The following is a 144,179-nucleotide window of genomic DNA, read 5'->3' as shown; positions in this document are numbered from 1 at the left end:
AATTTTAAAGAACTAAAATGGCTTGGGGAATTTTCTTATTTAAGCTCCAAGAAAATCCAACACAGATACTGACAAAAACAGAATGTCATTCTATGCATCAATTCTGTGAGGAAATTTTAATTAAAAGTTTATTTTTACCAAATATTTACGTTTTTTAGAGTTTCCTAAAGAGTGATATGATCTAAATTAGCATATAACATAGAATTTAAAGAAAGAGGTTAAATAAGATCTTTAATCCTTATAATGTCCATTTGTTACGTCAAACTGGGAAAATCTTGTTTATAAAATCCCTACTTCTTTTTTTCTCTAGTGAAAATATTGGCCAGAATTCTCTGTAAGTTATTAGACAAGGGAGAATCTCTGTCTTGATTCTTGGCCTAATTTTCTCCCTTCATTTCTTCAGCATTGACATAGGAGGTCACTTGCACACATTGAAAAGAGAACTTTACAAGGACTAGAATAGGAAATAAGGAGTAATAAAACAGAAAATTGAAAAATGCACTCTCCCTTGATGCGTACTGGATATAGATAAGGGTGTAGTTCTGAAGTGAGTCATTATACCATAGCCTACAAGAATGCTGAAGAAGAGATGCTGTTACAGAGACATTTATATAACAATTATCTCTGAAACCGTGGGCAGGCAACACTGTGTTGTTCTGGAAAATGTTCAAAGAGGAAGGACAATTTTGTCCCTCTAAAATCTAATATCCTCTCTTTTTTCCTATATAATTTAGAGCACCCCCCCCCCAAGTGTTATGCACTAGTAGGTAGTGAGTGAATTCTTTTTGCCAGCAGGAAGAAAGGCAATTTTTGAATACCAAAAATAGCTCCTTTGTGTGAAAATATCACATACCCAAAGACATTTTAGGGGAGAAAGGAAAGATTCATTGTCTGAATTAATGTTTTTTAAAATATACAGGCAGAGAAAGGTTAGCAATAGAACAGGAAGAAACTGACATGAATAGACAGAGAAGAAGCATATAACCTTATCTATAGTCATGGCTGACCCAAGGTCTGGATTTCTATCCTGTTTATAATGTTCCTGGCTTTTTCTATGATGATTTATCACCCAAGGCCATGTCTGTAGGAGACAGGCATTTCTAATCATCCTGCATGGTTCAGGACATTTCTTTTCTTCCCTACCTTGAACTACCTGTTTCCTATACAATACCACCAACAAGACAAAACATGAACCAACCTGGATACAGAAGATGGCCCTAGAGCTGGAAACACAAGTGAAATCTTATCCCTTTCCTTGTCTTTAGAGCTTTAAATCACACAGACAGCTTTGGGATCCATATACTTTAAGGAGTCCCTTTATCCATTCTTTACACATAGCAGATCATAAGCCAGTGACGAGTTTTGGAAAGAAGTGGTTTGTATCAATTGCTCCTACAGCTCCAGTATCCTTTTCTGTGTCCTTGGGTAATAACACATATTTTTCCTTTGAAGAACCAACCATTGTTGTCACAGCCCAACTTGGCGACATGTCTGTCCAGCTGTCTTGCCTTTCTTCTGGCTTGTAAATGGCAGGTGATCCAAGCTTTAAGAGAAACACTGTCCCACAAATTTGAGTTTTCAGTGGAATGACATAAACAAGGATCATGGTCACTGATTCATTGTGTTAGTGGTGCTGGGAAGAGAGTCCCCATCAATGGGAAAAGAGTCCCCATCAATGCATTCTTTCTCATACCCACGCCATGTGACTTGTCCTGATGCCTTCTTCCTAAAGCTTGGCTGATAATGAACTTCTTTGGTTCCATTACTTCATATAATTGCTATGAATCTGACTTTAAGTAGGCCAGAGTGTTTACAACCAAAACTTCTTAACTGTAAAAAGCAGAAATATTGTCTCAATATGACTCATGTCTTAGAAAGTTAACTGGGTAAAAAAGTTCTGGGGAGATAATGTTCCCACTTTCAGAAATTCATGTACTGGTAATTTCCATTGAATTTGTCTAAGTTTTATTTGCTTATTCATTTAACCGGTTATATATACTTTTATCCATTCATGTGTTGACTATTGCCAATTTTGACGCACTGACAATATTCCTTCAAAGGTCTGCGTGGCAAAGTCCCTTATCTCCCTTAAGTCTTTGTCTGAATATCACAATGAGACCTGTGACCTCCTCCCCAGGCTACAGCTCCAATCCACTTGTCCTGATTTTCTTATTTTTGTTTTTGTTTTTATAGAACCATTCATTTTGTCAGGTACCATGCAATTTATTTATTTATTACACATTGATTATTGTCACTTGTTATGCTTTGATTTTGGAATGGCATTTTTAAAAGTCTCATATGTTGAAGACTTGGTCACCAGTGCAGCAATATTCACAGGTGGGACTTTGGGGAAGTGATTGAATCACAGGGACTTTGATCTCATCAGTGAATTAATCCACTGGTAGCTGAATGGACCACTGGGCGGTGGTAGAAACTTGAGGCAGGTGGGGCACGTTTAGAGGAGTAGGTCTCTAGGGCATTCCCTGGAAGGGTATTTCTTGTGCCCAGGCCTCTCTCCACCCCTGCTTCCTCACTGCCAGGAGCAGAGAAGCTTTCCTGCATTTTCTGCTCTGATGTTCTACCTCACATCAGGCCCACAGAAACGGAGCCAGCCGAACGAGGACTGAAATCTCTGAAACCATGAGCCAAAATAAATCTTTCCTCCTCTAAGTTGTTCTTGTCAGGTATTTTGGTCACAGCAATGAAAAGTTGACTAACACATTAATCTTCCTGAAATAGGGAATCAACTCCAAGAGGGCAGGAATTTTTATCTGATTTTTTTTTTAAAGTCCTACCATCTAGAGTAATGCCTAATATTGGTTGAACAGATACAATGGATAAGGGATTCTTTTTTAAAGTACATACATACTTTACTAAAGGAGCTTATTGTGGTGACTTTTTAATATGTCATCATGACTCGGTTGAACTATGTTCCTCAAAATTCTCTTTCCTCTAGGTTTTTGGTGAGGACAGGCTATGAGATAGACCCTATGGAAGGTATGGAGGGGGGATGTTAGGCAGCAGCTGTTTTATAGCTAACCACTGTGGTTCTGTGCTGGCTCATAAGCAGGAACCAGGCCTTCGACTGCTCCGCTTTCCTATGCTCTTCCTTCATCTTCACCAACTACTGGACTAGGTATGTATTTCAGCTCCATTACCAGGGGCCCAGGCTTTCTCAGGACACCCACACCACCGGAGTCAGAAGCATTAAGAACACACATGTTATGTGGTTTGTCCTTATGGGTTCCCATCATTTTTGATGGAATCCCATCTTTGGTCTCATTCCCTTCATGCCATTCTTCCCTTTCCAACTGCTTACCCTGGATTTCAGACTTTAATATAAAACTAAAGAAACAGCCTTGCATAGACTGATCACTCATCTCCCACAATCATATAAGGTCAAATTCTATTTTTAAAAGTAAACAAGTACCAGAGTAAACCCTTCCTCTCCCAGGAGGTATCTGTCTTCTGCCTTTCTGAATGTTGAATGAACTCTGACCCCTGGCTGGCACAGATACGGATGTGCTGTCATAACAAAATAAAAAATGTGGGCATGGCTTTGGAACTTGGCAATGTATAAAAAATGGAAACACAGTAAGAATTTTGAGGGGAGTCTTGGTGAAAGCTTCAAGTACTTTGAACCCGTTGTTTTTGAACTCTGAGAAGGCAGGAAGAGAGTCTATAAAGGAAGGGGAGAGATATCTTACTGGAAACTGGCAGAAAGGGTAAAAATCTAGCAACACTCTTACTTGCAGGAACATGGAAAGTAGAAATGTGCCTAATGAACTTGGGGACCTAGATAAAGAGGTTTTCAAGCAGAGTGTTTAGGTACTGCCTGGGTTCTTCTTACTGCTTGCAAGAAAATGTAAGATGAAAGATAAACTAAGGGAAGGACTGTTAAACAAAACTTCAAAATAAAGTCAGGACTTAATGGTTTTGAAAACTCTCAAACTATTCAGATGATCAAAGACGTCAAAATTTAAAAACAAATAAAAAAATTAAAAAAAAAAAAAAAAAAAACTCCTAGCAAATATCAAATCCAGGGTAATGCCAAGAAAACATTTTGTGAAGGGAAAAGACCAGAGAGTGACTGTAAAATCTTTTTATTGAGATCTCAAAAAGATCTAAGGTGATGCCTCAGAGAACACTCCGTCAGACTTAAGACCCTTTTAAAAGATTAAGAGTGTCCCACACAGATTCTCTCCATAAACATAGGGCTTCCAGGAACCTGAGGGGCATGGTCCTCAGTCTATTTAGCAAGAGATCTAAGGTAGGGAGGGATTTATCTGGATGAGATTTGTGGGTATAGCTTTAAATTGGGAAGTTTCACAAGAGATTCACAGAGTTCTCAAAAGAGGTATGTACAGAAACATTACCTTTTGGAGGGAGGGGACACAGAGACAGTACCGAATGAAGATGTAGTTTTGAATTCACAGAATTTTAACACCTGCTACTTTTAGCAAAAATGGCAAAAAAAAAAAAGATTAAGATGGCAGAACTCAGGATCCAGAAGGCAGAATGAAATAACAAAGGATTATTTCTGATTGGATCCCTAATCAAGGATCCTCCAACATTCAGGTGACTGGAGTTTGGAATTGCTATGGATCAGTAATCCTGACGTTTGTCCTCCAACCCTACTTGGAACACGACTGCGGAGTGGATCTTATGCTTGTCCTGTTGTATGTCAGCAGAGGAGAACACAATTTGTCTTTTTGGTTGTTGTTCTTTCCCAGGTCTATGGATTGCAAGGAAATAGTACTTGAGGAGTTCTTCTTAAGGAACTATCCTTTAAGAACCTCATTGGGACCTGACTTAGATGATGAGATTCTGACCTTTAAGCCAATGTTGCCATGCAATGAGAGTTTTGAGGTCTTTAGGGGCAGTGAATATATTTTGCATTTGTGATGGACAAAAGTCACTGGGGGTCAGAAGATAGACTGTGGAAGGAGGGTAGCCTCTAACATGGCTCCAGTGATTCTTGCTGCCTAGATTTCACACCCTTTTGAGTGTAGAGTGGTCTTACTGCCTCACATCTCACTGACCGAATACAGCGAAGGTAATAGGATGATAATGCTGAGGTTTAGGTTATAAGAGTCTGTGGTTTCCATCTGGGAGGGACTCCCTCCCTCTGTCTCCTTTGAATGGCTTACCCCAGGGGAAGACAGCTGCCATGCCATAAGGCAGTCCTGTGGCAATCCCCAGGGGAGTGAGCTCAAAACTAGGCTTTCAGAGGCTGAGGCCACCAGACAGCACTGTGAATCAGCCTAGCAGCAGATTCTCCCTCAGCCAGTCCTTGAGATACTGGAAGCCATCCCCCCACCCTAAGTCTTAGTTTTGGCTCAAAAGAACCTGAGCCCAAACTACTCGGCTAAGTTCCCCTTGAACTCACGATTGCCAGAAACTTTTGGAAAATAAATATTTACTGTTTTCATCTACCAAAAGATGAGACAATAGGTCATGCAGAAATACATAAAAATACGTTAATATTCTAGAGGATAGACTATGTTCTAATATTCTAGTTGTTACTATGCTACATTTTCTGAAAAAGCAATTCCACTCTGTTTAATAGGATGCTGTAATCAATGAATCTTTTAGTCACCATTTGAAAAGCACCATCCTCAAGTTTGGTTTCTTATTTCTCTGCTGACTTAATTTGCTTTTTTTTAAAATTTTTATTTTTACGGACTGCATTTTGATTCATTGTACACAAAAGGGGTGTAACTTTTCATTCCTGTGTTTGTACACAATGTAGATTCACACTATTCATGTAATCATATATATACATAGGGTAATACTGTCTCATTCTACTGTCTTTCCTTCCCCCCTCCCTTCCCATTTACCTCTATACCATCCAAAGTTCCTTCATTCTTCTCTCCCCTCCCTGCCACCCCTGCTTCTTATGTATTGTCATCCACTTATCAGAAAAAAAACATTTGGCCTTTGGTTTCTTTGAGCTTGGCCTATTTCACTCAGCATGATATTCTCCAACTCCATCTATTTACCAGCAAATGCCATCATTTTATTCTTCATTATAGCTGAGTAGTATTCCATTGTGTATATATACTACAGTTTCTTTATCCATTCATCAGTTGAAGGGCATCTAGGCTGGTTCCACAATCTAGCTATTGTGAACTGAGCAGCTATGAACATTGATGTGGTTTCATCACTGTAGTATGCTAATAAAAAGGCACACTCATACATTGCTGGTGGAGTTGCAAATTGGTGCAGCCACTCTGGAAAGCAGTATGGAGATTCCTCAAAAAACTTGGAATAGACCCACCATTTGACCCATCTATCCTACTCCTTGGTTTATACCCAAAGACTTAACTGGTTTTTTGGTTAATTCTTTCCTTTAGTTGCAAAATGAGAGCTAACAAGGGCATGAGAGTGGTGTGTCCTTGTATTCTTGGAATTCTCTCAGATTAGAATGCTCAAAGAAGGGCTGGGGATATAGCTCAGTTGGTAGAGTGCTTGCCTCGCAAGCATGAGGCCCTGGGTTCAAATCCTTGGCACTACACACACACACACACACACAATCTTCAGAGATAAGATGAATTGGATTTATGTATATTAGTATCATGCTTTATCCCTGCCAGGAACTGTGAAAATCATTTTAGACAGTTGTCTACTAGTCCTTTGGAATAAAGCATCATTGTTATTGTGACTTTAAATAGACTTGCCCAATGTCACACCTTGGTGCAGTGGGTCTCAAATTTGAGTCCACTCCTGCCCACCTGCAAGGAATACCTGAAACCTTAATTCCTCTATGCAAAGACCTCCTGGGCTGCTCTGCATGGATAGACCAGTAAACTGCAAGGGGTGGATTTGTTTCATGACCCAACGCTTACTATAGAACCAGGACAATCCTTTCCATATCCTCATGGATGCAGTTGGAGAGGGTTTTGAATCCTTAGTTCTCTCCCTAAGTCTGAGCCTGTGATATTTTTGAAGAAAGACATGAACACCCAAGCTGAAATAAACTGTTACCAGATTATTGCCTCTGCCCTGAAGAAAACGTCAACTGATTTTAAATGTTCAGATTGTGGGAGATATTTGAACTGGCTAGTTATATCGAGCTCCAGGCGCAGGAGTACACAACTGTACGGGATAAATCAGGGAGTTTACAGAAACATTTGCCTGAGTGGAACAAAAACTCCCTGGTTATGCCTATAACCAAGTCCAGCACTTTGCTTCTCACCAAGGGAAAAGGAGCTGATGTGTACGGTATGCACTAGAGCACGTACTATGGGCATTAGACTTCTAGGTCATTCTGACAAACCCCAGTGACTCATTTATATATTTTAAAAAGTTGCAAGATGAAATAAAATAGTCTATGATATTTTCAAGTAACTGTGTTTTATTTAAACAATCAGATCTTTTCTGAATTACTTGGAATTAGTATAATTTTAAGGAATGGAATTATGGTTAAGGTTCTTAAGTATATATTTATTTGCTTTATTTTCTTATTAATTTTCCAACAGACTTAATTTTTTCAATATTTAATCCTTTTACTTCTTATTTTTAAGTGTCAGTATAATTTAAAAAATTAATTGTTGGAAGATACATTCTGTGATATATATGTACATACATATGCATATTTTTTGGTCATCTTTCTGGGAACCAGACTATACATGCAGCCATAGAAAGATGGGCAAGTCAAAATTTATCTTATTGAACCAGTGTTTCTAAGGTCATTTCCAGTTTTCTTTTTCTTTCCTTTTCAAACTTTCATTTGAAAAGAAAATTAGTTGGAAAAGACCTGCAAAGTTTGTTTGGGTTTGTTTTTCTTTCCCCTTTGGGCTATTGGACAGCCAACTGCCAATTCTTTCTGCATTCTTCGTCTGATCTTCATAAGATAGAAGGAAATTGTGGCCACTTTTGGAGTTGGCAATAGTTAAATGGAATTATAGAGCGACTCAAAGCAATATGTATTCTGTAGAGTCTTTTGATTATGCACAGCTTTCTTGGAGACATAAAAACCTCTTGAAGGATTAGCTTGCTAGAAAGAATTACCATTTTGGAAGATTTGTGCCACATTTCAATGATAAAATTATTCAGGAAAAAATGCTTCTCTGTAAATATTCTCTAAATTTTCACAAACATCTGAGCCTTTGGGGGCCAGAATCAGGGCACAATTTGCATAAATTAAACATACACACAGAGACTCACATGACTTGCATGCATCTGATAATCCAAAGGCCTCTCCAATGTGCTCTGATCCTCTCTGGAAAGTTTCATCAGTAAAACTGCCATCTCCTCACAAAGACCTGTGACACAGACTGTCAATACATGGCTTAGAGACATTATTTTAGCTGTGGATGTACTTCATTATATTAAAGTGGCAGCTAAATTAACTTAGTTGAGATACAAGTAGGTTATATATATTTTCCCCTCAACATGCCAGTGTAAATATGAGATTTATTTTTTAATGTTACAGCTTAAGGAAGCTAAATCATGTATTACAAACACCTTATCCTATGATAACTCTTCTGATAGATTTAAATGCTTTTTTTTCAAAACGAGGCTTGCATATTTCTACTAAGTGAGAGTTCTACCAACAAACTCCCTGAGATCAGTTAGGTTTAAGAATTAATTTTAATAATTAATCTGATCTGCTCATTGGAATTTTTGGTTATTTTATGTATCTATCTTATTTGAATTCTGAGCATTAATAAAGCATTAGTGTTAGAACATAACTTAGGGAAATCTTATGAATTGATTAATGTTTCATCAGAAGTAACCCCAGGTGAGTAATTTCACGTAGTTATCAATCAACCACTGCAATGAAGGAATAAAATGTGAATCAAAAGCTACCTTCCCTGAGATGATGGAGACCATGTCAAGCAAAAATCTGACTTTAGAAACTCACTTTGCATATTGGTCTAGTCATTGTCTTGAGGCCACATAACCTGGGCTTGTGGGTTCCTAGCAAGAAAGTGGGCAAAGGAGGGGCAGAGGAGCACATGAGCAAGACTTCTTTCCTTACCTAAGCTGTCCTTAGACCAGGCATCCCTGCTCCAACTTTCTTATCCCTATATGCAGGGGTTGAATTTTGGAGGGGTCAACTCCAGTTATGACATAGTCTGTGGCAGGAAAAATTCAGAGAACGTGCTTGTGTGAACATGAGAACAGTCTCTATGGCTGGGAGGACAGTCAGCAAGACAAAGCTGTGAGTGGAGGGGGCGAAGAGAGCTGTGATATTCCTGGAAATAATTTGCTCCCATGTCACCCCAGTAAAAGGCATCTCCTTTAAATCAGGCAGGCATAATGAATGGTGTGACACCCGGTAGCCTGCCTTTCATCCTAGAGATGGCCCCATTACCACTCACTAAAACCGTCTGTCACTGCAGTGCTCTGGGGCCATTTATTTTTCATGACCCTCTTGGCAACGTGACTGGGATTTCCTGAAACCACGCATAGGTCTCTGCACAGTGAGTGCTTGCATTAAGGCCCCGGATTCTTCTCTTCCAAAGGTTATTGTGGTGTGTGTGTGTGTGTGTGTGTGTGTGTGTGTGTAAGAGAGAGAGAGTGTGTGTGTTCCCCAAAGGCAAACAAAGAAACAAACAGAGCATAAACTACTCTTGGCTTTGTGGAAACACTGCTTATGGTCCAAGTGAACACAGGCTAAAATTTAATCTTATAACATCAGGAACATTCCAAGTTTACAGTTTAATGCATAGGATGTAAGAAAATTTTAAAAGCAATTTGAGAATTATCTCAGCATCCCCAAGGTTCAGGTTTCACAATCATGAAAGGCAAACTTGAACAGAGCAATTGCAGCAAAGCAGGGGCTTCTGATTCGCTGGCTGCTTCAAATAACAGTTGTCCCTTTGATAATATTGACACCTATCTCCTTTCACAATCTAGTGCTTCTCCTGCACTTTGTAACATATCCCATCTGTTTTTTAGGGCCACTGTCACAAGGATGCCTGGAAGAGTGAAGAAAGGCCCGATTGAGCACAAGGTCCTATCAAATGTCAAAGCTGGCCCTGGCTGACCTCCCATCTATTCAGAGCTGCTTTGATTTAATCTCTAAACTGGCTGCTTCTCCAGGCTGCGAGTTCTATCTGCAACCCATGTGTCAGCATTGAGATATGACCTGCTTCACGCTCCATTCATCTCATTTGAAGGACGGAAATTAAAATCGAGGGTCGAAGAGGGGAACTGCTCAAAATACACACACATTAACTGAAGCCTTTTGTGTGGGTGCATTATAGGAGTTTGAACAACCATTAAAAATTATATTAAAATGAAATTGATCTTTACTCCGCTGCAATGGTTTAGAACTTCTCCTCTCTTCACGGCCCCTTCATCTATTCTTCTTTCTTCTCTCCTCTGTTTGTAGTACTCACATGTACTGATCTCATTAAAGTTCAGAGTGAAAGAGGGGAAACACAATTTTTCAGTTTCTTTAGAAATGGTGGCCTTTCAAAAATGCATGCATTGCCTACAATTTGCACAATTAGTTAAAAAAGAGAAAGATAGAAAAAGTTGATAACCAGACTAATAGGTTGCTTTGTTTGGCACTATTGATTCATTTACATTTCACCTTTCAAAATTTTAAAAATTCAATTAAATCTCAAATTTTGGGAATAGTCAGGGCACAAGAGTACAGTATAAATCTGTGTATTCTAGGTTCTATTTCCTTTTTTGTCCTGTGGATTGAACCTAGGGCCTTGTGCATGCTAGGCAAGTGCTCTACCACTGAGAGAAATCCCCAACCCTAGATTCTAATTTTTATTTCTAAATTCCCTTGTTCTTTTCATTGGCCCTTTTATACTATTCAACCATGGCTAGTAATTAAGTGAAAACTTGATTCCTTAATGATTTGTTGTACAATAAGCTCAAAATAAACTATGTCATATATTAGAGGTCTCCCAAAACTATGGAAATAAGATCAATGTATTTCAAGTGTGTTGGGAAGGAAAACCGTATTTATTTATCTTTTTATTCCTTTGCTGACACATTCAGGTAGTTATTATATGAACTCTGTATTTTTATGGCATCCAGATAGAGAAAAACTTTTTAATTAAAAAATTCTATTGCACTTTCTCATTGCAATAATAGATTATATTCAACATAGAAAAATTAAAAACCCAATTAATAAGGACATAAAAGGAGGGAAAGAAGTACATAAAAAATAAGATCAATCCCAAGTACCAAACATTAATACCTCAGTGTTTCTCTGTCCTTTTTGTTTGTATGCTCACACTTTTCCTTTTCCTTATTTGAAATTATACTGTTCTTGCTTAAGGGAAGACTATATTTTCAGTTGTTATAGTCACCTCTTTTAGGTCTAAGTAATGTTACCTTACATAGGAATGATTATTTTCCTAATATTGTATTGATGACCATGTAGATTCTAAAAATATTTTCACTATTTTAATGTCATTATATAAAAATGATTTATTGCTCCTATGATTTTCTCCAAAGTTCTCTAATTCTGAAAACCAGATGTGCTTAATTTAGTACAATAGTCAAAGCTATTATTTTTCTCTAGTAGTATAACATTGGTATATCAACTTGGAAATAACTTTCTTTCCTAAACAACTGTTTGCTTTTATTTTAATAAAATTGTTTGTTTCATAAGTAATATATATGTACAACTATGAGTACCATAGTGAATATTACTACCATTTCTATTTAAGCCATTCAGTAAGACTTACGGATAAACTTTAAAACTATGGTCATATGGAGAGAGAAATTTGAGCATCTGAGTTATTTAAAGAATGCCATTTAAGCATTTAGTTTTGAAAGTAGGGAAGCAGAAAAACAAATGATTGTATCTTTCTTGTACTACTTCTCAGTAAAATCTCTTTCTGCACACATTCCTTATGTAAATATCTTGTTACTTGGGCAGAAGATGTTTTAAAAAAATGAATTTTGTGAGTTAATTCATTCTGTACATTGTTTACAGTGCCAGGTGGAAAGTGGGTTTGTTGCTTTAATGTAGCACTTTGCATTAGCATTTTTTGCAATCCTGCACATGTTTTGTGTCTGCACTGTTCAACATGGTAGCCACTAACTACTTGTGGCTATTGGACATGTAAAATGAAGATAGTGTTACTGAGCAACTGAATAATTAATTTAAAAAAAATTAACCACACATAGCTAGTGACTATCATATAGGACAACACAGCAACATATAGTTTCATCATTATTAGGACCCTATGAATAGTTTGTGAAGCATTGTACATGTATACCCAGTTATTCAAATTCATTTTTTAAAAGATAAATATTAGATGGTGAAGACCTTACGGTCTCAGACCATAGTAAAAAGAAGAAAGATAACAACTACTATGCACTGAGAGATGTTTTTCACAGTTCTTTCAGGGAAGAGGGTTGAAAATTTTAACAAGACAAAGGTGATGAAAGAGTCTTCATGGGATTATTGCAGACAATAAACTGGCCAACAGTCGGACAATCTGGGTTTAGGATCTGGTTTTTACATTAACCACAATGGATCTATAGGGCGTTCCTTCACTTTTAGTAGTCTTCTGATATTCATGATAAAGAATTTAGAATAGATGAATTTCTCTGTTCTCACTGTGAGTAAATTAAAAGAATTTTTTTTTCTGTGCTATAATCAGAACAAAATGCTATTTTTCCCTTGTTACATCAATATTGTGTACAAACACCCAGTGCCAGGTACCTTCTAAGTAGACAGAAGTAATTGTTGAATAAATGGATTTATTTAGTTGTCTGCCTGGGTAAATGGCTCCTTTCATTCTTTATTCTTGCAGTTGGATGTTTTCCTAACCCAAACTTGAGCAAAAATTTTTAAACATGAATGATTTTGATGCAGGAGAAATATTTTGCTGTGGAGTAGAATGGGCTCACTGGCACAACCTTCTGCTCTTGAGTTGCTACCAGGGTCTACTTCCACAGATGGCCAAGGAAAAGTGGGCATGGCATCCACACTTCCCTGAAATGAAAGCCCTCAGGATGGCCCCAAAACCTTGGATTAGGTACACTGAGAGGATAGTAAGAAAACAGAAGGGCCAAAGTGTAACTAAGGCTTAACTCTACTCATATATAACTTTTCTGAAAAGTGCTTTCCATACCTCAGCACTATTAACTACCTCGATCACTCAACTTCAGAATAATTAAAATTTCCTTCTTTTATATTCTGACACATATATTTTCCTTATGAGGTATTTAACATTACCATTTTTGTGATCAATAGTTAATTTTTAATGAGACGATATTTTCATTCCAATGAAAATGTTAGCTTCAATAAGAACAGAGACACCACATTCATTCCTGATACATGGTTCTCTGTATCTCACCAACAGTGTAATCTACTCTCTTGTCTAGGACTAAACATATGAGAAAATGCTCTTGAAACAGGAATTCAGTGAACATGCTTTAGTTGTTATTAGTATTGATGTTGTAGATGATTCTTATTTTTGGTGTGTACCCTCCTAAAGGAACTTGGCAGCTGGTTAACATTTTTTGGGCTCACTATAGATGCCCTGAGATCTTTCAAGCATTGCTAGGACTTCAACCTTACAAGACTATATAAAGGAAAATTCATTATACTCTTCACTCAGAAGAGATAATATTAAAAATTAATGACCAGTTTATTCCTCTGAGACATCATATAATTCAAGGGAGGGGAAGAGGTCCATCACTATCTTGTTCAAGGGCAATTCACAACAACATTTTGCATGATAAGTCCCTGGAGCTTGATGTTCTTCACCCTGTTGTAGAACATGAGGGTTGACAACACCTCCTTTCTTAAAAGTAGCAATACTTCATTTTAAATTGGTGAATCTCTTTGGGAAAAATAGGAAGCACACATAACAAGAGCTATGTAGGTGTGTTTAAGTGTTCATATCCTTTAGTCCTATGAATTTAACAACTAAAACGTATCTTAAGGAAATTGTTCAATACAAACAAAAATTTCAGGAAATGAATATTTTACGGGTGAATTACCTATGATAAAAAGAACTTGGAGCAATTTAGATGCCCAATATTAGGGAAATGCTTTTAAAAACACATTAGAATGATGTTAAAATTTAGCATTTTAGAGCTTTTGTGCATACTTGGAAAATACTTTTATCATACTGTCAAGTAAATAAGAAAATCAGAGTGCAATATTTGTGTTCAATGGTGTGAAATGTTCATGTGTGTATGGGTGGTAGCATTCCCCACGTGGAAAGAGTGATTTCATTGTGTAGGAAGTGCAAGCTTTATGCTATAGCCAGGTTCAAATTCAGTTCCTCCACAGCTGTGTGACACTGGCAAATTATTAATTATCTCTGAATATCCATCCATTTCCTTATCAGGTAAGTTTTGTGTTTATGTGTGAGAGTCAAAAGAACAAAGTCTCTTAAGAGTCTAGAACACAGTAGGAGCTCAATACCAATTCCTTTCCCTTACTATATGTCTGAGACTTACTAGGGTGGAGAAATGTTGTTCAAATTGATTAATTTTTATAGGAATTTCAGTATCTTTATTTTTTACTCAAATATGAATTTGTAGTGGATGATTAGAAATTGAGGAGTAATAATAGTTCTCCCATAATTAGTTAATAATTTTTAAGTTTGAATGGGTTTTATGAAAGTATAAAATATCCTGGATTGTGGGTCAGGTCAATTTCAATATACAATTGAAGATATAAAGCTGAGAATGGCACATGAACTGATTTTTGACCACAAACCGGTACAATTTGCATTTATTCTCCCCATGTTGTTGACATTAAATTCTGGAACACTTATGATTATGATTGTTTGGAAGGTTATGTTCTATTAACCTTCTGGGAATGCCTCATCATAGATATGAAGATGGAATGCCTCTTAAGTACACGGCAATATCAGAATGCCTAGAAACTTACTGCACAGTGTATATTAGTGTATGAAAGAAACGGCTCTTTTAAGTGAAAATAAGGGTGGTACTAGACAAAGTCAATTTTGCCACTTGGCAGTAGAGGCCAGAGAGGACAAGGGGAAGATCAAAGGAGAGGATTAAAATTCTTTATCAAGTAAAGCTATACCTTGTATGCTTAATTACAAAAGGAAATTAAGAAAAAGTGTATGAGTATTATTGTGTGTATTAATGTAGAATTTAATTGGTTTGGAGTAAATTAATGTCTGCTTGTAATATTTCTGGCAATTTCTTATAAGCTGTGTAACTTTAAATTGGTTTCTTGAAGATGCTGGATAAAACATTTTAATTCACACATTGCTATAGGAATTGATTTGGGGATAATAAAATCTAATAAAATGTTTTACCTCCAATGGTTCTAAGTTCTATTTTCTCTGCATTTTTTTTTAACTTGAATGCAAATAATGATACTGCTAGAATGTTTAGAAGAACTGTGAGTTTTATAAGTTACACATCCTTTATTCCATTGGGCAAGCTATAAATTTTTCAAAATTTTATTTTCTTGAAGCAGAGGAGAAAAAGGAAAATGTCCTCTAGGGCTTTTATCTTTTATCCAAGAAAAATTATATATGAAATTGAAAAGCAAGGAGATATAAAAATCTGACAACTCAGCAAATAAATGAATTTAAAAGAATAGGAATCCATACACTTTCATTTGAGCCAGTAAGGAGAAGTTCCACGAGTTTCTATCTAGTCTATGATAGTGATAGGACTATATATGACCAACTGTCAGCCAGAGATGATGCGCATTACTATGACCTCTTGTGAAAATTTACTATAAATGAGTTTGGAAAAAATGACAACCATTTTTCTAAGATAGTCAAGAAAACTAATTCAAAGCAAATATTATTTTTCTGCTCTGACAATACATACACAGGAGAATTTAAACACAAAAGAGGTCTGGTCACATGAAACCGCAGCAGAACAGGAGGCTTGTTATGGTGTGGAAATTGGCATGCTCTTAGACTTCTCTCCCTTCCCTGTTGGCTGAGTGTTCTTTTCCTCTTGGGTTTCTTTATTCCAACTAAGATTGCCAACTTTCATGAATACCGTCATCCATAATCTCCTCACTCTCCTTATGGAATCTTTTTTGCAATTAACTTCTTTAAGGACTGATTAGGTAGCAATAGGCAACGGGTTTTGTTTTTGTTGTTGTTGTTGGCTTGTTTGTTTCCCAAACTCTTTTCCATTTCAGTTATTGTCCTACATTCCATGGATTCTTTTTGTAGGTATTTAATCTCCTCATGTTAATTCTTTACTCTCACACTTAGCCTGAAAAGCCGTGGACCCCTTTCCCAACTCCACCTTCTTTAGGTTAGTTCTTGTTGGGCTTGGTATGTCTATTGTAGAGTTAATACAGTATGTATTGCAATATTTCACATATCAATTTCATTCTCCCATTAGCCTGTGAACTCCTTGAAGGCAAGAACAGTGCTGCATTGCTCCTCATCGCTCTCTAGCTTAACTGTCCATGACACACAGAAGGTACTCAACACACAGTACACCTTAGTTAAATAGAAGGTAGTCGTCATCTTCTTCTTTGGTAGTGAATTTTGCCAAGTATAGACTTCTAAGAGCAAACGTGGGAACTCTGAGTATAGCTTTCACCCTGGGGACTCCGTGGCATTAGTAAGAAGACAAGATCAGTCTTCCCTGTTTTTTGTTTTGAATTGAGAAGCCATTTTGCTGTGAAGCCTTGTCACAAAAGGGTCTTTCTCTTTGCCTCCCTCTGCAGACCTGGGTGCATTCTGGATTTTGTTTCTATCTTCACTTTCCAACAACTTCATTCTTGGTTTCTAATGGGAAATTTGAAGACTTTTCGGGGATCAGAGTGGGTGGAAATATGGGGGAGTTGTCTTTGTGTATTTCTTTTATTTGTTATTTGTTTCTCCTTTCCCTTTTTATTTTTGACAAAGAGCTTTTCTCCAGTGTTATACTGCTTCTTCACTTTCACCCTTTTAAGAAGGCAGGAAAGGTAATATTAACATGATTTTTTTTTTTTTTTTAAATTGGAGTTCCAAGACTGAGCTGCTTGAGTTCACTGACTAGAAAACCAGAATTCTTATCACCGCTTTTCATTCCTCAAGTTTAGTGTTCTTTCACCCTATGAAATCTTACACAGTGTGTCTAAAGTATATTTTCTCAGTTACTTTAGAGGTTGAGTATACAGAATTAGGCACTATGGAAGTATCTGGTGGTCCTACTGCACTCAAAATCTGAGGGATTTTTTTTATGCCCATTAACATACTAAAGTCCATTAGTTTAAGTTTAAATATTTGTTAATTTAATGAGTTTCTCAGCATGACTGGTTTCTTTCTTCACACGTCAACATAGGGATTATAAGAATAATAATAGGAAGGAGTAAGATTAAATATATCCATATTAAATTTTGCCATAATGCGTAGAACAACTTTGGCATGTTTAGTGCTGGATAAATTTACATGACAAGATAAACTGGAAAATCTGTGACATATTTCATTTCATGAATGGGTTGAATTTTCAAGATCCGTCAAGGTTAAGAGGCTGTTAATAACTCTAGTACTTTTATTATCGTTCTGTAAGCAAGTATCACCACATTCAATGATTAGATTTAATTCAGTTATAGACAACAGGGATCATTAAGAGATTAACCCAAAGGATACCACAAAATGTGCTTTACCTGTGTATGGAAAAACCTAAAAGTATCTAAAAGAGAAATTAAAAGATTCCAGCTATAGCAAAGACAGCATCAAAGCCCAATATAAGAGTCCCTTTATTCTAATTTTCTGGAATCAAGATTTTCTAAAACCTGAACTTAGTCTTTATTGCTCTGTCCCCATCAGAAGCTGGAAGTGGACTTAGCTATAGATGCTGAGTCTTTTCCCCATCAATCAACCTTGACTATTTTAAGACTTTCCATTCTGTCCAGTTCAAAAGTACTTCTTAGGTGTTAACCACCCATAACCTTACCTTTGGATCATAATTTGAGCCTGATTTTTCCTTTGTACTTTCTGTTTATATCTTTACTCAGGTTGATTTCATCCCTACCCAGTCTACTTCATTTCAGGAGGATAATTATTTGGTGATTTCAAATTCCTCCTTCTTTTCTGGGTATTTGGCCATCATCCTTTTTGAATGATCCTACAACTTTCTCCCTCTACTTCATTTAGAAATCCCTTAAATATAATCATGAACATCCATTTTAGACTAGTGTGGAGTGAAACAGTGCATTCAGGCCTGAGGGGTGATTAGTGCAGGGTGATAAATTGCCACTGAAGTTCTTCTCTCAGTCTCTGCTTCTCTTTTCACATCTACCTCTACAGTCATATTACAGACCTGATTTTTGTTGTTGATGTTTTCTAATTGTTATGACAGAAAATGATTTCTGTGTTTGTTTCTGCGGAATTCACCTTGTCTTTCCAAGATCCAACCAAAAACAAGTAAGAATCTCTTAGACACATTCCAAATTCTCAGAAAAGAGAAGTGATTTGCTCAGCCTGCGTTGGATGCCCGCACCAGAGCCAATCAAATGCAATACTTTGCTGTCAGAGGATCCCCTCACTGACTATGTGGATTTTAATGCATTTGGGAAGTTGGAGAGTAACTAGTAGTTTGCAGGAAAAGATGGGTGGGTCCCAGGGGAGAGTCTACGCCCTCTTTGTAGCACTCGACAGTATTTTCTCTAAATTGCTCACTACTTGATTTTCTCAAGAATCAAAGGCCTGTCCACTCTGTGCTAAAAGTGACCCAAAATCCAGTGGGTTGATGCTATTTTCCTTACATTTCTGCTAGATGAGCTGTTTAACATCTCACCTTTTGGAAGCAAAATATTTTTTTGTGTCTCAGCTCTCATAATTAGCTTAAGAACAGAGCTCCCTCAGCTAGCTGTTCTTTCTCTTTTCAGACAGATAACAAAACCCAGTTTCCTGTCTCTCTCTCTCTCTCTCTCTCTCTCTCTCTCTCTCTCTCTCTCTCTCTCTCTCTCTCTCCATCTGCTTTACAATCTCCCTTTAATTGAGGGAAAATTTTATAAAACCTTGTGGTCATTACTTGATGTCAGCCTTGCCACTCTCTGTTCATCTAAGGGTCACAGCCTGTCATGGTCGCACCATGTCAATCTGTGCTCAATTCCACATCCTAATGAATGCTTCATTACACCAAAGGGAATATATTGCACAGAATCTACATTTTACAATTTGGCATTTTGCTAAAGATTATGTTTAGGTGGGCTTTGGGAATACCAGAGTTCTTCCCTTTGATTTTGTATGCTTAAGTAGGACTTGACCTTTCTCCTTTCTGGAATTTGTTGTTTGATATGAAAATTTTAGTCACACTGTAGTTGTCTTTCACAGATCATTAGGTAAAATAGAAGTAGTCACAGAGTCACAAAACACCAATTTAATGATTGTTGATGGACTCTAGTTAAAACATCTTAACTTGAATTATGATGGGAGGTATGAAAACACTAAGCAACACTTCAAATATTCGTGGAAAATTGTACACTTCGTTGTTCTAATTAATAAGCATGGAATGAATAAGCATAAGCATAGAAATTTTAAGCAATAAACTCTTGATAAACCAAAGACAGTGTTCAGACATGTTCTCCCTTTCTGATATGTTTTAGTATAGTGATTCTTGATTGATGGTTGAAAATAAGAATTAACTGGAACACTGTTTAAAAACAGATTCTTAAACTCTGTGTAAGACCTACTAAATGAGATCTTCAGAGGAGGATATTAATATTTCCCAGATGACCTTGATGGGCAGCTGAACTGGAATTTTCTGGTTCGATTACAGCTCTACTGGTTTCTTTAAGTGAACTCCAGGAAGACATTTTACTCACAACTGTGACATTGGCAAAGCAAGTGTCAGTTTTACACATCCAGGAACAGTCACCTCTCAGTGTGTCTCCATAATCCCAGCCCCAGGTTGTTCTGCCCTTTTTATTCTTGTTTTGTTTATTTATACTTGAAACCCATTCAAAAAAATCTTCCTAGAGTCAGGGCCACCCTAGCAAGTTTGAGAAGAGAGAGAATGGCTCCTTCCACATCCAGTGTCTGGGCTCTTTTGAGAGGGAGATCCATACTTCACTTAGCTGCAGAATATCCAGGAGATGGAGGAGGAAGGAATACTGTCAGGAGCTGTCAGTCTTCTAGCCCCTTGGGATTTTTCCTGTCCTCAGTCAGAACTGCTTGCTCCCTTGGCTGTAGCTTTAGCCTCACCTGACTCCTCAATACCAGTCTGACCTTGGACATGGAATCCCTGGAGCATCACTTCCAGGCTAGCCCTAACCCTGTGATATCCTGGTTTCAGCACTGCTCTTCATATCAAGAGTCCCCACTGCAGCAACCTGCCTAATATTTTAATCTTTCTGCACCACGTTTCTCAGTGTTATGGAGCATCCTTCACTGGAGTCTTCTAGGGTGCCTATGAGAAATGTAGATAATGAGCCTGTATCCAGGTCCGTTGCATCAGAATCTCTAGGGCTAGAGTTCAAGAAGCACATTTTTAAAAAGTGACAAGTCAAGTTTTTGTTTTGGAAATTCCCCAAGATTCTCTAATCTAAAACTTTTGGAATACCTTATCTCTCTGTAGTTGATATTTCTGGCCATTTTCACTCTCATCCTGACTTTTTTGGGAAAGTATTATACTGCATAATATTTGTGCATTTCTCTTTCAGCAGAGATATTTATAAGACATCATCCCTGAATTTGGATGAGAATGTATTGTGCATATGAAAATTTTGACTATAGAATTCACTAATATTCTAATCAAAAATACATTTTTACCAGGCATTGTGTCACACATCTATAGTCCCAGCTCTTCTGGTGGCTGAAGCTGGAGAATATTGAGTTTGAGCCCAACCTGAGCAACTAACAAAAGTCCATCTCAAAGGAAAAATGATTATATATCTATATATCTATAATATATATATACATGCACACACGTATGTGTTTGTGTGTGTATTTTAATTATGTTGCCAATCATACCATCCAGAAATATTATGAAATTCAACTCATTCCTTGAACAGTGATTTATTTTCATCAGTATTATTGTAATTATTTATTATTCCCATTAAAGACAATTAATATGATACATTGCTAATAACAATCTAAATGATAACTATAATAATAACAGAAACATTTGGAATTTTCAAGGCATCTTTCTTTAATGAGCCCAAATCTGGTTAAAAAATACACACTTGGTTTGAAAAATATTTCTTAGTCTTTTTCTAGTAAACTGGCGTCATTTTACTTATTTATAAGGAACATATTCACCTGCATTCTGCCTGTGTGGTGAAGAAATTGTTCTATCAAAGGTGAATAAAAATTAAAAAATTAGGATAAGCTTTAATTCACATAAAGTCAAATAGCTGTAAAATATATATTTTTTATATTAAAAATCATAAATTTATATAGGGCAATGTTGTTTGATTCATTCTGTTATTTATTTCCCTTCCCCCCATCCCTCTTACCCCTCCCACCCCTCTTTTCCCTCTAAACAGTCTTTCATTCCTCCATTCTTAACACCCTCCTTATCCCTAACCCTAAACCTAACCCTAACTCTAACGCTAACCCCTCCTACCCCCCATTATATGTCCTCATCCACTTATCAGTGAGATCATTCGTCTTTTAGTTTTTTGAGATTGGCTTATCTCACTTAGCATGATATTCTCCAATTTCATCCATTTGCCTTCAAATGCCATAATTTTATCATTCTTCATGGCGGAGTAATATTTCATTGTATATGTATGCCACAGTTTCTTTATCCATTCATCAACTGAAGGGCATCTAGGTTGGTTCCACAATCTGGCTATAGTGAACTGAGCAGCTATGAACATTGATGTGGCTGTATCTCTGTAGCATGCTGATTTTAAGTCCTTTGGGTATAGGCCAAGGAGTGGGATAGCTGGGTCAAATGGTGGTTCCATTCCAAGCTTTCTGAAGAATCTCCATACTGCTTTCCAGAGTGGCTGCACTAATTTGCAACCCCACCAGCAATGTATGAGTGTACCTTTTTCCCCACATCCTTGCCAACACCTATTGTTGCATGTGTTCTTGATAATCGCCATTCTAATTGGGGTGAGATGGAATCTTAGGGTAGTTTTGATTTGCATTTCTCTTATTACTAGAGATGTTGAACTTTTTTTCATATATCTGTTGATTGCTTGTACATCTTCTTCTGTGAAATATCTGTTCATTTCCTTAGCCCATTTGTAGATTGGATTATTTGTATTCTTGGTGTAGAGTTTTTTGAGTTCTTTATATATTCTGGAAATTAGTGCTCTATCTGAAGTATGAGTGGCAAAGATTTTCTCCCACTCTGTAGGCTCTTTCTTCACATTGCTGATAGTTTCCTTTGTTGAGAGAAAGCTTTTTAGTTTGAATCTATCCCAGTTGTTGATTCTTGCTTTTATTTTTGTGCTATGGGAGTCCTGTTAAGGAAGTCTGATCCTAAGCCCACAAGTTGAAGGTTTGGACCTACTTTTTCTTCTATAAGATGCAGGGTCTCTGGTCTGATTCCGAGGTCCTTGATCCATTTTGACTTGAGATTTGTGCAGGGTGAGTGATAGGGGTTTAATTTCATTCTGTTGCATATGGTTTTCCAGTTTTCCCAGCACCATTTGTTGAAGAGGCTATTTTTTTCTCCATTGCATATTTTTGGCCCCTTTGTCTAGTATGAGAAAATTGTATTTATTTGGGTTTGTGTCCTTGTCCTTTATTTTGTACAATTGATCTACCTGTCTATTTTGGTACCAATACCATGCCGTTTTTGTTACTATTGCTTTGTAATAGAGTTGAAGATCTGGTATTGCGATACCCCCTGCTTCGCTCTTTCTACTGAGGATTGCTTTAGCTATTCTGGGTTTCTTATTCTTCCAGATGAATTTCATGATTGCTTGCTCTATTTCTGTAAGGTACATCATTGGGATTTTAATTGGAATTGCATTGAATCTGTATAGCACTTTTGGTAGTATGGCCATTTTGACAATATTAATTCTGCCTATCCAAGAATATGGGAGATCTTTCCATCTTCTAAGGTTTTCTTTAATTTCTTTCTTTAGTGTTCTGTAGTTCTCATTGTAGAGGTCCTTCACCTCTTTTGTGAGATTGATTCCCAAGTATTTTATTTTTTTCAAAGCTATTGTGAATGGGGCAGTTTTCCTAATTTCTCTTTCTGAGGATTCATCACTTATGTATAAAAATGCATTGGATTTATGAGCATTGATCTTGTAACCTGCTACTTTACTGAATTCACTTATGAGTTCTAAGAGTTTTCTGGTGGAATTTCCAGGTTCCTCTAAATATATAATCATGTCATCAGGGAACAGGGATAGTTTGAGTTCCTCTTTTCCAATTCGTATCCCTTTAATTTCTTTGGTTTGTCTAATTGCTCTGGCTAGAGTATCAAGAACAATGTTGAATAGAAGTGGTGAAAGAGGGCATCCCTGACTTGTTCCAGTTTTTAGGGGGAATGATTTCAGTTTATCAGCGTAGATGGCCTTTTCAATGTTAAGGAATGATCCCACTACCCCAATTTTTTCTAGTGTTTAGAGCATGAAGGGATGCTGTATTTTATCGAATGCTTTTTCTGCATCTATTGAAATAATCATGTGATTCTTAACTTTTAGTCTGTTGCTATGGTGAATGACATTTATTGATTTCCGATGTTGAACCAACCTTGCATCCCTGGGATAAAACCCACTTGATCATGGTGCACTATCTTTTTAATATATTTTTGTATGCGATTTGCTGTAATTTTGTTGAGAATTTTGTGTCCATGTTCATTAAGGATATTGGTCTGAAATTTTCTTTCCTCGAAGTGTCTCTGTCTGGTTTAGGTATCAGGGTGATATTGGCTTCATAGAATGAGTTTGGGAGGGCTCCCTCCTCTTCTATTTCATGGAATACTTTGAGGAGCATTGAAATGAGCTCTTCTTTAAGGTTTTGTAGAACTCGGCTGAGAACCCATCTTGTCCCGGACTTTTCTTTGTTGGTAGGCTTTTGATGACCTCTTCTATTTCATTGCTTGAAATTGATTCATTTAAGTTGTGTATGTCCTCCTCATTCAGTTTAAGTAATTCATATGTCTCTAGAAACTTGTTGATGTCTTCGAGGTTTTCTGTTTTGTTGGAGTATAGATTTTCAAAATAGCTTCTAATTATGTTTTGCATTTCCCTCGTGTCTGTTGTGATATTTCCTTGTTCATTCTGAATTTAAGTAATTTGAGTTTTCTCCTTCTTTCTCCTTGTTAGTGTGGCTAAGGGTTTATCAATTTTGTTTATTTTTTCAAAGAACCAACTATTTATTTTGTCAATTTTTCCGATTGTTTCTTTTGTTTCAATTTCATTGATTTCGGCTCTGATTTTAACTATTTCCTGTCTTCTACTACTTTTGGTGTTGGTCTGCTCTTCTTTTTCTAGGGCTTTGAGCTGTAGTGTTAAGTCGTTTATTTGTTGATTTCTACTTCTTTTGTTGAATGCGCCCCATGAAATAAATCGTCCTCTAAGTACTGCTTTCATAGTGTCCCAGAGATTTTGATATGATGTGTCTTTGTTCTCATTTACTTCTAAGAATTTTTATTTCCCTCCTGATGTCTTCTGTTTTCCATTCATCATATAATAGTGTATTATTTAATCTCCAGGTATTGGAGAAGTTTCTGTTTTTTATTCTGTCATTTATTTCTAATTTCAATCCATTATGATCTGATAGAGTACAAGGTAGTATCTCTATCTTCTTGTATTTGCCAACAGTAGGTTTGTGGCATAAAACATGGCCTATTTTAGAGAAGGATCCATGTGCTGCTGAGAAGAAAGTGTATTCGTTCTTTGTTGCATGGTATATTCTATATAAGTCAGTTAAGTCTTAATTGTTGATTGTGTTATTGAGATCTATGGTTTCTTTGTTCAATTTTTGTTTGGATGATCTATCCGCAGTGAGAGAGGTGTGTTAAAATCGCCTAGTATTATCGTGTTGTGGTCTATTTGATTTCTGGAATTGAGAAGGATTTGCTTGACATACATGGATGAGCCAATGTTCGGGGCAGAGATATTATGATTGTTATGTCTTGCTGATTTATGCTTCCCTTAAGCAGTATGTAATGTCCTTCTTTATCCCTTCTGACTAGTTTTGGCTTGAAGTCCACATTATCTGAAATGAGGATGGATACTCCAGCTTTTTTGCTGTGTCCGTGTGCATGGTATGTTTTTTTCTCATCCTTTCACCTTTAGTCTATGGGTATCTCTTTTTATGAGATGAGTCTCTTGCAGGCAGCATATTGTTGAATTTTTCTTTTTAATCCAATTTGCCAGTCTATATCTTTTTATTGATGAATTCAGGGCATTAACATTCAGGGTTATTATTGTGATATGATTTGTATTCCCAGTCATTTGACTCATTTTTGTTTTTTGACATGATTTGGTTTCTCCTTTATTTGGCTATTCCTTTAGGCTAGTTCCTCCCATTGCTGATTTGCATCGTTGTTTTTCATCTTTTTCTTGGAATATTTTGCTGAGAATGTTCTGTAATGCTGGATTTCTTTTTGTAAATTCCTTTAGCTTTTGTTTATCACGGAAGGATCTTATTTTCTCGTCAAATCTGAAAGTAAGTTTTGCTGGGTATAAGATTCTTGGTTGGCATCCATTTTCTTTCAGGGCTTGATAAATGTTGTTCCAGGCCCTTCTAGCTTTTAGGATCTGGATTGAAAAATCTGCTGATATTCGTATTGGTTTTCCCCTGTATGTAATTTGGTTCTTTTCTCTTGCGACCTTTAAAATTCTGTCTTTATTTTGTATGTTAGGTATTTTCATAATAATGTGCCTTGGTGTGGGTCTGTTGTAATTTTGTATATTTGGAATCCTATAAGCCTCTTGTACTTGGTTTTTATTTCATTCTTCAGATTTGGAAATTTTCTGATATTATTTCATTGAATAGATTGTTCATTCCTTTGGTTTTTTTCTCTAAGCCTTCCTCAATCCCAATAATTCTTACATTTGGCCTTTTCGTGATATCCCATAATTCTTGTAGATTCTGTTCATGATTTCTTACCATCTTCTCTGTTTGTTCAACTTTGTTTTCAAGATTAAATATTTTGTTTTCGATATCTGAGGTTCTGTCTTCCAGGTGTTCTAGCCTATTGGTTATGCTTTCTATGGAGTTTTTAACTTGGCTTATTGTTTCCTTCATTTCAAGGATTTCTGTTTTTTTTTTTTTTTTTTAATATCTCTAACTCTTTATTGAAATGATCTTTTGCTTCCCGTATTTGCTCTTTTGATTGGTGCACTCATTTAATGCCTGCATTTGCTCTTTCATCTCCTCCTTCAATGCCTGCATTTACTCTTTCATCTCCTCGTTTGCTTCCCTGATTGTTTTAATTATGTACATTCTGAACTCCCTTTCTGACATTTCTTCTGCTGTGCTGTCATTGGGTTTTATTGATATAGTATCTAGGTTTGTTTGGGACATTTTCTTCCCTTGTTTTCTCATCTTGGTCAGATGTCAGTGGGACTCTGTGATAATGCAGATTTCCTCTATTGGCTTAATGTGTCCCTGTAGATTTCCAGTGTATCACCTCCCAGCCTTCAGTAGCCTGAAGTCTTGGAAGAACTTGATAATGCAGTGCTTTCAAAGAAAGCTGCCCCTAGCCCGCTACTGGATCCAGGGCTTGGAGCTGGCTCTGTGTGGAAAGGCTCTCACTGGGGGGGCCTCATCCAAGAAGCTGGCCGTGTGGGAGGAGCCCACTGCTGGAGTGTGCAGGGCTACCTGGGGAAGACTGTAGCTGCCCTGCCCTACTCTAATAAGCTGCCTGAATCCGGGCCTGCTGCCCGGGCCGAGCTTCACGATGTGGGGGAGACTCACCCCTTGGCTCTATTTTAGTCTGAGTCTCTCAATGTCTCCCCTTCTTGAATCCTGGATTCTGGAGCTACTGGAGATGCAGTCACCCTCTAATCTGCCATCTTGGATCACCCCGTGGAAAAAGCCTGCGGCTGGAGGAGGCAAGGCCGCCTGGAGAGGTCTCTGTCTGCCCTGCCCTGGTCCCAGAGGCTGCTTGCGGGTCGGAGGTCTCTGCTGGCTTCGGGACTTGTGGCTGGCTCTGTGTAGAAAGGCTCTCACTGGGTGGTCTGCTCCGAGAAGCTAGCCTGGAAAGGCGCTTCCCGCAGGAGGGAGCCGGGTTGCTTGGGGAAGTCCCTGGCTGCCCTGTCCTGGTCTCTGAAGCAACCTGTGGGCCCTGGAGCCCGCCACACGCTGGCTCAGGACTTGAAGCTGGTTCTGTGCAGAAAGGCTCTCACTGGGGTCCTGCTCCAAGAAGCTGGAGAATCTGGCCCTGTGGGAGGAGCCCACCGCTGGAGTGCTCAGGGCTGCCTGGGGAAGACTCTAGCTGCCCTGCCCTACTCTAATAAGCTGCCTGAATCCGGGCCTACCACCCGGGCCGAGCTTCACTGGGTGGGGGACACTTACCCTGTGGCTCTATTTTAGTCCGAGTCTCTCAATGCCTCCCCTTCTTGAATCCTGGGTTCTGGAGCGACTGGAGATGCAGTCACCCTCTAGTCCATCATCTTGGATTGCCTGTAAAATATTTCGATAAGCACTACTAAGAACAAATGAAATTATATTGTCCAACAATTCAATCTGACTTCAGTAAACCCCACTTATGATGATATTTAAGTCAGACTGCAATGCTACAATTTCTGCAAAATATCTTTTGCTGCAAGACTGGCATAAATTAGAATTGGTAAATCACAATGGACACTCAACTATAAAGCACAAATTAGCAGTGATTTATTTAGCAGTTTTAAATCTGAGAAGGAATTTTATACCTTGCCTTTATGTAAAGGATGTTCCTGCTTTTATGAATGCTAATTACCAAAATTATAACATCATTCATATGTATTGTCACTGAACAGTTTAGGGAAACTCACATAAATTTTCTCACCTAAATAAGTATGCTAGTGTAGCAGGCAACAACACCAAGAGTGAATGAAGACTAACTTCTTCAAAATAAAAAGATGGTGGTATTCTTTCAAATTTACTTGATGAATTTGATAATAATAATATTTCAAAAGTGACAAATTAATTTCTTTATGGCTGAATTGCATTCTATTTATATACATAACAATATTCTTTAGATATAATAGATATGACTAGATATAATAATAGGGTATGCAGATATTTTGTGAAGAGCTGAAAATGATTCTCCAGTGTACCTGGGAGAATAAAATTTAGTTTTTGTAATTCTTCATTTGCACCATTTTCCCATCCATGAAGTAATATTTTTTAATACCTAGAGTTTTATTCAATAGGATTTTCTTCAGCCATATAAGTTAAAGATCCCCACTTCCAGTGACATATGACTCATGAATATCTATATTAACAATATCCAATGCTTTAATATAAGAGGAAAGCCCTGAAAATGAATAGTTTCAGAAAATCTGATACAAGTTCAAAGGTTAGCAGTTGCATTGTACAAATGCAACCAGGCCAAAATGACATGACTATTGCCCCTATAATGTCAACCAGAATTCCCTGATGGTGGAGGGGTGGAGGCCTCCTCATTCATTCATCTACTCATTCCTCAGGTACTAATTTCTGTCTACCATACACAAGGTACTGAACTGGGTGCAGGGATTACAAAGCCAAGAAAACGGGTTTGCTCTGAAGTAGTGCATAGACTAAAGGGGAGACATATCAATTGATACTTCAGTATCTAATGGGAAAAACTTGGTGACTGAGAACAGAATTTAAAGTCAGATTTCTTGTGCCTGAATCATACTCTGTCATTTATAACTATGTGACCTTTGGGAAGTTATCTTTCTGGGTCCTCACGTTCATCATCTATAAAATGCAGATGTTTACCCTGTAGGTTTTTTATGAAAACTAAATAAATTACTACGTGTATTCAGTTTAATCATGCAAGATTGTTGATCTTGTGGTTTAAAAAAAACAGTTGAATAAATAACAAAAGTGCAAACTATGAAATATTAATAAATTGGATTTCATCAAACTTACACACTTCTTTCTATTCATTAAAAAATGCCATTAAGAGTATGAAAGGCAAGTCATAGACTGAGAAAAACTGTCACCAGTGGTGCAGCACCACTAATAGTCTCAAAAGCGCCTCAAAAGTACATCAACCAGGAGGAAGCATGAATGATATACTAAGCAATGTGTCCTCTCTTTCCTCAAGGCAAAGCATTCCCAGTAATTCATGCAGTTGCAGCCTCTGCATCACAAGTTCCAAGTCCTTGACTTTGTGTTAGTCTGTGGTGATGGATATATTTTCATACCCAGTGTAATGATGATCAGATAGCAGTTGTTGTAGTCGGGTGATGCTGGCTTAGTCAGCAGCTTTATTTCAACCAGTCTCATCCATGAACATTGTTTACTGTGGGCACCCACATGATTGACCCACATAGTTGATCAGCAGCTGTGATTCATGTCCAGAGTTCATGGTCCCAAATAAGGGGTGTCTTTCACCTGTTAATCTTAGTTTTCCAAGTGGCATATGAAATTGCTAGGTTATTGGAAACAAAGTGAGAATAAGTAAAAATGTAACAAGGTTCATCCAGGAGGAGTATTGTCTAGATTTGTGAGAATGGCTTCGAGTTTTGCCTCCTGAGTGAAGAGGCTACTTCCATTTTCAGTTTTACATAACTGGCACTGATGCAGAGTAGTCAGAGCTGGCCAGTTGATGCTGTTAAATTTTAGTTTAGCTGAACCATCAATGAATTAGACCCAAGTTTTTAGAAAAACTTCTTCCCCAAGAGACAGATGCCACTTTTTCATGTAAACCAAGATATCACTGGGATATTTTCACTGAATAGGAAGGTTGTTGGCACTTTCCCATCTTGTGATTGAATATGAGGTCAACCACATCAATTGGGAAAAGACTAGAGACATAGTACTCCATTGGCGAGATGTTCTATTATCCAGAAAATCCCAAAAGCAAACTAATTGCTGTTTCTCAAAAATAGTACCTAATAGCCATGACAGGGAAGCAGTCCCATAGAGAACCTCCAAATGGAGGCTGCCTCCTTTCATCTGAGGCTTAAATTGGTGAAATCACCAGTCACAGAGACTATAAGCTTAAAGGGATAATTAGGGCTATAAGGCCTCAAAGGTGGAAAGTATGTCACAACTTGCTTCCCACATAGTCTCTTGTACACTCATCTCAAAAGACACTTATTTTGGGTTAACTGATAAAAAAGACAAAGTAGAATGCCCAGATGAAGCATGTGCTGTCTTAATTATTCCATAGGTACAATAATGTGCTCACCTTCTTTCTATGTCTTTTTTTTTTTTTTTTTTTTTTTGCGGTGCTGGGGATTGAACCCAGGGCCTTGAGCTTGTAAGGCAAGCACTTTACCAAGTGAGCTATATCCCCAGCCCTCACCTTCTTTCTGGATGGTGGAGATTTGAAGGAAGATTTTTACAAAGATTTTTACTTTGACTTCCAAAGACATAAGGCATTGTATTTCTACTCCCATAGTCCCAAGAAACTTTGCTTTGTGAGCATGCCCCTAAATATTATTTTGATTATACAATTTGTTTACATAATTTTGTTTATATTTTGTAGAGATTTGGTGTGTTAGCTTTCCTTTGCTATGACAAAATACCTGGGATAATGAACTTATAAGGGAAAAGGATTTATTTAGACTCATAGTTCAATAGGTTTTAGTCCATGGTCAGTTGGCTACTTTGTTTTGGGGTTGAATGGCAGACAGTGTGTGGTGGAGAACAGCTTCTCCTCTCATGGAAGCAGGGGAACAAAGGGGGGGAGCAGGGGTCCTAATATCCTTTCCAAGGACATGCCCCCAGTGACCTCTCTACTAGGCCCCACTTCCTAGAGGTTCCACCACCTCCTAATAGTGCTCCAGGCTGGTGACCAGGCCTTTAGTACATAGTCTTTGGGAGACATTTGAGATCCAAATCATAACATTGGTAACTCTGTCATTAGTGATGGCATAACTGAGACTTCTGATTATCTAATTCTTGAGGCAGTGTCTAAATGAAAGCTTTGGGTAGGAATACATCCAGACCAACTCACTGTGGCAAAAGGCCAGAGAATTTAGATATGTCTGGGGTATATCTTGACATCAAGAGTGAGTTGGGATATAATGTATATGTCACACTTCTACTCTTCTCCCTGTGGCTCTCCCTGAAATGGAGCATACGCTGTGGTACTTGCAGGGTAGCAAAACATGTAATACATTAATTCCTCTACATTCAAATAAGAAAGAAAATAACTCTACATCAAATCCTTTGAAAGACTCCACCCACAGAGCTTCTTTAGTTTCCTTTTCCACCCTGAACACTGCCCAAATCCCATTAGGAGGCTCCAGAGTCATTCCTTTCCAGTTCAGGTAGGACATTGACTTAGCAGTCTGTCTCCAGTTGAGTCAAAATAGTCTGAGGCTCCCCCTTTAACCAATCCTTAGGTCATTTTTTTTTTTTTTTTTTTTTTTATCTAAGAGATCAAATTCATTACATTGTAAACTCAATCTGGGACAGTAGTGCCTGAATAATTGTCAATGCTTCACCTATGGCTTCCCATGGATTAGGGTTTGAATTGTGTCTCACTAAGGTTCATATGTTGAAGTGCTAATCCCTAGTACCTCTGAACGCTGCCTTATTTGGAGACAACGTTGGTACAGAGGCATGTTAAATGAGAGTATCAGGTTGAAGTCTAATTCCATACAACTGATGAACTTATAAAAGGGAAAGTTTAGACACAGACAGACACGCTTAGAAGGAAGACTATATGAGGGGACAAGGGGAGAAGGTAGCTAGCTTATATATAGTTACAAGCTAAAGAGATAGTCCTGGAACAGGCCCTTCCATCAGAATCTTCAGAAGGACCATTGCTCATAGTACCTTTATTTGGGACTTCAAGCCTCCACAACCATGAGTAAATTTATGATGCTAATGCATTCCTATTTTCTGAACTTTTTAAAAGCAGCTCTTGAAAACTGATATAGCATGGGAGTTTGACTTTCTCCAGAAAAATCTTCCTATGAGGGCCAAATTCCCTTATAGAGCTCAAGAGCCACTGCAAATCAAAACAACAAAAACAAACTTTAGATCTTTTACTGTTATCTCCAAATATATCTAAGATTGGTATAGCCGACTATAGCAGCAAGTTAAGCCTTATAAGAGACCTTTCTTAACAGGCCACATGCCCCAGCCCTCTCACTACCTGGTAAATCAGAAATCTTTCAAACAACTCTCCTGACTTCTGCCCTAAAGAGTCACAAATGTCCTCCATGCATTTTGCCGTAGCTTATGTCTCTAGCAGTTATCTGCAGGGAGGTGGTTAGAATTGTGTGCACCTACCAGATTCATAAGTCCTTCCTCCCAGAGAAAAGAGCAACAACCAGAGCAGCTATCACTGAACAAGCTTTCTGGTTCTTGCCGGGCACCCACCTCCCCATTTCTTTCTCACTAAAAAGCCATAAAGTAAAGGGCCACTTATTACCCAGTTGACCTTATATGTTGTTTTCTACTGATTTCCATGGACTTCCCTCATGTCCTGTTGATTGACCCCAAGGCCTCATGCTCCCCATTCTAGAGAGTCACCTCTGTCCGCATCCTCCTGATTCTCTGCTTGCTTCAGCTCTGTTCTTTAGGATTGTTTGGTAGCTTTTTGTCATTTCCTGCAGTCATCTCTTGTTGCTCCTCTTCCATTTTTTCAGCATCCAGTGTTCACTCAGAGTTCTTTGATTGATATCCACGTGCACACATTTTGCTTTGAACCTGACTTTGATGAACTGTGGTGCATCAGCATAGTCCCTCGGTACATAATTTTGCCCTTGATCATTTTACCCCACTCCATCATAGCCATACTTGGTCTCTTGATATATAGTTATGATAATTACATCCCTTTGCAATTAAAATCTTTAGCTGGATATATTAGTCCCATCTTAATGATTCTTTCTAAAGTAAATGCATAATGAATAATTACTTTGATACTATTAGTCACACCTATGTATTATTCTTCTTAAGTTTTCCTAAGATCAGATACTGTGATATGGTGTGGAGATGATTTCCATCATCCTTTTTCTCCTTGCCCTGTGAAAACCTATGACAAGCAGGAATGCATAATGTGTGTGTGCGTGGCACGTGTATGTTTTATATGTATTAGTTTTAATAACATAGCTATCATTTGGTCTAGAAGATAATAATCAGAATTTATATGATGGGGTAAGAGACTTTGTATAGAAGACATATTTAGTAAAAGATACTAATAGGTCACCATTATGGGCTATTTCTTGACAACTTTGTGCTTTATACTGATTCCAGTTTTTATTTTGAGGTATCTAAAATTCACATACAAATGTGTACCCTGTGTCAAGTTTCCCCCAATGGTAACACTTCTCAAAGATGTAATATAGTATCACAACTAGGATCTTGACATCAATAACAGTCAAGATGCAGAATAGCACCATCACCACAAGAATCCCTCCTGTTGATCTTTATGTCCATATCTATTTCCTTTCTACCCCTGCCCATACCTCTGACCCCTGGAAGACACTAATCTGTTTATTTCTATAATTTGTTCCCTTTAAGAATAGTATGCACAGTAAATAGAATCATAAACTACATAACCTTTTGTTGACTTTTTCACTCAACATACTTCTCTAGAAATTCATGCCAAATTGTCATATATATCAAAAGTTTGTTCCATTTTATTGCTGAGAAATAACCCCTTGATTGGATATAGCAATTTGTTTAACCTTTCATCTAAAGTATATCTGGATTATTTCCAGTTTGGGGCTATTATGAATAAAGATGCTTTGAATATTTATGTACAGATTTGTATTAAAATGTACCTCAGATTTTGTTTTTATTCAGGTATAGTGAGGCCAATAGATCAGGAGACATTGCCTTTGAAAAGGCAGTGCCTTGCTCACGGTTTCCAGCAGAAGACAGTGCCACACCACTTGGGGACTCTAGGAGACAGCAGAGAGGAGATCTGAGATAGGGCACAGGCAGAGAGAGAGTGGACTGGGTGAGCAGTTGGAGACCCTTTACTGTAGATTTCTTGAGAAGAAACAGACAAGGTGGGACAAATGGCATAAGCAAGTTTAGAACTACTTAGATGAATAATTTCACTGTATTTCCAGGTATGTAGGCTGCCTGTTGTTGGCCCTGGGGTGATGGGGGCAGGGTAGCGGTGTCCTACAAGTGTAAGACCCCCAGACAAAGCAAGTCAGGCAGAGGTCTGGGTTCTAGGTTGGCTTATCTGCACACAATAGGCACACTCTGGTTAGAGTAGGGAGTCCTTTGCTAACTTTGGGGATCCCAACTGCAAACCTCTTGGAAAGGAGTTTCTTACTAGTCAGCAAGGCCCAAATCTCAAAACATCAGACACAGAAACTAGAAAACATGGTCAAGACAAGTTTTTTGTGTGAACTTGAATTTTTTTGTCTTAGCATAAATGCTCAGGAGTTACAATTGCTGCATCATATGGCACTTGCATGTACAGTTTTATATAAAATTGTCAAACTATTTCCCAGTGTGAATCAACAATTTTCCATTAACTCAGGCAATGTGTGGGTGATTCAGTTTCTCCAATTCTGTAGATTTTAAGAAGTACATGTGAGTCAATAATGGAACTAACAAAGAGTTATAATGAAGTCACTGTATACAAAATATGCCCCAAGCCTGGTACAACCCTCAAGGAAAAAAAAAAAAAAAAAAGAAGTACATGTGAGGGAAGAAAGATGCTATTTGGGTTATTAGCATTTTAATTATTTAGATAAATTGCTACAATGCATTTTTCATTGAGTACAATCTTCAATACGTTAAGTTGGGAACTATGGAAGATAAAAAAGTGAACAGGAAGATAATTTTGCTCATGGACCCTTTACTTTCCAATGGATACAAACCTGCAAGTTTTGAACAAGAAAAAAAAAATATAGGTGGTACATGTGTGTTCAACCAAGGAGTAGTGTATGGGCCAGTGGAGATAAGTATTTAAGATGATGAATATGTTTATTAGTGGATTAAATCACTCCACATTATACACATATGTCATAGCATCACTTTGTGCCCATAAGCATAGGCAATCGTAGTTTGTTGACAGTCAGTAACATTTAAAAAAAAATAAATTAATTCCAAAGTTATGCCTGGGGAGGCCTAATGTATGAAATAATTTCTAAATAGTCTTTTAAGAATAGGTATATTTCCCTGATAAGTGGAGAATGATATATAATGGGGGTGAGAGGATGGGGAGGGAGAGAAGAATAGGGAAACTTTAGAATATGTAGAAGGAAATGAGAGGGAGGGGTATAAAAAATGGTGGAATGAGACAGACATCATCACCCTATGTACATGTATGATTATACGAATGGTATGAATGTGCATCGTGCACAACCATAGAAACAAAATGATGTACCCCATTTGTGTACAATGAATCAAAATGCAGTATGTAAAAAAATAAAAAGATAAATAAAAAAACTACAAAAAAAGAGTAGGTATAATTTAAAAAGATTAAAAAAATAAAGTGATAAAGGCATCTGGCATTAAATCTGTTTTGTGTGATGGGAGTGCCAGGGTATTCTGGTGGGATTAGAGGCCTAGTGGAGTGGAGAGGTGGATGGATGGATGGAGCAATGAAAATAACAAACCAGACTGAAGAAAGGTCATGAGCGACTAGAGTGACCTATGAAAGAGCTAGACTCAGTTCAGTAGTAATGGGAAGTCATTCAAGCAGGAGAGGATGGAAACCACTTGACTTGCATTTCAGGGTATTGACAAAACTCTACTGAATACTCAGGAGATCAGAAGTGAAGAGATTTGAGGGGACTTTATTGTGATAGTTGGGGGAAGAGATGCTAAGAATGTGAGCTCATTGTGGAGGCTTGAAAATGTTGTGTTACCTTCTTTCATTTTTCTAATAAAGTAGGTTCCTGGCATGAAAGTCAGAAAATAATGGAAAGGAAGAAAGAAAAATAAACTTTAATCTCCTTACTCAGAAATAACCACTGTAGACATCTTCAAATATTTTCATCAAAATTTGTTCCTAATGTTTTCAGCTGTATCACTAAGTATGTTAGTTATGTTTTTGTTGTGGTAACCAAAAGATCTGACCAGAACAACCTAGAGGAGAAAAAGTTGATTTTAAGTTCATGGTTCGAGAGGTCCAATCCACGGTTGGCCTATTCCATTGCTCTGCCCTAATATGAAGCAGAACATCATGGCAGAAAGGGGTGGTGGAAGAATACTGCCCAGCTCATGGTGGCCAGGAAAAGGAGAGAGGGAGAAGTGCAGAAACAAAATATAAAGGAAGCACATCCCTAGTGACCTACTTCTTCCAGCCATACCTACATTCCTGGCAGTTATCATGCAATAGAGTAGTCCTTGCAAATTATTACTCCATCAGAAGAATGAATCCACTAGCTAGGTAATGGCTTTCATAAACTAACAATTTCACTTCCTGCATCAGTACAGGAACTTAGGGAGAAACTTCATATCTAAACCATAGCGGTATGTGTGTGGATGTTGATAATTTTAATATACACATACTATATAATACATAATGACATGTGATATTCATAACAATTTTTCATCTATAGCGTATTATGACATCTTTTTGGTATATGAATGTTCTTTATCCATGACAACTTAAAAGTATTTTCATTGTATCAAAATACCACAATTTAACTTCTTCCCACTGCAGGTTACTTAGGTGGTTTTATCTTGTTTGATTATTTTGCTACTTTAAATACTTTTTAAAAATCCAAACAATTCACAAATTTGGAGTAAAAATTAAGATTCGTTATTTGAGGTTTCTCTCTCTCATCCAGGACATTCAAGATGTCCTAAATACACAGCACGGCTTTGAGCTGGCGATGCATATCAGGGGGCCTTGCTGCCACCCTGACAAGCACTGAAAATAGCATAGCTCAGAGAGACTTAGAAATCAATAAGCTAGTGATCTTCTGGCTACTGCAATTTCTACTCAAGATCTTTTTGGTTCATGGAGAGTTCCCAGTCTTAACTGTGCATTGAATTATCCATGGATCTTTTTACAAATGAAACACTAAGGACTTACCATAAAAGATTGGGATTCAGTAGGTCTGGAGAGAAGTCAGGAAATCATCTTTTTTTTCTCTTCCCCTAGGCCTTAGCCGTACAACTAAGCTGGAACTGTAGTTCTGGACCTCTCCACGCTTTCACTGTCACAACAGTTGGTACTGGTTGTTTGCTGAAGTGACAGAATAGTTTACCTGAGCAATGGTACCTTCTGTGCTTTCTTCTGGAAGGTTCAGTGTCTTCAAACAAAAGGGAATTAGAGGCTGGGGTTGTAGCTCAGTGGTAAATCGCATGCCTCGTATGCATGAGGCACTGGGTTCAATCCTCAGCACCATGTAAAAATAAAGAAATAAAATAAATGTATTGTGTCCATCTACAGCTAAAAAAGTTAAAAAGTCGGGGGACAATTAGACTCTTGGGAGTACTGACAGTTGGAGGCAGAGATAATTTTGAGAAGGGGAGTTTTTATAAAAGTCTTTAAATTTGGGGTTGGCCTTGCAGTGAATTCCTTACCAGGTATGGATCATCTCCTTTCCCAAATTATTTCCTGATCTCTCGAATTGAGAATGAACCCATTGTCGGCCCTATCAGGAGGAACATAAAAGTGGATATCTGGGTGTCCATGACTATCCTCTTTCTGAGCCCATGTTTTATGCTGTTGGTGAGGGTAGGGAGTTCAGCAACTAGCAGGAGATTGAGATGGAAGCATCTGCCTGTTAGAGACAGAAGGTCACAGACGGAAAGGCCCACATTGCTGAGGACAGGTTTCATCTTCTGGGTTCTTTTACTTAAGGTGGATCCTTAAATGTTACATAAAGGACATTGTCCTGAGGATCACAAGAGGAAGTCCTAAAATGGGGCTTCAATCTATCAACAGATAGGATGCCAGACTACACACCAAACAGAGATCCCAGGTGTGTAACTTCTGCCTAGGACCAGTCTTTGTGGTCATCACTGACGGCTCAGAATAAGGATGCGTCTTCCTCCCTCATGCCCCTTATCCATGATCCCAGTTATGATTAAGATATTCCACAGATGTTTCTGTAATTAATGTTGCTGTATTACAGCCTTGCCTTGCCCTTTACCTTGAGCTCTGCCTTCCTCCTTGAATCTCTATGAAACATTGACCTAGTTTGCTCCCTATTTCTGGCTTCTCTTGCCTGAAGAAGCATTCTCTCCTCCGTGGACCACAATTAGCTCCAACCTTTAGCCAATTGCATCACAGGGCTTGGGGTTTTCTTCTATGTGCCAAAGGGGAGAACAGAGCTTTTAGCTGTAGCCACACGCTTCTCCATAAACATCAAGCAAATTGCTTGACATAGGTTAAATTCTCCAGTCTCCAGAGAAAAATATTACCATGTTACCAAAACACACTGGCACGTTGAAAGCATCCAGATAAAAATAAAATGGTTAGTTACACTTTAAAGAATTAAGAAGGATTTGTAGCTTCAACATTCATCTCACAAAATCTGGGTGTCAATAATGTGGTATGAAAAAACAAAGTTATTGCAAAAAAGAATGTTGTTACAAGAGCCGATCAATATGTCCTGGGAAATCAACACTGTGACTTCATCTCATCATTTATAATGTATTTAGGTCTGAACTGTCTCCATCAAGAAATATTCCTTGAATTCTGTACGTGAGTATTTGAAGTGAGGTAAGGAGTGATACCAACCTTCATTTTTGACCACCAGTGACAGGTATTGTGCTTAAATCCCTGTATTGAATTCCATCACATCCCTGGAAGGGAAGTCTTGTCATCCCTTTTGACAGCTGAAGAGGTCTCACAGAGAACTTTCAGTGGAAGTCAACACTAATTAGAAGACATTTTCATTGGGCCTATAGGTTTTCTCTGCACACTACAGTCTGTGGTCCCTCACATACCTAGCTCCAGGATTCTAAAAGCTCCAGCTCAATATGGCTGCAGCTGCATGGCATTTCTCTAATTCTTTTCCTCTTTCACTCCACTTTTTACAAGAGTAGTGGGCAAAGTCTGAAGCAGGTGATCAGCCCTGGTAGACTTGATTGATTGTATGACTGGTGGTGGTGGTTGGAGAGATGGATATGAGGTTTAAAACAACAAAAAAGCAAAACAGCTAGTGTGGGAAAAGCTTGACTTGAATACTTGAGTGTACACAAAGAGACAGGCATGTGCATTTCCAGAGTAAAACTGAATGGATCTACATAAGAAAGGATCTATTCTAAGCACTTGCCTTATGTTTTAGGAAGTCAAACACTGACTAAATTAAATAGAAAGAGTATCTTAGCATTGTAAAGACTATATAAAAAAATCTATAAAAATATTAAATGTACTTATATTCCTTACTTACAGAGAATAACTCAGTGTTCTGGCACATATGTATTGAGGCGGGGAGAAAGAATGGGAGCAAGTGTTGCTGCATAGAAAAATAGATGGAAATATTTAATAGAGATAATATATTATTAAATGATTAATTTGTGTTTTTAGTTATGAGTATTTTTCATGTGGTTATCTCTTTTAGAAAACTTGTTTTGAATGACATAATAGTCCACTGTAGGAGTAAACAATTTAATGATAATTATATTTGGGGTTATTTACATTGTTTCAATTTTTTTTCTTTCTTGCTGTTGTAAACAACACTTCAGTGCACATCCCTGAATATGCATCCTCATCCACATACTGAACTATTTCCTTTTGTTAGCATCCTTGGCATACAATTGTGGCTTTTTAAATGTTTCTGATATATATTATGGAATTGTTTTGCAAGAATTTGATACTAATTAATATTTTTACCAGCAACGTATAAACATGACTGACTTAAACACTTTTATTTAAAACATTATCTAGTATGAATACTGTTACAAATGGTTTAATACTTTATTTCTTCAATTACTGAGGTAGAATATTCTCCATGATTATTAGCAATCATGCTTTTTGTGTTAAATTATCTGTTCATGTTTTGATGCATTTTTCCTGGTAGATTTTCTTCTGATTGACTCCATGTACATTGACTTCTTCCTCATAACGTTTTTATCAATTTATAATTTGACTTTTTAATTTCATTTAATCAATTTCTCAAATATCTTAAAGAACTAACTGTAAAACAATTGGAACCAGGAGAATGTTAGATAATTTTTTTCTTTTTCTTTTTCTTATTAGTTCATCTAGATAAATTTTAAATTGGTATTGGATGTTAGAGAATGTTCTAAGCATGGAGTAATAAAAGAAATAATGAAGAGAAGTAGCAAATTGAGCTGCAACCAAATATAAACCATGTGTTTTCCAAAACAATTTCAAAATATAGTATGTGATAAGCAGTAGTTATAGAACTGAAAGTAAAGTATATTACCATTTTTTAAAAACAATCATGTAATGCCATTTTTCCCCAAATTAGTTAGACCATTTTATATTCCCACTTTCCAGGAAACAATTATGAAGTGAATAAATTACGTAGTCAAGAGTGTTCGTAACAGCATGACTTACACCAGTTAAAAACTGGAAAGAATCACAGCTTCTGGTATAGAAGTTCCCTGTGTTTCTCCTTTTGCTAGCAAAGCAAGAAAACTTCTTTTTTCTTTTTCTTGAAACTGTGTCCTTGTTATTGGATTAGCATCAGGGACAAGAACAGATCAAGCAACAAAGGGGCACCCCAGATGGGACCCAAGAGCAGCCACTGCTCCAGCTTTCTTGGGCAGGCCTGGATCTCCAAGGAATCCCACTTCCATGCTGAGGATGCGAGGTAACTGGTGAATTTGTTGTGAGCCAACACAGGGGAGTTAGGAGATGGGTGAGTTTGCCTTGGGTCCAACCAGAGGAACTATTCCTATGAGTAAAGGGAGGGACTGAAGGACCATCCCAGCAGCAGAAGCTCCTTTCTCTTCAGGGAACTCCTGCCTTCTCTCCCTGAATGTTACAGGTTGCTCCATTATGGTCCACTTTGAGAAAAAGGAAACAGAACTCAGTCAGGTCATGACACTTCTGGACATTTGGTAATTCACCTGGTGTGCATGCTGAGACCTTTGATTCTACACATCTGATTCCTCTTTGTGCGAACATTTGGTCCTTCTTTCTGGGGACATTTGTGGTACCAAGGTATATAAGTGGAACTCAAGAACCTAGTGATAGTTACTCCCTTCTGATCTGTTCCAGGTTCTCATCTGTTTGTTGACTTTGGTTTTGGGAATTCCCTCTGGTTGTCTGTCTGTGTTTTTGTATGTTCGTTATGTTGGTGTCCCTTTTAAGACATGGCCAATACTGCACTGATCTTACACGTAGTTTCTTGGGAAAGATCTTGGCTGGTCAATTTAAAGGTTCCTGTCTTTTGGCCATGGTTTTGTTTCTCAGGTTGTCTTTCTCTGTTTCTTTTTTATACAATCTTGCAATTGGAGCTGGTCTGTCAGAGGTAAAGTTGAAGGGCCACCTATGGGTATAAGCTTGTATAAGATAAAGTCTTACTCTAATGATCTGGCATTTGAATAACTTCATTGATTATTATACAATCTTGCAGTCAAAGGTGGTCTTTCAAATGTAAAGTAAATGGAAGAAATTTGTATGTGCAGGTCTGTTTCTTTTAAAGGTTCTGGCCTGTCAACCTGGTGATCCTCTCTTATCTGTGTTTTTTTATTTTGTTTTTGTTTTGTATTTGTTACTGGCCCTTTAAGACTTGGGCTTTGCTTCCTTGATCTTATGAATGGTCTCTTGAGCAGAGAGATATTGGCTTAATGGGCCACCTATAGGTATAAACCTGTCTAAGAGAAAGATGGTTTACTGTAATATAATCTGGCCTTTGAATTCTTTTCTGGATTAATATACAATCCTGATGTTGAAGTTGATCTGTCAGTATAATTCTGCAAGAGATTTTGAATGTACAGGCATTTATGCAGTTGCATGATTAAGGGCTCTGAACAGTCAGGGACTAAGTTGAAGTTACCAAAATGCACTGCCTATGATGTGCAAGGATAGCAGGACACCAAATGAAAGGAAGGGTTAAAAAGATTTAAAACTTTTAAACCCGTTGCTGGCACTCTCAGAACTGTTTCTCAGCCTGGCCCCAGGGAGCCACAGATTATCTCACTGTGTTCAAGAACACTAGCCCTAAATTGGAAAAAATGTCCCAGAGAAGTCACCACAGCTGTAGAAAAATAGGTAGAAAGAACCTGGCCTCTGACCTCCCTTCCAGCCCCTTTTGTCCATGGAGGGTGGAGGCTGCTGGTCACAAAGGATGTTGCAGTAGGTGTCAGTGCTGTTAGTCCATGACCTGGGAACAGGAATAATCTCCCCTTCTAAGATCTGCCAGGACAGTCTATTTGGCCAGGTGATATCCATCACTGGGGAAAAGCAATTCTTGCTATAACAGTATCCCATCAAACTCAATGCTGGGGAGACAGGGAGAATAAACAACTGCACCTGGAAAAGAAAAAGTCAGAAACTAAGGCTAACCCATGTTTTGTAGGCTACCTCTGTAAAGGAATCTTCAAGGAAGACTAAAGTAAAGGATGGAAAGGGCCTCCTCCATTGCATATAAATATGCCTACTATTTAAAAAAATGTAGAAAGGCGTGTCTGGGTACAATTGACAGTGGGGAACTCACTTAAAGTTGAAGGCATCATGATAATTATAAATCAGACAGGTCAAGCTCAAAAAATCCTGTGCTCCAATCCCTTGAATACTACCTGGGAAAGAAAAGATGAAATCACAATTTTTGTATATGTCAGATTGTCTGATCCCCCTCCTGGGATAAAATTTGTTGTGTAAATTACATGCACAGATAACATTCATAAGAATTGTTTCAGAATATGAATTCAAGAAGGGATCTGAAACCAAAAAAGATAAAAGAAAGTTATAGGTATGGAAATACTTTGGTATGGAAAATTAGAAGGTAAATGAAATGTTTCTAGATGAGAAAATATTTTGACTGGCAAATTAATATTCTTGTGCTAAAGTCCAAGATGAAGGAGGACAAAACTAAGGATGTAAAGAAGTTGTGAATGTAAATAAGTCATAGAAAGTTTGTAAAAAGTAACTCAAAAAGTTTGTGTTTGTGACTAGATTGGCTATAATTAGCAGAAAATTATTTGAACTTTAATGTACTGATATGAAGCAAAGTCTAAATTATTGATCTGTCAAGAAAACTTCCTTGTATTTGTATTTGTTAGGTTTTATTACTTGGGGGAACCTAAGTCTTAAAGGAATTAGGGTTTGTACCTGTTTTAAAGTCTTAAATGATTACTTTGTAACTGGTTAAAAACAACTGTTACTTAGGTTATAATAATATAGTTGACACCCTAAATATATGTGAGTAGGTATATGTGTGCAAAGTTTACTGGCAAGATAACCAGTAAGTGCTCTCTTACATACGTGATATCTGACATAGTAGGGTCACACCATCATTTGAAGGCTGTCTGCTTTAACTACGTCAATTTTCTGATCATTAACACTGTTTCCTACATGTATAAGAGATTTGAGGATATCCTTTGATTTTTGCTCACCCATGCAGACCTGTGATTATTGTTGCCATATACTATGGGTTCTAAATTGCATTTTAAAAGTTAAACTCAGTTAAATGTAAAGCTTAGTGGAGAGCACCTTACCAAGTTGGTGTCCTCCAAAATAAAATTATTTGTAGCAATAATCTCAGATTTTTATAGAAATAACAGCTTTGGTTGGTATTTATTCATGTCATTTGATGTTTTATAGGTGGATAAAGTAACCTGTTGTCTATAAGTTTATATATACAATTTTGTATTACTCTTTACACTGGAATTGGAAATTAACATATTTTTGGAAGGTAATAAGGACAGCTTTATCTGTTTAAAGGTGACTTTGTAAAACATGGAAGAATTTTGCCACTTTTTCCACAAAAAGAAAGTTAAAAGCTCTCTTAGCCTTTGTTTGATTCATGTTGTAGCTATAATGTTGTATTGTGTTATTTGTCAAGAGTCCCACATTACTAAGGCAAGACTCTGTCTTCCACCTTACTCCATGTTAGAATGGTTCCAAAATAAGCTAGACTTGAGCTAATTTAGAATTGTGTTCAAAAGATAGAATTTTGTTGTAAAGATTACTGTGATTTCAAAACAAACAGGGGATATAATATATAACAAAGGAAAGGTTTAAAATTATAATCATTTTTCTTGGTTCATACCTGTTACACAAATTAAATTATTTTTTGCTATTAATTTCATTTTGTGTTTTTCCTTATAAATTTTATAACTGTTGCCTATTAGTGTTTTGCAGAGATACTGCTTCTAAAAATCAACTTGAGTTAATTTGAGATAATAAGCCACCATCAATGTGACAGATAGGTAATAATGCTGGCTTCCAGTACTAATACTGACACCAATTAAATGAAAGGGGTTACTATAAAATTATAGATATTGAAGTAATAACTGGTTACTCCTACTTTAAGACTGGTAAAGCTGATCTGCTGGGTGTTTGAAGACAAAAACATAGAGACTGAAGTCAAGGAAGTAAAAGGGCCAAGGAAAAAGCATTGACCCTGCTCTCTAAGGTCACCTAAGACCCAGAGAATGATGAGATCCATGTTGGGCCCTATAACTCAGGTGAGTCACCTGACATGTCATTCAGGGAAATCGAGAGGACCCTAGAGAACAGGAAACAAACCAGTGCACATTCTGCAAAGAGGGGTGTCATTGGAGATGAAAATTTCCCACTGCTTCCAAGAGAAACCATGTATGGTCAGCAGGCCCAGACCCATCCTGGCAGATGGCACCACTGGTGGAGGAAAGCTAATGGAGCCAAAGCTTCATACATGTCCCCAAGAGTGATCTCTGAGGAATCTCAGCTGACTCTTCAAAGTATATAGGAACAAAGTCAGTTTTGACCAACTTGGTCCTAAACACCTTGCAGGAGAATATAACCTAAGCACAGTCCTACATGGATACATAAAAGGAAAACAATGTTTTTTGGTTTTTTTTGTTTTTAATATAACTTAAGATGTACACTTATGTCAGCCCTACCAAAAATAAGTAAAGTCGGAGGCTATAGAGGAAGGGTTCTTGTGTGGGAGTGCCTAATAGTAATGATTATAAAGGACTCCAGAGTCACAAGTTAGTCCTGAGTTAATTTGAGTCTGATCTCATAGACCTACAAATCTTCCTAACCTCCTACATTGATAAACTTGATCTGATTTTCACTGATAAGATTATGAGTTACTGTCTTTATGGTTTTCAGAGACCGGCTGAAGGAATAATTGCTTTTGTGTTAATTGTTTACAACAAAAGTCATGCTTTGCTGTCTTGTTTATGTTGTCTTACCATGATCCCTGTCCTAGCATGCCTTGTCCAGTCACCTGCCATCTGCCACTGTGGACCTCTCAACTGCTCTGATGCTGAATACCCTTCCTTAACTGTCCATGTCCCTCCTAATACAGAACAAAGACTTTGGGTTACTTTACCCAACTTCGCTCTCTTGCAGCAGGGGGCTGCTTGGAGATATCATCACCCATTTTTTGATAGAAGTGGAACGTAGAAATTGACAGTGGAGAAATCTAATAGTGGTCCACTTTATGCTTTGGATATAACCCTTGCTACTCTGCACTGCAGCTTATTTTTAAAATGGACATGTTTCTTTCTCTTCCACTCTCCCTGTTCCTCCCTAATCTCTCCCCTTCCCTCATCTCAGGGGAAACAGGATTAACTTTCTTCTCCATTTTAGGCAGATTTATCTGTCCTTGAGCATACACCCACCATAAGAATAAAGTAATCCAGACTTTGGGGATGGCACTAGAAGAGCTCAGAAATGACTATTCCCAAATTAACAAGTGAATTACAACTCTGTCAGAGAACATGTGGAATGCAACCTTTGATTTACTTCTTTAAAAGCCCCGTATTCCTGCTGATGGGCAGAATCACAGCTTCTGGGACAGGAGTCCCTTGTGTTTCTCCTTTGCTTGCAAAGCAATAAACCTTCTTTTTCCTTTTCCACAAAAAATAAAAGGAAAAAAATTATTTCAAATAACCATTCATTAAGCAAGGGAATGGATTACAGTACATTTTCATATGCTGGGACACTATGGGAAAGTGAAAATGAACGAGCTAGATAGCACACATCTTCATGTATAAACCCCACAAATATAATGTAAAATAAAAGAAATCAAGATATGGATGCAGTGTGATTCTGTTTACATAATGTTCATGTACCATTAAATAGTAAGTGCTGAGAACACACATAAATGTCATAAAATGACAAGAAAAGTCAAGGAATGATAGACAGAAAACACTATTGTTTAGATTACTTCTTATAAACCCTGGCTGCACATTAGAACTAACTGGGGAGCTTTTAAAAAAAATATTGATGCATAGGACCCAGCCCAGAACAATTAAATTAGAAGCACTTTATTCAGTGGCTTAGCTAAGACTTAAGCAAACAAATACTGAGTGCATCACTGAGGAAATTAGGGTCATCCTTTCTCAGTACCTCAAGGTCTTTGCTTCTGCAATTATTTCCTTTCCTTCCTGCAGCTAATTTCTTCCTCACGTCAGGGTTACTGTCTTTGGCATATGTGCATGCCTTAATATTGGCCATCTTAAAAGAAACAATAAAAAAGAAATAAAAAATGGTCCCTTGACATTATGTCTTCCACTCTCCATCTACTAACCTATTTACTTTTTTCTTTGCTTTTAAAGCCACAGTTCTGGAAACAATCATCTGCCCCTCCTCTTTCTAGTGCTTATGTTCATGTCCTCTTGGCCCACTTTATTCAGGCTTACATTCACAGAACTGCCTCAAAATAGCTTTCATTAAGATTAGCCGCAATGACCTCCCACTTGGTAGAATCCCATAGTCCATGTTTCGACTTCATCATGTTTAACCTTTTGACAGCATCTACTCAGTTGGACATACCCTCATGGTTTCTGTTCTAGCTCTCTCACTCTTAGTGTTGAATTCCTCCTCCATTTCCTGACCTCAAAATATTGGCTTATGCCCACAGCTCGGTCCTTGATCCTATTCTTTAAATATGCACTCAAGTTTAAAAGCTCATCCTGTTCCATACTTTTCCCCCCTCCATTTCTTTTTTTTTTTCCCCCATTCTTTTAAAATTGGTGCATTGTGGTTGTATATAATGGTGGAATTTATTGTTGCATATTCATACATACACACAATATAATAATATCATTTGTCCAGTATCATTCCCCACTATTTCCCCTTTCTCTCACCTCCTCTCTCTCCCTGGTCCCTTTCCTCTATTCTACCGACCTTCCGATTTTCATGAAACTCTCCCCCACCCACCTTTCTTTTCCTTTTTTCTCTCTAGTTTCCACATTTACCCTTGACCTTCTGAGTTCAGCTTATTTTGATTACCATAATGGTCTCAAGTTTCATCCATTTTCCTACAAATCTGTCCCCTACCTTTAAATATCATCTGTATGCTATTGCGTCCTAATTGTTACCTTCAACCCTGATGTCTCTTTTGAACTTGGACTTAAATCACCAGCTATATATCTTTACAATCTTGTATTTGATTTCAACCCTAAACTATCATTCACCTAGTGGCTTAGGAGAAACAGCAGTGACATCCAATTTATAAGCAAGTCTTAAGGATCAACCTCACCTTGTAAAGTGGATCACTTCTAATATATTTATCATCACTTTCTAATGTATGACATGTCCAGCTAAATTCAGCAGCTCCTAACAGTTTTTTTGTGCTTCCTCTCCTGATCCTGCTATGAGTTACCCAAAGCGTGTGATTCTTTTAAAAGGTTAAACAGGTTATATAACTTTCCTGTTAAAACCTTCTAGTGGTGTTCCGTACTATAGCCAGTAAGAGTAGACAAGATTTGAGCACTCTTCAGATTTCTTACCACCCTTTCTTTGGTTATAAGATGTCACAGTCATAGTCTTTACAGCCCATGGAGATGACCTGACCTTTTTTGTCTTTGTGTCTGGCAACCAGTTTTTCCTTTACCAGTTGCCCGCTTCCTGTGTGTGATTCAGGCCTCAGCCCCTCAGGGAGCTTTCCCTCAGCATCCAGGTCAGAGAGTACTTGCCAACTCACATCTGTCCACCACTTCTAACACAGTAGCCCATTTTTATTACTATTAAAGTATCACAATTATGTATCTGAGTGTAAGAATAGTCTCTTACCTGCTTCATTAGACTGCTCCAAAACAAAAAAGCATGGAACTCGTTTTCATCTCTGCCATATCCTATATATTTAGAACAGTGCCTGATAATTATTTGGGTCATGATAAAAGGTTTGGAATGGATAAATACATAGCACATCAAACTAAACTTTCCACTCCTTAATACTCTAAGTATCTATGCCTTATGACAATAGTGGATGAGTTTTCTTTTTTCTATTTTACTTGCAAACCTTCTTGATCATTTCATAAAATGATAGAGTCATGGTTCATTTCCTGAATATTAAACATTCAATTTTCTCCCATATTATTTCTTCATAGCAAAACAAAACCGAGGAGATGTTCATCAGTTTCTCCCTTCCCTGTGGTCACACTTTCTAACTCTAAGCACACCTGCTTGTCCAGTCCCCTGCTTTTGGTTTTTACCACAGTTCCCCATCCCTGTACTTCCTCTCCCACTGTGGTTCCCAGTGTCTGTCATTAGCTTGTCACCCCTGTTACGCTCACACTTTTCTCTTCATCTGCCTTCATGACTTTTGTGTGCTCTATGGAAACATACACTCTTTAGATCATACACTCTTAGCATCTAAGATCTTAAAAAAAAAGGACATATTCTCAGATTTTTTTCTTTCTCTTTCATGTAAGTCTTTGCAACCATGGACTCCTCTTTTAAAGAAAGCTTAGGTGGTTCATAATGAGCATTTGAACCAGAGGGCCTGAGGACACTGGGAGGTACTTCACTGGATGAAATTCTGGGCTCAACCAAGGTATCAATGGACAGGGCTGTTCTTATTTATTACACAATCGGCATCATGTGGCATTTCACTGATTATGCATTATACACGTGTGGTACTTGGGTGAACAGATCACTTAGATAGAACTTGAGTAAAATACAAAGTGTTATTTTAAAGTATAAATGTTCCTAATTTAAATGTTCCTGAAGTGAATTAAATGGCAATTTTGTGCTGTTCTTAAGAGAAAGGATTTACACCTACAACGTAAATTATAGAGCAAGCTGCAGTGTTCCGAGCACCCACTTCATGCTGTTTCTGTTAAGAATTCCCAGAAGGGCTGCTTAGAATATATTAGCAATTGTGTTACAGTACATTCTAAAAGATTTTATAATACCACAGAGAAATAAAAATAAAATGCAAAATATATATATTTAAATTGTTAAAAAGTTATTTCAAAGATCAAAGTTAAGATTTATCTGATGGTTCATTGTTCATATTAACATAGTATTTCTGTCCCTCTTCTTATTAAGAGTGCTTAAAACAGCAACGTTTAATGGTGCATACTGTCTTTTCCTGGGTGGCTGAATACCAAATGTCAAAAGACCAAATGTCACCCTTGATTTAAGTATTTGCAATATCTGCAAACAAAAAAAATTGAGACTGTCATGAAGCTAATATATTACTATATTACCATGAAAATAAAAATATCACTGTAATAAATTATAGTAAAAGAGATAAATTATACTTACTCTTTTGTATTTAAAGTTGATCTGAGAAAGAGTAAAGTTTCATGTCAACATAGAAGAGAAAAAAGTCATTCCTTTGAAATTGTCTTCCATCTCTCCTACCCTGCAGGCTTTTGTTCAAGAGTTGAAGTCCTACTCATCTTCCAAGGACATGAGAAATGAGACTTTAAATCCATGCCCCCTGCAATTGATACCTTCCTAGATTTATCCTTTAGAAAGTTTTTCTCTGTGTTTGTCCCCCACCCCACTTCTTGTTTTGAACAAAACTCTTATTTCCCTTCTTTTTGATATCATCAAAATGTGTCCATATTTTCTGTTACCTAATATGACCTTTCAGGGCAGGGATCTTATCTTGTTTATCTTGGTATTACATTTGCCACGACGATATTTGCTTGTGAGCCAAGGTTCCACGAAAGTTTGAAAAGAATTACATTGATTTTACTAACATAGCTATCAACAAACTGTCTCATACTACTCAAGTAATTCTGCAGCTCTTGATTACAGAGCTTTAGCAATAAATCAAGCAATATAGCACCTTATAGTCAAGGTACTGACTCCTGTGGAACCTCAGAGGTATCTAGTAAATGATGAAGTCTGTAGTAATTATGCCAAAAACTTGAAGGTAGAATGTACTGCATTCAAAATAGCAAAAGAGCAAAGCATGTCTTTGTTTTCAAAATACATGCAATTAAAAAGAAGTGGATGCTCTTCTACTATCTAGATGGGACTATTGACTGGTACAGAAATTCTAAGTAAAACCCCTTTTAAAAAGTCAAAGAATGTGTATAGGAGATAGATAATTTATAATACATGTTTTATAAGACATGTTATGAGAGTAACGATGTTTTAATTTTTTATTGTAGAAAATTTATAACATAAAAGTAAATATGTATCTATCACACAACTTATATAGTTATTACTCATGACCCATATTATTTCATTCATATGCCTATCAACTTTATACACTCTTACACGCTGAATTATTTTGAAACAAATCACAGGCATAATATTATTTTAATAATGTGTTTGAGTACGTGTTCTTGAAAAATGGCACTAGAATACCTAAAATATTAAAAACAATGTAATTAAGAACTTCAAATTTCCCAAGTAATGCATAATTCATTTTTTATGTTTGTTTATTGAATCAGGATTCACTTGATGTTTTGGGTTTCTAGTATCAAAAGGAACAGGTCATGGTGGGAGGGGAGAAGAGAATTAGGAATTGGGCCAAGACGGTATGTCATCTTGACCCAATATCAGAAGACCTCCCAGCTCTGGTTCAGTACTTGGGAGTTTAAGTATTCTCTCTCTAGGTTTCCTCAGAGTTTATGCCTCTGAGTTCTTGCTTCCAGGAACCTAGATTATATAGGATCATCTCTGACCTGGTATCCCATTTTTCTCCATAGCAAATTCACCCTACTCAGGGACTTCAATAGCCATTGCTCAATAACTGATAGAACTCATTGACAGAAGATTACAACACTACCAATCAATTAACAAATGAAGACTTGCAAAACACTATTAATCAACCTGATCAGATGCCTTTTATAGAACGGTTTACTTGACAATAACAGAAATACGTTTCTTCCAATATACGTGAAATATTTACCAAGATAGGCAACTTTATGGATCATAAAATAGGTTTCAGTAAAATAAAACATCATTAGTCAAATAAAACGTATTTCCTGACCACACTTAAGTTAAAGGAATTAAAAGAAAGATGTCTGGAAAATAAAAAATATTCAGAAAGTAAACAATGTACTTCTATATAATCTTTGACTAAAAAAGAAATGAATTGGAACACTAGAAAACACTTTGGCCTAAATGACAATGAAAGCATAGCACATTAACACCTATGAATGTAGTTAGAATAGTCCTTAGAGTACTGTTTTAAAATGCAAATCATTAAATGCTGATATTAGATAAGAAAAATGGCTCAAATCATTGATCTTAGTTTTCATTTTAACAATTCAGAAGAAGTAGAGCAAATAAAACTCAAAGTAAGCAGAAGAAGAAATAAACATGAAGATCAGAGTAGAAATCAATGAAATAGAAAATGAATAAACAATAAAGAAAATTAATGAACCCCAAAGTCGATCTTTGAGAGGGTAAATAAAATTAATAAACCACTATCCACACTGATCAGGAACAAAAAGAAGGCGTTGATAAATGAAGGCACCTGTATTAATGAGAGAGGTGAATCAATGTAGATTACATAAATAGAAAAATGGGAAAATAAGGGAAAATTTTTAATATTATTAATACTATTTAAGAAAACTTTATGGTATTAAATTTGACAGTTTCAATGAAATATACAAAGTATTTGAAAGTCACAAACTACCAAACGTCCCTGAAATAAGTAATTTGAATAGACATATCTACTAAATGGTTAAAATTTAACCCACAAGAAAACTCTAGGTTTAGATGACTTATTTGAGAAAATCTCTAATATATGTTATAAAACAGTATCAATTTATATAACTTTCCCCATAAAACAAAGAGGATAGAACATTTTCCAACTCACTCTATAAGTACATTATGCAAATACCAGAACCAAACCCATTACAACAAAAGAAAATCAAAGACCAATATTCCTCATGAAATTCAATACAAAGAACCTTAACAAAGTTTTAGCAAATAAAATCCATCAGTATATAACAAGCATAATATATCACAATTGAGTAGAGTTTATCTCAAAAATGCTAAATTGGTTTAACATTTGAAAATTAATTGATGTAATTTACCATATTAACAGACTACCAAAGAAAGAGAAACACATAAAATTACCTTAATAGATACAGAAAAATCTTTTGAAAGACTCCGACATTTATTCCTCACACAAGTTCTCAGCAAACTAGGAATAGAAAGGAACTATCTCATTCCAATAAAATGAAAATAACTGAATGGTTTAACTCAATGGTTTCTCCTAAGAACTGCAACAAGGTAACAATATTCATTCTTAATAGTTCTGTTCAATATCTTACTAGCCAGTGCAATAGGGGAAAAAAACTCAGATGAATGTAAAGGGAAATGGGGGTGATATGAAAAATAGTGGAATGAGACAGGCATCATTACTATGTGCATGTATAATTACATGGATGGTATGAAGTGCATAACCATAGAAATGAAATGATGTACCCCATTTGTGTACAATGAATCAAAATGCAGTCTGTAAAAATAAAAAAAAAAAATTTAAAAAGAACTTAGATGAATGGAAAGGAAGAAGTTGAACTTTATGTATAGATCACATAATTTGTTAGCAGGAAATCCTATGGAAAATACAGGCAATCTTCTACCAATAATGAGTTCAGTAATTCTTCAAGAAACTTATATCAATATGCAGATCAATATTTATATATGTAAATAATTAAAACTCTAAAATCCTAATTATAACAGTTCTTTTCTTCTCTCTCTCGTGCACTCTCTCTTTCTCTCTCTCTCTCTCTCTCTCTCTCTTTCTCTCTGTAGTGGGGATTGAACTCAGGGGAGCTCTACCACTAAGCCACGTCCTCAGTTCTTTTAATTTTGAGACAGGATCCCCCTAAATTTCTGAGGGTCTTGGCAATTTGCTCAAGGTGAATTTCAACTTGTGATCCTCCTGTCTCATTTTCCCGAATTGCTAGGATTATAGGCATATGCCACCATGTCTGGCTAACAATTCTTTTAAAAATATTATAAACTATGAAATGCTAATAATAAATCTGACAGAGCTATATAAAGCTCTTCCAAGGTACCATTTGGTATATATATCCACCAGCAATTTGGCAGCATCTTAAAAGTTTAACTTAAACTTACCATAGGAACTACTACTCCATCTGCTAATATTTTTTGAAGAAAAATGTAAGCACATGTCCATATAGATGTCAACATGAATGTTCAAGGAGCTTTATTTGCAATAGCCCCAAGTCATGAATAAAATTCATCAATAGGTACATGAATAAATAAACTCGTATGTCCACACAATGGATATAACTCACCAGATCATGGATAGATGCTGAAACTTAGATGAATTTCAACACAATTATTCCAACTAAAAGAAGCCAGACAAAAGAGATCACATACTGTATGGTTCCATTTATATACAATTATAAAAGTTTGAGACTAATTTAAAGTGAAAGTTGCATGTGAGTGATTTCTGGATATTGGTAGGAAGGGTAGCAGGAAGAGATGGCATAGGAGCAGGGGAAACTTTGGGGAGTGATGAATATGTTCATTGTTTTCTTGATCTTGGAATGATTTCATGGGTAAATGCATTTGTCAAAACTTACCAGGAACTGAGGAGGGGCACAGCTCAGGGCGGGGTGTTTGCCTACTATATGTAAGGCCCCTGTTTGATCCTCAGCACCACACATACAAAACAAAACCACAAAGTTATCACATTATAAGCTTTAAAAATATGTAGCTTATTGTATTGTATCAATGATTCCTCAGCAAAACTATTATAAGAATCCATAATCTCACCACCAACGGGTAAATGACACTAACCTTATAGTACACTCCACAGTATGTTCAGGAACCGTACGCAGATGACATTTGACAAATGGTTTTACCAGGCACCATCAAGATCTTTGTAAGCAAAACATACTGGAAATCTCATTGTAAATAAATATAAAGAGTTTAAAATATTATCACTTTTTATCCTTTCTGAATAAATAACTGAAAAGAGGTTTACGCAAAATGTTCATACTATTTTGTGTTTTGATTTTATTAATTAATTTGGCAACCAAAGACCACCCCCCTCCAAACAGTCAAATTTCCAAAAGAAAAAAAGAATTTAGTAAGTTAGGGTACCTTGACATAATGGAATGTTATTTAGCCAAAACAATTAGAAGACTTTGTAATAATATGGGAAACGTTCATTTTATAGAGTTGAGTGTAAAATTCCAGTGAAAACATACCATGAATCCTGTTACAAAGGTTGGAAACAAAAAGGGTAGTATTGCAAGAAGTGACAAATATGCCTGGGCACCGTGGCACCCACCTAGAATCCAGGTTACTTGGGAGGCTGGTGCAACTTAGTGAGACTTTGTGGCAAAACTGAACAAAAACAAACAAAGAAAGGACTGGGATGTAGTTCATTTGTTCAATCTCCAGGACTGAAAAAAAAGAAGAACAAAAATAATTTAGAAGATAAATAATTAACATTAACAGAAGAGATTAAGGAAATTAGAAATAGTTAACTTGCAGAAGCAAGACAATTTGCATTACCAGTACACAGAGAAACATTTTTGGGCACAAATTATGTGATTTATACACTTACTAAATATATTTAAAAATAAATACACTTAAATATAAATATAAATGTGATTATATAATTTAATTGTTGTGGTCCAGGCTATATGGACAATGACCAAACAGACTCCATTTTACCCTGAAACTCCATGTCATGTAAGAAATGTTTCTCCCATGGGAAAAACCCCACCTCTGTGCCCATGAACAGTTGCCTAGCATGTTTGGCAACACAAAATGGCAATTCTTATACAATGTAAAATTGTTCTCTGTTTGGTTCCCATTTTCTTGGGCAATGCACCCTGACCACATCGAATGTTAATGTTTGTCTGGATGTTAGTAACCATTCTTTAACTTGTACTCAATTAGGGTCATTTTAACCCACTTCCCTCTCCACTTATGATTTTAGATCTCATGATTTTTGTTTATGGTTCTGAATCACAGCAACAGCCACTTATGGTTAATGTGCTGACATACTTTAAAAGGTGTGCTCTAACCCCTGGACGGGGTGAGAGAATACAGACTTGCAGTCTGCCCTCCTTTCACCAACTGGTAAATCCTGACTTCCAGCTTGTGAGTAAACATGGTTCCATCTCCTGCTTCAAGATTGACTTGGTGATTTATTGCAATCTCACCATAACATAATTATAAACATACTTAGGTGAATTTATTTTAAAAATCTATTAAAATATACACTATGAATGATGGAAACATCAGCAATATTTTATATACCAGATTTTTCATATTGTTAGAAATCTTGTTACCAATTTGTACTCGTTGCTACTGGAAACCTTGATTTCAGAGCTATCTGACCTATCATTTCTTATTTCCTTTTTCTTAAATAAGAATATCTTCATCCTGGAAGGGACATCAGAAGTGATCTATTTCCAATGCCTGAGTTAATTATGAGTAAACACTTAGAATGGTAAAAGGACATCAAAGCTGACAGGCTAAGTATTGAGAAAAATTGAATCCAGATTTCTTAGCTCCCATTATAATTACCAGCCCTCCTTTTGATAAGAGTGTATTTTAAAGGGCACCTTTCCTTTTGTGAAGCTCCTCTCTTAATTTAACTATTCTTTTGAAAACAAAATATGTTTGATCCAATAAAATGGAGTTGTTAAATGTCTTGTTCAAATTATTCTATTGATAATCTTAATAATTTGTGACTCAATTTTGGACCTGCATTCTAGAATTCTGACTTGTTGGTTTACTCTTATCAGATAGTAGGGCTATTAATTCAATTAAAAAAGTACTCTGTCTCCTTTGTGTTTGGTGCTGTGCTGGGCACTGCCGATATCACAGGTGAACAAGGTAGAGCTGGATAGAATAAACCCAATCTAGCTAAAAGTGCACACGCCTGAAATACACACCAGAGCAACAGTTCAGTGACTGATCAACATTGGAATGATGAACCCATTTTCTCACCTTCCCAAATCTACAAGGGAAGCTTAGGATAACCTGGCCATGTCCCAGGGACTTCCAGGTTCTATCTTTTTTTGACCTTCTATTATCAACCTCCTTGTGAGTGAAATATTCTATCGTTAGGAATGTTCATACATTTAATCTTAGTCAACCCCTGTAGACCCATGAGTCATTCTGTCCCTTTTTTGCAACTTTGCATAATACTGCTATGCTGTGTTTTGATGTCTCGTTTAATTCTCCCAGTGAATCTTATTCTCTCATTTACAAGTTATTGAGGACATTATTTCATAGCCTTCTGCATTCACAACCCGTAGAAGTTTTAGCTCTTTTTCTATTTCATTGTAAGAGTAGGCCTTAGCACTAATCTAAGAAAAGACCTCTGAAATGCATGATTTAACACCTTTTTTTTCAATATTACTCCGTGTATCCAGCTATATGACAACATGTTGTTTCCATACTCTTAATACTGTTAAGAGCTATTGGTGATTATTAGTATAGTAGATATTGCTCCTATAGTAGCTATTTTTAGCCTATAGAAATAGGTAGGATTTAGGCAGTAGTTATATAGTAATGAAATGAGAAATGAATACTCTTGAATCTTTCATGATTACCATCGTAGCTTTATTGAGGCTCAGAATTTAAATGTGCTTTGGGCAAAAGAGCCAATTAAGTAGTAGAGAGAGAAAATGAAATTACTTTTTACTCTGGATAACCAAAAAGATGCCTTCTAAGTTTATTTTTAAAGGAATTCCTCTTAAAAGAGACTTTCTGATCTGGAAGCATTTTGAAAGGGTCATCTGATTTAGCTTCCTATTTCTAAACATGCCTAGGCCAAAAACTATCCTTTAAGTCTCTAAAGATAGAGAATTCTTTGTATGATGTTTTCAAGTTCAATTTCCTAAGTAGTCCTTATGTCTCACCCATTGTCTCTTGGTTTGGTTATAATCTGTTCTATTTTTTGTTTTCCTTGCAGGAGAATAGCCAATTTTCAATTCTTGTTAGTGTTCTTTACACACTGAGACAGCCCTTTCTGTTAATAAGTAACCCTAGCTCTCCTTCCCTTTCCAGGTAAATTTTTTCTAACCCAAAATCATTTTAGTTTGTCTGGGTCCCCTTAAATTCCAGGAGCTAGCATGTGGGCAGCACATTTGAAAGGAGATAGCTACAACAAGATACAATAGGAGGTTCACTTACCTTTTTTACTTTGTAGATTATGTTATTACTTGATAATGGCTTTAATATCAGTCCTCTTGTTAATCATTAAATATCTAATATCATAGAAGCAATTGAAGAGTTCCCAGTGTTCACTTACATAGTGAACAAATGTAAGCCTTTGGTACCATTTGGTTCTGAGGGTAGCAGGAAAGGGTAGAGATGAAATGAGGCCTACTGGAAAATGTACTCTCATGGAAATGGGGATATTTGTTGATCCCGCCAACACTGGAGTTTCAAATGAAGACCCTTTCTTCCCTTCACTATTCAATTCCAAAATCATCAGAAAATGCTTTCATTTGAAAAATGAAATAGTTTGTGTATAGTTTGTCTATGTATAGTTTGTCTATAGAATGTCTAGAATTGCTGTTCACAGAAGGACAATACATAGTCATTAGATAGTGATTCTAAACTATTGATACTCACCCTTGGCTACACATTGAAAGCACATGGAATCTTTAGAAATCATCCCACCCAATCCATCCTCCAGGTAATAAACCCAGAATTTCTAAGGGTGGAATCCAGGTATCAGTATTTTCTAAAACTTTCATGCACTCAGAGTCAGAAAACAATTATAACATGCTTATAGGTGCTGAATATATTTCTGATATTTTAAATATCTTCTTAACAGTTTACTTTTCCCTCCTCTTTTGTCTTAGACAACACTGTCTTCATTGGTTATACAAATATGATGTTTACCACCATCATTTATGGTAGTTTAATTAACAATTGAACATATTATATGTATGTGTGTGTGTATATATGCTTATATATCATGGTATTTTATTCATTCATTTAGGAATGATTTCTTATACCTACTTTGAGTCAGAAAATGTTCTCATTGCCAAACAGTGCGCTGTACTGGTAAATAAAATGCAGAAATTACTCAAAGGGAAGTGAAAGAGATATTGTGCAGATGATTAGAGTGGTTGGAAAATAGTTCTACAGAGAAGACCTCTTTGAAGAAATCACAGTTTAAAAAAGACAATGAGGGAGAAAAGAAATTATTCCTGGGTTGATTCTGTAGTGTTTTAGAGAGGCTAGAAGGTTCAGGTATAAAGACATACAGTTAAGATAGGAATGTAGCAGTGAGGGGAAAGGTCAGGGTTGGGATTAGCAATATATATAATCAGAAAAATAGGAGATTGCATTCCATTTATGTATGATCTGTCAAAATATATAAATGTATTCTACTGTCATGTACAACTAATTAGAACAAATAAAATTTAAAAAAAATTTTAAGAAGATAGGAATGTACCAACTGCTGTAGGAGAATAGAGTCTGACAGCTTCACAAGAGAAGCTTTAGAAAACATGGAAAACTTTGAGAATTTTCATGGGCTACCCAGTGTTGTGTAAGTCTTCCAGTTTTAGCACATGTGCTATAAGACCTTTATGTTGTTAATTTTCATCCTGGACAGGAGAGAGAGGTTCTAGTTTAACTTTCATCAACTCCTCTTCATAATATTTCTCCCACATATAGATATACACATACCCATGGATATAATAGGTAAAGAATAATTGTACTAATTATCTAGGATTTTGCTGGAAAGGAAAAGAGAGAATAGGAAAAGTTCAACATGTTTCAAGTTTGATGGCTCTGAAGATTGTTTATCAGAATAACCATATCCAGTTTAGCATGAGTTGATTGTACAAATTGACATCTCAAGGGTTTTTTTTTTTTTTCTTTTTTTCCCAACCTAAGAGGTGCAAATGTTTGATTACCAAAGCACTATGACAATTATTTCTATCTAAAAATGTCTGGAGAATCTAAGGTCTGATTTGTCTGCTTTACTGATGACTTACGTATGGATTGGGCAATAGATTACTTCTAAAATCACCCTGAAGGCCAAGGGACTATTAGTTCAATTGGACCTTTGTGGTGTATTTGAGTGTCTTCACTAAGTGGGTCTTTCCTCAGAGTATAAATAGGATAGTCTAGATACCAGTAGGATACTGCTCTTTGGTGTACAAATAATTAGACCAATAGGGAGGTTAACAGAAAATATACTTAAGTTGTTGAGTAAATGACTCCCTTATGATCTTTTTTTATCTAGTTGTCCTATATGTTTTTCTGTGAGAAATAATGAATCATTTCTTTCTAGTCTTTGTGAATGTTTCAATTTTTAACTAGCTTCCAGTCCTTATTTTCCAGACTTTCTGTTTTTGTGCTTGATACTGCTGTTTATCAACACCAAATCTATTTTTTTCTTTTTAGCAGAATCTCAATTATGTATGCAGTGTCAATGCATGATGCTAAAGTCTACATCAATTTCCCAGGCTCCCTTATAAGGAAGGGGTTGCATATAACACTGTCCTTGGGAGTAAATGGAGCTCACTGGGCAACTCTGCTGGGATGGTTAGTATTGTCTTGATAAAATGGGACAGATTAACTAGCATATGCCTTCAGACTTTCACCTTTCATCACTTCTTGTGTGGAGTAAAGGACTGATGACTAATCAGGGGAGCTGCATCTTGGAATCATGGGGACTGAGAACACATTCCAAGGGGAGTGGATAGGAAGTTAGAAGAAACTTCCTTCTAGAATGACTCCCTTGATCTGTGAGGTGAGTGCTGAAATAGTCAACTGTGGACTTGGTTTGTGTCACCAAGTCCTAGCATTGTTAACTAATAGACTACTTTTCCCTTTACTTCGGATTGGCCAATTAATGGTATGGAAAAAAAGATCTTTGCAGTCAGACATATTTGGACTCAAATTCCAATTATGCCTCATGTTGGTCATGCGATCTTAGACAAGTTAATTTATGTATTTCAGTTACTTTAAAAATACGTAAATAAGAGAAGAATAGAAGTATAGTAAGAAGTAGTACAGGAATGGTAGTATCTTTTTCTTAAAATTATCATAATATTAAAAGAGATAATATAGATCAAGATATTTTTTAAAAATGTATTCAACAAATGTCCTTTTTAGTATCATTCACTAAAGCATCATTGTCAACATTATCCACAAATATTTGTTAATTCTGTCCTACATAAGGCTCTTTGTTTGGAACATGCTCCGTTAAGTTCCTAGAGTTCTATTCCATTGTACAATTTAAAAACATAAAATCTAAACTGTGAATAGATAAGTTCTTGCTTTCTCATAAACAAAAGACATGAAAAGCAAGTTCAGATTTTAAGAAAACTCTTTCCACTGAAGTAGAGCCACTTGGTTTATGTTCTGTTCTTAATCTCCATCTCTTTGTAATTCATGATGTTCATGGGGAAACAAATGGATGGATATAGGCTACAACAAAACACCAAGAAATAGACTTTTTAGAAAAATGAAATAAAATACTACAGGACACTGCAAAAATCAATGAATAAAGGAAGGTATAGAACATGAAAAGACCTCCCCTGTTCATGGATAGGCAGAATTAATACTGCTAAAATGACCAAAAATACAGATTCAATGCAATCCCAATAAAAAAAATACCAATGACATTCTTCACAGATCTAGAAAATTGATCCCCAAAATTGATACGGAAAAATAAAAGACGCAAAATGTCCAAAGCAATTCTAAAACAAAAAGAACAAGGCTGGAACCATCACACTACCCAATTTTTAAACTATACTACAGAGACATAGCTTGGTACTGGCATAAAAACAGACATGTAAACCAGTGATTGGAACAGAAAACACAGAGGCAAGCCCACAGATACAGTCATTTGATCCTTGACAAAGGCACCAAAGCCGTACATTAGACAAAAAATATAGCCTTTTTAACAAATCATGCCAGAAAAACTGGATATCCATATGTAGAAGAATGAAACTAGATCCCTCTCTTTCATCCTGTGGAAAAGTCAACTCAAAATGGATTAAATACCTAGGAATTAAATCAGAAACTGCAACGGCTTGAAGAAAACAGGTGAAACACTCCAATATACAGGTACAGGCACTGCATCTTCAATAGGCCTCCTAAAGCTAAGGAAATGATAGCGAGAGTCAATAAATGAGATAACATCAAACTAGAAGTTTCTGTAGAGCAAATGAAACAAGAACATCACGAGAAAGCTTATAACATTGCAGAAGTCTTTGCTGGTTCCCTCTCCAACAGAGAATTAATATCCAGAACTTACAAAGAACTCAAAAACCTTCACACACACCCCAAATAATCTGATCAACAAATGAGCAAATGAACAAAACAGACATTTCTCAAAAAAAAAAAAAAAAAAAAAAAAAACAAGTGGCCAACCAATATATGAAAAAATACACTTCTTGAGCAATCAGTGAAATCTAAATCAAAACTACACTGAGATTTCATCTTACTCCAGAAACAGGCAATCATCAAGAATACAAATAATAGTAAATGCTGGCAAAGACATGAGGGAAAAGAGGCTTATACCTTGTTGGTGGGATTGGAAATTAGCACAACCACTATGGAAATCAATATGCAGGTCCCTCAAAAGATTAGGAATGGAACTATCATATAACCCAACTATAGCATACCACAGTATTTATCCTAATAATTAAAGTCAGAATATTTCTATGTCACTGCAGTATACATGCATCCTCATGTACATAGCGGCACAATTCACAATAACCAAGCTATAGAACCAGCCCAGGTGTTCATCAACAGATGAATGGATAAAGAAAATGTGGTATATATACATAACAGAGTTGTATTTAGCCATAAAGAAGAACAAAGTTATGTCATTTGCAAGAAAGCAGATGGAACTGGAGACCATCATGTTAAAAAAAATAAGCAAGACTCAGAAACATGGGTCAAACATTCTCTCATATGTGGAAACTAGAGGGAATAAAGGGGGAAAAAAAGGATCACATGAAACTAAAAGGGAGTCAAGAAGGGTAGAGAAAGAGAATCAAAGGTAGAAAGGAGGGTAGGGAAAGAGGAGGTACAGGGGAATGAAATTTACCAAATTATGTGCATATACACATATGTCACAAGGAAACCCACTGTTATTTATAATGATTATGCCTCAATATATTTTTTAAAAAGCTACTATCATTTTAAATAAATACAATAGGGAAGACAGATATTTATACTCTTGTGATTCATGGGCCACTGAAGCAACTGTGCTTCTTGCCATTAAAACTCATATTACAGTGGACTGATGACTCAGTAGCTTTTGGTCACATTATTATGCTGTGGTTTTCTAACAAAACAGAAAACCTACTTTTGCTATTGGGGCTACAATCAACTGTTGGTCAGTATTCCTAAAACATCTCAAGTTGTTTCTAAATCTTTGGTCATTAAAAAAAGAAATAAAGGGAAAAAAAAAAAAAAAAGCAGAGAAACATTCAATCCTTGAAAAGTCCTTGGAATGTTCTTCTTCTCCATCATATTGACGAGAAATGAGACAGTGGTCTTTAGTCATCTTGAACATAATTCAATTTTAAATTCCTTAGGCAGATATTTATTTTCAATTTCAAAAGGAAAGACAGGAAGGAAAGCAGACAGACAGGCAAGAAGGAAGAAATGAGGAAGGGAGTGGGCACTTTTACTAGAATGCTGTTCAGGGGGACAGTTTCTTTAGGGCAGTTCTCCTAAACCATTCTCATGCCAGTTGGGTCTCTGAGAGGGTCCTTTCCATCCTGGGGAAATGATTCTGTTTAGCAATTACCTTTTGCTGGTTTCCTGAAGACAATTACCTGTCCACTGGTACAGGTGAAGTGAGCAAAAGCAATATCATTGGCTGATGTTCAACCATCAACATTATTTGGCTTATTGGTTCTATCACTGTTGTAAACTGCAGCAACTAAATGGGATTTTTTTTTTTTTTCACAATTCTCATCAATTGCTTGTAAGCAAGGATTTGTAGAAGCTTAAAAAAATCAAGACTGTACCATTAATGCCAAATTATGACATCATACCACCAAAATAGAAAAATCACTAATGGATATGCTGACACATAATTATTATCCAAAATTTGTGTCTATAAATTATGCTACTAATAATTCCCATTTCCAATTGGAAACCCATCTGCCAATGTGGTATGATGGAATGCAGTTTTATTAGGTGTAGCATTTTAATGATTTGAATAGGATTTGGAACAGTGTGTTGCAGATATGTGTGCAGTGTAACTATTTGTTGATGAATCAGATTCTAAGATAATATATAGGCTCCAAAATAAACTAGGGTCCGGGGTGAAAGAATTTGTTCTGGATCATCAGTAAAAATAATGCGAACATTTCATGTCTGATCATTTTTCCTAGAGGTCTTTATTCTCCTAAATTACAACAGAAATTATTGCAATTTTACAGAGTATTTATTTTTGAAATGGTTACTTTTCTTACTTCTTGCAGAAGTTAATTCATTCTTTGATAAAGTAGACATTTCTGACAACACCATGCTCTCTTTTTATACTACAATAGGAATTTTAATGGAGTGCAATTACAGAGAGGATAGATGAGAAGGCATTATGGAAGAGGTGCTATTTGAATCCGATCTTTCAGAAGAATTGGAATTGCTGACCAGAGAATACAGAAAAGGAAAACCCAGGCAGACATAATGACATGTGCTGAGTCATGGAGCTGTGACAGAGAGGTCTTGTTCAGAGAATGGTGAGAAGTCCCCAGTGACTGGGCTGCAGAGTTGAGACAGGGAAGTGCAGAGGTAAAGAAAAATGGGAGAAGGAAAATAGACTAAAAATACAGATTGGAAACAGATTATTTTGCACAACTAATCATAACTCTGTCAGTGACAACTATTTAGCACTAACTCTACTAGGTATCAAATAATATGATAGGCAGAATATATAATAAATATTCTCCAAGGCCTCCTGAAGAGGTTTACTAACACCTCCATTTAATGAATGAGGAAACTGAGTCATACAAATGTTACTTTTCTAAGTTCACACAGCTGGTAGACGATGAAGTCATAATTCAACCCCCTCTGTGGATTCCAAAACCTATTTCCTGAACTTCTTAGCATTGTCCTTCCCAACATGTTTGGAGATCCTCCTGGCATTTGCCAAGGCATTTGCACATGGTCCTGTGGGCATTGAGAAGGCAGTGGAAGGTTTTGAGCAGAGGAATGGTGCAATCAAGAGGACCGTGTAGCAGGTCAGGAGGTGGAGGTAGGGGACTGTTCCATGACTCTGCAAGAGAGCAGCAGGACCTGGAGCAAGGTGAGGCATGAAGAGCAGAACTCGATGTGGGCTGATGTCTGTGGAAGAGTGTTATACTATTTGGGGGTGAATAGAGCAGATATAGATAAATTCTAATTTTCTAGGTTGGGGTACTGATTTTGGATTACAGGCCTATTTAGTCAAGAAAGGGAGTACTGTAACAGAAGCAAGAAAAGAAAGAGAGGTGATGAGATTCACTCTGGATATGTTGAATTAGAAATTCCTGTGTGGCACCAGGGATAGTTTGCATTTGGATATCTTGCCTTAAGCTGTCTTTTTGGTTCATGCCACCTCTGAAATTCATTAAGGGCAAAAATCTTAGAGAATGTCTTAAGACTAACGACCCAAAACTGGAGGAGGAATTTGCCTTTTTTTCTGTCTCTGACCACAGGACAGTTCTAAGAGGTACAGGGTAGGAACCCGGCTTGGAGTTCTACAGTCACACTTACTTGGTTGCCACATCAAGCTCCCAGGGACTGATTTTGAAATGAACCATGAAATTTTTAAAACTCTGGTTGTCTTAAGCTTGGACTTTCTAAACCTTGTGTCAGAAACATGAATAGATATTCTTAATCTCTATCAGTAATAAAAGAATAACAAACACTTAAAATAGCTATCATTTATTGGATTTAAGGCACTTTCCTTTTACGTTTTATAAATGGATTAGCATAGTTCATACTCCCACAACCCTGGAGAATTTTTTTCCAAAGATTTAAGCACTGGTAAGCCAGTTGGCTCTCTCTCAACCACATCCCCTTCCCCTCTTCCATATTAGGTATGGCGAAGTGACCTTGTATGCATTGTTTATACATTTTTTCATATTCTAAGATTTTGTAACTGCTTACTCATGATATAATTCTGACTGAAAGCAACCACACAGTGACAATAGTGATCCACTACAGATTTATAATGTCTGTGCCCTATTTTTATCTTTACAAACATATTCACCAAGAATACTTGTTCAATTCCTGCTACTAGACAACTATGTGAAATGCTTAAGTAAAGTAAAACATAGTCTTCCTACCCTGGAAAAATGATTTAAAAAAAAAAAATCTCATTTTATTTCTCACCAGATTTCCTTCTGGTTCATAATTTTGTGTTCCAAAGAGATCTTTTTCTCCTGTATTTTCCATGTGACAATCCCACAAGGGAAGGCTTTAAGGTGACTTAAGTCTTATATTAATCCCTCGGTATGTGTGTTATTTTCCCATCATCCACATCTTTGCAATTACAGCCCCTCCTTGGCTCCTGCCCCAAATCTCAAGCCTCAAGACATTCGCAAAGGGGAATTAGAAAGTATAGCAAAGTGTAATAGGACAGAGTGGAAAGCTAGATCAAATAGAGTTCTAAAAGGCAAATATTGATGTCAATCAAAGCCTTAATCAGGCCAAGTAGCTAAATCAGTGTGAGCAATTGAGAAGCAGCAGGATTATGTAAGGGAAAGTCAGGAAATCAAGATCTAGTGAGGCACAGAGGATCTGACACACAGATGTAGAAGACAGGTCCTGTCATCACAGAATGTAGCCTGAGGACAGGAACAGATGGGCAGGGAAGAATGAGAAGGTCTTGATGTTTTCCCTACCAGGGCCCATTGCAAATATTTAGTTCTGATAAAATACAGACATTGAAAGTTTCATCATAAAGAAGTGATAAAAGTTTGAGGAAATAGATACATTTAAACTGATGTTAACATTACATAATGTAGCTATGGATCCAAACATCACATTACTCCATGAATATGCATAATTTTCATGGGTCAATTAAAATTAAATTAAATTTATAAATAAATAAATAAATAAGTAAAGGTAAAAGAAATTAGTGAGGAAAGGCTAGGATGCCAAATTAGAATGAAAAACAAATTCTCTGAAAATACATTATAAAACTGAACATTTGGAATGAGAGTGACTAAGTGAAAAAAGACCTGAGTAGTCTTAGAATATAAGGTGAATTTTGGCTAACTTATTTGCCCTTAACTCTCTGAAAGGACAAATTATTTTGAAGCTGTAATGATGACAAATAATTAGGCAATTATTTTTTGGAAATAGTATTAGAATCCAAGAGGAGTAAACTTGGGAAAATAGATTCCATCTCCATATAGTGAAAATAATAATGCTAATGTGATAGCTGCACTTATTAATTGAAAATGTTTATGAAGCATCTATTATAGACCATATCTTATTCAAGGTGTTGGGAATTCACCTAATGATATAAAAGAACAACCCATCTGCTCATAGAGAGTCTACGATTTAGTGGGGTTAGGTCAACAATAAAAATAATAAATAGGTAACTTGAGAGTGCTTTGAGGAGTGAACTCTGAGGTGGCCCAAAAGGAAAGCAGGATAAGGAAGGAGGATGAGGAGGACTGGGATAGAAAAATGGTTCCTGGAGAGGAAGGAAAACCAGTCATTCTGACACCTGAAGATTTCTCCCATCGGAAGGAGCAACAAATGCCAAGGCCCTAGGGCAGGTGGGCTTGCTGTGCTCTGAGATCAGCAAGGCCTCAGGGTTGCTGGAGGAGAGAGAGGAGGAGGGAGAAGGGGAGGAGATGGGAGGGGGAGAAGGGAGAGGGAAGTAGAAAGAAGGCAGATCGGGGTATCTACTCCACTCAGAATGAACTAAGGAGACGTTGGGAAGTTTCAAGTAGAGAGGATAGCATAGTCAGACTCCTTTTAGCACACTGTGGGAGGCAAGAGTAGCAGCCAGAGGGTCAGATGAGAGTCCCCGAGTGTCTACTGAGCACCCGTCCCATGCTTTTATCATAAGGCTTTGAGGAATGCAGCTACATTTTACTGCTGAGGAACTGAGGCTCACTGAAGTAACATCCCATGTCCCACAACTAATAAAGTCTGTTGAACTGTTAACATCATGTCATAGGGGTTTCCCACAATACTACAAATCCGTATGTTCAATAAATACACACCCAAGTACACGGAGATACCGCAGCCTAAGGCCAATGTCCTTAGGTGGAGCCTAATGGAGGAGGTGGCCATTCAGAAATCAATCAAGTTCAGAAATCAATCAAGTTCAAAACATATAATTACAAGTTATGACTAAATTTCCAGAAGAAAATACAAGGTATTATAAAGATGCATAAAACCATTTAGTTGGAGGGGTCAAGAGAGAACAGCCTTGCAACATAACTGACAATTAAGCTGAAGCCTGATGGAAACAAAGGAGTTGTTCAGGGAGAGTCAAGAGAAGATTATTTCAGGTCAGGCTAATGCATGGAAACAGCAGACAGATGAAACTTTTTGGGGTCAGAGAGAAGGTCAGTGATATGGAGAGGTGGAGAGTGCGCTGAGAAATATTATGTGGCAAGAACAGTGGATGGATGCTAGACCCTGCAGTGTCTTGTCATAATGTGGAGTTGGAACTTCATACTAAATATGATGAGAAGCTGTGGGTGTGCTTTGAATGGCAGGTACCATGATTTGTTTTGAGTTTTTCAAGATTATTTTAGACTTATTGGAAGAAGGGTTGTTTTTCTTTGGGGAAGGGGTGTTGTTTTGTTTTTCCTGTAGCATCATCCTTCTCTTAGGGCCATTTTCTTGTGTCTGGAAGACACTAAAACTGGGTCAACAGAATCAAGGTGAGGAAGAGATAGCGATAGAGAACAGTAAGAGAAAGCATGTCTCAACAATGGGGCGAGTTCTTCTAATTGATGCATATCCCCCAGGTCTACCTATCTAGATAGGAATCCAGTGGAAATAAATGAGTCTCACTTATATCAGGAAATGAGGAGAAAAATGTGGGAGCCCAGGGACTGGAAGGACAGGGGTTCAAGGGAAGAGAAAATAGCCATAGGGGGATTGTTTTGTAATAAATGTAAAAGGCATCCTGGAAGAGCCATAAAAAACAGAGATATAAGAACCCAAAGTTATTGAGGAGCCATGGAAGAGCATGAATTAAAAGAGAAGCCATTCTGACTTCCATTCCACTGTAGATTCTGCTGGATTTGTATGATTGTAGAAGACAATTAACTAAATTAAATTGAAGGCAACTCAGGGAATAAAAACATATAAGAACACTCATTGAGGGAGGATGGGGATGTACACACACCTAGTGGTAGAGCACTTGCTTAGAATGCTCTGGAAGCTGGGTGTGATGGCACATGCCCATAATCCTAACTACCTGGGAGACTGAGGTGAGAGAATCATTTGAGACCTGCCTGGGCAATATAGAGAGAGGGTATGTCAAAAGCACAAAGTAAAGTAAAAAGTAAAAAGAAAACAACAACAACAACAAAAATACCACACATTGAGGGTTACAATGATAGTGCCAGTCAATGTCCACAGCAACTGTCTTTATGAACTCATTAATAACAATAGCAATACTATGAGGTAGGAACTATTATTTATTTAGCATTCCCATTTTACAGAGGAGTTAATGGAAACAGAAATATGAGGGAAATTGCCTGCAGACACTAAATGCTTAAGTAAATGTCATGTTTCTATTCCTTTAGCAATATTCAGTGTGCATTGTACCCCACCTCTGTTTTAGTTTCTGGATTAATGTCCATTAACGAGCTGATTTTTTTGAAGTGCCAGAGCTTCATTCATAATGGAATCTCTCTCTCTCTCTCTCTCTCTCTCTCTCTCTCTCTCTCTCTCTATATATATATATATATATATATATATATATATATATATTTATTTATTTATTTATTTATAGCCAAATATCATGTAAAATTGCAGAAAACAGTCCTCTGCAGCCCTCTCCCTGATTTGCCTCCACTCCACTTCAATCAGCCATGAGGACACTGGCAGTCTCAGGGCTAATGATGAACTACTAATGTAATTGATCCTTCATTTTAGGGACCGGTAATAGTTCTAGGGCCAGGCAGATGATACAACTCTTACAGATGATTGCTTTAGTTTGGACTAGCATTTCATCCTGTTTTTATAGTTTCAGGAAATACATTTTAGATTTTATGTTTTTGAAGAACTGTACTACTCAAAGATCAGCTAGTAAAAAATGTAGAAAACAGCTGCCAAGAAGACAGTCATTACTGCTATTAGAAAATGTAGGGCATGGATCTTAAATGAAGATTAAGCTCTTCTTTCCCTTATTGAAGCATGATTTTCTGCCTTGGTTGAATGCTTCCCTGAGTCTCTACAAAATGGAACCACTTAATCAATGGTATGGAAATATTTGGAACATTAAAACAAGTATGTTATAGAGTCATAAGTACTCAGACAAATGTGCATCTTTAATTTCTACATTTACTATTTCTTCGTAGTGATTTCTAATATATTTGAACCCACAGTCAATAGATTTTTGTTGTTGTTGTTGTTGTTGTTAGTAATCTGCACCCTTACCCAGGTATTACAGTGTTCACTATGGATCTCTAATAGATGTAATACTATCAACAAACACAGGCTCTAATATGTGCAAAACAAACCATGCTTAGCATTGGGAAAACAGAGACAAGTTCTTAAAGAAGTGTGTGGGTGTTTGTGGGACTGGTAGAACAAGTAGAATCCAAAATAAAGGAAGTAATTCTTATGCAATAAGTTGAAGGAAAGATCTGTGATGCTGCAAAGAAAGGAGAAGTATGAAACAGGAGTTTCTGGAGGAGGTGCTATTGAGTGGAATCTTGACTAGTAATCTGGATTTGAAGTGCACAATATCTGGCAAATATTAACTCCTCAAGAAGTATTGTATATGTGAATGAAGTTAAAAGTCTAGTGGGGAAGAGAAAGGAGAGTTTCAGGGTTCAGAAGTCAAAAAACCTCAAACAAACCAGGAATAGTATTTCAGACTGAGAGAGATGATTCCCTGTGCATCCTGTCCTCGGAAGAACATAGACTCATAGTGAGACTGTGAATAAGGCTTAATTACAATACACATTTTGACTGTCAGAAAGTGAAGAAATGATTGGCTATGATTTGACACTTTGAAGAAATGCAGCTTTAGGAAGGATTTTCAAACATAATTTAGAAGACGTGATTATTTTCTCTTCCTATGTCTTGGGGTGTGGCATTACAATCCATTCTGGTAGACAGGTCAGATTCCTAAAAATTCCTTTGACATACAGGTCTCTGTTAACCCTCCACAAATTCTGTTGATATTAATTCCCAGTACTCAAAACAGCCCATTACTTCCCATCTCCACCACCTCCAATGTGATCTTTTCTTACCTTGGCTTAAAAAAATTAATTGACACATAATTGTACATATTTATGGGGTATGATGTGATATTTAGATATGTTTACATTATAAAGTGATTAAATCTGTTTAGCTAGCATGTATATTAGTTTAAACATTTATCACTTCTTTTTGAATGTGAAAACATTCAAAATTCTCTGGTCTGTCTATTTGAAATAAACAGTGCTCTCCATTCTTGTTAGAAGTAGTAACCCTACTGTTTAATAAAACACCAGAACTTATTGCTACATGTGACTTTGTACCTTCTGATGGACCTGTCTCCACCTCTCCCTCTTTCCTACTCCCTACAGCCTCTGGTAACCACCATTCTAATCTTGATTTCTAGGAGATCCATTTCTTTAGATTTCACTTACGAGTGAGATCATGTAGCATTTGTACTTCTGTGCCTACATTATTTCATTTAAAAAAATGTCCTTTAGGCTCATCCATCTTGGTAAAATAGGATAAAGCACAACATAATGCTTTCGTTTCCTTTAAATATATGGGGGATTGTTAGATCATATAATAATGGGATTGTTAGATCATATGATATTCCATTTTTAATTTTTTGAGGAACCTCTATACTGTTTTCATAATGGGTATACTAATTTACGTTTCCACCAACAATATATTGATTCCCTTTTCTAGTTATCCACAAGTAGAATCACAAGAGATAGCTATAAAGTCAAAGATATATGCACATATTTTCCTTTTGGATGAGATATTTATATGATATAAAAAGACCATTCATATTTTGATTAGCGCATCTTCTCCTTTATAGAAAAGTCTAGTAAAAGTCAAATTATTTTAAGCAATATTTTTGTTAATTTGATAGATACACAATCAGAGCAAAGGGAGAACATGGAGGATGTTTGTGATTAGTGACACCAGGCTTGTGAAATTGCTACTCAGCTCTCTTCCCCCTGTTTTGTTGTGTTCCAGTCTGTCTCCTAGGGACAGTGTATCTTTTACTAGACCATATGGAAGTCACCTGATTGCTTTTTCTAAACCATTACTCGGATTCTGCTTGTTATGACTATATTCAAGTTCTAAGGGAACAACTTGGTCATTCTTTATTAGAGGTAGGGATTTTCCAAATATATAGTTCTCCAGATTTAATTTAGCATGTTTTTGTTGATATATTGTTTGCATTTCTATTTTTTTTTTTTTTTTTTTTTTGGTGCTGGGGATTGAACCAAGGGCCTTGTGCTTGCAAGGCAAGCACTCTACCAACTGAGCTATCTCCCCAGCCCCGGCCTTTCTACTCTTTTAATCAGAAGTTAATCTCATTTTTTGTGTTAAGATTTTACTGTTTTCATCCTGAGTATTCTGGAGCCATTCAGTGATGCTTACAATATGCCAAATATTATTATAGAAACTGATATTTTAGAAGTACATTTCTCATTTGAAATTTCTGGCTACTATTTATATAGGAAGGAGAGTTGAGTAGTTGGTACATTAGTGACTCTTAATGTTTCTTTATTATAATCATCAGAAGAAACCTTCCACAATTAAATTCAAGGGAGTCTGTAGAATGACAGAGAAGAAAAAGAACAAGGCTCAGATATTGCTGAAACATCTTGGATGTTTCACTAAACTGAGATTTAGTTACACGGAACCTCAGAGATAAGCAAGGACAACACTTTCTTTAGTTTGTGAGCATTCATATAGTGAATTTTTCAAATGAAATAAATGTGGTATCTTGATGAATCAACCTTGAAACTTTCAATTTTCCTTGATATTACATTACAGGAAGAAATGCCATTTCATAGCCCTAATGAGTATTTATGCGAGAGATCACCTCAAAACAACTTTTAGGTATAGTAAAATTTTCACTTATTTGAATTAATTAAAGGGGAAATTTGACTTTAATAAGAAGTCTGAGATGATTTTTATTATTTTCAAATATGGTGGTGAATAAGGCTATGCTCTGTCAATGAGACATAGCAAAGGATTTGTAGTTAGCCTATTGCTGATTTTAAATACAATTAATATCCAAATAAGGTTTCAGAAGAAATGTTAAAAGACTTAAAGAAACAAACAGGATTCCTACTATTGATTTTTCAAACCTATTTCCCAAAATTGTAGAAAATTATATTTTGTCTAAGAACCATTTCAAATTGTCACAGGTTTCAGTTTTCTAAGGTATAACTAAGGACTTTAAACTGCATTACAAACTTTGTAGAAGGAAAGTTTTAAAATAGAAACTTCATGTGTTTTATGATCTTTTGAGTTTTTAATGCCTGCACATCCCTAATTATGATTACAATTACAGGCTCAGTTAAAGTTGAATGCATGATTATGTGGGGGTGTTTTAGGTAATAAGTTAGATATTTTAACTCAGTAATTGCCAGTGATTAATTCTATTTTTCCAGATTGTTTTTTGTTTGAATTTGAAAAGTTAGCTTATTATTTCCTTGAACTGTAATTGCTTCTAAATTATGCACAAGACTCTAAGTTCTGAGTTAATTATATCCTAGTGAGCTCTTTTAAATCAAACTCGAAAATTTCAAGGTGCACACATCATAAGAACCTGTTAAATCCTTTAACATGTGCCTCAGTAAAGAACTGCCATGCATGATTGATGACAGTGGGTTTTTTTGAAGTTCTTTCAATTCTGTGGTGCCAATCATTAAAGGCATCATAAATTCATCTCTGTTGAAGAATTTATGGAGATTCAAAAAATTAAAATTATGCCACTGAGTCTTTGGTCGATACCTTTTATCTGAACTTCTTTGGGAAACAAAAAGCTCCTGGTGTGGGTTACGAAAAAATGAGGGCATAGAAAGTTTCAGGTCAAAACCATTTTATTTAACCTGCATTCATTATATATCCAGGAACCAAAACAAAATGGCTTAAATAAGTAGTAGAATGAGAAATCCTAAGGAGAAGTTGGGATATGTCACAGTAATATCATATTCTGATTCTTTTTTATTTTTATTTTTGGTGATGCTGGGGATTGACCCAGGGCCACGAGCATGCTAGGCAGGAACTGTACCCCTGATCTTCACCTCAGATTACAACATTGTCTTAAAATAATTAAGTGACTATAATGGACTGTCCCTTTGTAAACTCAATTATTCATTTTAAAAGTGGCATAAAATTCTAACCTAAAACAGTAAACAAAGAATACACATTCACTTTTCATTCCTCCCGATGTTATGTAGAAATAATTATTTTAACTATAAATCTAAGAAAAAGAAGTGAGCCATGAGACAAGGTTGGAAAGTGAGAAGGAAGAGTGATAAATTTCTGGAAGACTGAATGTACTTGGAAACATGTCACATGTTGAATGGTAAAGCAATGTGGGCCATATTTCACAACATGCACATGAACCTTCAGAGGCAGCAAGAATCTGTTTGGTTAAAGGCAAGAGAGACTAAAGATTTAAAAACAGGGGACTGGCTAACTCTGTCTTTCAGCATGTGCTCCCCTGCCACTACCACAATTCACCTACAAATGAAAAAGACAAAGAAAGGACCTGGTACCACACTTTTTCCCTATAGTAACACTTGATATTGATGAATTTTAAAAAATTTCTCTACATGGAAAAATTTTAAACACAGTTTTTGAAGTTCATCTGAAGATTGATGAAAAGTGAGAGCAGATAAGAGATTTTTAGATTTTAAAATAATAAATTTTACTTTTCATTCATCCTTTTTTTCTTGAGAAACTTGTTTGAGGATGTGCTTCAGTAAAGTAGCAGGTAAAAAAAAAAATACTAAGAAAAAGGTGTTATGAGATAAGGGAAATAGCCTTGGGATAAACCAACAGTAATGTTAAAATGACAGCTTTGTAGCAGACCTGGAGACCAGACCTGCCGAGTTAATAACGACTTAGAGAGTAAGGGACTAGGAAGGAATCTATATTAAGAAAAGGAACTGTTTCAGATCAAGTTGATTATAGTTAGGTTTGTAAGCTGTATCTGCAGGTAAAGTCCAAACTCCTTGCTTCACAGAGAAAACAATCCCTTCACGAAGGCCTTCCTTATTTCTCCAAATCTCTTCTCTAGCTCTTCCATCTCAATGCTGATGAACCTTTGTTCCAAATGCCTTTCCTTTATCAATGTTCCCAAGTTATGTCACATATTTACTCATCATTTAACATGCAGCTCAGTTGTCCTTGGTGTGAGTTATGCTTTCCCCATGCCAGCCTGAAATCTAATCTGTCATCATTGCCTACATCACATCTGCTGCAGCAGTACTCCTATCATAGGATATTATAAACCTCTGCTCAGTTTCCTAAAGATAGGCTTTTTTTTTTTTTTTTTTTTTTTTTTTTTTTTTTTTAACCAGTGAGTTTTCAGGGCTAGATTAGTGCAAACATGTAGTCCTTGCAAAATAAAGTCTTGTTAAAATGAACTAATTCTCTTAACACAGAATACTGAGAATGGAACTTTTTTGCATTTACACAATCAAAAGCATGCTCCAAACACTCTTGGACCTTTGCTAGTGCTTTTCGGTAATGACAAATACTTACTTGGTGATCAGCACTCTTCTTCCCTCACTGGAAGGTTGAAGCACATTATATCAGTTAACTACTTCATTGCAACAATTTTTATTTACTTATTTGTGGGGACTGAATCCAGGCCTCACAGATGCTAGAAAAGCATTCCGTCACTGAGCTACACCCAGGTCCCCCATTCATCATAACAGAATCTTTCCATGGGAATATGTTCACATGCCAACATGTGACTTCTAAGCAGAGAGAAAACAATATATTTCTATGGTTTTACATATAAAGGCACTGAAAAACTGTGGACTGAAAAACTGTTTCCTGTTTTATCCTAGCAAACTCAATTGATAGACATCTTGAATAATAGCCCAGTATGAAAACATATTAACTTTAGAAAAGTCAGGAAAGAAAACATTTCAAAAATAATTTTAAAATGTGTTCAAATTATCGGTATTTGATGACAGGGACCCAATGTTTAATAGGGGGGAAAAAAAAACAAAAAAACAAGAGCTCCTTTATTATTATTTCCTGGTTATCCATCTCAGTTACAAAGCTGACGGATTGCATTTCTTACTCTATGGCCACCATGATGTGAGGGTCTGATAAGCAAGAGATGCAATTCTCTGTCCCAGTGAATAAGCTTTTTTTAGACACTCATCACAACAATGTGTGAACATGTTGACTGTAATGATCAGTCATATTTAATCACTGTGGTTCATTTAGTCCTAGCATGTCCTAAAATAAGAAAATCTGTTCTTTAACAGGATCCATATTATTTGGTCAAGGACTCCAAAGAAGCACACAGAATTAAAACTGTTAGGTAAAAACTGTACTGACTGATGAAAAGATTTCCCAAAATGGAGGCAAGAAGGATACTCAACATTTGGCCCCATAATCTAGAACAGCTTTGACCTTTGCTCTTACCTAGTGATAAAAATCTCTCCAAGTAATATGGATCCTTGCAACTTATAAATTGCTTTGCCATGCATTTTCTTGTGTGATTCACTCAACAACTCTTCAATGGAGGCAGTCTTTATCAGTCTTATGTGACTCAGGCACAAATTAGGGCCTCATCATCACCACTAGAACAATGGCACTCAGGTAGTGGCAGTAACAGTTCGGCTCTGCAGAACTGTTTAAATTTCAGGTACTGTGATATCATATTATAAATTATTACTGAGAGGGTAGACTCATGATTCTCCCAACCATTTCTTTCTCCTGTGATTTGTGTTGGAATTTTCAGTTTGTTATTGGTTTTATAATTGAAGACAAGCAACGTGTTTTTATCGAACCCTACCACAGAAGTACCATATGACCTTAAAGGGCTGTCACTCTTCAATGAGTCCCTGTGACCAGAGTAAGAGTCTCATATATACTTTGTGACATGACAGGAAACGTAGATGTACTTATGTTTCTGATCTCACCTAAAAAAAAAATAATAAATTGTATTTCCACCAAGGGCAATATTCTCTTCTGCACACTATTTCTATCTCACATTTATTTTATTGGCAAGTGCATGCAACTTCTGATGGGAACATTTATTTCTAGAATTAGTTTGACCAAATTATAAATGCCTCCAATGGAACAGCTTGTACTAATAGATAGATCTCTCACTTCAAAACCTACTGCTACATGGTTTTTAAAGAGCATTTATCAGAAACCCCTAGACAATCCTCCAACTTCAATTGAACCAATTAATTTTATGCAATGAAAAATCTGAAGGAAGTCTCTTGACTGCCTCTCTGACACTTTATATCCTGTGATATTTCATTTTTAGCAATAAGTGATTGAGTGCAACAGACACGACTGTTTTTTAAAATGGTATGTGGGACTCCAACCTACATTTTTTTTTATTTGTTAGCAATATTCTTCTGCCTAACACCCCCTCACACTTTGAAGTCTTACCTCGTTGTGTCACAACAATGATGTGTCATGCTTCATTTGGAAAAATCTGAGAAAGAAATTAGGTTATCTGGAGAGAGGAATCAAAAATGTTTTTGAAGTTTTTGGAGATTTTTTTAACATAGCTTAGCCATATATGTTTTATCTCATTGGATGAGTGTTTAAACCTAAAAATAAAATGTAGATTTTTTTCACATTATGTTGACCTACAAAGTAGATAACACCATTTTTTTTCCCCAAGAAATGTAGACTTTTTAAGTTACAAAAATGTGCTTCTCCAAGAACCAGGAAACCTTATGTTTGTGGTTCTTTGCATTTGAGACAATATGGAGTGGACCATCTCTCTTAGATTTTTGCCTTTGGAGACTGGTATACTCATGCTTGATGTCATTTTTATTATTAGATTTTTATGCAACTGTTACTCAGCAACTTTTCCATTTTGTTTTCAATTCTTCAGAACTTACTTTATAAAAACCATGACACGTTTAAAACCAAATCTCTGATGGGCACCAGTATACTCTTATGATACCCACAATCCTCTGTGTGGAGACCCAGCTTACTATTTTCCCTTTATTATGGGAGTCTGTCCACCAAGGTTAGATCTCCACTATAGGACTAAGTCACATTTCTTTCCACTAAAATTTACCTCATCCCATCCTCTCTTTCATCCTTAATCATTTCACCTCACCAATATCTTCCCCCAAATGCCTTCTTCATATTCAAATTTCTTCTGAATAAAAACCAAAAAGGGCAATTGATCCCTTTTCTTCTTCTAGTCCACCTAATTTCCCCTTCATATTGTAGCCTAGTGACCTGAAAGAGCACATTACATAATGTCTCATTTACCATTTACTGTTATAAAATTGTCTTTAGTGTTCAGCAATTTCATGAAGATGTGTTTAGCTGGGGTTTATTTTTATGTATCCTACTTGTATAATGTATTCTAGGGCTTGTATTCCTTTCATGTGGGGATATAAGTTCTTTCATTGATTCTGGAACTTTCTCAGCCAAGATCTAGTTGAACATTTTTGCCTTTCACCCTTCTGTTTATTCTCTCTAATTCCTTTTAGATACATATAAGACATTTCACTCTGTGCTCTATGTGTTTTGTTTCATATTTTTCATTTCTTTACCTTTCGTTGGTCAATTTACTCACATCCTTCCTCATTTTCTCACTTCCTTAATCTGTGCTCAAATTCACCTTTTTCACTGACGTTCTCCCTAAAACTGACTTAAAATCATTAAATGCCACCTGTTCCTTCAGCAGTCTTTATTTTCTTATCCTAATTTATTCTTTCTGAGCACTGATGACTACATGGCCAATTAAATATTAAATTTTAAAATGTCTGTCTCTATAAGAATAAGTTTGATGAGAACAGGCAACAATTTCTTACTTCAACTGTTCTGGATTTTTAATATTTGCTTGCTATTTGAAAAATCATATCTTACTGGTTTTGGGTCAAACATTCTATCTTATTGGTTTTGTCTTTTAAGTCTCTAATCATTTTAAACCTTTAAAATTTAATAGTTTATTTGAAGTTGTCAGGTTTTGGTATCAGACTAACATTGGCCTCGTAAAGCAAACATGAAAATGTTTTTTTCTTCTTCTATATTCTGAAAAAGTTTGTAGACTTTGGAACATTGCTTCCTCAAATGTTTGGTAGAATTTACTAGTAAAGCCATCTGGGCCTGGCAGTATTTATATTGGAAGAGCTTAACTCTGGATTTAACTTTGATAGATATAGAACTATTCAGCTCATCAATTTCTTCTTGAGAAAGTGCTGTTAATGTGTACCTGTCAAGGAATTTGCTAGTTTATATTAATTGCCAGATTTACTAGCAGAAGGCTACTTGTAATATTTCTTTACCATCCTTCCTAATTTTTGTAGAACATGTAGTGATGTCCTGTCCTTTCCTTTATAATATTGATTTGATTTTTCCTGTCTCACATTTTTTCCCTTTGTTGATAAATCTGGTGATATATTATTTATCCTTTTAGGAACCAGTTTTGATTTCATCTATTTTGTTGATCATTTTTATGGTTTCAATTGTTTATTTCTACTCTTATTTTTATTAATTTTCCTTCTTTTTTTATTGAGTTTAATTTACCCTGTTTTTAGTTTCCAGAGGAGATTCAAAATATCAATAATTTTCTCAGGCTGGCTTTTAGTAATGGGAATTTTCTTCTAAGTTTTGCTATTGATGCATCACATTTTCAAAAGTTAGGTTTTCATTTTTATTCAATTCCAAATATTTTTAAATTTTCCTTGTGGCTTCCTCTTTGAGCTATGTAATATTATGTTAATTCTTAAATATTTGGACATTTTCCATATATCTTTCTGTTACTCATTGTTTGATTAAAGCTATCATGGTCAGAGAACATAACTGTGAATGATTTTGGTTAGCTTAGATTTGTTCGAATTGGTTTTATGACACAAAATATGACCTGTTTTTCTGAATGTTGCATATGCACTTGAAAAGCTCGTGAATTCTGCTGTTACGTGGGAACGTTCTATCTAGTAGATCAAATTGTTTGACAGTGTTGTTCAGGTCTTTTGTATCCTTACTGATTTTCCATCAACTTGTTCTATTGATTTCGGAGACAGAAGTATTGAAGGTGTCAACTATAATCGTGGATTCATCTATTCCACCTTTCAATTTACTAGTTTTGTTTTATGAATTTTTATGCCTTATTTTGGATGTATGCACATGTAATATTGTCACATCTTCTTGGTGAATTGATGGTGAAATTTTATTATTATGTAATGCCCCTCCCATATCCCTTGTTATATTTCCAGTTTAGAAGTTGACTTTTTCAGATACTAGTGTACCCACTCAAACCTTATTTTAATAGGTGTTTCTTTGTCTTAATGTCTACCCTATAAATGTGTTTATAATAAAGGAAACATTATATGAGGTATATAGTTGAATGTAACTTTTATATGCAATCTGAAAATATGTGCCTGTTAGTTGTCATTATTCAGAATTTTTAATTTGATGTTTTTATTTATGCAGTTAGATTCAAATCCACCATTTTAATAATTGCTTTCTGCTGATCTCATCTGTTTTATTTTCTGTCATCTTTTGGATTGAGTATTTTTATTCTATTTACTTTCACTTATAAGAATGCTTGTAAGCTACATATTTTCTTTTCATTATTGCTCTAGGATTTATAAGATACACCATCTTACCATTCTCCATGTTAAATAATACTATACTACTTAATGTACTCAAGAATCTTACTATGCTGCAATTCTATTTCTTTTCTTCCACTATGGCTATTGGCTTACCTTTGCTTCAACGCATGGCAAAAGCTCTATAATATATTGCCTTATTCATTTATTTTTTTTTACTTTAAGTGATCAATTATCCTCTAATGTGAATAAAAGTAGGAAAACACTTTACTTTCATTTTTACCATTTTTAGTACTCCATTAGTTCTTCTGTACCCTGAGGAGCTTCCTTTAGCACTTCTAGCACAAGATTGCTGGCAAAGAATGCTCTCTGCATTTGCTAGTATGAAAAGTATGGAATTGGTCATACAAATTTCATTTTTCCCCTAGATACTTTAAAGACGTCACTCATTGTCTTCTAGCTTGCTGAATTCTTCTGTTTCTTTGTGTGCAATGTTTTTCGATCCTCTGTTTATCTTCAAGATATTTTCTTTTCCTTTGGTTTTATGTGGTTTGGCAAGAGTCTTGATGCTTGTCCTAACTCTGGTTTGTTTTCTTCCTTTAATTTAAACATTCTAAGTCTTTTGCTCTTTAAATATGGCCTCTAGCCCATTCTGGTTTTTCTCCTATTGGGAATCTGATTACACACGTTAGGCCTATTAATACTATTCCATCACTTTCAGATACTCTGTTCTCTCCTTCTCTCTTTCTGCTCCCTTCCTCCCTTCCTCTCTTCCTTCCCCTCCTTCCTTCCTTTTCTTCTTTCTTTTTTTATTTACATACCTTCTAATTATCTGATATTTTAGTAGTATCTGGTCTGCTGATAAACTCCATGAAGGAAATTTTCATCTTGAATAGCTTTTTCTTTTTTACTAGTACATACACTTGAAAAAATAGATTATAAATCTGTAATTTATAGTGGATATTTTAAGGTCCCATCTTATGGTGCCAATATCTAGATCATTTGTCTGGTTCTGCCGATTGTTTGAACTATTGGCAATTGGTGTTTTGGAGTCTTGCCCCCTTATTTGTGTGCCTTATAGTTTTTGAATGAATGATTAACACTATATGAAAAAGAACCATGGAGTCCGAGGTTAATAGCATCTAGGGCTGGAAAATACCCTGTATTGTCCTTAGAGCAGCTCTCGGTGAGTCGAGTGGATTCCACAGTCAGTGGTTGACCTGGGCTTAAGGTTTTCCTCGGTAGAGCTGTTTTTAGTGCAGCACAGGTTTTAGTCTTCCAAAACTTTCATTAACTGGGGCTTAACATACCTCCTTGGGGAGCTGTAGGATCTCTCGCAGTGCCCCAGTCCATTCTGGAGATTTGCTGTGCTGCACAGAAGTTTCTCTCCTACCTCTTGAGCTAAGGAGCATGGTGCACTCTTCTGTGTGTTAGTCAGTGCTAGATCTGTGATGGGATTGGGACACTTTTTTTTTTTTTTTTTCCCTTTTTCAGTGTTGGGTACTCAACCCAGGGCATCCCACATGCTCGATATGTGCTCTACCATTGAACTATGTCCTCAGCCCTTAGGACACTCTTTTTCTTGGTTTTATTTTTCTGGTCAATTTTAGGCAGTATCTAGGCCTTATGGTTGAGTTTTCCTCTACCTTCACACTCCTTTTTCCTAAAGCCCTCAAACTTTGCTGTCTATTTCTAGGTGGTCTTAGGTAAAATTTCCTATCCTTCCTCCAGTAATGATAGATGCTTTTGTTATGAATGTAGGGTACTAGGTTCAAGATAGTCTCTTGCTCTTCTCCCTATATCTTAATACATTTGCACATCTACACAACTGAATGACTTATAAAAACAGATGTTATTACTCACAGTTCTGGAGTCTGAGAAGGACAAGATCAAGGCACCAGCAGATTCAATGTCTGGGGAGGGGCAGTTTCCACATTTACAGATGATTATCTTCTTGCTGTGTCCTTGCATGGCAGAGGGTGAAGAATGTCTCTGGGATCTCTTATAAGGGCACTGGTTCCATTCAGGAGGGCTCCACTCTCATGACCAACTCACCTCCTGAATACCATTGTTAAATATATATGCTATCACTGGGAATTAGGATATAGCATATAAATTTGGGATGCAAACATTCAGTCTGTTATACCCAAATAGAAGGACATTTGTTTCTACCTCTAGTTACCAAGAATGGTTATTTGGCTGTGTCCTCCAGATGAGAGGCTTTCCTAGCCTTTCTCTGAGGCAGACTGGTTTTCCTCTATTCCCATACCAGGAGCACTACATATTTACCCAGCTCTAGGAGGGAGAGTTCATGGCTCCTCCCTCGCAGAGTAAAGCTTGTTTTATAGGAGAGAATGGTTCAAGGATGTAGGCATAGCACTGACCCTGGTCATTAGTACCTGCAGTGTCCCCTTTTTTCCTGTACCCTATGTAGTGGGATACTAGCTTGTTACCTGTCCTTCCCCAGTCTTTCATTTTTTTATATATTTTTATTGGTTCTTTTTAGTTATATGACAACAGAATTCATAATCATAAAAGAATGGAATATATCGTGTTCTAATTTAGTTACAAGTACTTACAAGCACATAATAGACACCTGCAAAATCAAGAATGTATGTGTGAATTCTCCTTGTGTCTGATCCTATGGCCTTCTCTAAACTGATATACTTGGCCACACTTTTTAGTTAAGAGTCTTTAACAGATTTCTATCTACCCACTAGTATGTTGTATGTGCCATGCTGTGCCCAAGGTGAGCAAGTTTGTATATCTTGGCTTCTTTTCTTTGGATAAGGTTTGTTCTTTTTCTAAATGTGGTTTACTGGATTGCCTTGTGTTATGGATTGAATGTCTATGCACCCTGCATTACATATATTGAAGTGAATGTGTTCTATGAGAAGGTGGGCCCTTTGGGAGGTAATCAGGTCCCGAGAGTAGAGCCTCTGAATGGTGTGAGTGTCCTTCACTGAAGATCCAGGGCAGCATGCTCTTCCTCTGCTCTCCACCATGTGAACACGCAACAAAAAGAGCGCCATCTACCATCCAGAAAGGGAGCATCTTCACCAGACTGGTCTGCCTCATCTTGGACTTGAAGTTCCCAGAACTGTGAGAAAGTCACCCAATCTATGGTAGTCTGTTATAGCAACCCGAATGGACCAAGATACCTTGTGACCTCAGCTCTCTGATGGGCTCAAGAAAAGTAACTATTCTATAGAGGACATGGCTTTCCTGAGTTTACAGAAGGAGAGAGGTTTTGCATCTTTAACATTATGAAGAAAAGTGACCTTGAAGCAAATGCAGGGATACTGGCAGTTGCATAAAAGGCTTCTGAAACCACGCTTTCATTATTTCTCTAGGCCCCTGCCCCTCCCATCAAGCTTGCAGTCTTTCTTTACAAGTCTTGCCAGAAGCAAGACTACTCAGGTGGTGAGTGACAACGAGACAGGCAGCCTTTGTGCTTTGCACAGCCCCAGTGATGGTCCTGGAAAGATACTGAGTTCATAATTAGTTAAATCCATTTTGTTAAATATTTAAAGATATAAAATTTTCATTCTCTTTTGGACAACATGGTAAACAGCCAGACTATCAATCAAATGGTAAATTGGGCTTGTGCAAAAAGAGAGCAGATGGAAGAAAGCAAGAAAGATAGGTGCTGACTCAGAAGCGCTTATATGAGGTAGAAGAAATTTGGGAAATAAAATCATATCAGGTTTGGCAGCTTTCCTTCCGTCATCACTTTTGCAAGTGTTAGAGGAATGTCTCCAACCACAAACTATAACAACAACCCCAGCGAATAAGATACCTGATATCCAGCTTCACAAATGTGATGATAAATGTAAGGGACATTCATCCCTTCTAACAACATAAATAATACCCACAAACATGAAGCCAGATAATCTCCTTGAAAATATAAGTTTTGGGTTTTGACCCCCTAAACCTACAGGGAGGGCATTGGTTTTTCCCAGACAATGTGTTAGAAATGAGAATCCAACATCTGCTAAGCCTGTTTGAATTTGGTGTCTGGTTGTGGATCTTCCTGCTAGACCATTGCCATCTTACTCACAATTTTTAAATCTTATAATGAGAGACTCAGGTAAAGATGAAGCTAAACTTAAAAGAAGAAATCTTAAAAGGGAAACAGGAAGCAGGAAGCCTGACAGTGTTGTGATAAGAGAAAAAGAAGGAAGTCCTATTTTTATCTCTAAAATAATCTTATGTATCAGAACTTCAGGTCACTTTTCACTTCTCATGAGCACACTCTGTCACCATCCCATCTCTTGGACTCTGTTCTTACAACCACTCCCACATGAAATGCCAGGCCTGGGCTTATAATCCCAATTTGAATGTCTTCCTACAAGTTCTGCCTGTGTTATAGCAAATTGACTTCCAGAAAAGAACCGTCAATTCAAGACTATGGGAGAGAGAAAATTCTTCTTGGCAAGTCATTTCTAATCATCAGAATGTTCCAGATAAATGATTTCTTTTCTAAGAATATTCCAAAGGCAGGCCCATATGCAGTTCTGTGTCTGTACACTGAAAGGGATCTTATTGATCATCTAGTGAATCCACTGCCTGAATATCCTTAGAAATGCTCATATTAACTTTACTTCTGTGTCTATTGCCATAAACTGACCTAAACAATTTAGATGTACAAATATTAGGTTCCCTTGGGTAAAAAACAATAGACAATAATTTTATAGCTGCTCTTACACCATCTATCTAAGTAAATAAAGCATCTAAGTAATTGAACATTGAAATTTTCCTATGACTATAGATATTTATTAGCAAGTATAGACATTATCAAGTCCTATACATTCTACCATTTCTTGTCTTTGCATTATTTTAGGGTACTAAGGCTGTACCTAGCATGGAAGAGTTACTCAAGGAAAATTCAACAAATGCAATATAATAACAGCAGGTCTCAGCGGGGTTTCTGGTTAGTCTTGGGTGACCGACTATCCCACAACCTAGTGTCTAGACAGAGGTCTTTGTAGGAATGAAATCTAGGATGCCATTCTTCTAGGTAAACTGTGACAAACTAGCTAGATTAGTATGCAGTAGTCTGGCAACTACATAAATGATTTGAAAGTATTTTAGCCTCCACTTGAAAAAATCACTAATCATAATGTCAACAACGGACATCTATTTCTACTATTGTTTTTTTCTTCTACAAAGGGTTTGATATTGACTTGCCAATAGATACTTAAAGTCCTTGCAGTAGACAACTCTTGAATTTCTTCCCATTTCAAAATTATTTAACCCTTTGTTTCATCAGGTGTGTGTTGATGGAAGTTGTGACAGTAACACATGCTACATAAAGAGAAGGTTGATGGGTATCAGTCTAGGCAAAAATAAATAAATAAATAAATTGCTCAGAGTGAGGATTTTCACAAGAAGTTTTAATCAGGTTTTTCATCATTGTGACCAAAACGCCTGGCAAGAACAACTTAAGGAGGAAAAATTTATTTTATCTCATGGTTTCAAGAGGTTCAATCCAGAGTCAGTCAATTCCATAGCCCTGTGCTCAAGTGAGGCAAAACATCATGGTGGAAGGGTGAAGGGGAGGAACGCAGCTCAGGACATGACAACCAGAGAGCAGAGAGAGCTCTGCTCACCAAGGTCAAACTGCAAACTCCAACAAACCCTCAGTGACCTACTTCCTCCAGCCACAACTTTTTCATCTATAGTTACCACACAGTTAAGCTGGATCAGTGGATTAATCCACTGATTAGTTGATAGCTCTCATAATTTCACCACTGAACATTCTTACATTTTCTCACACATGAGCTTCTGGGAGATACCGCATATACTGCACTAGATAATAAGAGAAACTTGTATAGTCTGATAAATGAGAAATTTATATAAGTCATAAATGCATCCTTTTCTTGATAGAAGGGAATATGCAATTTAAGTAGAAAAATGACAATAGTTTTCCAGTTTAAAATTTTATTTGGGGAGGAAGTGTATAAAATATTGATCAAATGTATAATTATTTTCTGTAATCAAATCTCCTTCAATCAGTCCTAGGAAAGAAGAGTTTTTTGATGTTCTTCTTTTGAAGAAAGAAGTCATATAAGCTCAAAGTAAAAACTTGGTCAAAAGAACCACTTTTTAATTTTTTTCCTGGCTTCCATAAAAATTCAAATCAATTTCCTATGTAAACTATATCTGCAGGGATAGGCAGAAGTTTTTTAAAAAATGCTTAAAAAAAAAAAAAAAAGATTTGATTGTGTTCATTGCACTAAACTTACATAAACCAGGATGTGTCTCAATCTATTTTGAAAGGATTTTCAGCATTAAAGGTTAAAACAAAAAGAAGCCTCTAGTTAACCTTCAATTAACCATAGCTGCCTGGCACTTTCTATTAATCAAGATTTTACTTCTTCTTGCATTATTTTTATGACATTCAATTTTATTTGGCTTCTTCAACATATTTCTCAGAGGTGAAATAGCTCTACTTTATGGATGAAAATCGAATCAAAACATGGAAGTCTTACTGTGTGACCTTCATAAACTCATCTCTCTGAGGTTCTTTCCTTATTTTTAAAATGGCAATAATGAGGTCTACCTCACTGTATTGTGAAGGAGTAGAATGAAGTCATGCAGAGAAGCAGGGCACTGTTGAAAAGAGAAAAGGTTCTGATGTCAGGTAGACACAGTTTTCTCCACCCATGAGCTATGTAACATGGCGCAAAGTACTGGCATCTCTGAGTCTCTGTTTCCTTATCCATAAAATTAAAATGCAAATCCTCATTTATCAACATTGTGCTGTTGAATAAAGCAGTATACGTAAAGAGCTTGTATATTAAAGGCAAAAATTAACAAAGGCAAAGGAAGGGACTTTTTTTTAATTGAGAAAAGACCCTGAATGTGACTACAGAAAAGCATGAGAACCAGCATTAGATCTTGTATGTTTTAATGTTATCTTTTGTCTCTTGTGGAAAAGTTTTTTCTTCTGGTTTGTAGTCTTCTTCTTCCTTTATCAGGAATAAAGTTAGACTTTGGTTGGATAGTGATGCACACTATTTGCTTCTTTTGGAGAAGCAGCAAAATAATTTGAGTTAGATGTAGTGGTGCACAATTGTAATCCCAGCAACTTGAGAGATTGAGGTAGAAGGATCATAAGTTCAAGACCAGCCTCAGCAAGTTAGTGGTGCCCTCAGCAACTTAGCAAGACCCTGTCTCAAAATAAAAAAAATAAAAAGGACTGGGTATGTAGTTCAGTGGTAAAGTGCCCTGAGTTCAATTCCTAGTATGAAAGTACTCAAAATTGAATGATTAAAAATAAAGTCATGGTTGTATTCTAAATCAGTGTTTCCTAAACAATATTGGGTCAGATTTACCTGGGAAGCCCCTAGAAATCCCACTTTCAGGGTTCCTATATCTTATTCTGTAGACCAGAAGCACATAACTGGGGTTTGTGTATTCTTGGGTGATTTAACTCAAAAATTTTATAATTGTTGTCAAATCGTATAAAGTTTGCAACTTAACCATTTTAAGTGTACGTCTCTATGGTATTAAGTTTTTTCAGCCATCACCACCATCCATCTCTACCTTGCACCTTATGAAACTGAAATTCTATACATGTTGAACAGCAGCCTTCCATTTCTCTCTCCCCCTTCCCTCGGCAACTACCATTCTATTTTCTGACTATGATTCTGCCTATTCCAGGCACTTCATGAAAGTATTCACACAGTATTTGTCTTTGTGTGATGTGCTCATTTCACTTAGCCTAATGTCATCAAGGTTCATGCACATTTCCTTTTTTTTCAAGGCTTAATAATATTCCATTGCATGTATAGAGCACATTCTCTTTATTCATTCTTCTGCAGATGGACACTTGTGCCAAGTGATTTTCTTTAGAAAATGCACGTCATCTTTTATCAGGGACTCTACTAATCTTCTATTGTTTCAGTTTGAGTACCTGTGCTCAAGCGTGGTGTGCTTCAAGCAAGCACGTCAGCTGATTTTTGAAACTACTGATGAAGCAATTTTTTGCTTCACTCTGCTGGGTCATTGAATCAATTTAATTGAGTAAAAATGTTAAAGATATAGATTGGCAGAAAGTAGAATAGGTGAAAATTCTAACAATAAGTATGGGTAATTTGGGACAGGAAAGCCACCTACTCAAGGAACCAGAATATAAGCCAACTGCCTGATATATACTTATCATAATGGATGATAAGTAAATTAACATAATGTTCTCAATCTGAAAGTGCTATAGAAGTATAGTAATCAAGATAATACTTTGAAAATATCTAAAAATAAGATTGGTATGGGTCTTCTGTACACTGATGGGACTCCACACTTCGTCATGGAGGGTTGGCTGCATGTTCCTCCTAATGAATCTTTTTCATAACATTGTATCAGCAATTACACATGCACTTGGCATTGCTTTGCTAAACTAAGCTTTTATAGACTCCAGAAGTACGGAAAGAATTGCTAACGGCATTAACAGAGAGGTGTGACTGCCACCAGCAATGCAGGATTCTGTTCCAGCTCAGGAAACATACCATCGAAATCAAGGCGATTTCCCCCCCTTTGGCATTTTTCTCAAGCATATGTAGTTTTTAAATTATTGTGGTGACTTCTATCACTGTATTGAAAATATGCAGGATGTATTTATCCAAGATAAATATGATATTACTTAGTATGTTTTCTGAAATAATAGCGTACAATATGCACCAGAAAATAAGGCAATTATAAAATAATAAAACTGTGAACTGTATTTGATTCTGCCAGACTTTTTGAAGGATATATGTTTAACAGATGTAAATGTTTATATTAGATCATATGGAATATAATTATTCATCTGCCTTTTAAAGAAGTATGGAACTCCTGTTCTTCCTCAGGAGAGTTATTTTCAAAGTGACTTACGTTTCTGCTTCAACTTCATCTCAAATCTGTCATGAGTCACCTGATGCTGACATTGTCTGTTTTAGAAAGAGGATAGTACTCCCAAATAAGTGAAATTCATGCTTTGTTTTAATTAACAGGGAAGATGGTGGGGAAGATGGACAGATACATAGATAAATGAATAGATAGTTATTTACCATACAAAAGTGATGTCATTTCAATATAGAATCAGGCTTTGCAAATTATAATAAATGGTGACACAAATAGACTTTAAATACATGAAGAAATTGTGTTCAAAGCTGTAACACTGACTAGTTTATGAGAACATTTTGCATTGTGTTTCCTCATTGATCCTTCCTACTGGGTAAAAGGAAAGCTGTACATGTTTTGCAGAAGAGAAACCAGATCCAGCATTAGCAGTCTTGCTGAGTCACAGACCACAGCGAGATGAGAATCAGGAATCTATTCCTGTGGAAAGACTCCAAATTCAGGCATCATCCCACTAAACCATGCTACATAAGGCAAGCAGAACCCTTCTCTACTGTTTAATTTGGCCTTAAAATTCCCTAAATTTCAGAATGAGACACTCTTGTCCAATACTCAAGTTCCCATTAAATTATTGATAATAACCATGAACTCTCAAACCAAAAAGAAAAAAAAAATACAGAAAACAATAAATTTATTCTTTCCTTATTTTGTAAATGTGCTTCACAGCAGAGGTTCCCTAACCTGGATGATATTCAGAATCTACTCAAGGACTTCTGGAAAAAATAGCTTGCTGAGCAGCACCGAGGCTTCAGTATTGTCCAGGATCCCTATTTCCTTAAAGTTGTACATCTCTATTTTCTTAAAAGTCAACTTAAAAAAAAATTGCTTTAGGCTAGTTCTGTTGGGAAGCCTATCAAAAATCAAATAAAAGTCAGTACATCTTTATTTATGCACCATAGTCCACAATTCTGAAAAATTCAAGTTTTTTATAGCCAGTAGTTTATGCAAATTAAGAAAATTTTTATAAAAAAGAAAACATAATTATAAAGACAAAATTGTTTTTTAAAAAGAGAATATTTACTAAGATTGAGAAAAGTAAACACAAATTACACATTTTAAAGAAGCTTAAATCTACCACAAACATCATTATTAATTAACAGCCCCTGGGCTTAGCAATATCCTGAAAATGACTTCACATCAATTGATATCTTTCTCATTTTTTTAAAATAAAACAATGTCCATAGTGTGGATATTTTATACTTTATTCAATCACTATCTTATGGATGGGCATGCATGGTGTTTTTAATGACAATGAATGATCTTGTATATAAAAGTGTATTTTCAGGAAAAATTCTCAGTAGTTGGATCACTGAGTTAAAATGTCAACACATATCCAGCTGCTTTAGATATTGCTAAATCTCAGCCTACAAGGGATGAACCAATTTCCTTTCCAGCTGGCAATATGTGAGGGTGCCTGTGTCCCCACAGCATTGAAATAGACTTTTGTTATTCGAAAGTTTCACTAATCTGATAGGTGAGAGACAGCATCTTAGTGTCACTTTGATTTGCATTTCTCATTTCTCCTATTTTGTGTTGCAATGAAATCCAACCATGTTTATAGGTCATTTTTATGTATTTTTTTGTGAATTGATAAGATACCTTTTTAAATAGAAAACTAAAATAATTCTAGATTTTTCACTCAGGTGTGATAAGTATATTATAAAATTCTATATGCTAAATTCTATCTCCATAAAATATATTTTATAGTTACTGTAAATAGTGCAATTATATAATTAAACTGTATATAATGGCTTTCTATTTCTCACTGAAGGATGTATCTTAAAGGTGTATGGTCTAACTTCTATAATTCAAACCACCAGTCCTATTTGAGAGAACAAAAATTGAATCAATCCCACTAACAGGCATTAGCAGTTGTTTAATAGAGTACTTTCTAAATAGTCAATTCTAAGTGGTGACTCATTTATTGCCTTTTCCCTTACATTGTTTTATATGTTTGGTCATTGTAGTATGACTCTTTGAATTGACTTCTATAAAATCTAGAATGCCATACTGTTTTATGCAATATTATACTAATAGGACCACAGAACAATGTGCCCTAAAATAACATTCCAGTTTTCTATATCGGCATTTACTTGTCTGTATTTCAAACTGTCCGTTGTTTGCTATTTATTCAAATGCTTCCTTTTTAGTAATCACATTGTAGTTTCATGTATGCAAGAGATATTTTGTATTTTATGGTTTGTGTGTATATGTGTTTATTATCAACAAACTAAATGTTTTCAGTCACAGATATTATGTTGGGCAAAACTAATCTAGAAAGATTGGTTGGAAACACATTATAGCAAAGTACATCATCTTTGAACTTAGAATAGAAAGGGAAGTTATTATAGTTTCTCTTTTTCCATTCAAAGAAATTGTGGCGCAAACAAAATTTTCTGCAGCACGCATCCAATGGAAAATCATAGCAGGAAATTCTAATCAAGTAGAGGAAGAGGGCCATGGAAAGGGAGAAAGGGAGGGAATGAGGAGACATAGGAAAATGAAATTGACCAAATTATGTTATGTGCATGAACCGATATATAACAAATAATCCCACTATTACATATAATTATAATGCACTAATTTTAAAAAGTGATGTAAACCAGAGAAATTTCTAACTCTATTTTTTCTAGAAAATGTTCACATTGTCAAAAGCATTTGATGTTAATTTTTTAGAATAATTTTCTAATGAACATAGCAAAGCTCCCAAATGTTTTTTAAATCCAGTTTTCTGATTTCATGAAAGCAATTTGCTCTAATGATCGCAATAGAGTTGCACGCATTGCTTGAGTTGGAAATTTGATATGAGTAAATCTTTTTTAATTCCCACTTTTTGCTCAGCAATTAAAATCTTCATTTGGTAAAGAAATCACTAGATTCATTCATTTTGTATTTGATGTGAACAATCTTCTTGTTCACAATCATTTCTTTGATTTATAATTTTTAAATTAAAAACTAGAAGGTTTTATAATATTTTGTTTTAAACTGTTATATAGTTTATGCTTACCGGAAACCTTGTAATTTTGTTGTTTTCAGTTTTCAAAAAGTTAAGCAGATCATTTCTTTGGGGTTTTAACATTTTTTCTTTATAGACTTTTTTCTCTTCTTGGTTCCAATATATTTTCTATATCAATAATGATTATGTGCATTAATTCACATTGACCTGAAAGATTAGAAGAAAACAGTTTCTTGCACTCTATAGAATGTGAACATATATTCTTCAAAAGGTAAGTTAAAACAAATGCAAAAATTGAAAGTTTTTAAATTATTTTCAAACCAATTAAAAATTTTAAACTCTGTAAAAACTAAAGACAAAATATAAATCATCTTTAATGTGTAGTAGAATTTTGTCAAAGTAATTGACACCTGAATTTTACAGTTCTATGATAAATTTCAAATTTTAATCTTTTGATATATTTTTGTAAAGCAAAGCTAAAGCTACTTATAATTCTATTCTCCTATAAAAAATCAGTATCTTGATTCATACATCAGTAAATTTAGAATAATATAGATTGTTAATATTGTAAAACGTTTCTCAGTCACTATGTGTGCCTATTGCAAATACCATAATGATCTGTCTAAAATTCCAGAAATGTGATTATGGACACAAAGAGAAGCTAAAAAAATGGACATTTAGTATTACTTGGTAGTTATTCTTCATTAAGCAACAATCTATGAATTCACAGACAGACTCTGAGAAGGATGAGTTTGACCTTTTACCTGCGTGCTTCAATAGCACTTTTCCCAGCCCTCCAAAACAGCGTCTGTTCACTCTCTACAGCACAGCAAATGTTCATGGGATTTGAGACCCAGTTATTTTTGTTTTTAGACCAAGAGGAAGAAACGTAGAGAAGCATTTCCTGGGGCCTGAGTAGTATTGGCTGCAGGAACAGATCTTACCCATGGTTCTCTTGTATGTTTCAGGGCTCTCTAAAGTATGGACCTCAGAGCAGGGTCCCTGTCCACTAAGACTTAACTTGGATAATATAGGTAAAAGAATGTTTTAAAAAATTATTTTGACTCCATATTCTTGTCAATTCCATATATATATAACATGGAGTTCTGAATGATTGCTCCCCACTTTTCATTTGAAGTTGCCTTCACTATAACAGCATGATTGTTCTCATCAAGTCATCTTCTTTCTTCTCCATATTTTATTCCTATAGCAAATGTGTGCACATTCATTTGAATATATGGGAAGAAAAAAATCACACTCAGTGTTTTGCATTTGTTTTGTTTTGTTTTTTTCTTTCAGATAATTAACAGCGGTTCAGAAACAAATATTTTGTAGTATTTTACTAGCTAATCTGAGTTTCTTTTAGGTCCTTGATCTAAAAAGTTTTCAATCTTTAAAATTAAAGAATAAAAGCATAGTGATACTTTATTTTTAAAAAATTCCTTGGCCCTCTAAACAGAAGCCAAACCACTGTATTCTTTTAAAGAACTCTAAAAAGAGAAAGATAAAAAAATTGAAACACCTCCTGTATTTAAGATATATTCAGGCCAACAACCTGAAAAGAATGTTTAAAACTAGTTAATTATTCTCCCAGGTGCTTTACCTGGTGTGATCATTGGTTTGGGTTCAAAAACCTGGCTGGGCTCCTTTCTTTCAAGCCTTTTTCTTACATCTAAGACTTTAAGCTCCTAATTAAACAGTTTTTACTTTTGGTGATATTTACAAATGAATCAGTACTTAAGAGAATTGACTGATCTTAATTGGGTATCATATCTCCAAGAGATGTGCCATTTCCACATTCTTAAATACTGCAGACTCACTAGGAGGCTCAGTCACCAATACATATAGTTATTTTAATTTTCTAATAATGTTCCTAATTTGAAAAAAGGTTAAGAATTGCGCAGCATCCAAATGTGTAGTGAACATCAGTCTTTACATTCTCAGTCTCCAGCTGATACAGTGAGGGCAGGAGGTCAAGATGCAAGGGGAACGTGGGGTTCAAATGATCAGCATGCTCATAATCAGATGGGACAGAGCTGGTCCTCTCAGCTGAAGCAGAGAGGCAGATCATAACTATCTGTTCTTCTATCCCACAGGTCACAGACTGATCCTAAGTTGAACTGAATCTTTGTGGAATTCCTTTGGACCCCAAGGCTCAGGACAAGTCCCTTTATTCTAAAAGCCTGAAGTAATGATTTCACAGTACTGTGCCTGTCATTGCCTTGAGCCGTCACAAAGCTACTGGTCTGTTACCTGCTGCTGACAGAGCAATCATCTTCAGCAATGCCACTGAATCTGCTCCAACTGTTGATTTCCAAAAATACAACCAACGGAGGAGTAAAAGAGGTAACCAGTGTACCTGAGGTATATATTAGGAGGCAGTATGAAAACCTAAAAAGGACACTGCATTTGGGTTTAGAAGATGTCAGTACAATTTCTGACTCTTCGTTCAACCATTATGAGCCTCAGTTTCCTCATCAGTAAGATAGGAACAATAGCGGTTGAAGCTGATGCCATTAGCATAAAAGGTGAGCGTGGATGTAAAGTTGCTTTATATCTCCCAGAAACAAAATTTATAACTTGAAATAAATAAAGATATAAAGAAAGCTATATGACTTTTCATGCCATTTTTCAATATAAATAATGTAAAAATAAATTCATCCCATTTTATATTTGCTTCCAGAAGCCATATGAAAGAAGGCACAGACTGGAGAAAGGACAATCGAATATGATCAATAGAACCCCACAGTTTGCATGTAGACATGGTATATAATTTCTTATGAGAAATTATTAAAATGAAGAGTCAAATGAAGTTTAAATGCAATTCTCCAAACTTAGGTTTTGTTCCTATTTTCAGTTAATTCCCTGGCATTCTGTTTCATAAAAATTATTTTTCACTTCTAATGCTGTGATAAAATATTAAATAATGATAACAAACACTTTTTGAGATCTTCAACTGTTTGATGAGCTGGTAATTCCTAAATAAATCAAAGAATGAAAACAAAAAGAGAATATTTGATAAACTTTAAGTGATAAGGTTAAGTGTTTTTACTTTCTTTCTGGAAGTTTCTTGAGGGCAGAGGTTATATCTTATCCAATGTGATGGCATAAGTTTTTTATTGTAATTGATTTCATCTTTGGCAACTCTAGTGGCTTCCTGTTAATTGGATTCTTTCTGAGACCACTTCACTTCTTAGGATTCAGTCTTAGGCTGGCTCTTCCCATCTCTCAAAACCTGTTTTTTTGACATATATGACTCCAGCCTCTTATATCTCGATCCTAACACAGGTGGACACAGGCTTGGAACCACTGGAAGCTCAAGGCTGTAGCCAGTGTGGAATGACATTGCAGGAAGACCCGTGTCCGAGAAGAGTGGCATGGCTGTGGGTGATAGGCTGGGACTTCAATGTGTCCAGAGATTATATGAGGGTGGCGAAATCAGCTGTGCTTCAGGTAGTGTGCCCTGAAGAAGCCTTCGGGAATGGAATGTTGAAACCCAGTGTGGCAGGGATAGCAGCATGGAAGGGCAACTGAATAGGGGTAGCAACTGGAAGGGCAGAAACAGTTTGCTTTAAGAACTAGGTCGTGAGGAACCATATCTTTGTCATGGGCCTGAGTTCAATTTGTAGTGTGCTCAGTTAGCTAAGATTTATTTCACTTTATGTTTAATGTAATGTTTTGTACAGTGGTTTCTTTTGACCAATTCTTGACTTCCTAAATTAAAATTTGAGGCTACTTTAATTGTTTAATGATACCCTTTATGGTTATTCTTTTTTAATTTTATTTTTTCTTTTCAATTAATGAACAGTGATTTTAAGTATTTCTGAGATACATTGTAACATCTCAATACATATATATGTATATATAATGTATAATGGTCGAATCAAGTGATGAGCTTTTCCATCTCCTCATCATTTCATTATCTTTGGAGACTTTAAGCTACTTACTGTATTCCAGTTCAAGTATATGATAGGTCAGTCGACACCGAGGTCACCCTACTGTGCTGTAGAACACCAACACTTATTCTTTGACTCCAACTGAAGTAGATTCTGGTACTTGTTACCCAATCACCTTGTGTTCTCCCAACCTTACCCCTACTCATTTTAGTCTCTAGTAGTCTACTCTCTTCTCCTTCAAGATCAAAACTTTTAGCTTCCACCTATGAGAGGAAACATGTAGAATATGTCTTTCTATGTCTGGCTTATTTCATTTAACATAATGTCTTCTCATTCCATCCATTTTTCTGCAAATGACAAAGTTTAATTTCCTTTTATGGCTGAATAAAATTCCATCATACATACAGAAACACATATTGCACATATGCACATATCTTCATCTGTGCTTCTGCCAATGAACACCTCAGTTGATTCCATATTCAGGCTATTGTGGATAGTGCTGGGATAAATATGAGAGTGCAGGTATCTCCTTGGTGTGCTGATAAATACCAACCTGTGGGATAAATGGATCATATGGTAGTTCTATTTTTAGTTTTCTTGATGAAGCTGCATACTATTCTCCATAATAGCTTTACTAATTTATATTCTCAACAGCAGTGTATAATAGTTCCCTTTTCTCTGTATCCTCACCAGCATTTGACATTTTTTCCTTTTTTTCATAATTACTATTCTGCCTGGGTTGAGATTATATTTTGTAGGGGTTTTGATTGCATTTTCCTAGAAGTTAATGATGGTGAAATATTTTTTTTTCAAACACTCCTTGGTCATTTGCTTATCTTTTTGAGAAATGTCTATTGAGATTATTTGCCCATTTTAACTGGATTATTTATTGTTTGTGGTTGAGTTTTTTGAGTTCCTGTATATTATGGATATTAATCTCTTGTCAGGTGAATAGTTTGAAAGTATTTTCTCCCTTTACAGAGACTGTCTTTGATTTGTGTTGATTATTTTCTTTGCTGGAAGGAAGCTCCTTAATTTGACATACTCCTATTTGTCTATATTTGCTTTTGTTGCTGTGGTTTGTAGGGTCTTATTAAAAAGCTATTGCCTATACTGGTCTTAGCATGTTAGGAAGAAACTGCGTGCCCTCTCCTTCCTTCCTACCCACCTCCAAGTGGACTTCTTTTTTGAAAGTCAGATTGTTTTAGGAAACCACTGTAGTTTCTGGCCCCATGGCCCCAGTATGCCCAGAGCCCACTACTTCCCCAAGAGGTATCTGTGTGTGTGTGTGTGTGTGTGTGTGTGTGTGTGTGTGTGTGTACAGTTTTCCCAACACCATTTTATGAAGGAGAGTGTCTTCCTTTCTTTAAGGTGTTTATGGTGCTGTATGGAGTTTCAGTTGGCTGTAGATACACAAATTCATTTCTGGGACCTCTATTTTGCTTCATCCTTGTATGTGATCCTTTTGTACCCATGCCATTCCCTCTTGGTTACTATAGCTTTGTAGTATTTCTCAAGATCAGGTATTGTGATGTCTGTGGCATTGCTCTTTTGTCTCAAGATTCTTTGAGGTTTCTTGTGCTTTCATATAAATTTGAGGATTATTATTTGACTGCTGTGAAGAATGCCATTTCATTTTGTGGGCACTGCATTAAATCTGTATATTCATTTGCTAGTATGGACATTTTAACAGTATATACAACAATATTGATTCTTTCAACCCATGAACATGGGGAATCTTTGGAATTTTTTTTTCCTTCTTCAATTTCTTTCAGCAGTGTATTATAATTCTTATTGTATAAATTAATTTACTTCCTTGATTACATTTATTCCTAGGTATTTTATATATTTTAGCAATTGCAAATGGTATTATTTTCATGTTTTCTTTCTCAGAAGGTCTCTCATTGGTGTATCAAAATACTACTGATTTTCGTACACTAATTTTTTGTCTTAAAATTTTACCTGTTCTTAAAATTTTGTCTGTTCTAATAGTCTTTGAGTGGATTCTTAGATTTTTCTTTATAAAGAGTCATACCAGGGATAATTTGACTTCCTCCCCTCTTTTTTGTAGTGAGGTGGGCAGTCCCAGGTATTGAACTCAGGAGCACTTAGCCACTGAGACACATCCCTGGCCCTATTTGGCATTTTATTTAGAGATAAGGTCTCACTGAGCTGCTTAGGACCTTGCTTTTGCTGAGGTTGGCTTTGAACTAGAGATCCTCCTGCCTCAGCCTCCTGAGCCACTGGGATCCTCCCCTCTTTTTTGTATGCCTTTTGTTTCTTTCTGTTGCCTGATTGTTCTTACTATGTCTTTCAGTACTATATTGAATAAGAGATGTGAAAATGGACATCCTCGTCTTCTTATAGATCTTAGAGGAAGCATTTTCAGCCTTTCACCATTTAGGATAATGTTGGTTGTGAGACTGACATATATTCCCTTTACTATGCTGAGATATATTCCTTCTATTCCTAATTTCTTCCAAGGTTTTTTCATTAGCCGTTAAATTTTATGGAATGCTTTTTCTGCACCTGTTGCAATGATGATATGAATTTAGTCCTTCATCTTGCTGATGAGGTCTATAACATTTATTGATTTGCATATGTTAAGTCATCCTTTCATCCCTGTAATAAAATTCTGCTTGGTCATGGTGTATGATCTTTTTGATGTGTGGTTGGATTTGATTTGTTAGTATATTGTTCAGAAATTTTACATTTATGTTCTTCAGGGTTATTGGTCTGTAGTTTTTATTTTTGTTATATCTTTGTCTAGTTTTATTATCAGAGTAATGTTAGCTTCATATGATAAGTTTGGACAGATTGCCTTCCTTTAATTTATTTGAAATGTTTAGAGAAGAATTTGTGTTAGTTCTTTAAAATTTTGGTAGAATTCAGCAGTCAAGTCATCCAGACTTTGGCATTTCTTTGTTTAAAGATTCTTTTAGAATTTCTTCAATTTTATTACTTATTAGTGATCAGTTCAAGTTTCGTACATCTTCATGGTTCAATTTTGGTAGGATGTAATGTGTCCAGAAATTTATCCAATTTTTTAGATTCCCTAATGCACATAAGTGTTCATAATAGATCCTAATGAACTTTTGAACTTCTGTGGTATCAGTTCTAATTATTTCTTTTTCATATCTGATTTTATTTTATTTTTGTCAGTTAAGTGTCAATTTTGTTTATCTTTTACAAAAGAACTCTTTGTTATTTTTAATTTGCTCTCTGTCTCTATTTCATTAGTTTCTGCTCTGATCTTTATTATTTATTTTCTTTTGTGATTTTAGGGTTTGATTTGTTCTTGTTTGTTAAGTTTTTTTTTTTTTTTTTTTTTTTGAGTTGCGGCATTTGGTTGTTTACCTGAATTTTTTTTTTTTAACACAGGTACTTATTTTTATAAACTTTCCTCTTAGTACTGCTTTTCATATATCCAAAATTTTAATGTTTCCATTTTTATTTGTTTAAAAAAATTTTAAATTTCCCTCTTGATTTCTTCAGTGGCTTATTGTCCCTTCAGAAGCATGTAGTTTACTTTCCTTGTATTTGTACAATTTCTGAAGTTCCTTTTGTTAATTTATAGTTTTATTCAATAATTTGATTCAGGGAATATACATGGTATGATTTCTTTTCATTTTTTAATTGTTAAAACTTGTTATATGGCCTAAGTCATGCTGTATCTTGATGAATATTTCATGTGCTGGTGAGAGGAATGTATATTCTGCAACCATTGGATGAAATGTTCTGTGAATATCTGTTAGGTCCATTTGGTCAGGATTATAACTTAACTTTACACTTAATGTTTAATGTTTTCTTGTTGATTTTTTCATGTGAATTATCTGTTCATTGATGAAAATGGGGTATTAAACTCCATTATTTTTGTATTAGAGTTATCTCTCCTTTTGGAAATAATAATGTTTGGTTAATAAAATTGCTTGCTTTGGTATTAAGTTCATATACATTTGCTATTGCTATATCCTCTATATAATGATCCCTTCATTAGATAGTAACTATGTCTTTTTAAAAGTTTTTTTTAACATTTAGTCTGTTTTATTTTATAAAACTATAACTACTACTGTTTACTTTTTCACTATGTTTCCATTTACATGGAATATGTTTGTCTCTCTCTTCATTTGCAGTTTCTATGTGTCTTTATAGGTGACTTTTTCATAGCACCCTACCATTGGGTCTTGTTTTGCTTTATTCAAGCTGTTTAAATTTCCTAATTGGTAAATGTGATGTGGTTAAAGATTATTATTGGTATAAAAGGGTTTACTTATATAATCTCTAAGTTTCTTTTAGTCCTTTTAATAGCCTCTGTTACTTTCTTCCTCCCTCACTGCTTATATTGTGGATTAATGATGTTCTGTACTGACAAAGTTTGATTCTTTTTTTTTTGCATGTCTGCTTTTCTTGTGGGCTTTATACTTTCACATGTTTTCATAATGTTAGTTACCATCCTTTTAGTTCTAGATGTAGGACTCCCTTGAACATCTTTCGTAAGGTCATTCTGGTGGTGATTACTTCCCTCAAGGGAAGTAATCTGATATAAGGATGGAAAGCCCCTTTTTTACTGAGTCCATGTGCATGGTACGTTTCTTCCCATTCTTTCACCTTTAGTCTGTGGATGTCTTTTTCTCTGAGATGAGTCTCTTGCAGGCAGCATATTGTTGGGTCTTTCTTTTTAACCCATTCTGCCAGTCTATGTCTTTTGATTTATGAGTTTAGGCCATTAATGTTCAGGGTCATTATTGAGAAATGATTTGTATTCCCAGTCATTTGGCTTATTTTTGGTTTTTAAGTTGGCTTGGTTTCTCCTTTGAGTGGTTTTTCTCTAAGGTAGTTCCTCCCTTTGCTGAACTCCATTGTTGTTTTTCATTTCCTCCTCATGGAATATTTTGTTGAGAACATTCTGTAGTGCAGGCTTTCTATTTGTAAATTCTTTTAACTTTTGTTTATCATGGAAGGATTTTATTTCATCTTCAAATCTGAAGGTTAGTTTTGCTGGGTATAGGATTCTCGGTTGGCAATCATGTTCTTTCAGAGCTTGAAATATGTTGTTCCAGGCCCTTCTAGCTTTTAGAGTCTGGGCTGAGAAGTCGGCTGCTATCCATATTGGTCTCCCCCTATATGTAATCTAATGCTTTCCTCTCCTGGCCTTCAAAATCCTATCTTTATTTTGAATGTTAGGCATTTTTATTATAATGTGCCTTGGTGTGGATCTGTTGATTTTGTGCATTTGGTGTTCTGTAAACCTCTTGTATTTGATCTTCCATTTCATTCTTCAGGTTTGGGAAATTTTCTGATATTATCTCATTGAATAGGTTGTTCATTCCTTTGGTTTGTTTCTCTAAGCCTTCCTCAATCCCAATAATTCTTAAATTTGGTCTTTTCATGATGTCCCATAGTTCTTGGAGATTCTCTTCATGATTTCTTACCATCTTCTCTGTTTGGGCAACTTTATTTTCAAGATTAAATATTTTGTCTTCATTGTCTGAGGTTCTGTCTTCCAAGTGGTCTAGTCTGTTGGTGATGCTTTCCATTGAGTTTTTAATTTGGTTTATTGTTTCCTTCATTTCACGGATTTCCATTTGGTTTTTCTTTTGAGAATCTCTATCTCTTTGTTGAAATGATCTTTTGCTTCCTGCAGTTGCTCTTTCAGCTTATTGGTATTATCATTCATTGCCTGCATTTGTTCTCTTATCTCATCCTTTGCTTTGGGAATCATCTTAATCATGTATAATCTGAAGTCCTTTTCTGACACTTCTTCCAACATACTGTCATTGGATTCTATTTATATAGAATCTAGATTTGTTTGGATCATTTTCTTCCCTTGTTTTTTCATGTTGTTCATGTATCTTCCCCTCTAGCAGTGCAGATCTGGGGTATTGCAGAGTTCCCCTATAGGCTTATATCTTCCCCTCTAGCAGTGCAGATCTGGGGTACTGCAGAGTTCCTCTTATAGGCTTATAGTGGCCCTATAGGTTTCCAAAACCCTTTCTTTAAGGGGAGATCAATATTAGCAGTGCCCAATTCAGACACTATGCAATCCTAGACCAAACAGCCCCTATGAGGACAATAACAAAATTGTCATAATGAACAGAATGAGTTCAAATATTATCTTTGGTAAAACAAACAGATTTGCAATAAAGTCTGCAGTTTCTAATGGAGGACAAAGAGGATGCAGTGGGATGTAGAATGTGGTTGTTAATGGGATAAGAAAAATAATATACAGAAGTTCTAGATAATAGAAAGGGTGAGAGTGTAATCAAAAGACATTGGATGTTAGCATGCAAAAAGGGAGAAAGAGACTCTGAGGGAACAGGTAAAGAAGAGGAAAAGAGAGCAAGAAAAGTAAAGAAATAAAAACAATTTTTTTCAATAAGGAGAAAAAAGAAAATCTACAGTGTAACAGTCATATAGTAATGAAACCTCCCAGTGTTCAGTAGCCTGATGCATGAGAGGTACCTGACAATGAGCTTCAAGCCTCCAGAAGGTGTCTCAGGATTATCCAAGATGGCCCCACCTAAAGATCGGAGCTACGGCTTCCAGGATTATCCAAGATGGCCTCTCTGGCTTCGAAATGTGTTGGCAAATGGGGAGCTGCAGCTCAGGGTGCGGAGGTGGTCAGCTGGAGGTCCTGGAGGTCAGGTGTGTTTGGTGTGGTTGTAGGATCCTGGAGGCTGGGTGCAATCAGTCTGTCTGGGGTCCCAGTGATAGGGTGTAGTCAGTTGGTCTGGGGGTCCTGGTGGCAGGGAGCAGTCAGTCGATATGATGGACCCAGAGGCAGGGAGTGATCAGTTAGGCTGAGGGATCCTGGAGATGGGGCTCAAGTCAGTCTGGCCAGGGGTCCTAGAGGTCCTGGCTGTTGTCTCAAAATGGCAGCAGCCACGTGTAATCAAACCTGCAGGTACTGTAACAGTGAACTTCCAGGCAACAGCAGGCAGTTGATGCTCCACTGGCTGTCAGCAATCAGTTTGCTGACTGTTGTCAGAAGATCGGGAGGTGAACCTCTGCATTGGGTGATGGACAGGTGTAAGGCAGACAATGGACAGGTGAGAGGCAGGCAAATGGCGGATGATAGATGCCTGACAGTGAGCAATCTGCACTGAAAAAAGGCATCGATATGCTGGCAGAATAGAGGTCATCACAGCAGACAAATAGGGTAAACAGCAGGGGATGGATAAGCAGCAAAAACTGCCTCCTGAGAAACAGATATCCTCTGCTTGAAACCGGAGTTACGAAGCAACAAGCAACACAGCCTCCCTGTAGTCCGCCATCTTGGATCTCTCTCTATCATTTCTTAAAGATAGCTTTGCTAGGTATAATATTCTTGATTGGCATGCCCCCCACCCTCCAGATTTTGAATGTGTCATCCCATTCCTTCCAGTCCTGCAAATTTTTCTGCCAAAAACATAAACAAACAAACAAATAAATAAATCTATCTTCTATTAGTCTTTGGGGGTTTTAGTAGATGATTAATGCTTTTCTGATTTTAGATTTCTCTTTTTCTTAGATTTCTGGGTTTGACTATAATATGCTTCAGAGAGAATCTTTTTGGTTAGATTGCTTGTAGTCTTCTATGCCTTCTGGATTTGGATTTTGGTATCTTTCATAAGATCAAGGAAATCTTCAGCTCTTATTTAATTGACTAGTTTTATTTATTTTCCTTATTTTTTTTTTCTTCTTCTGGAAAAATCATAATTCAAACATTTGTTAATTTAGTGACACCTCATAAGTCTTAAAAGTTTTTTTCACTCTTTTTTTCTTCTTTTAATCTGTCTGGATTATTGCAAAAGACCCATCTTCAAGTTCAGAAATTCTTTCTTTTGCTGGCTCAACTCACAACTGTGGTTTTCATTTCACTTATGGATTTCTTCAGTTCCAAGATATAGTTTTTGATTCTTTTTTATGACCTTTCTTTACTGAGATTCACAACCATAGTATGAATTGTTTTCCTAATTTCATTGATTTATATAGCTATATAGTATCTCACTGATTTGCATTAGAATCATTATTTTGAATTCTTTTTTTTTTTTTGAATATTTCATAAATTTTCTTCTCTTTAGGGTCTATTTCTAGAGAGTTACTGTCTTCTTTTAGATACATTGTGTTTCCTTACTTTTTTGTATTTCTTGCATCCCCGAACTGGTATTAGTTCATTTGGGAGGTCTGTTGTATTTACTAATTGTATAGGTTGGTTACCATAGTAAGCCTTTTGATTGAAGACATGTCTTAGGGTATATCTTAGGTGTTATGCTGTGTTGACTTTTACTCCATCTGGTGTGTTTTAAGTAATAATTGAAGCTTGAGTGAGGTTCATGAGTAGCAGTGATGGAGAACCCATTCATCTTCAAGGGTCATGTGGGGGTAAGGATTTTCCAGCAACCCAAGAGAATATAGTGCATACAGCAGTGGGTGTTTGGAAGTTTGCACACTGGTTGCAGGTGTGTGCCTGCCAGTTTCCATGGGCTTAGGGGATGGGGCCATATCCCCATGTCTGACTGGATGTGATACAACACATGCTTCTTTGGTGGTGGGTTGTTAACAACAAGACACAGAAAATGGCCACGCCAACATCCCAAGGCAGGTATGTTATTGCTTGTGCAGAGTAGGATCAGGACTCCTTTGCAGCATGGCACACACCTACCTGTCAGTTTCTAGGGGTTGCATGGATCGGGGAGGAGGAGGCAGATGTCATTCTAGCAGCTTAGGCTAATGTATTCTAGTGCCTTTACTCCAACAACCTGGGCTCTGTGTTGCTGTTCATATAGCAGTGACTATGTGTCACAGTATGCAACTTTCAGACTCCATGGGCTACACTGAGGTGAAACCACTTGGTTAGGTACATTGTACCTGGAAGCACAAAGGGGTGTGATTGAGTTCGCTCTCCAAATAGTGCCATGCAGCACCATCCTGGATGAGGGAAGGTACACAAGACCTAAGCTCCCTCTCTGTGGCAGTAAAATGGTGCTCTTTCCTCAACACCTTCCTTAACTGAGCTCAGAGAAACTTCAGAAGACTGTTGGCAGTCTTTCATTTACTTATTTTCATCATGGGACTTTTACAGATTCAAACTAGTCTGAACTAGGCCTTCCTTACCAGACCACCTGGAATCTCCATGTTCCATAGTTTTTTCTATTTTATCCTTGCTGCATTACAATTCTCTCCTTCGAATATTCTAGCCAAATAGTAGCTATTTATTCTTTCTTTTGATGATTTATTGTGGTAAAGAGGTGTGCATCCAGTGCCCTAATCAGCTATTTACAGTTTTCTTTTTTCTCTTTTTACCTACAACTGTCTTCAAATTTAATGATTGTTTTGGCCTTGAAATATATTATACAAATTAATATTTCCTTTTTCATTTTCCTTTTGTATATGTTTCATTGATTATATATTACTGCTATATTGATATTTTATCCTTCTTTCTCTTTGCTCACTTTAATTCTTACGTATTATTCTTTATAAGGCTTTTATTTGATTCAATTTTGCTTTTTACTCAGTGGGAAAAGTCCTGGATTACAGAAGTAGTTCAGCCTACTCATGATTATTAATTTCTTTGATATTTTGGTCTAATATCCTCATATTTTTGAACATTATATAATTTATATTCTTTATTTTTTGTTATATATGGATCATATTTCATATACTTTTACTTTCTTCTTTGGTTTAAAAGCTCTGCTTTATAATTTAGACAGATATCACCTTTGAGTATTATAATTATTTTATATTTCTACAATCATCAAATCAAGAACTAAATAATACATTTTAAAATATTTCATAATTAAAATTAAGAACATATTTAATTCTTCCTACTCTCCCACTCCTTGCACCATGATTCCCATTTCACTTTGTAGTATTTGTTTATGTAATTAATGCTCATATAATTACCGGTAAAACAGCAATCATATTATGTAGCTTTTAAGAACTTTTTCACATTTATTTCATCATCACATATTGAAAATGTAATCATGCCAAGTTCTGTATTTTGTGTGTCAGAGTGTTCAGCCCTGTCACTTTAAGCAGGCCTATAACCTTCATCATTACATTGCTCATCTTTCAACATGCTGGAGCACACAGTGAGGACAGCTCTCTTCCAAGAAGTGATGAGTAATCTACTTCCTAAATCTGTGTATATCTGAAAGTGTCTATAGTGCCTTTATCTATTCAGAGAAATTAATTGCCTATGAAATTCTTTGGCAAGAGTTTTTTTCCCTCTTTCAGATGTGGGTAAATGTAACTTCGTCTTTTTTTTTCTATTCATTTTTCTATTCATATTATGAGGAGAAATTTGAAGTTTGTTCTTTTTTTAAAATTATAAAGTCTTTGAAATATACTTTTTTATTTTTAAATTTACTTATTGAATAAATATTTGAGTGATTAGTATGAGTTAGGTTCTAATCTCGTCTCTGGGGACATGGTGGGAAATAGAATAGACAAACATTCATGTCCTCCTGGGATTACATTTTTTTTCTCTGAAATGTTTTCATGATCTTAAAAATTATTTTTATACTTATTATCTTGTTTAAACTCTCATATTTGCTTAGAATCAAGTTGAGGCAGTCTTCTTAAAATGACAAAAACAAAATCTTTTTAGTTTTAGACTGTTCTATTTATGACTCAGTTTTTCAAATATTGTCCCAGTAGACGACTACCTAGGATTTTTGGTTAAATCTTTACTCTCTATTACATCTATCGTCTTTCCTCTGAAGTTTTTTATAAATTTTTTATGCATGCTTACATTCTGAGAAAGCTCTAAAAACTAGTTTATATAACTCATTGGATTTCTGGGTTTCAATTTTACTATCCAATGTTTCACTTTTAGGTTTTATTTCTCCTGGTGTCATTTTGTTTCTTGTGAATTTTTATTTCCACATTGAACCCTCTTTACATTTCTTCCTATTATTTTTTCATTTCTGAATCATCATTCACTTCTGTCACTTTTAATTTAGATAATGAATTAAATATATGCAGAGGAGAGTGTATCAGAATACACATCCTGCTGAGCTGTCACATTCTACATATGTCTGCACAAATAGTCCCAAGAACAGATCCTGAACATCACCAGTTTCCAGAAACTCTTCTTAGGTTCCTTTGCAGTCACCACTCCCCTCAAACATCACCTATTGTCCTTTCATATCATGCTTTTCTTCCTCTTCCTCCTCCTTTCCCTCCTCCTCTTTCTGTCTTTCTTTTTATCCTTCTCTTTCTCCTTCTTTTCTGTCTCCTTTTCCTCTTCCTCTTTCACTTTCTCCTTCTTATAAGAATTCTATCTATTCTTATATCCCAGGCAGCTTGCAAAATATTATTCTAAAACTTTCTCCAGGGTCCTGCAGTAGCTTGTCTTCAGAGATATGGTCTTTAGCTAAGTTTATGTTACATTTCCTTTTTCTTTTCCAGTGGTGTTTTATCATAACTCTTCCACTTTTTTTAAGAAATGAGGAAACATCCATTCAAACAGTTGACTGTTCCAGGGGTTCTCTGTATCTTTGATACCTCTTCATATTATGGGTTACCTGCTAGTTGATTGGGTCTTCAGCTGATTATCATCTGTTATCTCTCTATCCTAGAGTGGTGAGATTTTTTGCTACTTCCTCTGCATTTTCTGTTGTGTTAAGTACCAATTAAGACTTGAAAAAGAGGATTTTTTAGCTTGCACCCTGCTAAAAAGTTCAATTTTGAAAACCTATCCTGCTGAGGTTTGCCTGTTGGATTTGAGGGCATCAGGGAATACTCTGTCCCTTTCTACCAGCACTTTCTGTATTGTCTAGCTTCTGGCTCCACTCTGCCAGCTTGCAGTCTTGAAATGAATGGAAAAAGATGAGGGTACTTCAGTAATAGTATTCTGGTCACTGTGAAACGTGAAATCCAGAAAGTAGTGGGAAGACTCGGCCATTTAGAATTATTGAGGGTTGTTGGAAGCTGCGAATGTACTGTGGGCATGTCTGAGCCATCTCACAGCAGAGGTGTGCCCCTTGGAGAACTCTCAGTGTGATCTCACCAGACGTCCTGCTCAAAGAGAATTCTGTGATGCCTTGGAATTTATTGGCTCAGACAGTCCTGGGTTCAACTCCCCAGAGGTGGAGAGAGATACTCATGCCCCAGCTAGCCTTGTGGGCCAGCTGCCTGGAGGAGGAAGAGTAAGTGAAAAGTCCCCAGTCAGGCCAAGTTCCAGCAGCCTCTCACTTCTTATTTACTTTGAAGAATCCCTCCTCACAATAAATTCCTTTGGTGTGTGTCACTATACATAAAGCATTCGTCATCTTTTTCCCTTTGTTAGGGTCAGATCCATCAGGTCTTTAACATCTGTCAAGCACCCACTTTTTAATATGTATGCATTTCTTGTGTCCTTTGTGTGTATTTCTTAATACTACTTTTCAGCCTTTTAATTCCAGCTGGTTCACGCCTCTGAGGGTTACTCATTCCCTCCCCAAGCAGGCTGTGGTTGAGAGAGGGTCTTTTTACTCAAGCATAGTATCCCCCCAAGAATCTTCAGCATTCACCTGGAGCTGTTTAAATTCTCAGGTCTAACCCCGGATCTACTATTTTAACAAGATGCTTGGGATTTCTATGTTTATTAATGTTATAAGCACTGACCAAAGAAGATTTTTGAAAGCAGCTATATGTACCCTGGTTTTTTCTCCAGAGATCCTGATTAAGTTCTTTAAGAGTGAAGCTATGCGTCAGTATTGAGTTGCTGCCATAAAAATTATAACAAAACATACTGACTGGAAACAGTACATATTCTTTATTTCTGAAAACAGTATATATTCTTTTTTTTTCATATTAATTTTGTAGATCAGAAATCCAGTAGATTCAGCTGTTTTTTCTGCTTCAAGTTTACAGATCTCTATGACATCATGGACAGGGCATGTCCTTGAAACCTCCCTTTGGAGGTTTTCAAGGAGAATCTGCTTCCAGACTCATTCACGTTGTTGATGGTACTGATTTCTATGCAACTATAGTACTAAGGTCCCTACATATTTGCTGGCTGTGACCAGGGAACATACTCAGCTTCTAGGGGACTCCTTGGATCATATCCTCTTTGTCTCCCAAAATAGCAGTGATGGATTGGGTACTTCTAATGTTTCGGATCTCCCTGACTTCCACTTGTGCCTCATTTACCTACCCTTCTACCATGTTGTTTCTAACTCTTCTGCTTCTTTGGGCCTAAGTAATTATATTGGCACGCTTAGATAATCCAGAAAACTTCCCTATTTTGAAATGAGTGAATTAGTAACTTGCCTTAATGTCACCTATAAAATTCTTTCACAAAAATGGATTTATGTTTAATCAAATAACCAAACATGGCAATGTTGGTAGAAGGGGGAAATCTACAGAATTCTACCTAACTCATCTTCAGGGACTTCTAATGTGTAACATAATTGAGGGTCATTAGTAGAAACCCTGGATTTTTGATCTAGGAAAAGAGGAATGGGTGTTTTCCTACCTTCTTTCAGTAATGTGGGAGTGCTCTGCTTTTGGAGGTAAGGAGAAAAAAAGAAAAAGTTAGTTAACCTTTATTCACCATAAGAAAACACTTAAGGTAGGCTGTTTTATAAATAAAAGTTCAATTAACTCACAGTTCTGGAAGTTCCAAAAGCATGACACATCAGTCTCAGTTCTGATGGCTTTCTTGCTGGCAGAACTCTAAGGTGGTTTAACCTTACAAGAGACAGGGAGTGTGCATGTCTATATCTGTGTCTAATCTATGTCCCCATTTTTATAAAACAACCAAGATTCAATCATGAGAGTTCTGCCCTAATGAGCTTATCTAAACCTAATTATTTTCCAAAGAACTCACTCTAAAATCCATGGTCAGGTTAAATTTTCATCCTCTTAATATTTGCATAAGACTCTGGGGATTAAAATACTGTATGAATTTTAGGGGACAAACCATATTCAAACCCAGCAAGCAGGCTATTAATATTTTCCCCTCAGCTAATGTTTGCCCATACTCATGTTGGAATGTCTCTGCAGGTTGTCTACAGGTGTTGCATTTGGACACTGTCTGTTTTTTTTTACTGCTGTGACCAAAGAACTCAGCAAGAACAATTTGAAAAGATGAAAAGTTTATTTTGGGTTCATGGTTTCAGAAGTCTTAGTTGAAAGACCACTGGCTCCATTCCTCAGGACTTTGGGTGAGGCAGAACACCATGGTGGGAAAGTGTCATGGAGGGAGGTGACGCAAGATGTGACAATTGGTCAGGAAGCAGAGAGAGAGAGTTCACTCACCAGATACAAAGTATAAACTCCAATGGCATGTCCCCAACACCCACCTCCTCCAGCCACACCTTACCTGCCTTTAGTTACCACTGTTAATCCCTATCAGGGGATAAGGCTGAATGGAATAAGGCTCTCATAACCCAATCATTTTGCTATGAATGTTCTTGTATTGTCTCACACATGAGCTTTTAGAGGACACCATATATAAACCAAACATTTTCACAAACTATTTGTATGTGACCTGTGCCTATACACGTCAGGCAGAGGTAGTCATCAGGCTAGTCCAATACCCAGATAAGCCATAGAACTCCACTCCTTATTAAAGCTGAAATTTTTCAATTTTAATTTTGATTTTTCATTTTTTAACCAAGAAAATCAGGGCTAGAAGGAGATTAAAGACTTGCAAAGGCACATGTATATGATGAAAGGAGTCACTTGGCGTGTCTTAAAAAAAAAATCAGTCTTTAGCATTTGCTTTCTGAGAAAACGAGCTATATTTTATGCAATTTCCTTTTATTTCTTTTGAATTGCTACTACAACATTTTAACTTGAGGGTTGAAATATGTCTTCTTGTCTGAAATATTCATTTTTGCATTTCTAACTGAGCTGGTTAAATTTCTGTGAGGCTAAGTGATATTTGAGAAGTGGCAAAGTTCTATGTGAACTTTGTGGAGAAGTTAGTAGATTTTAATCCAATGCAAAACTTTGGGCTAGCCATCCATGGGATTTTATAACCCAGGGTCAGGACCGACTATTCTAATTCTCCAAATTCAAGAGACAGACTTTCAAGAAAACTATGTGTAATTTTTCTTTTAAAGAACCCTGATAGAACAATGAAGGCAGATTTCCTGATCCCCTTCTCCACTATTTAATATAGTTTTTTTGCAAAGTCTTTTATGTAGGTATATTTAATAAGTGCCCATTATTAATTATTGATGTTGACTATGACACTTAGAATCTTTTTTTCTGGGGGTGGGGTGGTATTGGGGATTGAACTCAGGGGCACTCAACCACTGAGCCACATCCCTGGCCCTATTTTGTATTTTATTTAGAGTCAGGGTCTCACAGAGTGCTTAGTGCCTTGCAGTTGCTGAAGATGGCTTTGAACTCATGATTCTCCTTCTCAGCTTCCCAAGCTGCTGGGTTTACAGTCATGCACCACTGCACCCAGCAGACTCTCTTGATAATCATTTAGATAATCATTTTAGCCACATACAAAAATTTAGGATGATCCCTCCATTTCTAGTTCTTCAAGCCAGACCATTCACCTGTGCCCAGCCTATTTATAACTCACTAGGGCTAGCTCATGAATTTACAATAACTCAAAAACTCCTGGTTTTTTCATTTCTGATTTTTTTCTTCTGTTCTTTTTTATTATTGCCCGAAATTTTGGTTTCATAATTTAGCCTTTGATTTCAGTCTCTGGTCTCACAAAGGCAAATGATCTTTCTGATCTTCTGTTACCATCATGAACCTCAGCACAATAGCAGTTTCACATACTCATTTATGCTTTAAGTGTCTCTTTCTTGATGAGAATTCAGACTCTATTTGAATTCCAGATTGGTAGCCTAACTTGGCCAGTTTTAATTATTCTTCAAATAGTAAAAGTGAGGAAATATCTAGTCATTACTAACAAGTCACTAAAACTAAAACAGAGGAATCAGGATCCCATAACTTGCCTCTATTCTTATATACTCCTTCATTAGTCCAATAATAATAGTCAATATGTACTGCATCCACTATACAGTTTAGAAAATATCAGTATGGGAAATCATCATGTTGTATAATTGCTTATATTCTACATCATGTTTTATATAAGTGTATAAGACATAATCTATGCTGACATTGATACTGATTCTTAAGAGTGAATGAAACTTTAGAAATAAAATAGGTTTCAGTGATTCACTTGTTTATTAAGCTCCAAATGGGTAGATAAATGAAGTTGGAATGAATTCAGAGGACTTTGGAACTCCCACCGCATTTCAATAGCTGTATATCAGCCATTATTTCCTTTGCTTATGTATAAGTTCCAACAAAGATTGTGTTTGAACAAAGTGTACTGTGATTTTAAAAAAGTATGAACTGGATAGATCTTGTTCGATCCCTCAGTTGCCACTCAAGGAAAGAGAGGCTTAGAGATTGAAGTAGATTCACACAGGTATCATTTGTATTAATCAGATGTTCATCACAGTGACAAAATACCTGAGAAAAACAACTTAAAAGGGGAAAGATTCTGTTTTAGTCAGCATTTTCATCACTGTAACCAAAGGGTCTGACAAGAACATTTAGAGGAGGAAAAGTTTATGTGGGAGCTCATGGTTTCAGAGATCTCAGTCCATAGAAGGCCATATCTCCATGTGAGGCAGAACCTCATTGTGGAAGAGTGTGGTAGAGGAAAGGGACATGACACCAGGAAGCAGAGTGAGAGAGCTCCACTTACCAGATACAAAATATATACCCTAAAGGAAATCCCCAACTTACCTCCTCCAGACATACCCTACGTGCCTACAGTTATCACCCAATTAATCCTTAGTAGGGAATTAATTCACTGATTGTGATAAGGCTCTCATAACCCAATCATTTTGCCTCTTTAACTTTCTTGCATTTGTCTCACATGTGAACTTTTGGGGGATACCTCATATCTAAATCAAAACAGTTTCATTTTGGCTTAAAGTTTTAGTCCATAGTCAGCTGGCTCCATTGCTGTGGGTCTATGGTGAGGCACAATATTGTGACAGTTAGAACAGAGCTGCCCAAATCATGATGGCCTGGAAGCAGTTAGAGATCTAACAGAAGGGGCCAGGAACAAGAACTACCCTTCAAGGACATGCCCTCAGTGACCCATCTTCTCCATCCACAGCCCACTTCCCAAAGTTCCCACTCCTTCCCAATAATGTCATCAAATTATGAATCAATTAATGGGTAAACTCACTGATGAGGTTAGAGCTCTCATTATCCAATCACTTCCCCAAAGCTCCACCTCTGAACATTGCTGCTTTGGGAATCAGGCCTTCAACATTAACATTATACATTACACATTCAAGCCATAACAGTGTCCAAACTCTGAGAAGATGGCAGGTCTCTAGTCCCCACGCTGGATCTTTTTCCATTGACCAAAAAGTGCCTTCTATAGAATAATTTCCAAAAGCAATTAGACAACAACAGTCATAATCCTCGAGCTTCTCTAGGTAAACTTGAAGCCAGAATTGGGAACAGGTAGTTAGTGTAGAAATAGGGGATCGGGTCAAATCGAGGAAATGGAGGCCATAAAATCATCTGCCTCTGAAAGTTGGAAACTGCCCCTGGAATGAATGGAATGTCAAGGATCTCTGGAGCCCATTGATTACCAAATTTACCTGCCTTTATCAAGGACTGCAAGCCAGGAACTGCTAATTAATGCCCCCTGGGCCCTTGCCTGACTGAATCACCTTGGCCCTCCCCCTGCCCATGGCTTTGCACTTAATGCAAAACCAGGCCTAGTCATGTAGGCAGGAAAGAGAGATAAGGGGAGGAGAGAACTGGAGAACAAAAGAGAATTTAACCTATAAAAGATGTAGGGTGCGCTCACTTCTTGGGACTTTTGAACATCAGCCATGGCCCCCTTCTCCCTGCCGGGAGAAGTCTGTATTATTAGCTTTAAATAAAACCTGCTTAATATGCTTGCCTTGGCGTGCTTCTCTAGTGTTCAATCTTCAACATTAGAAGGAGCAGAACTCGTCACCGGTAAATGGCGGTATCAAACTAATAAGTAATAATACATGATATTATTTATAAATCATAAAATAATTTTTCTAATTACATGTTTATATAGGAAGACTAGCATACTTTTGTTGATTCTCAAAATTAATAAATATTGCACCATTTCACTCTATTAAAATTTAGGAGAAAGATGGAATTTGAGAATGAATGACATGTGTTAATAGACCTTAAGATATTTATTATTTAATGATAAAATCTGTGTGATGGGGAAAATCATTACAGAACCTTGGAATCATGGATGCTCAAGACTGAAAGGCAGCTTAAGATACCTAATTAAAATAAGATTTAATTAATTTAACATAATTTAAACAACCAACATTGAATGGATGAATGTTACCACATTTTAAAAATTAAATTATCCTAGTATTGATGGCCATTTTTACCCTTGGCTACAACAGTCACAAACAGTCACAAATGTGAAATTATAAAAGTGAAATCATTACTATATTATGAAGAAAATGACAGGATTTCATGCATTTCCATTATTGGAAGGCATACCATATTTTCTAAAGTTTTCCTAAATTGTTTTTGAAAAATAGCATTTCATATTTCCAAATACATGAGGGTCTAATCTTTGGTCAATTGCTATCAGTGATTAATTTATAAAATTAAATCATAAGCACAGTGAATTCACTTTGTGAAAATTATATTTATATTCACATATACAAACTTTTTTTTTAATTGTAAACAAATGGGATACATGTTGTCATGTTGTTTCTGTTTGTACATTATGTGTCGTCATCTGCTTATCAATGAGATTAATCATCCTTTAGTTTTTTGAGATTGGCTTATCTCACTTAGCATGATATTCTCCAATTTCATCCATTTGCCTGCAAATGCCATAATTTTATTATCCTTTATGGCTGAGTAATATTCCATTGTATATATATACCACAGTTTCTTTATCTATTCATCAACTGAAGGGCATCTAGGTTGGTTCCACAATCTGGCTATTGTGAATTGAACAGCTATGAACATTGATGTGGCTGCATCTTTGTAGTTTGCTGTTTTTAAGTCCTTTGGCATAGGCCAAGGAGAGGGATAGCTGGGTCAAATGGTGGTTCCATTCCAAGCTTTCTGAGGAATCTCCATACTGCTTTCCAGAGTGGCTGCACTAATTTGCAGCCCCACCAGCAATGTATGAGTGTACCTTTTTCCCCACATCCTCTCCAACACCTATTGTTGCTGGTATTCTTGATAATCGCCATTCTAATTGGGGTGAGATGGAATCTTAGGGTAGTTTTGGTTTACATTTCTCTTACTACTAGAGATGTTGAACATTTTTTCATATATCTGTTGATTGCTTGTAGATCTTCTTCTGTGAAGTGTCTGCTCATTTCCTTAGCCCATTTGTTGATTGGATTATTTGTATTCTTGGTGTAGTGTTTTTTGAGTTCTTTATATATTCTGGAAATTAGTGCTCTATCTGAAGTATGAGTGGTAAAGATATTCTCTCACTCTGAAGGTTCTCTCTTCGCATTGCTGATAGTTTCCTTTGCTGAGAGAAAGCTATTTAGTTTGAATCTATCCCAGTTATTGATTCTTGCTTTTATTTCTTGTGTTATGGGAGTCCTGTTAAGGAAGTCTGATCCAAAGCCTACATGTTGCGATTTGGACCTACTTTTTATACTATACGATGAAGGGTCTCTGGTCTGATTTCAAGGTCCTTGATCCATTTTGAGTTGATTTTTGTGCAGGGTGAGAGATAGGGGTTTAATTTTATTCTGTTGCATATGGATTTCCAGTTTTCCCAGCACCATCTGGTGAAGAGGCTATCTTTTCTCCATTGCATATTTTTGGCATCTTTGATTAATATGAGAAAATTGTATTTATTTGGGTTTGTGTCCATATCCTCTACTCTGTACCATTGATCTACCTGTCTATTTTGGTACCAATACCATGCCATTTTTGTTACTATTGGTTTGTAGTATAGTTGAAGATCTGGTATTGTGATACCCCCTGCTTCACTCTTTCTGCTAAGGATTGCTTTAGCTATTCTGGGTTTCTTATTCTTCCAGATGAATTTCATGATTGCTTGCTCTATTTCTGTAAGGTACATCATTGGGATTTTAATTGGAATTGCATTAAATCTGTATAGCAATTTTGGTAGTATGGCCATTTTGATAATATTAATTCTGCCTATCCAAGAACATGGGAGATCTTTCCATCTTCTAAGGTTTTCTTTAATTTCTTTCTTTAGTGTTCTGTAGTTCTCATTGTGGAGGTCTTTCACCTCTTTTGTGAGATTGATTCCCAAGTATTTTATTTTTTTTGAGGCTATTGTGAATGGGGTAGTTTTCCTAACTTCTCTTTCTGAAGATTCATCACTTATGTATAAAAATGCATAAGACTTATGAGCATTGATCTTGTAACCTGCTACTTTACTGAATTCACTTATGAGTTCTAAAGTTTTCTGGTGGAATTTCTGGATTCCTCTAAATATATAATCATGTCATCAGCAAACAGGGATAGTTTGAGTTCTTATTTTCCTATTGATATCCCTTTAATTTCTTTGGTTTGTCTAATTGCTCTGGCTAGAGTTTCAAGGACAATGTTGAATAGAAGTGGTGAAAGGGGGCATTCCTACCTTTTTCCAGTTTTTAGGGGGAATGCTTTCAGTTTTTCACCATTTAGAATGATATTGGCCATGGGTTTAGTGTAGATGGCCTTTACAATGTTAAGGAATGTTCCCACTATCCCTATTTTTTCTAGTGTTTTGAGCAAGAAGGGATGCTGATTTTATCAAATGCTTTTTCTGCATCTATTGAAATAATCATGTGATTCTTAACTTTAAGTCTGTTGATATGGTGAATGACATTTATTGATTTCCGGATGTTGAACCAACCTTGCATTCCTGGGATAAAACCCACTTGATCCTGGTGCACTATCTTTTTAATATATTTTTGTATGTGATTTGCTAAATTTTGTTGAGAAATTTTGCATTGATGTTCATTCTTCAGATTTGGGAAATTTTCTGATATTATTTCATTGAATAAATTGTTCATTCCTTTGATTTGTTTCTCTAAGCCTTCCTCAATCCCAATAATTCTTAAATTTGGCCTTTTCATGATATCCCATAATTCTTGTAGATTCTGTTCATGATTTCTTACCATCTTCCCTGTTCGGTCAGTTTTGTTTTCAAGATTAAATATTTTGTCTTCAATGTCTGAGGTTCTGTCTTCCAGGTGTTCTATCCTATTGGGTATGCTTTCTATGGAGTTTTTAACTTGGTTTATTGTTTCCTTCATTTCAAGGGTTTCTGTTTGTTTTTTTTTTTCAGTATCTCTAGCTCTTTATTGAAATGATCTTCTGCTTCTCTATTTGCTCTTTTAAATGTTAATTGGTGTGATCATTTAATGCCTGCATTTGCTCTTTCATCTCATCCTTCAATGCCTGTATTTGCTCTTTCCTCTCCTTGTTTGCTTCCCTGATCATTTTAATTAGGTACATTCTGAACTCCCTTTCTGATATTTCTTCTGCAATGTTGTCATTGGGTTTTATTAATATAGCATCTAGGTTTGTTTGGAACTTTTTCTTCCCTTGTTTTCTCATATTGGTCAGATGTCAGTGGGACTCTGTGATACTGCAGATTTCCTCTATTGGCTTATAGTGTCCTTGTAGATTTCCAGTGTATCACCTCCAGCCTTCAGTAACCTGAAGTCTTGGAGGAACTTGATAATACAGTGCTTCTGAGGAAAGCTGCCCCTAGCCCGCTACTGTGTCCATGGCTGGGGGCTGGTTCTGTGTGGAAATCCTCTCACTGGGCGGGCCTGCTCCTAGAAGCTGGCTGTAGACAGGGCCTGCCGCTGCTGGAGGGAGCTGGGCTGCTCAGGGAAAGCCTCTCGCTGCCCTGCCTTGGTCCCAGAAGTCATCTGTGGGCCGGGTCCCACTGCTGGGTTCAGGGCTTGGGGTTGGCTCTGTGCGGAAAAGCTCTCACTCGGCGGCCTGCTCCTAGAACCTGGCTGTGGACTGCGCCTGCCGCCGGAGAGAGCAGGGCTGCTTGGGGAAGACTCTCGCTGCCCTGCCCTGCTCCGAGATGCTGCCCACTGTCCGGGCCTGCCACCCAGGCTGAGCTTCACCTGGTGGGAGAGACTCACCCTATGGTTTTATGTTGGTCCGAGTCTCTCAATACCTCCCCTTCTTGAATCCTGAGTTCTGGAGCGACGGGAGATGTAGTCACCCTCTAGTCCACCATCTTGGATCCTCCAGATATACAATCTTAAGCATTGCTATTACATTGATCCACTTATTCGTTCACAAAGACTTTACTCAGATTTTTCTGTCCAAGCACTGCATTAACAAGTTCCTCAAGGAACTTGCAGCTTAGGAGAAGTTTCTTATATTCTCTTTTGCAGATAAAAATAATTAATTGTGCATTGAGAAAAAGACTATGTCAACAAATTATAAATGTATAAATACATATCATGCTTTTATTATAAGATAATGCCTTTTGAATTAGAGCGAACATCCTTTGTTGTATAACATTTAGGGTTAAAGCCTATGAACCAATATAAGAGCTATAAAGTTTCCTTAAAAATAACTATTATCCAGGACTGGGGATGTAGCTTAATAGTAAAGCATGTGCCTGGTGTGCCTGAGGTACTGGGTTCAATCCCCAGAACTACTAAAAAATGTAAAAATAGCTATTATGTAATAGGAAATCCAATTTGAACAGATCTACCAGCCAGCTTACTAAAGATAGGAGCAACAGAATCTTTACAAGTCCTAATAAAATCAATACATTTCCCTTCTTAGTGAGAGTGGCAAAGAGAACATTATGAACTTACTTGCAAACTTATATGTAGTAATTTTGGTTTTGATATTTGTTCTTTCTTGTGTGCTTCATGTAACATCATCTAGATGTGTCAAGGTAATCATGCACAAGTGGTCGTTTTGGGGATAATTATCAGGCTGCCAGTGAAGAGAATCAAGTCTGTCAAAGGGGAGGAAGTAATGCATTGAATTGCTTCATAATGACATCCATATTTCTCAGTGACCTTCCACTATCAATCTGATTAAAGAAAAAAAAAATCTCTTGGCAAGTGTGGGGAGGAAAAAGAAGTCAGGTGTTATCAAGGAGGCTTTTCAACATGTGGTCGCCTGCCCAGAGATTCAGGTCATGACAGTTGAAATAAATTTGAGCCTTGGTGCGCCACACAGCTATTAGCAGCTAGTGTGTAGATGTGTCCTTGGTTGGCAGACGCAAAGGTCTAAAGTTCAGGTTGTTTCAAGAAGTCATAATGAAGCCACAAGAGCCACGTTCTTTACGAGAGAAATGTCAGCCCCTGGAAAGTCTCTTAAACTGTAAAGGACACTTCATTACATAGAAGAACTGACTTAATGTACTTTGCAAATGACTTCATAACATTCAATTTTGAGAATCATTTCCACTCTTTTATTCACAGTACATAGGGAAATTAGCTGAAATATTTATCTTTGCTCCTCTCTAAGTTTTATAGCACTAGTCTAAAACTAATTAGACTGTGGCAATTAAATCCTGCATGCTTTTTTTTTTTTTTTAATTTTCAAGGAGTTTGACTTGTTATGCAACTTGCTCTAATGCAGAGAGTGGCCTATTTAAGTTAGAGGATTTCAGTCTAAGTTTTTCTTTTTTATGTCAAGTTTATTCACTTTTTCATGCATATCTGACAGGTGCTTAGGAAAAGAAGGGGAGGGAGCCAATCACGAAAACCAGTAAATATCTAGTTTAGACAATGACAAATGTTTATTCATTAACTCATTCAAATCTTTTAGTATATTCTGCCTCAAGACACTGCATGCATCCTGTGACCACTGCAGAGAGTCAGATATGATTGAAGGAGTTATTTGTCTGGAAAAATAATAAAATGTTCATGTAATTGACAAAATTACAGTGGGGAAATACAGATCAAGGACTATGAAAGTTTTAAAACCAGAAGTGACTTCTACCTACCTGTTTTGAGGGGAGAGCACTGTAATGCTTTGTAAATTTGAGGTAAGCTATGAAAGCTAAGCCAAAAAGAAAATGACAGTTAGGTAAAGAGGATGTGGGTGAAGCCTATGAATATCATTGGAGAATTGAATTTTGAAATGTAAGAAAATCTCCCTGGTTGTGTGTAGTAGGCAGAATTCTGAATGACCACTGAGATTCCTGCTCCCTGGTGAATATGTCTTATATGATCCCCTCTGTTGCATATGCATGTACCCTGCAAATGGGATAGATGCCATTCTGTGATTAGACTACATTTTATAGAGAAGGTCACTAATTGGTTAACACTGAGTTAATTGAAAAGAGAGAGAAGGCTGGATGGATCTGACCTAATCAACTGAGCCCTTTAAGAGCAAGTCTAGAATCAGAAAGTCAAGACAGCATGGTAGTTCCCTTATCTTCCTTAGAGTTCCCTTATCTTCCTTGGAGAAGCAAGTTCTTGAGTTCTTTGATTACACAGAAATAAATTCTGCCAACATGCATCTGAGCTCGGAACAGGACCCCAAATCTCAGATGACCTGGTCCTCTGGCTGCACCTCAGTTGCAGCCTGTGAGACTTGAACAGAGGAACATTAGCTGTGCTACACACTGGCCCCACAGAACCTGTGAGATAATAAACAGGTGGTGTTGTATGCTGTTAAATTTGTATTAAATTGTTACTCGGCAACAGAAACCAATATTTTCAAATACAGATTGTATCATGGCCTCCAAACTGAAATATACGTGCTTTGGAGTAGACAAAGGTTGTCTGGGGGTCACACCACAGACAGTTTTAATGGAATCATTTCCCAGATCCCCAAATCTTATGTCTTTCCTGAAACTGATTTATCTAAAAATGTGCTCGTTCTTCTCCCTTGCCTCCTCTCTTATAATCACCCTCCCACCATCTTGACGAAGAAAGGTCACATCTGACTCATTCTGACTCTTACTCCAGTATACTGCCCTAGTCTGAAAATCCTCCAAGGTGCCAATCAGGAAACAACAAAAAAAATAGTTGAAATAATCCTGTACCTAAGTATTGTCAGTCTGTGATTGAGCTCCTGATCTTTTTTCATTTTATATCTATTTGGGTTAAGCAAAGCTTGGAATTAGGAACAGGATACTAGAGCCTGGACCAATACAAGAGAAATCCAGAAATATTATGATATTGGCTAACAGAATTGATGGTGGCAATTTGGGTTAAAAAGCAAGTTTCTTCTGTCCTCTACATCCTGTTAAGTACTTCATTTCCTCTGAAGATCAGTCCTACTGGTAAAAAGTTGAGGCATTATAGTTTCAGCAGGCAACAAGCTCATGACAATGCCCAAATATCTCTTCATCTTTGAGTTAGAATATCAGGATGTGTAAAATGCATGTGGATAATACCGATTTTTAAAAATGCCTTCTTTGCACTTTTGACGAATTCAGTCTTGAAATTAGGATGAGCACTTTCATGTACCTCCATCTCAGGGGTATATTTGGGATGATTTCAAGAAAAGGAAGAAAAGTTGAAACTTTACTTCCAACAGATTATCACACATTTGAGTAAAAAGAATACATACGAAGGTAAATTAGCATTTTTATTTCATTGAGAAGTTATTGAGTCTCACAGAAGAGTATTGCCATCTACATTTGGCAAAAATGATCGGATCATTGGACACTTTAGTGCTTAGTTCCTTGTAGTCATAGGAAAAAAATATCTATCTAGATAGATATTGCAAGGACTATGATAAGATGATCGATAAAAGGCTAGAAAGTATAAAACCACATTAGGAAAAAATTCTGAGGAAAGATAGAAATAGAAATGCAAGTTTGAGGAGAAAAGGGAGTAATGTAAAAATTCTGTTAGAGATGATAATGTTCAAGAGCATTTTAAGTAGGTTCTAGTAGTCATTAAGTTACTGCTATTTGGATTTCATTGACTATATATATAATAATATAATAATATTACCATCATGTTTATTAAATACATAAATATTTAGAATTATATTCTAATAACTTCTCAAACTTCTAATAAGAAATTTCAATACCAACTTAAAAATGCATGAGGGAATATATGGTTTTTCAACATTCTTTAAGGATATCCATGAACAAAAACTTCAAAACCAAGGTGAGAAAATCAATGTTGGAAAGGTAGCTGATGTTTAATTTAGTCCTCTGGGACAAAGAACATCAACTTTATTTAGTAATCAATAGACAAGCAATGATGGTCTGAAGTATACAGTGACATTTATGTAGGATGTCTGATTGAGTTTCTTGTAGGTACTATATACATACTGTTCTCCATGATCAGAACAGTGCAAATCCAGGTAATAAGCAAATTAAACTTCATAATTCAAGCTAAGATTCAACTATTGAATTGATTTGAGAAAATAAATTTCAGAATCATCTTCTGTTGCTGTGTTTGATTGGATGGGCTCAACCCTTCTGTGCAAAACTGAGAGCAATGTTAAAGGCTGCTACTATTCTAGGGTAACATACCCATGGAAGAAGAGGAGGAAGTGAGCTGCCATATACCCCAATTCTGAATTCCTGGATAGTCAAAAAGAGTAGAATAGACCAGATTTGGCAAATAAACAACTGTTTAATTTATTTCCTGTATGACTTGACTATAGTCAGCAGAAGGAGCCAGAAGCCAATAGTGCCCAGAACTGAGCACTTATATTAAACCTTCTATTACATACATCAAATCCTTAACCTTCGTGATGACATTTGTTGTGGCATATATTTCTCCTATACTATTCCTCAGATCTTTAATGAAGTATATTAGATCAAGTACCCCTTTTCCCCCTAGTTCCTTATTTATTTGCACGCATTTCTGTCTCCTTATGATACATATGCTGTCATTACAAATGAGTAACACACTCATTTCATCCTGAGTTGGACTTTCTGCCTCATTAGATAAAATTTGTTCAATACATCCCACTTGTGTAAATGCAAATATTCAATGATATAGGCTTCCTTATCCCAACTCTCAAGTAGGTCTTACTAACTAACTCTACAAGAATGTTAGAATTCATTCTTTCATAAATTCTTTGCTAGCTATACTCTCTCCCCAATTATCCTGCAATGAATTTACCCTCTGATAAATGATGCTGTCTTGGTGATTTCTAACTCTGTACAGTGGAGATGATGATAGTAGCAGTCAAACAATTTACTAGTATGAGATTTGTCCACTTGTATTAGTCCATTTTCTGTTACTATAATGAAATGCCTTGTATTACTAGAGTCTTAGGTTGGGAAGTTTTTAGACTCGGGTCCCAATCAACAGAACAGGTTCTGCCACCTGTCACCTTGGAAGCCTTATCAGAAAGTAAAATATGAATGACAGTGACATGAGAATGTAATTTTCTTCTTAGCTTGTTCGTACCGGGAAGTACAGGGATCAGGGTCCTAAGCCCTGTCTTTGGGGTTCCCAACAGGAGCTTCAGAATTGTATCAGGAAAGAACAAAAGGTAGGCAAGAAGTATACATAGTTAAGCAGTCTTAGCCAAACTGGTCTGGTTGACCATTTTCTCAGGTGTGGTTCTGCCAGCACTGCTGGATCCAGGGAAGCTGCCATTGTTTGAGGGGGCTATTCAGTTCCCCACAGGATTTGATAGCCTCTGCAGGAGGGCAGCTTGCTTCCCTTCATGGATGATCCCTTCTGCCTAGGGAGGGCCAGCCATCCTGAAATGACCCACTTGCAAGACTTACTATTCTTGGAATCTTGAAAATAGATTTAGTTATGTTGATGTCTTCAGTCTTCAAGGGGGACATGAGAGGTCAGGTAAACTTAGGACTAACTTGTATTACCAGTTTTTAGACAGATGTTTCTTAATTGATGATCATGTCAATGTCCAGAGTTGAGCTGGAATCTGACTCAAAGTAGCAAAGGAGACAGATATAAATAAAATAAAGACATAGATGCCAGGCATTTGTTCTGCTTTTAGTGACCCATTGGATGTCTGTAGGCCCAAGTGAAGAGTCAGTGCTTTTTAGTAAAAGCAACCTCTAATTCCCTGATACACTTACGCTGGATAACTTAAAAAGAAGAAAGATTTATTTTGGCTCACAGTTCTGGTTCAAGGTTGGGGGTTCACACTGGCTGATGGCCTTCCTGCTGGCAGAATCCCAAAGAACCCAGGACATCACACAGCAGCAAGCAGGGACTGTGCATGTGTCTCTTCTCTAGTCTCTCCCCCTCTTCTTAGAAAGTCACTGCTATCCAATTATGGTAGTGCTACCCTGATAAACTTATCTCATCCTTATCACCCCCCAAAGGCACCATCTCTAAACATCATGGTTGGATTGAGTTCTGTCCTCTCAGTACCTCACTGGGGAGATTAAATTCCAGCAGGTAAACCCTTTTGGAACACATTAACACCATGTCCAAACCACAGCCCCATCTTATCACTTAAGGAAGTGCTCCATGGTCAAATAGAAGGAGGGATTTGGAAGGGGCTGTTGGTGAAAGCAAGTAAAATTGGATTTTACAAAGAAAAATGAGATGAAAGAGTACAGTTCCCTTGGATGAGTTTTAAAAGTATGTTGCTAACTCCCAGTGGACTTGGAATGGAAATATACATCAAGGGGATGTGAAGATAAACTCAGATGCTGTGAGGAGAAAATGTTGTTTTGATGTGCAGTAGTACGCTCCTTCTCAAACTCTATGCTTTCATAATGCAAAAGGTTAAAACCTAACCAACTCTTCTAATTTGGGCAAAAGAGCCCCCAAAGAGCTCTATTTCTGTAAGTCAGGGATATTTTCTACATTGAGTGCTTAATTAAGTGACACACTGGTTGTTCTGTGGCAGGTCCTTCTTTTTCTCTTAATTTAACATGAGTCTAATCAAATATTAGTACATATCTATAAAGAGACTTTAGTGAGGGTTTGTAACTTGGTCACATTCAATTTAATAAAACAGAGTTCTGTTAGCACAATTGCTTTTCTTCACCACAATTACACAGCCTTACAGAAATTTTTAATGTCATTCATTTTTTATTTTTCTACTTAAAGCTATATAGGCTGCACACCTGTAATCCCAGCAGCTTGGGAGGCTAAGGCAGGAGGATAGTGAGTTCAAAGCCAGCCTCAGCAACTTGATAAGGACCTAAGCAACTTAGCAAGAGATGCTGTCTCTAAATAAAATATAAAAAAATAGCTGGGGATGTGGCTCAGTTGTTAAGAGCCCCGGGGTACCCAGTACTAAAAAAATTCCCAAAACCAAAAAACAAACCAAAATATCCCCAAACAAAAAAATTATTTTGTTTGGAGCTCAGTGACCTAGATATCCAGAAGACAAAATGAAAAATAGATTATTATCAATGGCAGTCAAGGAATTACCCTTTATCATTGCTACTGTTGTTTTCTGGCATTGGGATCCTAAAAATGTTTCTATGCATGATATAAACCATATTGTATATGAGTGGGACATTAAAGAGGAATGCTATTTTCACACAAAAATAGTTCAAAATAGCATTTTATAAAATGGACATACAACTTTTAGTACAGAGTGTTTTTTATACAGCCCCATATTTATATGACTTTTACATTCCCTTGATGATATTAATAATAGATTGGCAAACAGGACTAGCTATACTTTTACTCAAGAACAGATAAAAGAGACTTTAAGTCAAAAACTATGTAGGGAGACAGAAGGACATTATGTAATAATAAAAGAATCAATTCAGTAAGAAGATATGACAATTATAAATATATTTGTACACAACACCAGAGCACCCAAATATATAAGACAGATATTATTAAATATACAGGAAGAGATAGACTCTGATACGATAACAGTAGGGAACTTCAACACCCCATTTTCAACAGAAAGAAAGTCAACAAAGAAATATTAGAGTTAAATAATAGATTATATAATCTATTTTTATACCTCTGTTGAGAAGATAGTTTTGGATTTTTCTGGGTTACTGAATCCCTGAAGTTTTATAGCATAATCTTTCTAGAAAAGCTAGCTAGCTATATTTGATACATCTTTGTCATAACAGAATTCTGTTTGTTCTCATAAAAGGGATTTGTATTCCAGTTTCATACTTAATTTTGTGGATATTATAGAGCAAAGTTCTGCATTTTAATTGCCTCTTCATAATAGCTGACTAAATAAATCCATCCACTCCCTCCTATCTATCCCACTAATTGTCTACTTGCCTGTTTGTAGAATAAGTGTACATATTTATGTTGCTGTAAGATGAATATAAAAAGATTAATTTTCTACTTACCTGATATAATTTGCTGCAAATGTAGCTGAATGAAGATTGCAATAAAAGATGTTTTATTTTCTGAAGCCTAGAATTTAATTTATCATCTGAAGAAGAAACTACTGAGTGAAAAATACTTGGAATGAATTTACTTACAAACTTTATTAGAAGAAATAGCTCAGGATTTTTTAAAGAAGTTTTCAATAATAAATTACACCTTAAACAATTGAATGCTAATTAATTAGTTGATTATTTAAGAAAATTACACACAGAAAAATCTAATGAATTAAATACAATATGTTCAAATCCCAGTGTAGCACTCTTTAGACAGCAATATTCACTAGAATAAAATTTTATTACTATGCATATAGTGCTGAGAACTATACAATGATTTTTAGACATACCAGTTAAAACTGGGTTTATGAAATGCAAAGAACATCTCAAAATCAAAGATAGTATAGTAGTGGCAGCCTTATTATTGTCCTCTCAATGGATCCTAGAATTTTCTGGAAGTGCTTATCAAGTGGGAAGAGGAAAAGAGACTTAAGGATAATTGCTGCTTAATGGAAAAATGTAAGACCTTTGAGCACAGGACAGCTGAACATTTATGCTTCAATGAAATTACAGACCATTATGTAGAGTCAAAAATGATCCATTTTCAGAAGCACATGTTCATTTGACGCTAGGATTTGTTGTTAACAGATGTAGAAAATATTTATTACATGTCATATATAAGTATATTTTTCTTTGCAGGAAATAAAAAGAAGATGATCTTTATTACTTTTTTTAAAAAAGATTTGAAATAACTATGATAACGTTTGTATCATGAGTGTCACATTTAAGTGTTGCACATAAGTTAAACATCTTTGATGAACTTTTTGTTTTATAGTGATTAGTATGATGGAAAAATATTAACAATAAATATTGTTAATATTCTGAATAAGTAAAAGGGCTCTTCTCTGATTTTCCTCTGTGGGTTGACATCAGAGTTATCATAATCAACAAAAGACATTCAAAATCTTTGAAAATGTATTTATTTTTCCTCTATAATTATTCAAATTTATAGTATATGCAAATGGGTTAACTGATAGAAAGAATAAAATGAATGCCTAATATATACTTTTCTTATCTATGGATTATTTTAGTATTTCTTCTTGTATCATGTATTGTACTATGTTAATTACGACCAAACTTCGGTTGGCAAATAATTGATTCTTAAGAGTTGTGTCTGGGCAAACATGCTAATTTTTGGAAATGAGTTTTAATTAGCTGCCTGAGTAATTTCTAGATTTAAAATGATATAATTTAAAAGTATATCTTTAAGGAACATGTAACACTTAGATAAGATCTATAGCTCTTGCTGATTTTGAACAGCCAATATAATTCCTTCATCTGAACATTTGGATCAGGTGTGAATATCCACAGGTGTTCCTAAGGCAAAGCTCGACAGGTGACACCAGAGAAAGTGGAATATTATAGTGAGGAGAAGTTGGAATTAGAAGCAGTCTGGGAGAGATGAAATAAGAAAAAAAAAAAAAAAGATAAGGAAAGAAGGGCTTGGAAAGAAAGAAGTCAGTCTAGATGATCATAGTGTCATACATTTGGGCAAAAATTTCCAGTTATAGGCTAAGTGAAAGTGTTTCTGGAACAGGAATATTCAGCCTTCAATTTTCAGTTCTTGGTCTAGTGTATATAAATCACACTTTGATCCCCTAATATTGAATAACTACTTATGTTAACACAAATGATTCTACGCATAGTTTCTGCTGGCTTCCATTTTCTCTAATGACCTTGACTGAGTACCATGTTGTTTAATACAGTAAAGAAAAGGAACAACAAACTAAAGACAGACAGACCCTTCCTTAAGTAACTATAGAAGCAAGAACTGTAGACAGAGGTGACCAGGACAAACCATGACCAGGTTCCCCAGAAATTTGCATAAATATCTGGTGGGACACTGGCTTTCCCCTATAGCATCAACAGGGAAAGTGCTAAAGCAACTTTTCTTCATTCCAAAAAACTCTGGGTAACTGCAACTGATAATGTATAAATATTTAAAACCATAAGTACTTATGACATAAGTATGTTTATGAAGATTAAATTCCACTCTCTTGCAAAGCCTCCAGCTTCTAAAGCAAATCTGTGGACACCTCATGCTAGCACTGTTCTTATTAGGAATTATCTTTTCCATATCTGTTTGTTAAGTAGAAATAAGGATTTATATATACGGTGTCCCCCAAAAGCTCATATGTGAGACAATGCAAGAAAGTTTAGAGGTGAAATGATTGGGTAATGGGAGCCTTAACCCAATCAGTAAATTAATTCCCTGATAGGAATTACCTTGGTGGTACCTGAAGTTAGGTAGGGTATGGCTGGAGGAGGTGGGTCCCTGGGTACGTGCCTTTGGGGTTTATATTTTGTACCTGTTAAGGAGTAATCTCTCCCTTTCTCTCTTTCTCCTCCACCCCCACCACCTTCCTGGGGCCATGTCCTCTGCCACATTTCCGCCATTATGCTGTGATCTCTTCATGGGATCTTGAGGAATGGAGTCAGCCTTCTGTGGACTGAGACCCCTGAAACTGTGAGCCCCAAATAAACTTATCCTCTAAAATTGTTCTTATCGGGTCCTTTGGTCACAGCAATGAAAAAGTTGACTAAAACAGAAATTGGTACCAAGAAGTGGGATCATTGTTGTGTCTAACCTGACCCTAGTGATCAGGTTATAAGGATCTAGTCCTCAATCCCCTGATGTTGAAGATTTAACATCTGAGAAACACTGAGGCAAGCATAGAAAGCAAGTTTTAAGAAACAGGACAAAGATAGCTGACTTCTCTGGAAAGAAACTAGGACCCAGGGCTACTGCCTTCAGGAGTGAGGTGTCTTGCTTTTTTATAGACCCCCACCCTTTCTTTTTTTCCTGTGTATATACCCCAAAACGGGAAAAGGGCAGCCCAGGGGATAATGGCTTGTATTGTAAAGTGTGATCCTTCCCCTCCGTGGGAGGTGTTAGTAACCAGTTGAGCAGGGAAGTACTACCTGGAGGTTAGCTATTAGTAACCCATTCCCTTTTGTTTGATAATCCTTTTCCCTTGTCTCAATAGGGTTCAGAAGTTTTTGGAGCTTTTTGGAATTTATGAGAGGATATTTGGTAAGTTTAGGAATGCAAGTTGGAAAAGTTTTAGATTTTTAAAATTGTCTATTCTGATGGGAGTTTAGAAGTCCAGAAAGCCAATAGGACTATTGTCAGTAAAGACAGAGGATAGTGAGTTTTCAGAGAAGGAAGACTCTATTGGAAATTGTTCCAAAAGTCATTCATATTACATTCTGGCTAAGAAGTTATCTAAGTTTTGCCCATGTCCTGAGAGTTTGTGTGAGGCTCAAATTAATGATAATGGACTAACTTCTTTGGCAGAAGAAATTTCAAGACAGCACAGACTTTCAGGGGTGACATGGGTATTGCTGGCAACCTTTAGACAAGTTTATTATAACCAGGAACAAAAAGCAGAGCTGAAAGATTTGGAAAACTTGAAGTTTGGCCAAAAAATTGTGAGTACAGCGAGGACTAAGAAATGTGTGATTGTTAAAGACATTACAGCCTCTAAAGAAATGCTACAGACTTTTCCCAGTAAGAATAAGAAAGATGGCTTGAAGGCATTTCAGAAATTAGCAAGACTACACCCATCTCAGGCTAAAGGGTGAAAAGTAAACATTCTTTTGAGAAGAGATCAGTGGGGCATACCGCTTGCACTGTGGGACCTACACAATTGTTTCATATTGTTCAGCTGTCCCAGTACTGAGAACGTACTGCAGCCATGGTGCCTGGAGGCTTGTATGCTGCCCAAGATGGTGGCAGACCACAATGTGAACCACATGTGCTTGTTCTGCAGATTAGTAGGAAGCTGGAGTTAGTGGGTCATAGAGGCTTCCACCAATATTTCAAATGAAGGCCTGGGAAGCCACACAAAGTGCCACAGGCTTGGAATTCCTGCAGGTAGCCCTTAAAAAGACAGCGTGTGGAGATACAAGGAGAAAGCGGAAGCTGCAGTGGAAACCCCAGAGAGTTAAAAAATGCCAGTAATGTGGAACATCTGCTGAGGAAAGTTGCTTGAATTCAGGCAGAAACAAACAGAGAGGCCATGTGGGCTGCAACCAGAAAAGTCATGGGGTGGAACTACACAAGACCTTTGGAGAGAACATCATGATGCTATGTATCACAGATTCTGGACGTGCAACTATAGGACTCGTTTGCCCTTTTCTTCTGTGCTCCTATTTCTTCTCATGAAAATGTTTACTATGTGCTTGTATATATGAGATACATAAACTTGCTTTTGATTTTTATAGGAACTCACATGGAGAGCTGGCCTTGAGTTTCAAAGGAGACTTTGAACTGGACTTTGGACAAAACTAAAACTGTTAAGACCATGGGAACTCTTGGAAATAGACTAAATGTATTTTGTATTGTGAAATGAGCATGAGCTTTTGGGGGCCAGGGACAGAATGTTATGATTTTGATTAGATGTCCCTCAAAGCTCTTGTGAGGAACCAAGAAAGTTTAGAGATGAACTAATTAGGCTAAAAGAGGTTTAACCTAATTAGTGCATTAATCCCCTGATAGGGATTAACTTGGTGGTAACTGTAGGCAGGTAGGGTGTGACTGGAGGAGGCAGATCATTAGGAATCTACTTTGGAGGTTTATATTTTGCCCTTGTTGAGCGTAACGCTCTCTGTGCTTCTTCATATTATGTCATGAGTCACTTTCTTTCACTCATACTCTTCTGCCATGATGTTCTGCCTCCTCTCTAGCCCAGAGCAATGGAGCTGACTATCAATGGACTGAGACCTCTGAAACCATGAGCCCCAAAATAAACTTTTTCTCCTCTAATTGTTCTTGCCAAGTCTTTTCATTACAGTGATGTAAAAGCTGAATAAAACAGTAGCTATTACATACCTATGTTACATCAGAAATTTTTGCAAACATCAATAAGATTATTACTACCCTTAAAATTTTTAAAATTTTGCAAAAAAACCACAGACATAATTACAATGCAATGTGACAAAATAAGAATAAGGTTTATATGAAAATAGTGGCAGCAAGTATTTGTTCCTGGGACCAGAGGCGAAGTCTTCAGAGCAAAGATGAAACTCACTGGGAACTTCTGGATTAAGATGCAGGTTTGAACACATACCTTTAACTACTCTGTTGTAAAATTCCATTGAAGTGACATAGAAATCCTAAGGAACTTGGAAAACTGTCATTAGTAGATCAGGAATTCTGGAAAATGTTAGAAAATAAAAACAGATAAGATTGGGGAGTTGTAGTAGTTGTAAGATAGCACTGAAAACATGACTGCTGATTTTCCTGAAGGAATACAGAGAGACTCTGAGACTAGAGTAGCTAAGTCTGAGGTTGGCACAGAACTGCTGGCTACTAAATCACCGAAATAGTTCTAATGTAGCACTGATTCTTTGCAGAGTATTTGGATGAGGTTTTTGCCTTCAAATTGTAGCCAGGAAATATAGATCTCTAAAGAAATTAGATTCGACTGCAGTGGACTCCCAAATTGGACATCAGGGCTGGAGAAAAAAGAAGGGCTAATAACTCCTAGCTTCCAACATTCATGCCAACAAAGTGTTATGGGCATGAGAGGAAGCTCATCTGTCTCTATGCCCCCATCTACCTCCCACCATAGAGCTTAGGCAAGTTTTAGTCATTGTCACTGACAGAAGATTTTTCATAAGTGCTAAGGAAGCACAAAGTACTGTACTGATAAATTCTGAATGCTAACAAGTATGTATGAAGAGATAACAAAATCACTTGAAAGAAAAGGCAGTAATGTGAACAAACAGAAAGACAAAGGCTTGGACAGTCTATGCATGAAATAAAACATATTGTCTTTTAAAGAAGTCAGTGGAAAGTTTCCAGAGCAAAAGGGAGATGATTGAGAGCTAAGATAATTAATTTAGAAGCTATTATATTGAGTATGAGTCCAATAATACAACATTACTATTGCACAAGTAAACAGAGGACAGATCTAAAACATCTAATAACCCTTTAACAAAAATTATATAAGATAATAAGTGAGGGGGAAAAACAATGTATTAAAAGAAAGTGTTTCCATGCTGAAGAAACTCAAGACTTCAGAGATTCTAAGAATCTTTCAAATATTTTAAGATAATATTGTGAAAGAAAAAACAAACACCACAAATTCAATATATCTTCATAAAATTCATGAATTCCAAATTGCAAAGAAAATCTAAGAGAATGACAATTGAATTTTTATCTGTTAAACTGGATACTTAAGGATTATGGCAAAACATCTACTATTTAATAAAAGAATTTGGATCCTAGAATTCTATACCTAAATATGACTAAAAGTAAAATCAATGTGCTACCCAGGCACTTAATGAGAAAAGTATTCAAAACAATGCTGCAATAAACAAAGGCAAAGCAAGAATGAATCCTGGGAGTGACCTTGGATAAAAGAAGTAGTGGTGAGAAAAGTATCCAGTAAAATTTCTAATTAAACTTAGAGCTGCTGCTGATGTGAGTATGGAACTTAAAAGGATTGCTAAGGGGGAATGCCTGAAATATGTAAGGCAAAGCAGACAGCAAAATTAACACAAATGGGGGTTAGGGTTCTATATGATCTGAACAAACTGTGGCAGATAAGTAGAGACCAGGACTTTGCTGGAGTTCTTATTTTACAAGATGGGAAAAGCTATCCCTAGTTTTCTATTGTTTAAACCATGAATGGATGCTGTACTTTGTCAAATGCTTTTTCTGCATCTATTGAGATGATCATGTGCTTCTTACCTTTAAGTCTATTGATATGGTGGATTACATTTATTGATTTCCTTATGTTGAACCAACCTTGCATCCCTTGGATGAACCCACTTGATCATGGTGTATTTATCTTTTTAATATGCTTCTGTACGCAGTTTGCCGATATTTTATTAAGAATTTTTGCATCTATGTTTACTAAGGATATTAACCTGGATTTTTCTTTCCTTGATTATATTAACACTAGAAAATTTAAATATAGAAGAAACTTGACCTCAACATTGTAAAAGCTGCATATGACAAACCAAGTCAACATTATACTGAATGGAGGCAAACTGAAGAATTTCCTCTAAAAACAGGAACAAGACAAGGATATTCACTTTCACTACTTTTATTCGACATAGTCCCTGAAACTCTAGCTAGAGCAATTAAGTAAGAAAAGGAAATTAAAGGGATGTAAATAGGAGAAGAACTCAAATTATCTCTTTTTGCTGACAACATTATCCTATATTTAGAAAACTCAAAAAATTTATCAGAAGACTTCTAGAGGGCTAGGCTTGTGGCTCAGTGGTAGAGAGCTCACCTAGCATGCATCAATCCTCAGCACCACACAAAAATAAAATGAAGGTATTGTGTCCACCTACAACTAAAGCAAAATAAAAGAAAAAGAAGACTTCTAGAACTGATAAAGAACTCAGCAAAATAGCACGATACAAGGCCAACATTAATAAATTTATTGCGTTCCTATACTTCAGTGATAAATCTGTTGAAAATGAAATTAGGAAAACTATCCCATTCACAATAACCTCAAAAAATTAAAATTAAATGCTTGGTAATCAATCTAATACAAGAGGTGAAAGATCTCTAAAATGAAAACTACAGAACATGAAAGAAAGAAATTGAAGAACTTAGAAGATGGAAGGACCTCCCATGTCCTTGGATAGGCAGAATTAATATTATCAAAATGACCATACTACCAAAAACACTATACAGATTCAATGCAATGCCAGGCAAATGGCCAATGACATTACACACAGAACTATAAAAAATAGTGCTGAAATTCATTGGGAAAAGAAAAAACAAAAAAAGAGACCCAGAATAGTCGAAGCAATCCTTAGCAAGAAAAGTGAAGCTGGAAGCATCACAATATAGATCTCAAATTGTATTATTGAGCTACAGTAACAAAAGCAGCATGATACTGATACCAAAACAGGCAAGAAGACCAATGGAATAGAGTAGAAGACACAGAGACAAACCCACTTAAATACAGTTATTCAATATTAGACAAAGGTACCAAAAACATACATTGAAGAAAACACAGCGTTTTAAACAAATGGTCCTAGGAAGACTGGAAATCCATATGCAGAAGAATGAAATTTGATCCCTTTCAATCAGCACAAAAGTCAACTCAAGGTATATCAAAGACCTGAGAATTAGATCAGAAACTCTGCAAATGCTAGAAGAAAATATAGGCCAACACTGCAGCATGTTGGCACAATAAGTGCCTTCCTTAACAAGACTCCTAAAGGGCAAGAAGTAAAACAAAGAATCAATTAGTGGGATGGCATCAAATTAAAAAGCTTCTTCACAGCAAAGGAAACAATCAAGAGTATGAAGAGAGAGCCTATGGAATGGGAGAAAATTTTGCTTCCAGCTCCTCAGATAGGGTACTAATATCCAGAATATACTAAGAACTCAAAAACTTAACACCAAAAAATAACACAGTCAATAAATGGGCAAAATAATTAAACAGACACATCTCAAAAGAAAAAAATATAAATGTTCAACAAACATAAAAAAATGGTCACCATCTCTAGCAATTAGAGAAATGCAAATTAAAACTACACTGAGATTCCATCTCACACCAGTCAGAATGGCAAAAATCAAGAATATAAATAATAATAAAGGTTGGCAAGGATGTGAAGGAAAAGGTACAGTCATATATTGTTGGTGGGACCACAAATTATCACAACCACTCCAGAAAGCAACAGAGATTCCTCAAAAATCTAGGAATGGATCCACTATATGAACCAGTGAGCCCACTCCTCAGTGTATATCCAAAAGATTTAAAATCAGCATACTACTGTAACTAAGCCACATCAATATTTATAGCAGTACAATTCACAATATTCAAGCTATGGAACCAACCTCTGTGTCCTTCAACAGATGAATGGATAAAGAAAATGTGATATATATATGTATAATATATTATACACACACACACACACACAGAATTACTTAGCCATAAAGAAGAATGACATTGTGGCATTTCCCGGTGAATGCATGAACCTGAAGATTATCAGGCTAAGTGAAATAAGCCAGACCCCCAAAGTGAAAGGATGGATGTTTCTCTAATATGCAGAAGATAATCCAAAATAGGGGAGTGGAGAAAGAGAGAAAAAGGAAAACGGGGGTAAGGAGTTTCATCTAAATAGCAGAAAGATCACTAGAGAAGACAAAGGGGATTGAGGGGGAGGTAAGGGGGTCAGGAAAAGGGAAGAATGGTGGAGAAAATCAGACTAAACTTTCTTATTTACAGGAAGAAACAAAATGAAGCACAGTGATTCCCAACATCAAGTATATCCAGAAGACACTAATTTAAAAAAATAAAATAAATTACAGGAAGATCAGTAGAGTAGAGGCAGGGGCAGGAGAACTGACACAACTAAATTAGAGCAAATTATATTCCATACTTTTATGATAATGTCAGAATATATTCTAATGTTATATATAACTAAAAAGAATCAGTAGAAATAAGAAAGATGGGAAAAGTTTATGCGTATGACTATTTTGCAATTAAGAGGAAACATTTTAAATATATATTTTATAAATTTAACGAAAACTATCAATACCACAGTATAAAAATGAGAGATACCTATCACTTGAAGAAACCAACAAGATGAAAGAAAATTTGATTAAAAAAAGTTCATCAAGAAAAGAATTACCTTGATGCCAAAACAAGGCAGGCAAAACTCAAAACAATGTCACTTATGAATGTAGGAGTAAAATTTCAATAATTTATTAAAAATTACTACTAAGAGTAAATTAAAATTAATAAAACAATATAATCATGATTTTTATTTCAGGAATGCAAGGTCAGCTCAACAGTAGGAAATCATTAATACAATTTACTACATTAATAGATCAAAGGAGGACAAAATGATTTATGTTACCTTTTTAAATCAAGAAGACTTTTATGTTTGCCCTTCTGCAAAGAAACCACTAGAATATTGCTTTAAAATTATGTATATCTCAATAGTATTAAAAGATGTCTATAAACTTGAGAAATATTTGTGACCTATATGAATAGTTATAAAGATATAGGAAAAGACATTAAAGAAAGATTTTAATTAACTAAAGATAATATCTTACCCCTTGCACCTAGAGTCAATAGTCTAAAAATATCACTTATCCTAAATTGCCTTATAATTATTGTGATGCAATTTTAGCTAAAATTACAATGGAATCATTTTGAGCTTTAAAGACGTTTTTTTAAAAAAGTTTTGAAACTGTAAATACTTATAGTTATCAAAAGTTTACAGTTCACCCACCTACTTAATATTATGTATAATAGTGTAAAAATTCCTATAGATAGGTTATTCATTTATGAAACATTGTGAATAGAGATTATTGATCAGTTATTGAGATATATTATACAATAATGGAAAGTGGTAATGATTTTAATGGTGTATATAGAAACAAAATGTTATACTGTATAATGGCAAATGTAAAAACAGGAACATATAATGATGAAGAAAGTCAAGTGATATAAAAATATTTTGAATTAAAGACAATAAATCTTGCTCTTATATAATATAGTTAGTGTACATCTTTCAACAAAACAAAAATGAAAAAAATAGGCAAGTGGAGTTATAAATAATTCAGACACTTAAGAAACATTAATCAAAAACTTATTTTTCCTTTAAAGTAATGTAGTTTACAATGTCTTATTTTCATCTAAAAGCTGTAAAGTGATCAATATTTACCAGCAGCCTATTTTTCCTTGGAGCTATCCCATGTCTCAAGCATAAATCATAGCAGCCTCCTATGCTCCTATGTAAAGTTCATGCCAGAGGAGGTAAGATTCTCAGACCTCCATTGTGTATGGTGTTACAGAAGCCTAAGGTCCAAAAGAAGTACTGAGGGATGTTGCAACTTAATTTTTCACCCAATGTCTTTGCTCAAAGATTTATAAATATCTTTATATGTGCTTTGTGAGCTGACTTTTCCTTGCAAAATGGTCCTGATAACAATTTCCTTCCTGGTACTGAAACAAATTTTCACCTCTGAATTTTACCCATTGGAGTGGTTTTGTTCTTCTGAAATACCAGAAGAGTATTGTTTCCTATGGCAGGCCTTCAGGTGTCTGAAGACAGCTTGATATGTCCTGTGTTCTGTCCTCTCTCCTCTAGTCCCAATACCCTGAAACCCTAAGACCTCTTCTCATGTAGGGAGCTGATCTCTCACCATCTTCCATACCTTTATGATGGACAGACAGTTCAGTGGAGTTGTGCCCAGATCAAATATTGGTCTCCAGATGTAGACTTGTCATTAAGAGGCCACCTGGGATGTTATAAGTTCTATATAGATTTTAGTTTTAAATGACGTTTACTTTTCAAGAATAGTTTTTGGCTCCTGTTGAGCTTGCTGTTCATAAATACCAGTAATTGACCTTTTTCAAATGAATTTCTGAAGTTATACTTCATCTGTTCTGTAATTCAGAAAATTATTTTGAAAGCTCAAGGGTAGAGCTGAAATATATCTTTAATTCAACCTTATTAACTTTTAGTTTGTTGAAATAATTTTAAATATTGATCACCATTCAACACATTACCTGGTTAACTCAGTTAATGAGCTACAAATAAAAGTAGCATGTCATTTTTAGCTTCTTTGAAGTCGATAACCAAAATATTGAATTGGTCAGGATCTCACTGACAAATCACTAGAGAAGACCCGGTGGAGTTGATAGGGCTGACTCTTTAGCTACAACCCAGATAACTGTATTCTCATCCAGGCCCCGCTGTATTATAGTCTCGAGGGTATTATGAGACTTTGTTAAATCTCTTCCTGGAGAAAAAATTCTCCATCAATAGGAAGGCTTTCAGATGATTGCTTGTTGTTTTCCTCAAAACAACATGATTTTCTTTTTCTTGTATAGTTTTACATGGATCACCATTTACAGAGCACAGTAAAGTGAAGCTGCTATGGTTGGAAAGTGAGTGGAAAGACAGGACCAGAGCTCCACTTTCTGCACCCCATTCCACTCAAGCCCTTCCTAAGTCATGGCAGCTCCAAAGCCCAGGGCTCACAGGAGACGTTGACACTGATTTCCAGCTTCCCATCATCTCTCTCAGTATAGACAGCTCTATCATAAAGGAGGTGGAACCAGTTAGGGAAGGTGAGCCCATGCCCATGCTCTGGGGTTCACTGCTCTGCCAGGAGGACTCCTTAAAAATCTTTTTCAGACTTTTATTAGACTACAGAAATTTAAGAAATACTTTCCAACTTTTTATAGTATGGAAATTATTACAGTTAATGCAGAAGCTAAATACTTGTGTCTGTCGTGTCTTATTATAACTTTCAATACTTATTTTTATTAAGAGACAAAGATTGCAATGGCATAAGCAATTAAAATTAAAGAAAGGCCATATGCTATGGCATGAGGGGAATTTCCAGTGGCTCCCTGTTCATATTCCAGTTGGAGACCCCTCCACCCCTAGCACCACAATTGCTTGAACAGCTGCATCCCCAGTGACTGCTCCTAATTTTGTGACTTAAAGATTATGTTGACCAGAAAATCTGGCAGCCGACCAAATCCTAATGCCTAAGAACTGTAGCTGAAGATAACTTACCCAGCACCTTAACACCAGAAAATATAAAAATGGCAATTCTACTAAAATTCTCTTTGTAACAAAAATCTACATATAAAACCCATCATTTTAATAACTGAAGAAAAATGAAGGATTACGTCTGATGGTAGGATCTAGGAAGACTCCAAGGGAACAATCTCTGATGACACATAGAAGCTCAGTGTATATGAACTAGATAACTTTGTTGTTGTTTTTTTTTTTCAATTTTTCATGTACACCTAAAGAGAAGATAACTGCAATTTAACCTTCAGTTGATTTAGATGATCTTTTTCTTTATTAAAACATGCTTTTAAAGACACATGCTTTTGTATTTATTTCTTGCTATATTTTGAAACTTATTTCCCATGTTTACATCCCAGGACTAGTTTTCATGATTATATTCCTTTGGCATTCACTTAAAATTGGAAATGACATTAGCTTGGAGAAAGTCAAGTCCTCGATGTTCCAAGGGAATGATCTTTTGCAGATATAATCTGGTCACACACCTACCTCCACTTTCTCAGCAATCCTCTTTTCCAAATTTCATTGATATGTTAGAATTCCCAATTTACAGTAGGACTAAGTAGAGAAAGGAGTATATTTTGCATTATGTCCTATATTATGTAATTACTTCAGGAAAAGTTTTCTATGCTGACGCTGGGTGAACAATAAGAAAGGTCATTTAATCTGTATACATTGATAAATAATTTTTATTTTTATTTTTGTTTATGAATTCATTTTTTTGGTAATGGGGCTGAACCCTGGGTGTTCTACTACCAAGAGACATTTTCAAGCTTTTTTACTTTTTATCTTACGTTAGGGTCTTAATAAGTTTCCAAGTCTGACCTGGAACTTGATGATCCTACTGTTTCAGCCTCTCAAGTAGATGGAATTATAGGCATGTACCCCTAAGCCCAGCTAAATACAGTTTTTAACATGCTTTCCTTGTGTGAGAAGAATTACAGTACAGTCTGACTCTTAAATAATGACTCCATATTTAAATCAGTTAATAAGAGAAAAATTAGACTAATTAGAAAATACGACACTATTGTGTGTCTGTCTATCATCTGTGCCAAAGGCTAAAAACATTACCCCATACTAAATGTATTACTCAGGCAGGTCTAGATACAAAAGCAAGCATTCACTAGTACACTATAGTTACATGTCTGGATAAGTGTGAGCTGAGTGCTGTCTTTTGTAAAATAAAACACCAGTATAGAGGTCTCGATGATGGGTAGACCAGGTAGTATTTAGCTGCAGGACAAAGAGTTCATAGAAAGATGACTCAACTTAAAGGCAAAGAATTGTCTTCAAGGTTTGGAGGAAAAAACATCCTTCTGAGAATAATTTTCTATAAGAATAAGAGCAAATGATTTAGAATATTTGCCTGATTTTTCTAAGAAAAGTCCAATAACGTGGCCAATATAAAGAAGAAACAGGGACTCATCATAGCTTTAGCTGCAAGTGATAATTCTGATCTGGGTTTACTCACACAGTAAGTAAATTATTTTCTCATAATCAGAAGTATAGAGGCAAGGTAGATTCTCCTGCAGGCTCATGATAGACGTGGAGTAACCATTGGTACTCTCTGTGTCTTTCAACATCCTCATGATGGTTCTTTGCTTTCAGGATGGCTTGCTTCATGATCTCAAGATGGCTGCAGTAGATCCACGGGTCACATCCATGAATGTGAATGTACACATGATGAAAAGGGATTACTCCTCCCAGTTCTCTCTCCCAGGAGAAGAGCACTGTGCAGAATCTCTCAGTCAGCTTTTCTCATTGACCTGAACTGGATCACAGGAATTTTCTTCATGCAGTTCCTGAAGTGGGAAATAAAACAACCGACTGGGTTAGAATATTACCTGGATATGGTGGGGAGTGCATGTATGATAAACATCATAGGGACATAGGAAGAGAAAAAAATAGGAGTGAGGTCCCTAAAATATAAAAATAGAAACCCACACTGGAAACAGTAAAGTTGAAAATACTAAATTGGACATATTAAGATCTCTCAGTGTACTGAATAGAAGAACAAAGAAATTTCAGAAAATTAAAAAGTAAAGGTATAGAAGGGAGAGGATAAAGATTAAAGTTGCACTTATTAAGATTAAGTAAGAAAAAAACATGAACGAGAAACTAATAAAAGGCTTAACAAGAGACATTTCTTTAACATTAGTCTTGAAAGTAATTATTTTGGAAGTGGCACCAAAAGCACAGGCAATAAAAGCAAAAATAAACTAGTGAGCCCATGTGAGACTCAGAACAATCAACAAAATGAAAAGGCAATCTGTGGAATGGGAGAAAATATGGCAAACTGTGCAGATAAGGGGTCAATATCCAAATACATAAGGTATTCACACAATTTAATAGCTAATGAATAAATAGCCTAATTAAGGATGAGCAAAGGATTGAAAAAGACATTTTTCCAAAGAAGACAAAAGTGCTCAACATTAGTGATTCTCAGAGAAACCCAAACCAAATCACATGAGATATCACCTCATACCTCTTTGGATGACCGTTATTAAAAAAAAAAAAAAAAAAAAAATAAGTGATCATGGGTATGTGAAGAAAAGGGATGGAACCTTAGTACACTGTTGGTGGGAAAACAGTAGAAGAGATCCTCAAACAATTAAAAGTAGAGCTATTGTACAATCCAGCAGTCTCAAAGGATGCAAAATCAATATTTCAAAGAGATATTTGCACTCCTGTGTTCATTGCAGCATTATTTCCAATAGCCAGTCTACAGAAACAAGCTATGCATTAATCAAATGGGTGAAGCAAATGAATGACTAAAGAAAGTGTGGTATCAGAACACCATGAAATATCATTCATCCATAAAAATGGAGGAAATTCTGCTATTCATAGTAACTCGGATGAGCCTGGGGACCACTGGTTAGTGCACTATTCAGGCAGAAAAAGAAGAATGCCATGTGTGTGAGATCTTGGATGTGTAATCTAAATGTCAAAATCATAGCAGTGAAGGGTAGAATGGTGGTTTCCAGGAATTAAGAGTGAGGGAGATTGGGGAGATGTTAATCAAAGGGTTCCAGCCTCCATCTATAAGACAAATAAGTTGTAAGGATCTAATGTGCAACCTAGTGGCTATAGTTAATAATATTGTTTCATTTACTTGAAATTTGATGAGAACAGAGTTAAAGTTCTATCACATACACACACACACACACAAATTGTAACTCTCAGTGTTGATGGATGTGTTAATATGACTGTGGTAATCATTACATGATGTCTTCATATATCTAATTATCCAGTTGTACACCTTGAACATATACAATTTTTATTTGTCAATTAAATATTTTTAGATAACAAAATAGAATAAAGAGTTTCCATTCACAAACTTCAAAGTTAGTCACTCACAAAAATAAAAAATAAAATAGGAAACTTTCCAAGAGATAAAATGGACGTGAGTCTTCAGATTCTAAGTGGCCTGATGTGTTCCACAAAAAAAAAAAAAAAAAAAAAAAAAAAAAAAATGGAGACTCACCCCTTTATGTAGTAAAATCGTACACATATTTAGACAGGGGAATAAAACAATAACATTAAAAGAACAAAATTACTGTAGCTTCAGACTTTTACTATATAGTACAAAATTGTAAACAATGCCTACAGAAATTTTAGAAGAAAAATTGCAATCCAAGAAGTCTATGTGGAACAGAATGGTCAATCTAGTTTGAAAGCTAGAGAACAGCTATGTATTTAGGGGCTCTGCAAATATCCTATTTATTTCCTCTTCCTTGCAATTGAAAATAAGTGAATAACTCAAAATAGAAAAAAGAAAAAAACTTGTATTGCATTTTTTTTAACTTAAGTGGTAGAGACAGTCATGTGTTCATCTAAGAGAGCATTTGAATATGAAGACAACAGAAGATTTCTTATGAACAAACTTCACTAAACATAAGACGTTGCTTTAAGAACCTAAGAACAGTCATCTGTTAATACAAAATGGTTAATTGTGAGATTTAAAGCAAACTAACTGGATGAAATACAGTTGGGTAGTAATACCACAGTATGATTATTCAACTGAATACAAAACACAAACTTAATTGTTGATATCACATAAATCATCTAATCCAAAAGTCATTAATCAATATCGGAGGGTTATTTTACACTGATGACTCTTTCTACCTTAAAATAGAAAATAAAGATTTAAAGCATTTTATGAAACATTTACCAAAAATACTATTAATTTACACATAATAAGAGGAAATATAAATGCTAATAAGCATATAAAAATTCTACCTCACCCAAATTCAAAGGAATGAAATGCAAACAGCAATATATCATCTTCACCCTAAAGTTGAAGACTCTTAATTGTCATACTCGACTCATTTGAGGATTGTATTAGAAGGAATCCTCACATATGTACATTGATTCAAACTCCGAAAAACACTTGGATAGTGTGCATAGTCACTTTACCCCAAACCGTAATGAAGAGATAAATGCTAAGGCAAAATCTATAAAGCAACAAATACTTACATGTAATGACGTTCATCACACTTTATCTGTAAGAATGCAAAATTGGAGACAAATATCACCAAAGAAGAAAAGAGAATACCATGAGATGTGATGTTACATAGTTATTAAAGAGATGTGTGTGAAGTTATCATTGCATTGAAAAATGATCATGACTTAAGGCTTAAGTCAGTAAAAGCGGATGAGTAATACTGTAGTTTATGTTATTAGGACTATGGAAAAATACATACAAAATTTCAGAAAAAAATTATGCCAAGTTGGTGGATGAAGTTGATTCTGAAATGTTGAATTATCAGTGATTTCTGCCTCTTGATACCTTCTTACAGGCTCTGAATTACCTATCTCTAACATATTTTAATGAACAGAGAAGAAAACATAAATAATTGAAAAGAACGAAAATATTCACTTTTATGCTCCCAATTTCTTCCATTCTTTCAGCATTCTCAGAGATTGTGGTCTTTTGTAATTGAATCTCTAGCTCTTTCACTCCCCTGAGATGTAATTTTTCTGAGACTGGAGGATTAAAAAGCTTTATATTTTCACACTATCTCCTCACCTGTCTTGGTTTTCAATTTCCTCCTAACTATGTTTGCTTTGTTTTTGCCACTTTGAAGATCCTTCTCCCGGTTGGAGAAGACGGAAGCTAAATAGGAGTTGATTAGTCTTGTTTTCTTTTTGTCATCTGTTAGCTTTGTGCCATCTGGTACCAGCAGACAGCCTTCCTTCATCTCCTTGCTCTGAACTTAACAAAAAGGAAAAAAGGTCTACTGTTTTGTCTTCAGAAAGTTTTGCAAACTTGAACTTGCTTTTGAGTGCTGACCCTTCTTAGAGATCCAAACCAATCTTCTGATTTAATATTTAGTTTCAAATCCCTTATTTGTCCATGACTCTCCTTCCTGTGTTCTTTAAAATCTGAGCCCACCAGAGTGTCCTTTCCAGCCACAGAAGGTTTCCCATCTGTGACCCTTTAAAACAGGCCTGTCCTTTGCCCATCATGCACCCTTTGGTTCACCTATGTGGGTCAAGTGGCCAACTGCTTTTCTCTCTTTTCATCTCCTTTTGGGCCAGCCATTTCTGTGTCTTGTGTTCCTTTCCCAAACTCTGTTGCTTGATCATGG

This window comes from Sciurus vulgaris, assembly GCF_902686455.1.
Source record: "Sciurus vulgaris genome assembly, chromosome: 10".
Taxonomy (NCBI): Eukaryota; Metazoa; Chordata; class Mammalia; order Rodentia; family Sciuridae; genus Sciurus; species Sciurus vulgaris.
Note: the sequence above shows the minus strand (reverse complement) of the source record.